The 124334-nt window shown below is 34.4% G+C and overlaps 5 protein-coding genes across 11 annotated transcripts; 3 read left to right on the forward strand and 2 right to left on the reverse strand.

The window, feature by feature from the left end:
• The first annotated feature begins 6 nt into the window (after window positions 1–6).
• Window positions 7–54022, forward strand: LOC106663659 (ras-related protein Rab-37-like). 2 transcript variants are annotated; one of them, XM_014388666.2, is made up of 7 exons: window positions 178–260; window positions 47113–47363; window positions 48805–48915; window positions 50099–50207; window positions 51843–51953; window positions 52016–52160; window positions 52249–54022. In XM_014388666.2, exons 2-7 carry the CDS (start codon window positions 47220–47222, stop codon window positions 52352–52354), a joined length of 726 nt encoding a protein of 241 aa, XP_014244152.1. In that variant the 5' UTR covers window positions 178–260; window positions 47113–47219; the 3' UTR covers window positions 52355–54022. The 2 variants fall into 2 exon arrangements, with proteins under 2 accessions (XP_024085070.1, XP_014244152.1); XM_024229302.1 differs by lacking the exons at window positions 47113–47363; window positions 48805–48915 and having other exon boundaries at window positions 7–260; window positions 52249–54021.
• On the reverse strand, window positions 50116–58074 carry LOC106663657. 4 transcript variants are annotated; one of them, XM_014388659.2, is made up of 8 exons: window positions 57425–58073; window positions 57176–57295; window positions 56938–56991; window positions 56740–56830; window positions 56533–56658; window positions 56300–56449; window positions 56035–56235; window positions 50116–50333 (listed from the first exon to the last, which is right to left on the reverse strand). In XM_014388659.2, the coding sequence occupies exons 1-7, from the start codon at window positions 57466–57468 to the stop codon at window positions 56056–56058; spliced, it is 765 nt and encodes a 254-aa protein (XP_014244145.1). In that variant the 5' UTR covers window positions 57469–58073; the 3' UTR covers window positions 50116–50333; window positions 56035–56055. The 4 variants fall into 4 exon arrangements, 3 of the variants coding, with proteins under 3 accessions (XP_014244145.1, XP_014244149.1, XP_014244148.1); XM_014388663.2 differs by lacking the exon at window positions 56300–56449 and having other exon boundaries at window positions 57425–58074; XM_014388662.2 differs by lacking the exon at window positions 56938–56991.
• An 11615-nt stretch (window positions 58075–69689) lies between these two features.
• Window positions 69690–85185, forward strand: LOC106663655 (zinc finger protein 91-like). Its single transcript, XM_014388657.2, has 3 exons — window positions 69690–70194; window positions 75438–76787; window positions 81836–85185. The coding sequence occupies exons 1-3, from the start codon at window positions 70075–70077 to the stop codon at window positions 84866–84868; spliced, it is 4503 nt and encodes a 1500-aa protein (XP_014244143.1). The 5' UTR covers window positions 69690–70074; the 3' UTR covers window positions 84869–85185.
• Window positions 75707–88491, reverse strand: LOC106663656. Its single transcript, XM_014388658.2, has 8 exons — window positions 88405–88491; window positions 88200–88343; window positions 88076–88135; window positions 87866–87956; window positions 87687–87812; window positions 85716–85865; window positions 85361–85643; window positions 75707–75789 (listed from the first exon to the last, which is right to left on the reverse strand). The coding sequence occupies exons 1-7, from the start codon at window positions 88434–88436 to the stop codon at window positions 85464–85466; spliced, it is 783 nt and encodes a 260-aa protein (XP_014244144.1). The 5' UTR covers window positions 88437–88491; the 3' UTR covers window positions 75707–75789; window positions 85361–85463.
• A 243-nt stretch (window positions 88492–88734) lies between these two features.
• LOC106663658 lies at window positions 88735–93814 on the forward strand. 3 transcript variants are annotated; one of them, XM_014388664.2, is made up of 7 exons: window positions 91764–92103; window positions 92182–92235; window positions 92305–92395; window positions 92944–93078; window positions 93224–93373; window positions 93446–93661; window positions 93722–93814. In XM_014388664.2, exons 1-6 carry the CDS (start codon window positions 91952–91954, stop codon window positions 93623–93625), a joined length of 762 nt encoding a protein of 253 aa, XP_014244150.1. In that variant the 5' UTR covers window positions 91764–91951; the 3' UTR covers window positions 93626–93661; window positions 93722–93814. The 3 variants fall into 3 exon arrangements, 2 of the variants coding, with proteins under 2 accessions (XP_014244150.1, XP_014244151.1); XM_014388665.2 differs by having other exon boundaries at window positions 92944–93051; XR_001340071.2 differs by lacking the exons at window positions 91764–92103; window positions 92182–92235; window positions 92305–92395 and adding an exon at window positions 88735–88844.
• Window positions 93815–124334: the final 30520 nt, after the last annotated feature.

Genomic DNA, 124334 nt, shown 5'->3' on the forward strand with positions numbered 1-124334 from the left:
TGTTTACGCCGATCGCCCTTTGAACCCTTCTGGAGGTCTCCGGCCGGTCGGCGAGTCAGTTGTTGCCTAGAGCCAAAGCCGAGAACACCGTTATACCTGCCTATCTAAACCCGTGTTGTGCGCAATTGATGGTTTTTACGACCTGCCCGTGTCCCTTAAGAGTTCGGTACCAAACGTCTGAATCCGCCGGAGACTGTGGGGCCCTACCTAGTCGAAGAAAGAAGAGGACGACTGGGGCCGAGCTGCTTGAACTCGTTGGGGTAAGTGCAAACTTAAAAGTATCCCAATCCCCTCCTCGGATTCACTCTTTAAATTTTAACATAAAGGTATTTACCCATTCATATACAGTCCACTTAACGAACAAAAACAATTTAAATTATTTTTTATAGTTTTCAAAGGCGGACGGATACATCACTACTGCTTTTTGATCTTCAAAATATTCATATCGGTTAGCCGGTAGCCCCTTGTAAAATTTTTACTTAGCTTTAATCACCACACATTTTTACTTAGCTATTATATACATACATAATGGTATCAACGACAGTATAATTAAATTGTTGATAAAAATTAAATAACTTAAAAAAAATGTAAATTAGAGAAAGGTCTTTTTATTGTAAAATATTCGTCAGCGTTAGTATTCAAAACCCAATTACTACTACTCTTTATTTGCTAACATTCAAAGTCTTTGAAGTTGGAGTTTTCATATCTCAAAGTATGCTCATTAATGCTAATTTCCCAATTAAATGTTGGCTTGATGGGTCGCAATTCTTCATTTGTTTCTTACCACGTTTCACAAACTATCGCGACATTGTTTAATTTACATGCTTTTTTCAAATATATTAGATCCGTCAATTTTATGACATGGTTTGTGTGTCGATAATATCATTTTATCAATAAAGCTGAGATCAGGATTGGATTTGCAACGTCCCCAATGAAATTTCAGGCCTTCACCCCTCCTCGAAAAAATATTTTAATTACTCCGTCTAATGTATAAAAATAATCGATAAATTCCTTTCGTATTGTTAAAATTAAATGGAAAAAACCGACATTATCCTTTAGAAGAGGACTGTTCTGACGGATAAACGCCGTTTTATTCAAATTCAAGCAATTGTAACAATTTATGTCGTATCCAACGAGAGTTTGTTGGAAATAAAGAAATATGTAAGATACAACTGAAAGAGAAGGGAGAATTTGGAATAGAAACTGAATTGAGAGAGAAGATTGTTTCTGTGTAGAGAAAGTCTTTCCTGTTAAATGTCCTTGCAGTGGTGCATGCGACTCTAATCGAAAAGGGAAAATAAATTTCTTCATTGAATATTTCATATTTGCATATTGCATATGGTATATTTCGGTGAAATGGAGCGTAAGAAAATATTAATAAGCCAATTCATGGTCGGTAATTGAATTGAACACCTCTCAATGTCTTTTAATATTTTTATCAGTAATATCAATATCAAAAGTAATGATTTTATTGTTCAAATAAGAGTCATAATTTGAATCTCTTCAATTCACGTTCCAATCTGAATTGAACCTGACTATCGCGATCAGGCACTTTGGCGCTAAAAATGCAATAAAAAATATGATCAAAAGGAAATGGGAGGGTCACTGGGTTGGATCAGCAGAGAAGAAGCTCCTACGTGTAGTATTTAGTTTTATTTTAGTAATTTTGGCTATCATATATTAAAAAATAATAAAAAGTTTCTATGCGGTTTTAAAAAGCGATCATTAAAAATAATTAATATTTGAAGTACATATTCGTTGGCTAAACGCATATAATGCTTAATTATAATATTATAGATGGGGTCTCCGCTCACGAGCTGATCAAAAGAGTTGGCTCAATTTAGTGAGCGAGTGATACGAGCGAGACGCTCTGGCAAAAAAAAATAACCTGACATTGCCTTTACTCCGACACCAACTCTTCAGTGATCGCCATTCAATTTTGAATTCTGTCTTTAAAACCACTCAGTAACTTGACAAGTGACTTAAACACGTTGCGTCTCCAACCACTCTCACGATCTTCGCTCCGTTCTCCTGAACGTCTCTCCAGGCAATCCGGATTCGGCATTTTTGCGATCAATGCGTTCCCACGTTTTAATGTTCGTTTTAATTCCGAGTATTATAATGTCCGCAATGACAAGGACAAAATGTTTTCTTTTAGTTTCAAAACAGTGATGCTAGATAAACGTTTAGGCGGGTTTGGATTAGACAAATATCAACAAATTTGGTTTTAAAGATTATTTAGAGATCGTGAGATGCGGTCTGGTGTGATTTTCTTCATCGTGCCAACGTTTCGATCTTTATTGAGATCCTCTTCAGGGCCTGGGATTTATGAACATTGTTTAAATTTTACAAATACATGTAGGATGTGAAAAAAAATGAATTTATACAACGCTAGAAATTTTATGTTCAATCAAAGTTTTTTTTGCACATCCTACATGTATTTGTAAAATTTAAACAATGCTTATAAACCCCAAGCCCTGAAGATGATCTCAATAATGATCGAAACGTTGGCACGATAACGGAAACGTTTTAATTATACAGATACATATAAGATTTGAAAATGAATTTACTAAACGATGTACACAATTACAATTAATTATTCGAACCCACGATCTTCTGCTTGATACGCCGCTGCTCTACCACTCGATCCAATCGGACACCAACTTCCCATCTCAACCGCACCTTTTGAATTGTCCCTCCTTTTTGCCATTTTTCAAATGTCGTGTAATCTGGTTGGATTCTCGACGACAAATGAAATGGCCACGGAGAGCTTTAGTGAAGTATACTTCATTTTCGAATCCCGCTCGTGCCATTGACTTTTTTATCTCGACTCTAAAAACATTAATTAATTGTAATATATTAATTGGTCAAGAGGACCACGAAATTAGTGAATTTGATGTACACAATATAGAAATTTTAGGTTTAATCAAAGTATTTGTACTCACTCAGAGTGTGTTTTTTTGTGCAGATTCGTCACGATTGAGTGTCGTGGCGAGAGTGTTAGTGAGACATTAATGTTTTTGTGTATATTTGTTTGATTTTGAAGGAGTTAGGAAGGAAATAGGGATAGAAATTGATTTTTCTATGAAGAGCTTGCTTCTTTGAGGAGAAATGGACAGACAATGGAAAAAAAAGTAATGATTATAAACAACCCTTTCAGGATTATTATAGACGGTATTAAGAGAGATAAATTGTTCGCAATTTAGACTATGTAGAATTGTAATGATTATTTTTTATGTTATATTATATGCTTTATATGTTATTGATATCGAATTCGATTTATGAGATTAGCGTAGCCGCGGTTGAGTTTACATATGTCTTGAACAAAAGGATCTTCAGTGAGGTCACAACAAAAACGACAATTCTTTAAGTTTTGGCCGAGCTTTCGACGATTATATTGACATCATCAGGATCTATTTATTTTAGGAAAATATCACAGTTAGAACACGTTATATCATTTAAAAAAACAAAATTACAAAAACAATTATTTATCTTACTTTAACTCGATGAGTGTGGAAATTTTTTTTCGTTTTTGTTGTGACTTCACTAAAGATCCTTTCGTTCAAGTTGTTCAACAAGCAGGTCGATACATCATCTCATCTTTACATATGTCTGTTCGGTAATTTATGCTCTATTTGTCTCTGTTGATGTAAAATTTCTAAAATGTTACGTTTAGTTTGTTTTGTTCTGTGTTTAATTGTGTTTGTGTTCAAAATGGTGGGTAGACAGTGTTGTACGATTTTGTTTAGATTTTTTTCAATCATAGATATGTTGTTTTACCATCTTACGGGATGTAATTCCGATATAAGTTGCCGGATATACATACAATTCATTTTATAAATTATACCAGTCTTTAATTTTTACTAGTGTGGAATCTTTAATTTTGGAAAAAAGAGTGTGAATAGTTTTATAATTTTTGAAGGCTATTTTGAAGTTATCAGAAGAGAGAAATGTGTTTAATTTGTATGATAGACCGTGAACGAATGGAATGGATGTTTAGTTTTGAAAACAAATTTACTGATTTCATAAAGAATTAGTTTTTAATAATTTATAATTACATAGAATATTACAATTATACTGCTCCCAGTTTTATAAATTATGTACGCTTTTAATATTTCAGGATCACTTTATATTTAGTTGGGAATATAGCCCGGGGACATTTTCTTCATTTGGCTGTATAAGGAAGATCTTAAGATTAAAAATGTTTCTGTACGTCTTACACATTCTAATAAGCAAGAATATTTACAACATTTTTGACATTTCTCAAAGAAAAGGTTATTGTTTATAATTATTTAAAAAGCTAAAAAATTTGTTAAAAAAAGAAAAAACATTTCGAAATGGATCGTCCGATCCGCTGCCAGAAGTCATTGGTTTACAAATATTAGATGTAGTTCAGAAAAGAGAAGAGTGAGAGAGAGAGAGAGAGAGAGAGAGAGAGAGAGAGAGAGAGAGAGAGAGTCATTCGTTCAAGAGAAATTCAGCCGGGTCATCTAAAAAGGACACCTTTTTCATCCCTGAAGTAACTAAGCTACCATTCTTTCTGAACACAATAATGTTTGATTTGTGTAAATTAGCTGTCAGATTCCATTGTTCACAATAGGCATGAAACATTTTATCCTCTTAAGCTCTGAAGAAGTGTCTGCTAAAATAACCATGCCATCCGCATACAGTAATATTTTAATAACTGAAAAATTCACGCGAGTTTTTAAAACTTTCTTTGTATAAAAATAATTTATTTTCTAAAATTGGTTTTCAAATGGTGTCATCGGTTCGGTCGTATCAACCATTTTTCATTTGCAAATCTGTTAAACACAATCATCCAAAATATATCTTGTAAACATTGCAGGTTTTTTAATTAAACAAAATTTTTACAAAAACTTGCGTTGTATAATCCACTACGGAAAAAAAACATTTCCAACACAAAAGACACCATATGCGGGCCCTTACACCTTTGACTGAACGTAAATGCCAAGTATAAAGTCAAGTCAAAATTGAATGATTTCCAGGGTGAAAATTCTTATCCCTATACGAGATGTTTCATAATCGGATTGAATGAGTATTGCATAAATTGCATAAAGAAGAAATTTGTACTTTGGCATGGTTTAATTCAATAATAATTTTTTGTGTTGTGTGTGCGCATGTATTTATTAGCGTGAATGGCGAGGGGTGAGGGTGAAATATAACGTCATCATCGCCCCTCGAACGTTGAGAGCGTATGAGTATGTGTTCGGGGTCGATGGCGGAATATTTATAAAAGTACTCCATCGACCCAAACTAGATTAGTTTGAGTATAGGGTCGTGGAGGTATACCAAGTACTCCACCGACCAAACGAAACGAGTGTACTGTATGGATGTATTTATGTGTATGAATGTATTTATTTGTATGAATGTAATGTTTGAAAGGGTAAATAGAATATAGACTTATTAGGGGGCTGAAATGATTAGATGTCGGAAGCCCCAGGCAAAAAAAAAAATTTAAGAATTTGGACATAGATGTAGATGTAATTTCAGGGTATAGTATACTGCGCCCTTTAAGAGCTATTGTATCCCCCGTGCTCTGCCTAAAGCACATCGGTGGGTCCTATTTCATCAAGAAACTTGATTAATAGGCCCGGTTTCAGTAGTTGAAGCTCTTCTATGGTCACATTGTACATCCCAAAACACTTCCTCCTGCGGGCTAATGTAGCTCCGCAGTTTGTTAGTAAGTGTGTTCGTGTCTCTTCTGCTTCCTTGCAGAATCTACATGTGCCATCTTGGATTGTTCCAATTTTCTTTAGATGTCCATTTAATCTACAGTGTCCTGTTAGGAATCCTGTTCCTGCTTCCCCACATTCTGTGATTTCTTTCTTGCCAAAATTGGTTAGAAGATGCTTGGATTGTCTATGTCCAATAAGTGAATTCCAAAGTTCACTCATTTTCTTTTTGTCCTTCTGTCTGAGATATTCGTTAATAGTGTGGATTCCTATGCCACAGAAGGGTTCGGGTCCTAGATTCGGACGTAAGAAACAACACTTTCTTTCTTTCTCCGGCACTCTCAACACGACACGAAAGAATGGCACAATTACACAGAAGACAAACACTTCGAGCCCTGAAGATGATCTTAATAAAGATTGAAACGTTGGCACAATAAAGAAAATGTTTTTTTGAAACCTACATCACACCAGACCGCATCTCACGATTTCTGAAGAAGTAAGAAACAAGGGGAGGAATGAGAAAGAGAGAAAGAGAGAGAGATACAGAAGAATATGATAGACAAAGAGAGTGAGAGAAAGAGAGATACAGATCTAATTACAAAATGCAGTTGTCAAACGGAAAATAGTTCTAAACCAAAAAAAACTTACAATTGCTGCAGGATCGGATTTAATTAACGTTTTATCACCCTTGTAAAAAATTCAAATACTACACAGATACCTAGATCTGTCCTAACAGGGCAGTTCTTTTTTGAAGTTAATTAAACTTTTCCTTTCCCTGAGAAGGAAAAAAAAGAGAGAAGGAAATTTGTCCCGCTGTATAATGCGCGGTTTATGGCTGAATGGAGGAGCCGGCAACTGGGACCGACAAGTTAAAAACAGCCCTGAAAGACCCCCCTCTCACCATTCGACAATCGTATCTTCCGAAGCGAGATGAGGCGGACAATGCACCCGGGAGAGACTTCCGCCAATGATTGTTCCCGCCCTAGTCGGCCGGAACAAGTTTAATTCGCACTCTATTTAAAAAAAAAAAACTCAATTATATATAGACTTTTAAGTTTGTAACATTTCCTCAGATGAGAGAGATCCAATCAATTTGAAATTGTGTGAAATTCTTTTTCGGAGAAAAACGGCTTTCAAACAATTACTCTCGCCTTATAAAGGGAATCAAGTTGTTGATTTGTCATCAATTGATTGAATTGTCAAATTAAATTACCGACAGTGATGGTTTTCTACTCTGATATTTTTTTTGTATTCTTTATCTGTCAAAAACAGCACTTTAATAATCCCGTTTAAAGGAAAATTGATTGGACGCCCGAAATTATTTCGTACAAATTTTATGTTTCAGTTTCAAACTGTAGAGAAGTCTTATGCAACTATCTTATACTTTAATATCTCGTTTATTCTTTATTAAAAAATTATTCTTGTGGTTGAACTTTAATGAAGCAACGTTTAAAATGATAAATAGAAATTCTAAGGGTAAAGTACACTGGAATAAGACACTTATGGATATGTACATATTCATAATCCGTTATTGTTTCATTTTGTTTTCTCATTTTTCAAGAAGAAACTTTGAAAATAACAAAACCACTATTATAAATTCATTTCCTAAACTTACAAGGTTACTCTATTGGAAATCTTTTCTTTGCTTATGTACATTTTTACCAATGCTAATATTGCCATCGCACTCACGTTGTTGTTTGTTTCTTCCTCGAAATATATTGTACAATAATTAATAGCATGTTTTGTCGATAGAAAGTTTGATGGTTGTCAACACATGAACTCCCCAACTCTGTCCTCAGTAAATTGGTTTAAGCTTTAGTAGTTAATTAGGTTTAACTAAATTGATTAAGTTCGTTTGAAGTTCATAGGAGTTGATTTAGTGTTTATGCTTTTGATTATGTTTTATAACCAATAAAAAAACGTGTGTTGATGTTTCAAACGGATGAGATTGAAGTGAAATTTACCTCCTCGTCGAGTCACGAGAATAAATTTTAAGGTTTAAAATCTGCTATTAATAACATCGATAATTTCAATTTTATACAAACCACGATCAAAAGGGGTCTAAAATATTTATTAAATATTGGGCTTCCTCTCGGTTTTGCCCATCCCTATAAGGTTTTCCAATAAATAACTCCAATGTCCAATTCCATACACTCGATAAATAGAAAAAAAAATCAAGGGGCACTGGTGATAAAAAAGTAGTATTATAAAATCGTGTAAACGAGAGTATAATTTATCAATAATGTATTAATTGATGTTTAAAACGTAAAAAATATAACAGTACCTATAGGAAAGATAAATAATCCTAATTTTCTGCCCATTTATATTTAATGAATTGTGTGAAAACGCCCACTCTTTGGAAATCGTCAAAAGCAAAAGCGTGTTGATTAATTAATTATACTTCCCTGTGAAATAATCATCCCTGTTATAATAACATTGTCTAAATTTCTCATAGTGTAATGGAAAGTTTATACAGTGATGTTTCAACAATGGAAAGTTCGCCATCATTCAAACCAGAGAAATTCAATGAAATCCTTTATCGATCTTTCAAAATCTTCATTTAAGTTGATTCGTGAATTTCAATTAATCTGATTACATTTGTTTAAACAAAAAATTCCACGTTGTGTATAAACTTACTAATTGAAATTTTAGTCTAATAGACTAAAACATCGAAAATAGGCTAAGGACCGAATTGCAAATAAAATTAATAAATAATGGGACTTTCTGCAGTTAATAGTTTTCTGCTTCAATGTTGTCGTGGTATATAAGCTATTGCCGGTCGGTCTATGATTAATTTCCTTGATTTCCACGTTGAGATTTTATTCTTTAACATACAAGTGCTCATTGATTACTCTTCAGTTTGCTATTTCGTATCCGTTGTGTTCTTTGGTTGATCAACAGTTGAAATATCGTAAGTTCACTTAGCCATTAACTTCTGTTGGTAAAGAAAAGGTTTGCTATCCCCGGGTAATAAAACCCCCCCTGCCTTTTTGCCTATCCTAAAATTTAAGATGGGCTTTTCCAATTTTATTTTGACATGTGCTTTCCATTTCAAAGCCCATATAGAGGTACTTCGCTTTGTTTTACGCAATTTTGAAACCCTCAAAGCTGGTTGATATATTCTTTATTTTTCTGTAGGTTAAGAACAGAAGATGGATAACGTATGAAACAAAAGATACACCATTATCTTTTTGTTCAGTTTTTTTAAAAAATTAATTAAAGATTTTTAGCTCTTGAATTTTAAAATCGATTAAGCGTTACTCCTACCGTTACGATTATTGAATTATCAACGGAGATATCATCTTCTCTCGAAGATGGTTGGTAAAAATCAGGACTTTTACTGGGTGTCAGCAAGGAAATCTTTCAAAAAGTTGTGCCTAGTAAGCTAAGAAGGCGTTTTGAAACATGGTTTTGTAATGATTTAATAAAATTGACCTAGTTGTGAAAATTTCTCTTTGGTTTTGATGAGTGATGAATTTGTAGTTTGGTCATTTCAGTTTCAATGATGGGAAGGTATGCTTTATCGTGAGTTTCTTTTTAATGTGTGCTTCATATACCACTGAAAATTGCAAGATACCTTAACGAATGACAGCAGCGATTATAGACAGACCGGAATGATCAAAAACGGCTATTTTCCCCCGAAGTTACTGGTACCTCACAGTTTTCTTGTGATATGTTAGATACCTTTGATTTCTAGGAAATTCTTGCAGGTTGGAAGACTTTTCAAGGCAAATCGTTGGTTATTTTAGAAACTGAATCAATTATCAAATAGTTTCTAGAATTTCATAAACAACGAAGATTTATAGAAAGAAATGAATCTAAGTTTTTGTAATATGACAGATTTATATTAATTTCTAGTAAATTATGGCAGATCAGGAGAATGTCGTTCCAAGAAATCGTTGGGTTAGTGAACCAATTATCCAGTAGTTTCCGGAAGACTTCATAAACATGACATTTTCTTGTATTATGACAGACACATATTAATTTCTTGGACATTATAGCATATTATTTTTTTTCTGGAGGTATAGTCTCAGTTTCTTCTAATCAACCTAGAAGATCTTTTCTTATAAATTTCTCATAAATGTTTTAGAGATTTTGACAAATCACTTTTTTCAAGAAATATTTTTTTTACTAGTGAAATGAATAATCAAGTACATTCTGGACGTTTCATAAAAAATATAGCTTTTTAGTATGGAAAATAAAAAATGACCTAAAAGATCTATTATGATATGACTTTTCTTCATTTTAAACCCCAGAAAATAGACTACCCGTAAGGTAGTTGAGCACTTCGTATACCACTGAAGATGGCAAGATAACCTAACGATTGACAGCAGCGATTATAGGCATACCAAAATAATCAAAAACGGCTATTTCCCCCCGAGGTTACTGGTACCTCACCGTTTTCTTCTGGGAAATCCTTGCAGGTTGGAAGACTTTTCAAGGCAAATCGTTAATTGTATTTAGAAATTAAACCAATTATCAAGTAGTTTCTAGAATTACATAAACAACGAAGATTTTTAGCAAGAAATGAGTCGGGTTTTTGTAATATGACAGATTTATATTAATTTCTAGAAAATTCTGACAGATCAGGAGAATGTCGTTCCAGGAAATCGGGTTTGTTAACCAATTATCCAATAGTTTACAGAAGATTTCATAAACATGAAATTTTCTTGTATTATGACAGACATTAATTTCTTGGACATTATATGTGACATTATCAATTTTTTTCTGGAGCTACTGGTGACTATAGTCTCTGTTTCTTCTAATCAACCTAGAAGATCTTTTCTTATAAATTTCTCGTAAATGTTTTAGAGATTTTGACAAATCACTTTTTTCAATAAATCTTTTTTTTTACCAGTGAAATGAATAATCAAGTACGTTCTGGACGTTTCCTAAAAAATATATCTTTTTAGTTTGGAAAATAAAAAATGACCTAAAAGATCTATTGTGATATGGCTCTTCTTTATTTTATACCCCAGAAATTGGACTACCCGTACGATTGATAGCAGCGATTGTAGGCCTACCGGAATGATCAAAAACGGCTATTTTCCCCCGAAGTTACTGGTACCTCATCGTTTTCTTGTGATATGTTAGATACCTTTGATTTCTAGGAATTTCTTGCAGGTTGGAAGGCGTTTCAAGGGCAAATCGTAGGTTTTTTTTAGCAATCAAACCAATTATCAAGAGTTTCTAGAATTTCATAAACAACGAAGAAAAGAAATGAATCGATTTTTTTTGTAAATGCCAGATGTATATTAATTTCAAGAAAATTCTGACGATCAGGAGAATGTCGTTCCAAGAAATCGTTCGGTTTGTGAACCAATTATCCAGTAGTTTTCAGAAGACTTCATCAACATGAAATTTTATTGTATTATGACAGACACATATTAATTTCTTGGACATTATAGCATTTTTTTCCTGAAGTTATAGTCTCTGTTTCTTCTAATCAACCTAGAAGATCTTACTTTTCTTATAAATTTCTCATAAATGTTTTAGAGATTTTGACAAATCACTTTTTTCAAGAAATCTTTTTTTACCAGTGAAATGAATAATCAAGTACGTTCAGGACGTTTCATAAAAAATATAGCGTTTTAGTATGGAAAAGTGAAAAAACGACCTAAAAGATCTATTGTGATAAGACTTTTCTTTATTTTATACCTCAGAAATTGGACTACCCGTAAGGTAGTCTTGAGCACTTCTGTTTGTTACACTAAGCTGTAGTGTCCTTTCCGAAGTGGCTGACCTCTCCGGTCTACGCTTTCCAGTTTCATAATCCATGTTCCGTTGTCTCTGGTGTTTCAAGGCAGAGTCGGCAAGTTTCTGTCTCAAGTTTTTTATTTTTTAAGGTGGTAATTAAATAGGCAATGGCCAGTAGCATTTTCCTTATTTCCTGCTTGCTGGGAAAGAGGTAAATTTTTGCTTGTCGTTGAAATATTGATGTTTGATTGTTTACATCGTTTTCCCAGGAGTTGGAGATATATTAAGTATTCCCAGAACAGGTCTAAAGTCTAAATTCTTCAGTGCTGCTTGGCTGTCAGTTGGCATGAATTTCTGCTTGGAAAATTGATAAAGAGCCTAGAGGTTTTGCTATGCCAAAATTTTTTCTTTGACTCCTGCCCCCATCCATGTTTCATTTTGGATCCGTGCATTAAACCACAATTATACTTATATGATTTTGACGAAGTATGATAAAAATGATAAATGATTTTTAAAGCAATGCCTTTCCTCTTAAATAACTAATTGCTCTTAAATGTACAATTAGTAAACACCTGTGACGAAATGAATTCATAACTATTTAACTCTGTCTTTGAAGAACTTTTATTATATTATGTCTTTGAAGAGTTTTTAAACCGACCGAAGTTTCTCGATAGACAGTTTTTTCTAACTCTTATAAGAGGGTCCCTTTTCTCATGTCTATTTCCTTATTTCCTCAATGCAACACAAATAAAAGTCTTATATTAGGTTCTAGCTATTGGCTTAAACTCTTACTTATTTTCACTTTAAATTGCTTTTTATTGAATAAACTTATATAACTCAGCACAAGGATAAATTTCAGCAATTTCAGTCAGTTTTTACATTAATGGGGGCAGTTTTTTTTGTTGTTCCAGGGTTATTATGTCAAATAACAATGATGACTTTTTCATTTTCAGAGATAATGATGGCCCATGGGTTTCATTTTTTTAGTCATCAGCATATTTTTAATTGTAAAAATTGCCGATACAGGTAGAGCCCGGGTTCGTTTTTCCCTCTTTTAGCTTAGACATACAATTTTATCCGAGGATTTTTTTCCGAAGGTCGATTTTTTTCCTTAACAAAAAATCATACACTTTGTAATGTTTCTTACTAATTTTTTTAATAGAAAAAATCCAAGACGTGAAAAATTGTTGCATGTAGTGAAGGTGTTTCAAGAAATGACAGACGAGATTTTTTTTGATTTGCGAGATTTTGTTTTGTGGAAGTAGACGGCGAGGAGGATAAACATATATTTACAAACGTCCCTGCCCATCAGAAACTCATGAACAGGGTGTCATATTACCAACAAATTATGCAAATAGGCATGCTTGCCTCATCGCTCAAAACATTTTGAGAGAAAATTAACTTCACAAAATTTTAGATAAATGTTCAACTATGATTGAACTAGTTTGTGAGGAATATTTGTATTTATTTTTATTTCACATTAACATTTACCTTTTTTGTAAAGAATTCGTTAATGACATGTTTTCAAGTACTGAATATACGAAGTAATAACGTGTAATTACTAATATGAAAGCCTGCGTTTAGTTATTTATTAATTATTCGGAGATCGGGAGATGCGTTCTGGTGTAACGTCGGTTTTAGACAAATATTTTCTTCATCGTGCCAACGTTTCGATCTTTATTGAGATCGTGAGATGCGGTCTGGTGTGACGTAGGTTTTAGAAAAACATTTTCTTTATCGTGCCAAAGTTTCGATCTTTATTGAGATCATCTTCAGGGCCTGGGATTTATAAACATTGTTTGAATTTTACAGATACATGTAGGATGTGGAAAAAAAATTATGAATTTATACAATGCTAGAAAATTTTAGATTAAAAAAAGTTAATTTGAATGAATTATATATTTAAATAATTCCATCCTACATGTATTCTACAATTCAAACAATGTTTATAAATCCCAGGCCCTGAAGATGATCTCAATAAAGGTCGAAACGTTGGCACGATAAAGAAAATGTTTTTCTAAAACCTACGTCACACCAGACCGCATCTCTCGATCTCCGAATAATCATTGACTAACGGTCACTAAACATCACAAACGTTATTTATTAATTTAATGTGTTTTGTATGAAAGTATTTAAACAATAAAATATATGATTTCTGTCAAACATTATACCGAGTTTATTCTATAGCTGAGCCTTTGGTTAAAGCATACTTTATCAGATAACTCTAAATGCAAAACCGTTGTGAGATATCTGCCTATGATGAGAATTCTTTAGAGTTAAGAATCTTTGTCTTTTTTTTAAGAAATCAGATCAAACATCAAACTTGATTATGAGATTATTTCATTTTCAATGATGGGAGTCCTCCAAAGAGTTTTACCGATAATTGAAAATTTTAATATTACACCCGATCATCAGTTTGGATTCCGCTCATTTCCCTTGAACAAAAACAACATTGCTTGGGTGTCTTTCTTGATTTAGAACAGGCCTTCGATCGAGTCTGGCACTCGGGTTTGCTTTGAAAAATAAAGAACGCTCTCCCCTCAAGCGTACTATCTCATGCTGGGATCATATCTGACGGACCTATTTTGCCGAGTCCGTCCCTGAGCTGAATTTTCACCTTATGTACGCATTAGGCCGGGTTTTCCTCAGGGAAGCATACTTAGCGCATTTTTGTTCAATACACACAGCAATCCTCTGCACATGTTAACATTTCAACACGTACATTCCCTGTTGATAAGGCGATTTTTGCACGTCATTCGGACCCCTCAATTAACAGTATGGCTCACAAAATGTAGAACGAAAACGAGCATATAGATAAATTTTAACCTAAATAAATTTATCTGCCTCCCAGTTAGAACTTGCTTACCACTAAACTTGTGCGTTTTTACGTACTTTTCATAGATAAACCAGACTGGGAATCCCCTCACAAGATTGAAAATACAAGAAACAAACAGGCGTTATAAATTATTAAACAGACTACTTGACTCACGATCAAAATTAGACATGGAAACACTTTTTTTTCTTTTTTTAAACGAGGGTTCGCAACAGTAGAGGTCATATAAACCCTCAGGGTGCCGATGTTTTTGAAAAAAAGTCCATTTGTAAGTATGTCGGGTTTCTGGATTCGAACCCGGGACCTTCACCGTACAGTGATGAGCGCCGTGTCAACGCCTAACCCGTTGCGGCCACCGATGCCCCCGAAACAAACTTTTAACTTAAAAGATAAGACCTCTCTCGACATACGGTTATGAATTGAATGAAGCATTCTAATTCCAAAAACGTCTCCAAACAAGCCGATCTAAAATTTTCCTTTTTATGTTTCAAATCATAAACAACCAACACGACCTCATCAAAACCCGATATAAAAAATTCCATCAATTACTAACCATCCAAATAATCTACGTCATGTTACATCGCTTCTAACCCTACTAGAAAATACTCCAAGACCATTGAAGCGAAAGGGGCCCCGAGACCTTCTCATGAGGGACGGGGTGTGTCTACAAATAACTCAAACGACACAACATCGCATAAATCGAAAATATTTATTTGATACCATATTTGTAGTTGTACGAACAGGCAAATTTTTTTTTATTTTCTCGATAAAAGAAAATTCTGCCTTTAATTTGTGACATACTGCTTTATACATTGCTTTATACTGCAGATATTCCCACTAAACCTACACCCTACTTGCATCCTTCGCCGTTGATACAGCTGTACTATCCTCCAATTCCGATCCTGCGGTTGCTTCGGAAGATCTGCAGGAACATATCTCATGTATAGCAGATTGGTGTAGACAATGGAAAATGAAGATAAAGGAAAGCAAGAGGCGTCCATGTCACATTTACACTCCGAAGCAAACCTCCTCTCACGATATACTACAACAACGTTCCTATCCCCAAATCCGACTGCGTTCGCTACCTTGGGTTCCACCTACACTCACGACTAACGTGGAATCAAAATACACGACTGACACGACAAAACCTAAACAGACGGTATGGTCTACTGCACAGACTCATAGAACGACAGTCTAAACTATCGACAAAAAACAAACTTACAATTTACAAAACACTACTACAACCGATTTGGACGTACGGAATAGACTGGGGGAACCGCTAAACCTTCCAATATCCAACGTCTCCAATCCTATCAATCTAAAGTCCTCAGATCCATTGTAAATGCTCCTTATTATGTCTCAAATGCATCCACAACGACCCTCAAATTCCTTATATCCAAAAATTTATTCCCCAAAAATTTACCAAGTTTCACAGAAAACTCTCCCACCATCCAAATAGTCTTGCCTAAGCCCTGTCCGATAGAACCCATCCCTACAACCCCATAAGGCATATTAAGAGGAAATGGCCCCGCGACCTCCTTTCCGATTAAACTATAAAAAAACAAAACATAAACAAAGTGAAGAGGGAGGATAACATTGATTATTTTCTCCCCTCAATGTAAATAGTTGTATATAAGTTCATGTATCCGCAAATTACATATTGTAAATAATAATTACAGATTGTAATAAAAATAGAAAAAAAAATTTGTCACATTGTTTTTATCAGTAAATATTTCTTTATGCTGTTTTAAATTGGGAATATCAATTAGAGATAAACACACTTAATCCTTAATCCAAAACAAGGATAAAGGATTTTTCAATGTTTAATTTTTACGGAATTTAAAATCTTTATTCAGTCTCATTTGAATTCCGGAGCAATAAACTGTTAGTTTTCATCTTTGTTTTCTTAATTTAAATTTTTAAACTTAAAAACGCTAGTGTTGAGGATGATGCGCGTGGTGTGGCACTTATCGATGATGGACGTTCCATCAGGTATTGCTGCTATTGACATCGGAGTTCTCTACGAAACATTGCGAGATGCCATTAGATGTTTTCAAGAAACTGGGTCCTACCATAGAAGGGCCCGGTTCTGGACGCCCTATGGTAACAGAACCACAATATGACCAATGATGTTTTTGACTTTGAGAATTTTGCGAAACCTGTCCCTTACTATTGCTCAAGTGATTCATCAACTCCAGGAAGTTTGAAGTGTCCAAATTTCTGAACGCACTGTTCGAAGACGATTATGTCAGTATGGCCTGATGGCTTTTCGCCCAGTATGAGGACCAGAATTGACCAAAACACTTAGAATTACACGGTTCGCATTTGCTTAAGAAAAACCAACCATTGGTCTTTGGACGATTGGTCTGATGTACTTTTTACAGATGAGTAAAGATTTGCTCTACGAACTCCAGATGGGCGTGAAAAAATGTGGAGAAGGCAAAATGAAAGGTACGATGACTGCAATTTTTCCTAGTGCCAACCTTTTCAACGTAGCTCAATGATCGTGTGAGCGGGAATTTTAATGGAGAGTCACACAGAGTTGGTGGTTGTTAGTGGAGGGTCTTTGACGGCCAATCGCTATGTGGATGCAATTTTGGAACATCATGCGTTGCCTATCCTCGATGAAACTTAGTACAAACGTAGCTTCAACAGCATAACATGATGGTGTTAGCCTGTCCAGCCCGTTCTCCAGACTTGAACCACATCGAACATTTATGGGATAACCTCAAAAGACGAATAACAGCACGTCCATCACTTCCTGATACACTCCACCATCTTGAAAGCTCTCTTTGTGAAGAATGGCCTAACCCAGAGAGCTCCAGCAAAGATACATTTCCAGACTGGTAAAAATTATGCCGAGGCTGTCTTCGAGATGTAATTAAGGCAAGAGAAGGAAATACGCGATATTGAAATGGTAATTAAAAATCTAAAACAAAATTAAAACAAATTTTATCTGTCCGTCTTTTTTTAATTTTTAAAAAATTTGTTTCCATTTTCCTTGGCAATTTCCTTTTCGTTTTTTTTACTTTTTCAGATAAAGACTCAATTATTAAACGTTAAAAGACGTGAAACTTTGATTAATATGAATAAATGTATACAGATCATGTTATATTTCAAGTGGGGGGGAATTTTGTGCCTGTCAGTGTATTTAATTTCGTGTTATTTATATGAATATGATTTATTTATGCGCTCTTGTTTAGAAAAAGAGCGATTTTTATTCATTCAATTAATTAAGACCGCAAAATCCAGTAATAATGATAAACACTAAACAGATCATTAAGCTATTGTAATCATGTTGTATTATGTATACAAATATTGCCTTAATCTGTAAACCAGGCTAACATACACAGGTGTATCACAATCCCAATTTGGCAATAGGGTCGTCATTATCCGGTGAACGTTTGAGGAGTGGCAATTCAAAGGCATCCGTCCGTCTCTCTAATCACGCGGTTTGGATGATATTGACTTTTAAAACGGGCGGACCGTGTTTTTGCAATTCGTTGGTGGTTTTCCTTTTATGTGTTTCATTTGACCCTGTTGAACCAATCTGGCTGATAGAACTCGCATGCCGGGTCGACAAAGGGGTAAATATCGCCCTGGTCAATACCGTAGCGTAACCAAGGCAATGTTATAACTTTATATATTTCTTACATCCGCGGTAAGTGGTCGAGAGGGATAAACAAAAAATTCTGAGACCTTACTCGCCGTCGGGTCTAAAATAAATACACTGACTTAACGACGCAGAATTGTTTTAAATAAACCGTTCCAACCGTAACATCGCAGTTTTCAAATTATCGATAGTGCGAATTTAAGAACTTTCCGAAGAACCTGGCAACCCGCAAAGGCAATTTCCGTGAAATCAAGTTAACCGGAACAGGGCAGACCGTGTCTTTGTTAAACGAGTATCGTGTGTGTTTTAACTGTGTTACAAAGTCGCTCTTGTTTAACAAACTAATATTGTCCCAAAATGCTTGCAATAGACAGTTTCAATTTTTGAAATAACTATCAACACGTTTTTAACGTTGCGTTACTAATATATTTTCCATAAATACAAACTACTATTTGGTTTTGATAAAAAGGTTTTTACTTCAACTACCTAGAGTTTATTCATTTATTTTTAAATCGTAAACTTAGTTATATTGTATGATAAGTTGTGTTCCTTTTCCTGAAATCAAGTTTAAAACTTGATAAATGAAAAGGGGACAGACAGATTCTTCCTCGCAGGTATAAGAAACCATTTTCGAGCGACAGATTCATCCCAAACTTTCCTAACTTCCACGTTTGAGAGATACAGAAACATTCCAAACGTGTAAGTATATTTTTAAGCCCCTGGGTTTGCAGAATGAAAAACAACATATTTATATGATGAATATAATAATGATTATTCAGAAATCGTGAGATGCGGTCTGGTGTGATGTAGGTTTCAGAAAAACATTTTCTTTATCGTGCCAACGTTTCGATCTTTATTGAGATCATCTTCAGGGCTCAAAGTGTTTGTCTTCTGTGTAATTGTGCATTTTTGCGTGTCGTGTTGAGAGTCCTCTCACAGGCGTGGCACAATTACACAGAAGACAAACACTTTGAGCCCTGAAGATGATCTCAATAAAGATTGAAACGTTGGGACGATAAAGAAAACGTTTTTCTGAAACCTACATCACACCAGACCGCATCTTTTCTGATTTCTGAATAATTATTTTTAAGGTGGGTCTGATCGCCTACCCGGGAGGTCATACGAACTCCCTACTGATGCTTGAGTTGCCTGAGTTACCCTTGGCTACAAGGGGGTGTCCGGGCGCAAAATAATTGTGCAGCCCTGAGGGCGTGGCAACCTCTCTAAAGCACAAGCTGTACTCGTGTCGGCATGGGGCGGCGGGTGCCTTATCAGAGGCACACGAGGGTTAGGGTACCAGATCTGCATAGACGGTGGAGGGTGCATAACCATCTGTACTACGGAGTAACAGAAATTTTCCAAGGTTCAGCCCCTGTTACAGTAGGAATTGAATATAGTGGTTCGTTGTGACGCCCATGGCGGGAACTTAGATAAGAGGATGTCTTTTATCTGTGACCTTTGCATGAAACTTGCGTATGACCATCGTTATACACCCAACCTCACAGGATTCGGCGGATTAGACCGAAGCGTATAAGCGTTGAGGACGCCATGATTACGCTGAAAGAGTCCCTCGAATCCGTGAGTAGTGGCGGATGGAAATGATTAGTGAATCGGTTGCTCCTATTCGAGTATGCTTTGCACGCAGGTGTAGGCTGAGCTCGAGCTTGGAGGCTTTTATTGTAGGCGGCTCCTCTAGGGGGTGGTTTGCAATTCCTCTTTAAACAAAACCGCGGCCGTGGCGGATCCGATAGTTTCTACGCTGGGGAAGCCCCAATACTCTGCGAGATAGAGTTCCTTCTCTCTCTAGGGAGCGCGCGGGAGACCAGGCTGATGAATTTCGGCTTAGGTAGCCCTTTGCGGCGGTTCGATGCTTAATGCGGACCTGACCACTCGGAATGGGCAAGCGGGGAACGAGGTTGTCTTGGCCCCTCGGGGCTGAGCTGCCGCTCACCAATGCTGCGGCAGTAACACCCTTCTGTCGTATGCGGAGGTGCATCAGCTCTCATCTTCATAATCAAAACGTCCGATAAGGCCGAATAGGCTAGGTGCGGACGTTAAAGATCCTCATTGTCTTTTTAAGGAGGACCGAGTATACGAGAAAGCAGTTCCTTAGTTCAGGGCAATCGACTCGATCCTTTTCCTAAGGATTGCTAGGTCATGGACTGTCGTTGATGCAATTCTTTTCTCTGGTTTTTCTTTGTATCCCAGGTTATCCATTGAGCGATTGCTTCTCATTTGAAGATAATATGGGTGGCTGTTTCGTCCTCCTCATTGCGGACTCAAGGAATAACCCACGTTATCCTGATATTTTCTCAGATGACAGTGACACGGTAGTTATATCACTTCTCTTATTTTACCCTTCTCTAACTGTAACAGTGAGTTGGACAGTCTTAGTGAAGGTTGTTTATTATTTATTCAACAGGCAGCTTACCACAACCAGTGTAGTATATACATATTGTTATAGTATACATATATATATATATATATATATATATATATATACATTGGATACCACACCCGTCAGTTCCTTTAAATGTTAAATTACAAGTGTTTAACTCAGTTTCTCGATCGATTCTCTGTTGCGCTTCTCAGGTGTGGGGTTTTACATATTTCCTAGAGGTGGAAAACAAAAATTATTTTACCTTCCCTGTTTCTCTCCAACTTATATAATGATATTAGGAACTGAACTGGGCTCAATATTTGTTTTTATTTTAAATTCGCACTTTAAATACATGACGAGAGTTATAGGTTTACTATCCCACAGGCTTCCAAAGATCATGGCGTGTGAAATGTGGAAAAAAAGGGCTATTTTGGGTATTTGAATGGAAGACACTAGCTCTTAACCATGATGATTCCAACGTTATACTTGACCCTAATTTTGATTTCTGTGACACTCGCCCACTTAAAACCAACCTCAACTCGTTAATTATATCGGTTAGAGAATCCCTAAGAGAGGAGTTTGTGGCAAGAACCATGACGTCCCAACTTACACACTATACAGGAATCTAAATCCGAACGTAAAGTGTGCAAGTTTAACTGAAAAAAACAAGCAAAATTTAGATCCTCGATTCATCAGATGGTGAAGTTAAGCGACGAGTTGCTTAGCCTGAACTACAAACCGTACCAAGCTTCTTAACGAGAAGAATGTCGTCTTTCTAACCTGAAAGCAAGGGAGGACATTTTTTATTTATAGCGGTTTGGCCTATTCTTTCTGAATATAGAACATTATTCTTCGGGTGCAGTGTACTTACGAGAAATTTTTTTTTAATGTTGTTGGATGGATCCAATTGGGCTGCATTAGTGGAATACAGCAAGGCAGCCTGGATATATAGGAAAGATTATATTGACGGATAACATTGTTTTTCCTCTATTATTCGAGGTTATTATTATTTTTAGTTCTTTTTTTATTCTTAAGTGTAAACTCTAAATACTATTTCTCTTCTTACTTTTATTCTTGTTTATCCTTATTTCTTTTTACTTGTATATTTTTTCTAGGTTTTATGGCATTTAACTAATTCATTATATTAGTTTTTGTTTAGTTATTTATGTTATTTCGGTAAATTTGTACTTTTGTTAACCATTTACAATAATTTATAATCAGAGAGGTTATTATTTTGCAGTGTATAAAATTAGTTATTTATTTTATTTATATATTTTATTTTATTCTATTATTAGAAATTTTTTATTGTTGTTATTAATTATATTAATTAATATTATTAATGTTATTAATTTTTAAGGGCATTTTAACGGCTAAGGTCATTTCACGCCCTAACATCCAAACCTTCTATCTTAGGTTAGCTATATCTCTTCTGAGTCTCTGCTCTGACTCCAAACATTCACTCGTAAACTAATTTATCCTATTGCCATCCAAGCTTTAATTTATCTTTTTAAAATTCTTAATTTGGAAGGCCAAATGTATGCAAAAATCCCATTTTAAATTACATATAAAATTTATTTTAGTTTCTTTTTTAAATTAGAATTCTGAATTTTTGTTCCAAAATTTAAACATTTCCCATAGGCTTGTATGGCTAATAAATAATAATAATAATGGAGTCAAACTAGCAACAGTCTCAGCATGAGTATAGGCTCATCCTTATCATTTTATTCTTCCATTCAAATATGATAAATAAACTAATTCTACATAACAATAATAAGAAACAAAACACAATAACACTTTTGTTTTCAGAAATTCCAGAAAAAAAGAAATCTTGCACACACAACTCTCATTCAAACATTAGCAGGCAAACATTCAATTTGGGAAAAGGCCTAAATCTCATTATAAATTCCAATAAAATTGAGAAAGCTTAAAATTGCTTTTCGAAAGAAACACTGGGGACCCAGTAACTCCAGTAAATCACATATATTTTTATTAATCAAATTATGAAGGTTTGCATTCAAAGATGTACGGCGTTCGAATCTACCATTCTGCAACACAAAGCGTTGCGTGATGGTATAACCAACGCCTTGATTTGTGGAGAATGCTTTTTTTTCAGTTAGTAAATTAGTATAAACTAATTTTATTAAGAATAATTTTGGCGAAGTATAAAAATAAATTATCCATACAGTTAAGTTTCTATAATTCAGTTGGTTTCTGAAAATTTATATATACGCATATTTTTTCAAATAATTATTTCCTTGCGGATGGTGTTTCATATCATGTTACCTGTTGACATCGAAGTGTGAAGATGTTGGTTAACTGAAGAAATAATTTTTTAACATAGACATTTCTACTAAATACATTTTTTATAAAAATAGTTTGATATTAAGTTCGTTTTAATCCTTGTGTTAATCAAACAAGAATCCAAGAAGCACCGCTACACAATAAATTATGAAAACTTCTGATTTCTTGGACCAAGAAGGTTTTCTATGCGACATTTATAATCTGGAGCAAAACATAAATCAGAAAAAATCGAATAAAAAAATAAGTCACTTGTAAAGACGTCGAATTTTATAACGTGATCTGAACATATATAATCTTATCAAAAAAGCAGAAAGTAGTAAAACGATAAAATTATAGAATTTGAGAAGCTATTTATTCTTTCAAACACAGTTATATTGAAGATTTATGCACTTAAAAAAGGTCCTGTTGATTTTGGATAAAAAATTTTCGAAGATATCTAAACCAATGTGATTCATTTTGTGTACTTGAGCTGCCTCCTCAACATTTAATCCTTTTTTCCCTGAGGATGAGAAAGAATTAGAATATTTTTACATAGTATATTCTCACTTTTAGGCTGTAAGGGCGCTAAATTGAATAAAGAATTAGCCAATGTAAACAGGGAGATAAATGGTATAAACAAACAGTAAAATGAAACATCTTAAAATCTACTCCGGCTTTAAACTGTTTTCTTCTTCAAAGAATTTTTTAATAACCTAGTGTTATTTTAAATATTCCTTTTGGTTAGTTGTACATTTTCATTTGTGTATAAATATTAATATTTAATAACTTACTCTTTACTTTTTCAACTGTGTTTCCTGAGGCTTTCAGATGGTTACTCTTTCGTTTAGTGGTTAAATTCTATTTTCTTTTTAAATCATTAATAGTGTAATCATACAGTACACAGGTTGTAATGTAAGCTCATTGTGTCTAACACTTCTAGATTTTATCCACTTCTCCTTTAGTCTTTTCTTGTTGAATCCTTTCTGAGATGAAGAATTCTACGTTTGTCTTTGTCATCCAAAGTATTCAGGTCCTATTTATGGTCTTACAATCATCTGAAAGTTGGGGGTTTTTTTCTATTACCCAAAACTCCTTTATTTCCTGGTAACCAAGGTATGTTATGAAGCTTCCGTTTTCACTATTAGAAATATCGACCACTGTTTCACTCAAAAACACTCTAAGTCAAGGTATGGTTTTGAAGAAGTAGGCAAATTCAGTTGTTACTGCCAAGCTTTCGACCTATTCTAAGGTCATCAGCAGGGCAAACCAACCTTAAATATGTCTACAGATTGACATATTTAATTTTTTACAGGCGATATCAAATTTCCATGACGACCGACTCAGTCCCAACAAGTTCTTCTTATTTCTTCTCCAAGACTATTCCTTGATCCAGAGTGTTCGTGAATCAAGAAATCATCAGGACGTTGGTTTCCTCAGGTTTTGATGATTTTTTGTACATTCCCTGATTAATTTCGATGTGTTTACATGCTAATGATTTTATATCTGCTTGGCTATCTGATCTTATGAGGATTTTTTGTCACTGTAATATCTTTTAAGATTTTCTAAGGTGTAAGCGTCGATGACATTTTAGCTTGAAAGACCGAGGTGTACTTTACCAACTAATACACAAAAACAAAGTCGCACATCAGTTTTCTAATAAATAATCTATGCAACTTCAGTGCTCTTATCTATGAGTTTGATTCGTCATATTAAGGGTTTATTCAGAAAACGTCTGATCCGGTTTGTTCATTTGTTTTACGTCCATATACCATATCATTTTATCTAATTTTATCTTGAATTCTTCTTCTCCGTTGTAGTCCGTTGAGGTTTTATAAGATGTAAAGAGGTATCCGAAATCATCTAGTCAGTTCCTATTTTTAAGAATAGAGAATAGATTATTTTGTTTTATAGATCCATTGTGCAGTCGTTTCAACTTTGTTGAATGCTTTTTCAACCTAGTATTTTCTTGCTCCTGTGTCCGCGATAGTTTTGGCCATGTCATTAACTTTACCAAGAATTTCAATTAATTAAGGTTTTCATCTCAACTAAAAACCTTAATTAATTGACATATATTAATTGGTCAAGCGGACCACGAAACTAGTGAATTTACCAAGAATTTTGGTACGGTAGCTGTGTGCTTTATTCCCACTGTTCTTCAGTTGTTTCATTACAAACCTATTCATTATTATAGTGCCGATAAGTTTAATATTTTTTAAATTGTTTTTTGTATTAAATATGAGATAATTTTTTAGACTCCAGTTTGAGTTGCAAATAATTGCCTAATTTTTAAAAAAAAATTTTTACGAGGGTTTGCAACAGCAGAGATCATATAAACCCTCAGGGTGCCGGTGTTTTTGAAAAAAAAAAGCAATTTGAATGCGGGGTCGCTGGATTCGAACCCGGGACCTTTACCTTACAGTGATGAGCGCCGTGTCAACGCCTAAACCGTTGCGGCCACCGACGACCCAAGGCCTAATTTAAAATCCTTTCATACAATTTCCCCATCATGATTTATTTATTAACCGTTTTAATCGATTTAATTTTTCTAATTTCATTTTTTCCAAAAGCTCGTTTTATCATTTAAATTTCAATAAATTTACATTGGCTGACCCAATTAATTAATTTCGACACTTTATTTCCTATTAAATGAGGTAGCACGTTTTCAGCTGGAAACGACAATTTTGCCGGCTCGCCCAAAAAAATATGCCGGCAGGAAAAACAATTACATTATTTTAACAAAATCTGAATTCTTTTTCCTTCGAAATTTCTGTTGGGCCGATCAAGTTTATACAAGTAAACACCCTAAATAGCTAGGTCAATATCAATTGATTCCTGGTAGTCGATTGCCGCCCACTGGAAAATGAACGATACTTTTTCAGCTACTAAGGCAAAAGTATGAATCTTTTAAATTTCTGTTTCTGAATGAGAAAACGCCCAAATACTTCAACCTTACTTCATTATAATCGGATTACAAACGGCTGAGAAAGCATACGGGTAAATAATTACGTTCCCTGAAAGATTCATTAAATATTAAGACGAAGACCTGTTAGGGACGGAATGTAAAAAGAAAAGGATAAAGGAACGATTGAGTCAAAGAGAGAGAAAGATAATACCGGATGAAAATACAGCATTAAAACAATTTAACGAGTTAATTATAAATTGTCAAAGAAAATTTTGAACAAATTTTAACAAATAGTTTTTGCATGTATATTGTGTTAAACATTCATTATGTTAGATTTACATTGAAAACCAACAAAAATTTTTTTTTTAATTATTCGACCGCCTTCATTGCAATGATGTTCTCTGGTACTTGGTGTTTTGTGCTGTTGCTTTGTGAATTTTTTTTCTAATGAAGTCTTTGGAAGGAGAATGACTTAGCTTGACATTTACCTTAACGACCTCGCCTTACTAAGATGCTCGGAATCCTATAGCCTGAGATACATGAGAGATTAATAATTGTTAACCGGGCGTGTCACGAGAGATGAAATCGATGGCTACATTATGTAAGGAAATTCCGTCAAGATTGAACAACTTTACAAAGAAAAACGTTAAAAAGTACACATCATTTTTTATTACATTTTTCTATTTAGATTATCAAATTTATTTGTATTATGTAGTTGTCTAGAAGGTGTTGGATGATTTCGCAAAAAAATCACAAACTTTGACATTTCTCAGTATACGCTCTAATACCATCATCAACACCTACGCGTACGATACCACAATTTTGTCATCTAACTCTGCCCTCTATCCGAGTTAGCACAACCATCCAATAAAACCTTGAGCTTATCAGAGGTACAGATGTTCCCATTTTTACTCATAGGCGTTGAGACCCATGAGGATCTTTAACGTCCGGACTTATCTCCAAGGGTATTTCCCAGACGCCTAGTGATCTCGAAAGAATACCAGGAAGATTGTACATGCATGGAAATGTCACATCCCTTGGCCAGCGAGGTGGTGCAATACTAGCCAAGTTCAGAAATGCCCTGAAAAGGGCACATCCATACATGTCCCTTAATAAAGGCAGTTTTGTGGTTTCCAGCACAGCCTTTTGGCTATGCCTTTCACCACGCCCAAAGAGATAGAGAAATCACTCTATCTCCGGCTCCGGTTGGCCGGTACCCTCCAGCTAAGGTAACTAGGTAACTAAAGGTAGCTAAGGTTCAATTTGTTTACAAACCACGACCACCACGAGTCCAACCTCAATTAGTGGAGCCACTTGGATACTCCATTCCCGTGGTTCAGTATTATTTTTAAGTGTGTGGTGATTAGTGACCGTTAATCGATAATTATTCAGAAATCAGAAAAGATGCGGTCTGGTGTGATGTAAGTTTCAGAAAAACATTTTCTTTATCGTGCCAACGTTTCGATCTTTATTGAGATCATCTTCAGCGCTCAAAGTGTTTGTCTTCAGTGTAATTGTGCCATTCTTGCGTGTCGTGTTGAGAGTGCCGCATTCCCAACACGACACGCAAGAATGGCACAATTACACAGAAGACAAACACTTTGAGCCCTGAAGATGATCTCAATAAAGATCGAAACGTTGGCACGATAAAGAAAATGTTTTTCTGAAACTTACATCACTCCAGACCGCATCTTTTCTGATTTCTGAATAATTATTTTTAAGGTGGGTCTGATCGCCTACCCGGGAGGTCATACGAACTCCCTACTGATGCTTGAGTTGCCTGAGGGGTGCGAGTTCAGTAACCCAGGAAACCTCTGCCAAAGCAGAGGGGGAGAAACAGGGAAAAGGAAAAGGGTAGGAAAGGTAAGGAAGGTATTTGGGATAATGCCTCCATCATTGTTTACCCCCAGGCACCAGGGTTGATGGTCGGACTTTGCCTGGGCTCACAGAGAAGATGTCCCTGTGGGTAGAATGTATCAGAGATACAAAGAGTGGAGGACAAAACTGAATTGAACAAACAGTCTTGTCATCCATTATACAGCAACAACAATGCGATTACTTCCATTCACGTCAGATACTAGGGAATATACCTCACGCAAGAACTAAATAGAAAACAATTTAAAGGAAGACATGGACAACTACGAAGGCTAGGACGGAAATACGTATTAACCATCAACACTTCACTGCATTTTTTCTTCTTTTTTAACGAGGGTACTTCAACTACACGGTTATATGAAGGTTATGAATTAATTAATCTTTAAGTAAGGTATTGGTCGAGATAAAAAAGCCAGTGCTATGAGCGGGATTCGAACCCACGATCTTCGGCTTGATATGCCGCTGCTCTACCACTTGAGCTATCGTGTCTTCGATTCGCTCGGACACCAACTTCCCATCTCAACCTCACCTTTTTGAATTTTTGAAGGTTGAGATGGGAAGTTGGTGTCCGAGCGGATCGAAGATTAATTAATTGAAAAGAATTTAATTGGTCAACCGGACCACGAAACCTAATCGGTTATATGAAGCCTTGGATGTTTTTGCAAAAAGCTCATATGTAAATACGTCTGTTCGAATGCAGGGACGTTGAATTCGAACCCTGGATCTTTACCTTACAGCGAGCGTCGTGTAAAAGCATAACCGTTGCGGACATCTGGACATTCGGAGTTGAACTGTGGGGATCTGCCATGCCATCCAACGTCCAGCGGATCCAAACTTTCCAATCATAAGTCCTCAGACAAATCGTCACTAACTTCACTATCCATAACGACCTCAAAATTCCTTTTGTCAAAGAAGTGATCCGTTCCGGATTCTAAAAGTTTCACACGCACCTATCGATCCATCTTAACCCTATTGCTTGAGCCCTGTCTAGCCCTGTCTACACATTCTTATCTTCGCTTTTTAGTCTGTGTGATCAAATGCTTACGTACTCACATGCAGAACGGGAAGAAACGCGCAAACTAACGAATCTTTTTTTTCAGTTTGGTAACAAAATACTGAAGACCACAATCGGAAAACGTTTAGGACAGAACATTGAAAAAACCAGCAAAACATCGAACTGACAAAAAAATCAAAGAGGTATAAAAAAAAACATATAACATCTGAGGGAAAATACTACGAAACTCGCCTCACAGAAAACGACAAAACAGTGACAAATGAACATACTTTAAAACTATCTCAACCTACAATCTTTCGAAACAGTTCAACTATCATTTCAACCAAAACATTTGACCATATTACCTAAGTGGCTTTAGGAAAACATTTTCTTTATCGTGCCAACGTTTCGATCTTTATTGAGATCATCTTCAGGGCTCAGGGATCTCACGATCTCCGAATAATCATTAACTGACGGTCACTACACCTCACACATTCTTACATAAAAAGATTAATTAATTGAAAGAAGTAATTTAATCAATCAGACCACTAACTGTAATGGATATTTTAAAACTTATAAATGTGTATAACAAAACTAAAAACTCATTAACACACAAATTTACAAAAAATCACACCATTTACAGAAGAACCAACGATCACAAAGACCAACAATAACAAATTAAATACTCAAACTTAATCGATTAAAACCACCGAGAAAGATCGGACTTGACTTCACAGAAATCTCTCACCCACACTGAAGATCGTGAAATGTCGGACCGCATCGTACTGACCAACACAGCCAATTCTTTAAAAGAAATCTGTAACAAAACATACATTCATACGGAATAGATTACGTGAAAATATCTTTTAGGATCTGAGTGTTTTAATTTTTTTATAATCATACTTAGAACAGAAAGTGTTCACCATCCTTCCAGAGCTGATTTTTGAACTGCCTCCCAGTAGACTTGGTGTAGAAAATAGCACGATTATCGGTCCATTTGGTTGGAAAAAATCCGAAAGTTCGACAGCCCCGGTTAATATTTACATTTATAGAGGAAAAAGAGACCTCCTTAGGTATAATAACGTTCCAGGCGGTCAAGCATGTGCCTCAAATTACACACTTTGTACACACAAGGACCACCAACACAGCTGTACTGTTGTCAGAGTAACCTTAGTTTACAACGGAAAATAAAATCAATTTTTGTGTACATATGTAACATTATATTTTCAAGACGTGTATAAAATCAACACATATTTCTTTAAAATATGTATGCAGCGGTCCTTTCTGGAAAGCCCAGCTGAATTTCTCTTGAACAGATTGACGTTATGAAAAAACCACAAAATACGTATGCAGTATTTTTTTAATCTGTAATATGCATATGTAAAAACAACACTTTTTTTTAACAACTATTTGAATGTTGCATAAATAAGTGCAAAACATATCAAGGTATATATCATTTGCACTAAAGCATATTCTAGTTAGTAAAAAATAAACAATTAACATTTTAAATTCGTTTGAATTTTTTTTCAAGAAACCACAAAGAAACAACAAAGAAAATAAGGAAGTTTTATACTTTTAGTTATAATCATTTCAATGTGCAGATTAAAGGAGACCGAAAAGTCAAAAATAAACACCTAGTCCTCAATATTATTTAAACATTTTTCGATATCATAGATTTTATATTTATAATTAAGAGGATTTAATTTCCAATGGATGTAATTATCCTTGCATTTTTAATTTTGTGAAAAATCATTTAGTTCACACTACTGGACTACATTAGTGACATTCTGCTCAAGCAATTTACAATCTGCAGTATATTTTGTGGGCTTAATACCTTGAGTTCTTCTGCAAAAAGCTTAAAGTGTCTAAAAATAAAACATTCGGTAATATCATTAACAAAAATTATTAAACAATAATGGTGATAGATGGAGTTGTTTGATGATTATTATCATAATTCTATTTATAATTTTATTAGGTTTCGTGGTCCGCTTGACCAAATAAATTAACTTTTCAATTAATTAAGGTTTTGGTTGAAACCTAATAAAATGTAATAAGATTTATATATACTTCACTAAAAGCTCACCGTGGTCATTTCATTTGTCGCCGAGAATCAAATTGATTACACGACATTTGAAAAATGGCAAAAAGGAGGGAAAATTCAAAAGGTGTGGTCGAGATGGGAAGTTAGTGTCCGAGTGGATCGAAGTCACGATAGCTCAAGTGGTAGAGCAGCGGCGTATCTAGCCAAAGGTCGTGGGTTCGAATCCCGCTTGTGACACTGACTTTTTTATCTCAACCAAAACCTTAATTAATTGAAAAGAATCTATTTATAATAATATATTATTTCAATAAGTTTCAATGTTCTACACATATTTATAAAAGGATTGCAAGAACAATTTTCCAGGAGAATATTTATAATTTTGTAAGTACTTACGTTAGAGCGGCCGTTTTTGTTCAATCTCTCTCACGTCTTGAATAATAACACTTTGTTTTTGAAGTGATAATTAGAAATGATGTTGAAAGTTATCAAATATAATTTAAGTTTAATATTTCACAAAACAAGAGAGAAAGGGTACGGTTATCATTGGGTCAAAAGAAAATTGTAATTTTTTTTTATTAATGTATCCTTTTTGTGTTGATTTTTGAGATTATCATAAAAAAATCTTCATTTGGACAGTAGTGAACCACGATTTTAATGATTTACATTAAATTCTCTTATTCAAATTTTTACATTCAATTCGAATAAATAATAAAAAAATAGTTTTGAATTGTATTAATTGAGCTATGCTAACTGCATTCTCTTTTTTCTAAAAATAATAATTATTATTATAAAATCATCGTGTACATGTGACAACGAACATTAAAAAACTATCGTACATAATTTAGACGACGACAGACTTGTGACTAAGAACTTCAAAACATAGAAATCCCCTCTAAAAGACGTACTAGGAATGAGTAAACCAACTTTTATATAGCCAGACTTGTAGAAATATTTTTACACAAGAAATACTTCTTACAAAACAGAATGATACATACATATGTACGTTGAAGACCCACCTGACTAGACATCAACAACAACATAAACCGCCTACTGACAAACTCCTTACACAAAACGTACAATTCACGGAAGAACCAGAAAACAATAACAGTATAAATTGTCTATACCTAATATCTCACATCACTAAAACTGACAACATCATACAAACCGATTCAAATCACATCCACCGACACAAAATAGCAGCATTAAAAAACAGTACCAATGACTAAAGAAAAATATTAAAACGAATTAAAGACAATTAAAACCATAGGAAACAAATACGATCAACAAAATATGACTGTTTAAAACCACAAAAACAGACAATAAATGGTGAACATTGTCATACATAGGAAAAATAATATACAATAAGAGGCCATCACCAATTTAAACCCCACGTAGGTGAAAAGTAGCACTTAGTCGAGGTATTCCAGGTCTTGGCTTGTTACAGGGAGCGAGTAGTCATGGCACCCGATCTAAAGACAGTCGTTGAAAAAAAGAGGAGGATTTTGGGTTCCCTGTTATGATTTTTAAGGGAAACTGGGGTGTTCCCCCATCTTTAGAGTGTAAATATTTTATATAACATTTTATTGTTTAGTTGTACAATTGTGCGTTTGTGCGAAGGAGTATGTGAGAAGTGCGATGGCGAAATATTGAAAATATCCACACGGTGCATTTGGTCCGTTAAGAATCTATTGTCAGTAGCCTCATAAAAAAATTATATGTGTACGATAAGGAATAAGAAACATACAAACAAACGAACATATTTTACAAATTAGCCATTAAAAGCTTACCGAATACCGCGAATACAATCGGAAACTAGGGCAAAAACATCGACATAAATGGCATATACCCCTGACATGCGAATGCAGAGACAAATACATCAGAAAAACATAACCAAAAATAAAAGACAGATACTTACAACATAAGAACAGTTAGGACATTTACGACATTTACGAGATATCAAACTAAGTCACTCACCTCTCAGAAAACCATTACGAACAATCAACAACACACATACGCAAGAGACTACCAGACGAAGACGAAATATATAAAACTAACTTTTTCATCTCAACCAAGACCTTAGCGGAAAAAAAATTAATTGAAATTAATCAATATTTGCTTAGTGGTCATTATTATCCATATTAATAATTCCTATTAATTTCACTAGTTTCGTGGTCCTCTTGACCAAGTAATATCTTACAAGTAATTTAGGTTTTTAGTAAAGATAAAAAAAGTCAATGGCACGAGCGGGATTCGAACCCACGATCTTCGGCTAGATACGCCGCTGCTCTACCACTTGAGCTATCCTCGGACACCAACTTCCCATCTCAACCACACCTTTAGAATTTTCCCCCCTTTTTGCCATTTTACAAATGTCATGTAATCAATTTGATTCTCGGCGACAAATGAAATGGCCACGGAGAGCTTTAGTGAAGGATACTTCATTTTAAACTTATTAAATTCACTAGTTTCGTGGTCCGCTTGACCAATTAATATCATATTAAGGTTTTTAGTCGAGATCAAAAATGGCAAAAAGGAGGGAAAATTCAAAAGGTGTGGTTGAGATGGGAAGTTGGTGTCTGAGTGGACTGAGGTCACGATAGCTCAAGTGGTAGAGCAGCGGCGTATCAAGCCGAAGATCGTGGGTTCGAATCCCGCTCGCGCCATTGACTTTTTTATCTCGACTAAAAACCTTAATTAATTGTATTCCTATTAATTATATTTTTATTTAAGGTTTTTGGTTGAGATAAAAAATTAGTGTCGCGAGCGGGATGCGAACTCACGATAGCTCAAGTGGTTAGAGCAGTGGCGTATTGAGCTAAAGGTCGTGGGTTCGAATCCCGCTCGTGGCACTCACTAGCTTTTTGATCTCAACCTAGACCTTAGATAAACAGTATAAATAATTTAATTAATTAACAATATTTTTCTTCTTTTTGATGTGTTTAAAATTTAAAATTATTCAGGCTATTTGGACACATTCATGTTCCACTTTTATTTTCCATTCCAATTTTCCTTTCCACTTTTTCTGACATTTGATGAAATATGCAAGCAATTATGTAGGAAAGTTTAGGTTACTAAATTTTCATCTCAATCAAAAACCTTAGATAAAAACAATAATTAATTGAAATAATTAATACGGTCAATTATAACCGCCAAACATGTCGGAATAATATAAAACGTTGAAATACAAATATAACACGTTTAACACTAAAATCTCAAAAACAAATAGATTAACAACAATTTACATACGTCGTTTACACCTTTCAAAAGATATCCCCCGATGACCTTAGAAAAGAGACTAAATTTTTCACAAATCACACAGTCCCAGACAAAAAAAAGGCTGATGATGGAGAAATACCGAAACGCGTCTAACAGACCAACAGAGCGAGAACAGGCAGCTCAAAAAATTATTATCAACCAAATTATTATTATTGATATATATGAAATATATCATTAATCTGATAGTTAAGAAACGCTATAAAAAATATTTATTCGCCTAATACTATCTTAATTAATTAGTTCCCCTGAGACAAACGATATTTTTGCTTTTAAGACCACAGAAGAATTAGCAATGTTCCCTGTCTTTTAAATCGATATTTATAAAATGACAATAATAAAAATTGAAATTTTTTTGCAAATAGAGGGAGTTACTTATACATTATGTAATGATGTTAAGAAAAATTATTATTGCTTTAATCTACAAAGTCAGGATGGATTAGTATTCAAAATAGGATTTGACAACAACGTGGTTTAGTAATTTTATAACGAACTGTAGCACTACACAATTTATTACACATTAAAGCCCAGTTCTATACAAAAAATAATATGCATTACAAAAATTATAATAGTAAAAGATCATATTGAACATATATATATATNATATATATATATACACACATTTTATGTACATTTTCAGGGTTTTAGTCTTTAAAGTGGTTTTTAATTATGGCTCACTCTTTTTCTTAATCGCTCAACTTTGAAATCCCTAATTACATCAGAACCAACAATTTATTGTTCGCCGAATATTGTTTGTTTTCGAGATTAAACATTGAGTTGTTTGAGATCTGCAGTCAGCGAAAAGGTCCGCATTGTATTTTGCAAGCTCGGGCTGTTAGTTGACTTACCGCCCCCAGACTGTCCCGGCATCAAAAAATAAACCACCAGTTGAACGTCAGGCAACAGTGTACACACAGCCCGGTGAATCCGAAAATCCCTTCGGTGAAAGTCCCTTTTTTCCTCCCCCTTCAACTTTCCCTGAAAGGGTGGAATTGATCGTGTAAATAAAAGACGGACAAACTTCTTTGAATAATAAATACACTTAAAGATAGAAGAAAAATTTATTCGTGATTTTAACTTTGACAATATTTCGTAAAGTAAAATCTGATGTGTTCTGTAAATAAAAAGCATTAAACCAATAAGCAACTAGGTTAGAGCTCATAGTACGAAGAGCTTGTTTCCTTACAAAAATTGAAATTTGTCTTTGAATCTACTAACGTCAAACTTTAGATAAACTACAAAAATATATAGAAGTTCGATTTTATTTTATTTTTATTCCAGGTCAAAAATCTAAACGAGTTAAAGTTCGATCAAATAAAAATAAATAAATAAAAAACAAACAGCGTTGGTTATTAGACTTACGCTAATTTTGTATGCCCCATCAGTTTGCTGCCATTACTGGGCAAAATCCTTGAAAAATATCCTCCTGGAGCACCTATATGCTTTTTTTGAAAGCTCCAATGTTATTCATTATCATCAATTCGGGTTCCGCCGACATTTTTCTACCATTCATACAAGGTAGTAGATATCATCGCACCCTCCCTGGTGTGAAAGGGTGGTCGGGTGCTTTCTTAGACATCAGGTATTCCTTTCGAATCGAGTTTGGCAACCCGGGCACTGAAAATCTAAAGGACATCTTTCAATTCACCTATTGCCATATTGCTTATCTGTCCGATAAGTGGTTATTTACTGGGATTCGATTTCGTTCGAGTCTGATCCTCCATTTCTTGAACCATTGTGGCAAACAAGCGTCCTGAGGACCATCATGTTTGCTATGTTTGTTGGTAAGACGGTGAGGTCAAAACCCAAAAAGCGGAAAAAAATTCAGTTACACCTAAGTTAGGTTAGCGGCGTCGGTGGCCGCAACGGTTTAGGCACTCATCACTGTAAGGTAAAGGTCCCGGGTTCGAATCCACCGGCCCTGCATTTGAATAAAAAAATGTCTTAAATATTCATCATGGGTATCGTTATCTATTTTTTTTAATATGCTAAATATTTATCATTTATTGATTCTGCAACTAATTTACTATAAGAAACGTGGATTAAATTATTAAAATGCCCACTTCAGAAAAATTTGTTTTTTCTGCCTTCGCCCCAGGGGCTAAACCCTGTTTTTCGGCCAAAATTGTAAAGCGTCGATTTTTATGTTTTTTGGTGCTTAGTCGATTGCAATTGGTCCCAGGCCGACGGGATGAACACCTAATAAAGAAACAACTATTTATATGCATTATATTTAATGGTCTATTTACCAAATTATTTCTTTCAATTAATTAATCTATTTATGAAAGGTTTTGGTTTGAGAAAAAGTTAGTGCCATGAGCGGGATTCGAACCCACGACCTTCGGCCAAATACGCCGCTACTCTACCACTTGAGCTACCGTGACTTCGATCCACTCGGACACTAACTTCCCATCTCAACCCCATCTTTTGAATTTTCCCTCCTTTTGCCATTTTTCAAGGGAGGGAAAATTAGCTAATTAGGGGGATAGCTCAAGTGGTAGAGCAGCGGCGTATTTAGCCGAAGGTCATGGGTTCGAATCCCGTTCGTGCCACTAACTTTTTCATTTCAAACCAAAACTTTACATAAAAAGATTAACTATTTAAATGGTGGAAAATTATCAAATCCTGTACCTATTTAAAAAAAATCACATTGACATCAATTGGAACTGGGCCTTCATCTTTCCTTGATTTTCTCGCGCACGAAAATTGGTTGTCCAGATCCCCGATGAAATGCAATTCAAGACACAAAGATGGATAAAAAAATATCAATAAACAGGTATCAAGATAATATTTTATATAGAGCAAATAATTTCTCATTAAGTTTGATGAATAAATTCAAAGATTAAAGCACTAGCAGGATAACTATATGAAAAGACCGGAGAGGCAGATGATTGTTGTACTAATGTGAACTTTAACATATCTACAGCAAGGAGAAATCTTCCACATTGCGGCGGAAAGCGGAGCTTGTTTTGTAGGACTACCGCTTTCCATTACTGTCGACTGATTCTTACATGGGGGCGACGGTGGCCGCAACGGTTTAGGCGTTGACACGGCGCTCATCACTGTAAGGTAAAAGTATGGGTTCGAAAACAGCGGCCCTGTATTCGAACCCGACATACTTACAAATGGGCTTTTTTCCAAAAACACCAGCACCCGGAGGGTTGATATAATCTCTGCTGTTGCGAACCCTCGTTAAAAAAAAAACTTACATTGTACTGCTGTAGCGCGCTCAGTTTCTTTTTTCAGGTTTTGGACGCTGTATTTCATTGTTAGGGATTTTAGAAAAAAATATTTTTAATTTTTTCTCAACTCGCGTTGGCGTAACCCTCCTGACAAGTTACCTCAAGTTCTCTCACAATTACGAATCTCTTGACTTTGTACCATTATTTATGGGGTTTTAGTATGGTTTCAGCCAAAATCGGCTCTTTCAGAAAATCAAAATTTTCCGCCCTTGCCCCACTGTTTGGTCGTACATTTGTGAGGAGAACTATATCAAAATTGATAGAAATGACTGTAGTGTATACTGAATAGAGAATATGACCAAAGATAGGTCCTTGTGGAACACCCGCTTCTGCAAAGTGAATGGGGTAGAAGGGTGTATCGATTCGGACTTGAAACTATCTATCCGACAGATAGAATTCTAGGACAAGGTTTTAAGTTAATGGAAAAGGGCTCTTGAGTTTACAGAGCAAGCCTGGGTGCCATATTCGATCTATGGCATGATGTGACTACCCTGTGACTGTTGAATGATAGAGTAATGTCGCCTAAACACGATTGATTGGATAAAATGGCATTGGAGTTGTCCAGAATGGGATATAAATGTTTCAGGAGGAGTTTTTCAAAGATTTTGCCAAGTAATCTTACTCTCCCTTATGTAGAGACATGCTGGGGTTTGGAAATAGGTTTTTATGATAGATATTTTCTATTGGATTGGGAAGTAGCTAGTTCTAAGGACTTGTTGAAAATGGTAGTAAAAGGAAAATTACTCCTTTTTAGGAAGATTTTGGGGAATGTTTGTGTAATAAGGTCAAACCCTTGGAAATGTTTTTTTCACTGGAAGATGACTGATGATGGATTTTACCCCTGACGGAGTGACGGGTTTAGGAGAAAGGTAAAAGTTCTCTCTAAAGTCTAACGACTGTTGATTATGTTCTTCGTGCCTGGGAGTGCTTAGGCCTGGGCGAGTTGTAAAAATGTCTGATAAGATCCAATAGTATACTTTTTATTCGTCAAAAGCGGCCCTTGTGCCGTACAAAAATTAATTAAACCACCCAACCACGTCGTTAGATGAAGTGGGGGTGCCCGTTTTTCTCCCAATCATTTTAAATTAAATAATATTGTGAAATTAATAATAAGGCTGGAATTTTTTTTCACCATTGATCGATGGTGGACAAAAACGTATTGTAATTTTAAAAGGCTTTTCAATAATCTTTTACAAAACCCAATTTCCCTGCTTGGTAGGGTAATCAAAAAGCGTTCCAACGAATTCTGAATAACCAATTCATAGTGTTCGTAAAACGTTAAATATAAAGGGTTTTCAGGCATTGACTATATTGTAAAAATCTTTACTTCAAGCGAGTTCCTTTGTTTTCTTCTTTTTTTAAAATATTTTTTAAATACCAAAAGTTGTTGAAAAATAATTTGCTAATTAAGGTTTGTTTTAGGATTATATATTTTGGGAATCTTTAAGAGGTTTGCATTGAAAATTGAGATATAAAACGTTATTTGTTATAAAGTTGTCTTTTTTATTATGTAGATCTGTCTGTCATATCGTAATAAACCTAAAATATATTTATATACACAGACAGGAAAAAATTTCACCCAACTGATTTTTTTTTCTTTTTATCGATAAAAGAAAATTCTGCCCTTAATTTATCTCATTGTTTTTATCAATAAATATTTGTTTATGCTATGTTTTAAATTGGGAATATCAGTTAGAGATAAACACACTTAATCCTTAATCCAAAACAAGGATAAAGGATTTGTCAATGTTTACTTTTTATGGAAATTAAAATATTTATTCAGTCTCATTTGAATTCTGAAGCAATAAACTGTTTGGTTAGTTTTCATCGTTTTCTTAATTTCAATTTTTAAACTTAAAAATGCTACTTAGTGCTGAGGATATTGTGCGTGGTTTGGCACTTACTGATGATGGACGTTCCGTCAGGTATGCCATCGGAATCCCCTATAAAACTGCGAGACGTTTTCGAAAAACTGGTTCCTACCATAGAAGGCCCGGGTTTGGAAACAGAACCACAGGATGACCGTTTTTTGACTGAGAATTTGATGAAACCGGCACCTTATTATTGCTCAAGCGATTCATCAGCTCCAGGAAGTTCGAGATATCCAAATTTCTGTACTCACTGATCTAAAAAGATTAAATCAGTATGATCTGAAGGCTTTTCGCCCCGTATGAGGACCAGAATTGACCAGAGTTGCAGGTTCCATTTGCTCGAGACAACAGCCATTGGTGTTTGGACGATTGGTCTGACCTACTTTTTACAGATGAGTGTAGATTTGCTCTAGGATCTCCAGATGGGCGTGAAAAAGTGTCGAGAAGGAAATGAAAGACAAAGCTTGTAATTTTTCCCAGAGTCAACCTTTTCAACGTAGCTCATTGATGGTGTAGGCGGGAATTTTAATGGAGAGTCGCACAGAGTTGGTTGTTGTTCGTGGAAGGTCTTTGCCGGCCACTCGCTATGTGGATGAAATTTTGGAACACCATGCGGTGCCTATCCTCGACGAAATCAGCACCAATCCTATTCTAATGCACGAACGTACCTTCAACAGCATAACATGAGAGTCTTAGCATGGCCAGCCCGTTCTCCAGACTTGAACCCCATCGAACATTTATGGGATAACCTCAAAAGACGATTAAGAGCAGGTCCATCACTTCCTGATACACTCCCCGATCTTGAAAGGACTCTTCTTGATAAATGGGCTAATCTCCTGCAAAGAGACATCTCCAGACTGGTAGAAAGTATGCCGAGGCTGTCTTCGAGATGTAATTAAGAGAAGGAAATTCGCGATATTGAAATGTTACTTAAAAATTACAATTAATTAAGGTTTTTAGTTGAGATAAAAAGTCAATGGCACGAGCGGGATTCGAACCCACGATATTCGGCTTGATACGCCGCTGCTCTACCACTTGAGTGACCTCTATCCACTCGGACACCAACCTCCCATCCCAACCGCACCTTTTGAATTTTCCCTCCTTTTTGCCATTTTTCAAATGTCGTGTAATCGGGTTGGATTCTCGACAAATGAAATGGCCAGGGAGAGCTTTAGTGAAGTATACTTCATTTTTAATCATTAAATTCATTAATTTCGTAGTCCGCTTGACCAATTAATATATTACAATTATTGAAAAATGGCAAAAAGGAGGGAAAATTCAAAAGGTGCGGTTGAGATGGAAGGTTGGTGTCCGAGTGAATCGAGGTGACGATAGCTAGCCGGTAGAGCAACGGCGTATCAAGCCGAAGATCGTGGGTTCGAATCCCGTTCGTGCCATTGACTTTTTATCTCAACTAAAAACCTTAATTAATTGTAATATATTAATTGGTCAAGCGGACCACGAAATTAGTGAAGTTAATTAAAAATCTAAAACAAATTTATCTGTCCATCGTTTTTTTAATTTTATTTTTCATTCCTTAGCTATTTACATTTTTTAACTTGTTTTGGACAAAGACTCAATTATTACACGTTAAAAGACGTGAAACTTTGATTAATACATAAAACTATATACAAATCAAGTTATATTACAAGTGGGGGGGGGATTTTTTTGCCTGTCAGTGTGTATATATATATTGCATCGTCATTATGCTTGAAGTCAACTTTATATATAAATACAACGAAAATTAAACTGAATCTACCCCAAGCCTATAGACCTTCCAAAAATAAACAAACAAAACAAGCCAATCAAAACAGTAATTTATTATAAATCAGTGTATTTATGACCACACGAAAGCACCTAAGCATCTAGTTGGTATCAGGAGAGTCATCAGATAACTAGACTGACTAACTGGAACTATTTTTAATTGTTTTTCCATGACGGCGATTAATTGCTTTTTATTGAACATCCCAATTGAATCTTACGCTTTTTAGTGTTTAATCCTCAGAGGTACGATTGCTTTTTTTCCCTGACAAGAGAAACTTGTTGCGGTAAAGATGAAAAGGCTTTGCCCCTCGTAAAAGTTAACACCGCCTCACTATTCCATTCTTCCACAATTGCCTACATCGTAGGACGTGAATCTTTAATCCCTTCAGTAATTAATGGGGGAGCTTTTAGAGGGCTCTAATGCCTTTATACCTCCTTCCTTTGCCCTGGCTAAAAAAAGATCATCAAAAGGAAATGTGATTACGAGTTTCGGGTAATTACAAGACTGTGTACAACGACTTTTTCCCTCGTTTTGAATTATTATTTAATGGAAATGGGCAACTATGATTGTTTCTAATAAATAAATTTTCGCCGATTTATCGCATACGCGGTTTTTTCTTACAGCCAAATATCAAAAATGGTCTGACAGAAGTCACGATAGTCCAAGTGGTTAGAGCAGCGGCGTATTGAGCCGAAAGTCGTGGGTTCGAATCCCGCTCGTGACACTAACTTTTTCATTTCAACCAAGACCTGACATACACAGAATAATTAATTGAAAGAAGTAATTTGATCAATCAGACCACTAAACATAATGGATCTAATAAAATATTTTCACCCCAAATATGCCTTTGATTTCCAAAAAATCCAAAAGTCTGTGTGTATTAATATTTATGTGTGTTTCTTAGTGATCTTTTTTTTTCACAATATGTTGAACTCGTGAGGAGCTGTGAAGAATGTGGTAGTATAGAAAAACATCTTTTTCATTTTTTTTGACGACGTTTTGACCTGAGAACACTTGCAAAACTTTCACAAAAAAACCAATATGACACCATAAGAATAGACCCCATATTATGCCCTGAAGATGATCCGAATAAAGGTCGAAACGTCGGTAAAAATGAAAAAGTGTTTTCTTTATTTATATATGGGATATATTGAAAAAGAAATGATAGTTCGAGTTTTTTGTTTAATTTATTGGTTAAATAAAAATATCTGATTTTTCAACCAAGTACTTTCCTTAAAAAAAAGCATTATCCCACCGAATTTCGTCCCTGTAAAAAGAGTGAGGGCGGGTCATCAGCCAGTAATGCCCTAACGCCTTCACTTCTTCATCATTCGTAATCAGAAAAACGGTGACCTCCCAAATACTCTTTCAAAGGTCAACAGATGGTGCCAAGGTTCAATTCTTCCATAGCAATTCCTCCAATTTTGGGCAGCTTTGGTTAGCTGTTCGGTAAGTGGCCTTAACTTGCCCGAGAAGTGGGCAGTATTGAGTGACTCGGAGCGTTCTCTGATCATGAAGAAAATCGAGCAGAAAGATTCCTTTACATCCTCTTTTTCAGCAATTCCAAACTCACTATCTTGCTTCCAGGAGTGTTGTGGTCCATCCAAGTCTCATCACAAGTGGCTAGGTTCGTGCATTTCGATGATGACAAAGAGGTGGATGGGTTCGGACACGACTGGCTGGTGACCTCCATCTGTTTACATTGATGGAAACAAAAACTAATTTCTATGGGAGAAATGTGTTTAGAACAAAAGAAATTAAGTCAGAAAAAGGGATATTGTCAGTCAATTTTTTAAACCAATAAATTTACAAAAATCTTTTATATCTGAATAAGTTAATAATTATTTATCACGTCATTCTCATACTGCTGTTTTATGTTGCCAACGTTAGAATAAATGAGGGCTATACATAGGCAAACATTCGGATGAGGATGAGCAATTACTAGGTGTTGATTTAATATGAATTATTCATTATAAACATTTCCAGCAACGGACTTTTGTCGATTTCCAGTTTTATACGGTTTGGATCTTTTGTAATGAGGATGTCAAGGACTTTAACGAGGTACCGGCTTGGGTAAATAAAAAAAAAGCTTTGAGATGTTTTGACTCCACATTTAAAATGACCGTGGTTCATATCTTTTTAATCGAATAGTTTTAAATATACAATTGAATTGTTTAAAACATTTAAAAACATAACGGAAATAATTTCCCAGTGAAAACCGTGCAGTGCTTTGAAGAACGGCGACTTCCTGTTAAAAAATTGTTAGCTGTTACTAAGTACTGACTTATATATGTTCAACTTTGCACATACAACATGTATAACATAAATAACGGTTTTGGAAGTCCAGGATCAGACGTTGGATCCGTTGCGCCGCCGAAATTTGGTTTCGAGGCTGTCAAGCATTTTTGAACCTAGACCAACTGTCCTACTTATATTTCACTCAAGTAGGGTGGTGGAGTAGTTGATATTCCACTATCACTCTTTACACATACTATCTAACTAGTCTATGACTCGAAATTCCACCATGCCCTTTCGCACTGAACATTTACGCTAATAAATACATTCAATCTCAATAAACCCTTAAGACAAAACAAAGCGAGAAATAAAGAGATATACTATTTGCAATAAAACAGCCATTTTTCCAACAAAAATCGAAACAGAGGGTGCTCAAGCGCAATTATCGCATGGCATTTCTACACGCTCTCTATATAGAGCCAAGTAATGACGCCCTTCAATCAGGTGGGACAGATCGAGCAACCTTTCTCTGCATGCTTTCACGGATTTCATTTTTTTAATAAAAAGTTGTGCATCAACAGAATCCACCAAAGAATCATCTCAGCTAGCTTACTATGCCAGACCAGTCTGGCTCACTTACCACCCTAACCTATTTCTACATGGCCTTGTGTGTCATCCTCTCAAGGCCTATATTTAATCTGATGAGGATGGTATCATCTTTTTTTTTCTTTTCTTCAATTTCAAGTGTCACCTATAAACCGTGCTCTTGATACTTAGGAGATTTTGCCGACCCAGCCCAGCGACGCCATTTCTTTTTAATTACGTTTTTGTCGCATTTTTAGTGTCAAGGGGCCGTATCGTGTTGGTCAGGTCCGGAGGTTGAGACATACCGACCTTAGCCACCTCGTCCGCTTTTTTTAACCCTCCAGAACTTAATGAGTTTTTGTTATTAACCCTGCAATCTCCCTTTTTGAAATTTGGTTTTTATCTTTCTCTAAACTATATAATTAAACATTTTTAATTTTAACGTTTAGAAATTTTTGGTCCATCGTTGAAAACCTCTTAACAAAATTGATGGCGGGGTTTTGTATTCCCCAATAGTGCCAAATAGTGCAGCCTTCTGGCTAACTATACTTTTCCAAGTTCCTTAAGTACAATTGACTCGATCCTTCTTTTAAGAATTATTAGGTCAGTGACTCATAGCTGCAATTCTTTTTCCCGGGTCTTCTTGGTACCCTTGGTTAAGTCGGATGCTTCACATTCAAAGATCGTATAATATAGGCAGTTGGTACCGGTCTCTAACCCCGAGTTAAAGTTTTTTACGAGTTGTCTATGTCTGTGTCCTCTAGATTTTGTCCTTTTGTTTTGTGTAGACCCATTCTGAGTTGGAAGAGTCAACGTTTGATCTTGTTATCCCGAGTACACATAAATGTCGAAAATTTCAGGTGATTCTACCCACCATATGCAACAACAACTTCCTCTGAATCAGTGTTGGGCAAAAATTAGTCATGTCTAATCACTCAGACCGTCAGTCATGATTGGTAGTAAGTGACTAATTTAGTCATTAGTCGCCATATGTGATTGATGGCTAAATTAGTCATGACTAGTAATTAAATACGAGGCATGACTAATTTAGTCACAATATAGTTAGTCATGACTAAATTTCGATAAATCATGTTCAAATGGGTGCTCAAAAAATGAAAAATACACTTCATCACTTTTAAAAAATTTTCTAACAGAAATTTATTTTATCAAAACGAAAATCCTTCAACGCCTTATTTAACAAAAATCAATTTTCCAATTATAAGTAAAACTCCGTCGTTATGAAAAGCCAAAAAATAATGATAATGATAATAATAATAATAAAATCAAATTAAAAAATCCTAGAACAAGCTACGCTTTGAAAAGTAAATATGTTTACATAACCGATCAATGGAAAAAATATTTCTTTGGATTAAAATTTATTCCACTTAAAAGGAGAGATTCCTACATTATTTGGAAAATACACCATCTAGGGGTCTTGATTGTAATAAAATAGGCATGTAGAATAATTATGTAACTTTGGTTTTCGTTTATGATAACAATTTTTGAAGGTTGGCCTTGAGCACGACTCTCATCTCAAAATTTTTATCCGGAGTCGGTTGGATTTTGGTAAGTTGGTCGTTGTAGCCAGAGTTGGGCAAAATCAAACTAATTCAATCATGGTTAAGAATTTTGATTGAAGTTTAATCATGATGGAATTAATCATGAGTAAATTAATCATTATATGATTTAGTCATACCTCATGATTGAATTAATTATGATTAAATCATATAATGATTAATTTACTCATGAATAATTCAATCATGATTAAACTTCAATCAAAATTCTTAATCATGATTGAATTAGTTAGATTTTGCCCAATTCTGCTATGAACCCCTGTCTCAATGGTAAAGGAGTAATTGCAGGATTTTTTCGACTTAGGTCCACTAAATTGCTTATAACTTCAAAATCACTGACTGTAGAAAAATCTGGTTTGTGCTGAAAGAACGTTAAATTTGCTGTAGGAAACCTATTTACATTGCAGAATTGATGGAAATTGATGTTGGATTGGTAACTGTCAATAACTACAAACTCCTGAAGTTTTTCAAATTCCCTCAAAAGTTCTCCATTCAATTAGCTTCCAGCTGTATACCCACGTTTTTGTATTGCGCTTCTGGAAGGCCCAAAAATGTTGCATTTTGTTGAAAAAAAACTGGTGCCGATGATTGGGGCCACGTTCAATTTTTTCAGGAAATCCGCCTGGCTCTTGAGTTTCGTGTCAGTTCTTTATTGTTCAATTAAATCAGTTTGCTTTGTGTTATCAGCTGACAACTTCCTCAGGTCGTTAACAACAATTATTTCCTTGTTTCCAAATGCACATCCTGCTGATATGCACTTCATTTACGGTTACTGCAACGGTGCTACTGCAGCATGGAGAGAATACCAAGCTCGTTTTCCACATTGAGACGGTCCAGCAGATCGCACCTTCCAACGACTTCTTCAGAGATTGAAAAAACTGGTTCTTTCACTCCAAGAAGAGGGAAAACAATCAGTGAATTAATATAGATGTTTGGAAAATTAAAAAAAAAAAACTGAAATTACTTCACCGTTGAGATTTGGACAGGGGTTTATAGGAAGTTTTTGGTTGCATATGGTTAGTAGAAACACTACCTGAAATTTTCGACAGTTATCGCCAGTCACCCTATAGTCTTGAAGATCCTCCTCTGACCACTTTGTTCGCTGTTCATTACCAGAACTGGCTTCCCTTGCTCTCAAGATAACATCAAGTCCTTATCTTTTCCTAGGTTTTGGAGATTTTGGACTCGTTGGTTATTTTGGTTGGAAAAAATTTTTTCGTGTTAAACATAAATAACATTTAATATTTAAAATAATTTTACAAATAAATATGACTTGGACATTTTTCAGTGGGCATTCTTTATTGAACGTAAATTTTAATGTTGTTATAAATTGAATTTGTAAAATCCTTTCTACATTTTCATGCCCGTATGCATGATTATAGCTCCAGTCAAACACAAATGAAATGTTTATTTCATTACAAACGTTTCCATTTCCGATGCGTTTTCCATTTGAAACTTTCCATGCCGAGTATTTTATTCTGATTCGATTGAACAGGAAAGGCCGGGATTTATTGGCATGGAATGAGAGAGAGTGAGAGAGAGAGAGGGTGAGTGAGAAAGAACCCCGGGAGGAACGTGTCACATATTTTCCATTTCAAAAGGAAAACTCGGGCAAGAAAAAGCTGAAATCGCTTCGCAGAAATGACTTTAGAGTGGTGAATTTGAAAGAGACCGACCAGAAATAGCAACACATCACGGGATTAGAGAAAGATTCCTGACCGCGGCTATTAAAACGCTCACAATGATGTGACCGCCTGACGTTAGCCTTTTATTATTTTAACAAATTTTTAAAAACTTATTATCCGAAAAATAACGAGTTTTTTTAAATCCTTGATTCATTCATGACGTTTTTTCATCATTCACCGTAAATTAAATTAAAAGGTGGTTATTTTTATGCTTTTGCGAACAAGAAAATATTTGTTGTAAATCCTTAAAAAATTGTGAAAACGAAAAATAAATATCACACATCAAACATATACAATGTATAGAATACACACCACCCATGAAAATTAATAATGTTTAAAATTACAGACATTTTCCCTCTTGTCAATATTTCCCCAAAAAAAGATTATTTTAAATCAGTCACAATTACAGTAGACTTTAAGCACTGAAATAAATAAAGAGTATACCGAAATATAGTTAAAAATAATAAATATATTACAAAGTAAAAAAAAATGTGAAAGATTTGCAAACTTCGATTTTTTTTCACTTTTGTGCAATACAGAGGTAACAGTTTTCTTGTGTTTTTCAACCCCGAAGAAAGCGTAACTCATCATTTATGTACTGGCGAAAGAAATGCGAGATGAAGCCCTGCGAGAAGAAGTTAAAATGGTAGTCGGGTGCCGGCTGACGTTTATTCTTAAGAAATGGGAGAAAGGGTGGAACCTAGGAGGCTGCCCCAGTGGAGCCAGTACAGCCACCAGCACCATCATCACAACTACGAGAACGGTGGGACGGTGAGGCAGCCGAGGCATTCCATTAGCCAGGAAACCTGCGATCACGTCTGCAAGGTGAGAAAGAAAATTCCACATGAACAAAATAATAATAACCCGACAATACACACTATAATATGTTCTAGCTGATTGTATTACTTAGTTCATTTAATCTACTTTTCAACTTTTACTCAAATAAATTATACATCTAACTAAAATATTTAAAATATTCAATTTTTTGGCATAATTGTTTTTGTTGAGGTTTAGTCCACCAGATTAATGAGGCATAAGATGGAAAAAATGAAAATGATCTATTAATTGATCAAATAAAAAATCACACAGTGTAAAAATCATATTTACATGTTTGGATTTTGTGCCTGTTAAAATGTATTTTAAAATAAAGTTTTGAACGATCTAAGAAAAAAAATATGGGAATTAATTGTATTTTGTTAAACCGTAAATTAGTTAAAGGAAGAAGACACATTCTTCTAATTTTAATTTGTTGTTAAAAAGGGAAAAAAACCATCGGTTCAAAACTGCAGGCTTTCATTTCATTAGAGATCAAATTAGATTAGAATCAAGCCTCGAACATGAAACAGCCAGCTTAACTTCATTGTTTATCACCAGAAACAAGATTAAACTGAGACAAAGCCGTGAGGATGGTGAAATGAGGTGATGCTACGGATACACCTACTGCACTAAAACCTATGCTCATATATCATATATTTCAATTTAACTTATTTTCAAATAATTTCTCCCCTCGGTGGTTTCCATTCCTCTGGTAATTAATATTTGATTGTGCACTTCCTAGTATTTGTAATTCGGTTATGTTTAAAGTTAATTTTTAGAAGATAAACTTTCAAGAAACTCAATTTGTTCTTTTGTGGCCTGTTCAACATTCAAATTTAATTTTTTAAACCACTGCTAAAGTTTCAAATGATTCAATTCTCAAAAAGTTGTTTTTATGCTTAAATTTAAATCAAATAATGATCAAATCATCAATTATTCTGTAAAACAAGATAGAAAAAAATTAGTTGTCGGAAAAAAATCTATTAGAGAAGAAAAGCAAGAAATGTTGCTTTTGTGCAAACATGTTGAAATTTGTCAAATGAACAAACTTAAAACAACTAACTTTTTCTCGCCTGATAACTTTTTGATGCTTTATATTATAAAGAAAATTTACATTATGAAAAATTATGGTTTTGTTTGTTAGAAACCTGTAGTCATCAGTAACAAAACTAATACTAAACACAATTTTTATTAAAAAAAAAAAATAATAATAATAATAATGATCACTAACAACAAATACATAAATTTGCATATGTGTATGTTGTATACTATTGTCCATTGATGTACTTTTTGTTGTTTTAGGCAGCTTACGAATTTTATTAACAGTACCAAAGAATAAACAAATTCTTCATACACTGTTCATTAACAATACATACAAATACAATACAATTTATTTAATTAAAACCTATCGTACTTTATTACAGTAAAAATATTACCTCTAAATCGACAGGTGATGTTACTGGGTGATTCTGGAGTTGGAAAGACGTGCATCCTAGTACGGTTCAGGGATAATCTTTTCCTTTCGGGCAACTTCATATCAACAGTAGGAATAGACTTCAGGGTGAGATGGATATAAAATTATACCATTTTTAAAAATATAATTTGTGAATTTCTTCATTAAGTAAGGTAAGTAGTAAACAAGTATCATTTTTATGACGTGGATATGGATCACCTGCCTGTTTCAAGTAAGTTGTTTTTCCTTAAATACATTTTTTCTTGTTATTTATTTGTTAAACTATCTGTTCTATGTTTATTTTAAAAAAAACCCTGTTCATTTCTTGTCACACAAAAAAACAATTACATCAATATTAGAATGGTTAATCAGAACAAATAAATATATTAACGATATAAACTCTTTTTTTATGAAATAGCAAATAAAAATGAATTAATAAAAAAGATCCATTTAGGATCCCAGATCATGCTGGCAATGAAGGGAATAAAAAAATTGATAAAGCCGCTTGTCTCTAAGCAGACATTAATTATCCAAGCAGATGCAAAAAAAGAAATGAAAAGAAGTTAAGATCATTGGAAAACTTTCTAGACTAAAATTATAAAAGAAAACACACAGGACATTAATTGATTACAATTAGAAACAAAAAGAAAGAATCATATTGATTTGACTGCAGATAGGACACACCAGGCTGACACAAGGGCATCTTCTTAGAAAGACCTCAGAGTTGCCCTTTGTGCAGCACCCAAACATTAATCTGCCAGTGGATTGGCCTTATCCAGCTAACCCAGGAGCATCTTGCAGAAAAAAGACTTATATTGAGAAAGACTACAATAGATATAAACAATATTCAACTGTGAATGACTGCACAAGTTCCAAAAAAATGCAACTTATTTAGAAAATATTAAAACGTAACAGTAATTGCAGAGATAAATTATTTATCAGTTAATACAAATTTATGGTTGCATATAGGAAACCTCTTCATACATGGCTTTTAATCAAATGAGACCTTATTTATTGACCAGAATGATTGAGCACGGTTAGGTGAGTTTGTGACAGAATGTTGTGTACCTAGGCCTATCAAAGTACTCTAGATTAATATATTTTGTAGTATCATAGGAAGGGGCATTAGAGTTATATTAAAACCCCAATGACTACTAAAAAAAATAAAGAATATATTTTATATAAAAATATGAAGATAAAAAGAAAAAAACGCAAGATTAAATTCCATTTGATGATATTTTGCTTAATCCTTTTTCATTGTTTTTAATTCAAAAAAATGTTTCTGTTACAGAACAAAGTTGTAGTAGTGGACGATGCAAAAGTCAAGCTTCAAATTTGGGATACAGCGGGACAGGAACGGTTCAGAAGTGTGACACATGCATATTACAGAGATGCACAAGGTAGTGATTCAACAATTTGCCCATATGTGTAGAGATTAGAAATTTGTCCATAGTTTTGTTCAAATTGACCAAGATGATTTGAAATTAACGAGCAGTTTGTTGCAATCTGTCCATTTTTCCCGACACCTGGAAGACATTAGATGTTACATAATGAAGCATATATTTTAGTTTAAACTGTGCAAATTATCATTATGCCTTAAGATTATTTGATTTCTTCCCGTGTTCTTCCTTGCGGGGTAATGAATCTGTAGCTTGGTCATTACTGATTATTTTGCTCAGCCTATTCTTGCTGTATTAGTCTGTCAGAATCGGACACTTGCCACATTTGTACTCAACAAATATAAATATACAAAATTATAAATTAACATATAAAAGAGACGACCTCACAGAGGCACTGAAAATGGCCAAAAGGAGACCCTGACAGAACAATCTAGTGAGGATAGAAAAAAGGCCGAAATGATCATACGACCAAATTAGAATTAATTTTTATTGAAGTAAAAAGATCAGGGATGAAGCCATGTAGGTGAACAAAACCCATTTGTTTTTCTGCTGTCGAGCTTTCAGCTGTACTTGACGCCTTCCTCAGGACTCTATTTATTTACAATCAGTGTTACACTACATATTACATATATAAATTATAATGATAAATTACCAACTTACTTGAAAAACTATTTAAAAAACCACAATCAATTCAGACATGTGATTCAAATAAACTCAACAGCAGAAAACCAAGTTGGTTTTTTTCCACCTACATGGCTTCATCCCTGATCTCTTTACTTCCATATTTATTCTGAAGGCCGATACTACACTCAACGAGAATTAATTTATTACAATTAGTAAAAAAAAAGAATCATATTGATTTGACTGCAGATAGGTCACACCAGGCTGACACAAGGTCATCCCCTTGCCAACGAAAGACCTCGGAGATGCCCTTTGTGAAGCACACAAATATCTGTAAAGCGCATAGTAACAGAATGTGCCGCAAACTGTAAGGTGTGGCCTGCCTGCAGGCTTTAAACCACTTTAATGCAGTAGTCATATCTAGGGAGTCCTTTCATACTAGGTTAGAGTAAAGTCTTAATTTGAGTGAATGTATTAATTAGCAAGAATGTTATAGTATGGTTTTTTTTTGGTTTATGTTATCATATTACCCATGACTTCTCAAACTAGCTAACATGACCTGCGTGAGTGGCAAGGGTACGTCCTCGAGGTACCCGGGGCTAATATGCCCTGCTCCCCCTCCAACCACCCCGCTGGCCAAATGCACCGAGAACCGGCCATACCACCACAATAATCACGCTCCTAACTACAGATTCTCACAAATTTTCACAGTGACATTCACTCACACCTCAATGTTACATTCTTTTAGAAATTAATAGAGCAGATCGTGGATTTCCTTCCTACTGTGGTAGAGCGGCGGCGTATTTAGCCGAAGATCATGGGTTCGAATCCCGCTCGTGCAATTAACTTTTTTCATCTCAATTAAAAAAGCCTTAATTAATTGTAATGTATTAATTGGTCAAGTGGACCACGAAATTAGTGAATTTAATATTTTCCACAGTGTTAAACACAATACTTTTAAATAATTAAGTAGCTGTTAATTATTAAGTTTCTATCATCATATTTAAATTTCAGCTTTACTTCTCCTCTATGATGTTACTAGAAAGCAAAGTTTTGACAATATTAGAGCATGGCTAGGAGAAATAAGAGAATACGCCCAAGATGATGTCGTAATAATGTTACTGGGTGAGTGAAATCGGTGCAGCTCAATAAAAAATTGTGTTCATTTATCTCTTCTTTGTTTTAAGGAAATAAATCTGACTGTCAGAGCTCGGAGAGGATGGTGAGAAAAGAGGATGGGGAGAGACTCGCGAGCGAATATTCTGTCGCATTTATGGAAACGTCGGCGAAAACTGGACAGAACGTGGAACTCGCATTTATGGCTGTAGCTAGGTAGGTACACATTATTTTACTTTATGATTCAAATACGGTATAATAAATAATAATTTTCTGATTCTTCCTTTTTTTTTTTTTTCTTCAGAGAGTTAAAGGCTCGTAAAAATGGATCTCAGAATAAATCATCATTCAATGTAAAAGAATATGTGAACGAGCACACTAACAGGGCACCATGTTTTATCTGCGGCTGAACTCATTAAGGAAGGGTCACATCATAAATGCCTTATCCGTACGTTCAGGAAAACCGAAAGTGCATTTAAGTCAGATTCTTCAAGCACAAAAAAATAATAATAACAAGATGTAATATAATATTGTTTTATAAACTTGTCAATAAATAATTTCATATTTCACTATAATAATGATTACTTTTGTACATTAGCAACTGAAATAAATGGACCATATTTTTTTTAAGGCTTTCTGGTTTTATAAAACATGAAACTAAGTAATTGCAAGAAGGGCAGGTACAATTTATACTTGGAAATCATTAAATGAGTTTCACAGTAAATGTTAAAACTAATGCTTTAACATTTTATTAAGATTAGACGTGAAAAATGGCTGATAAAATAAAGACTGCCTAAGAAGTTCTTTATCGCTGTTCCATGATATTTGTTTTTGTTCTTTTTATGTTTTTTCATTAGCATCTTGGTAAAACAAAAAATAATTATTGAAAAAGATGAGGAACAGTGTGTTAATTATATATAATACATTAATATTATGGATGTATTATCAATGTTTACTAGATTATTGAATTTAAAAAAAATAGCAGTAGATTAAAGTAATAATGTTGCATATCACTCACTCAATGCTTATTAAATCTATAAAATGTATTCAATGTCAATTTCCGAATGAGCTTTTGCTGCGTGTACCAAGTGTTTGTCAATGTTATTTCATCATATTTGTGTACTTTGGGTGTTTAATTGTGAAAAAGAGTACCAATCTTATTAAAGTACTTTGATATGGCAGTTACATATTGATTACATTGTAATTATTCCAAAGAGAATAATAATCAGGCATTTTTATATATATATTTTTGAATGGTGTTATCGATACTTTTTTTGCCTTTTGACTGACACACTGGATAAATGAAATTATTTAAAATAATTTTTAGTAAATTCGTACCAAAACAGTAATAGACGTGAGTGGAAGGGATTCATATATAAATGTCGTCGGTCTATCGTTCTAATAAATTTAATAAATGTCAAAGTGGAAATATAAAAGTCGTTCTTGTAGTCGTTCAACTACTTAGAAAAAAATGGTTGAATTAATTATGAGCATAAGTACAAACATATATCTAATTTCGCAACTTTTTTTAACGTTTAGTGGATTTTGAAGTATTATTTGGATTTTTTGAAGGTGTTTTCACTAATTAAAGAACAGTATTACTTTATTTTTATTTTTTAAATTGTCTAGTTTTGAGAAAATTTGACAAGCAATTCATCTAAAATTTGATACTAGTCGAAATTAAACGGACATATTTATTATAATTAGTAATATGTATATTTAAGCAATAGTTCGTTTCACACTTTGTACCAAGATTCACTGTTCTTTAAAGAAAAATTTAACTACATATTTGCTCGTATTTCTGTTCTTCCCAACCTCTTAGATAAAATGAGGGTTTTTACTGTAAACGAAATAGTCGGAGTTGAAATAAGACTTTGTAGAATCTCAAAATATGATAGTAGAAAAAAAAAAGGTCGATTGTTTTTAATTATGTAATAAATGATAATACTGTTATACATTGCATTTATTTGACTGTTAAAGCAGCATCAAATATGTTTTTATTATGTTATAAATCATAGAAAATATTTTAAATTGGTTATTTGTTTGAATGTAAATAAACAGAGATTTCTAATGTTGAATAAAAGCATTATTTTAGAAGTTAGGTTTCCGTTGTTTCTTATTTTTTGAAATTAATACCTATTTACCCTTTATACCTGTAGTGATCGCTATATGATATTTTCTCTCCCAAAAATTTTATTTTGTATTGTTTTCATAACAATTAATTCACTATTTTTCGTGGTCCGCTTGACCAATTAATAATATTCAATTAATTAAGGTTAGACATTTGGAAAATGACAAAAAGGAGGGTAATTCAAAAGGTGGGGTTGAGATGGGAAGTTAGTGCCCGAGGCGATCGAAGTCACGATAGTTCAAGTGGTAGAGTAGCAGCGTATCAAGCCGAAGGTCGTAGGTTCGAATACCGCTCATGACACTGACTTTTTAATCTCAACTTATAACGATTAATATTCATGTTTCTCTCTAGTTTCTATTTAGAATCTTCTCTACCCAACACAGTTTAGTATCCAATTTTGCAGCAGTTTGTCTTTCACTTCAACTTAAATAACATTTTAAATTCCTTTGAGATATTTTCTCATCAGGCAACCATGTTACTAAAACTGCCACTCTTAAATTTTGTTATTTTATTAACTTTCTTTTTAAAATGTAGGTAAAATCAGAAAGAATAAAGGATAAATTGCTCCAGTTAATTATTTTTCTTAAGGAAAGGAAATCATGAACACTCTGACTATTCAGTGATTATATTAGCTTATTTTACATCTACAAAAAATAAAAATTATAGCAAATTTTAATAAGGATTTTCTGCACATCAAACAAATTGTGTCATTCACGGAAAAAAAGAAATAAAAAAGTACCATACCCAGAATATTCAATAAAAACAAAAAACAAAAAAATTTGGGGCCTGACCCAAATAAATTAAAGCCTACTATTGACTTATCGCAATCCATCGACAATTCCAGCTTTTGTAATTTACAGTAAATTACTGACAGGCCTTGGGAATCACCTACCCCGAGTGTTGGCAGTCACGAGTCAGACCTTGGTCTTATCCAACCAGCCGCCAAGGTTGGACTCCAGGGCCTATCCACAGCAAAGTTCTTTCAGACCCGAACAAAATCAATTACAAAATTCATTCACTCAGTTAGGGTAATGGAGTACTTGATATTCCTCCACCACCCTTTTCACCTATTATATAACTAATTTAATTGAGAGTCGATGGGGTACTCAATATTCAGCCATCAACCATATCAAGCTACGCATTCATGCCAATAAATACATTCACTCTCAACTTACACTGGGACACAAAACTATCATTACTATATAGAATAAAACAATCTTGTTTCTTCCAAGATTCGGAAGAGGGGACCTAGATACTTGCTGCCATGGCCAAGCACAATTCTCACATTGGATGGCTACATGCTCTCTATATGGAACCAAAGAATTGTACTCTTCAATTAGATGGGACAGATCGAGCAGTCTTTCTCTGCATGCCAGGACACATATGCAGCTTGCGTGGCAAAAGCAAGTGACCATCAAAGGGTCATCTTAGTTTCGTATCTCAGCCAGCTCACTATGCCAGAGCACTCCAGTTGGGGGATTAGCTAATCCTGGCCCTGAAATTGATGAGAACGAAGTGTTTTGGATAGTTTGGAAGTGATGGTTTTGTAAGGTATGATTTTATTATATTAAGAAAGTGAGTGAATTTTTGTATAAAAAAAAAACTATTTGGGGTAACTATATGGTGTTGGTTTGTCCAGCTATTTATATCAATTTACCACATTTTATAATACAGAACAACAATAGAAAATCTTTAATGTTATGTATAATTTGAACATAGATCAGCAATATCTTATTTTATTTAAAAAGCATAGTGCAAAGGTTTATTGTGCAAACATCAGCAGATTTTCTAAAATAGCACACAACATTTTTCATTAAGATGAAGATTATTGTCATAAATCATAAAATATTTTATGCTGACGTATTATAAATATATTTAGCACTAATATTATATTGCACAAATATTTTTCATAACGTATGTTTTGTAAGTTTTTAAATTTTACAACAAATAAATACTTACAAAATCTGTTACCAAGGACAGTTATGTTTCCAGTAAGAAACTCATCACAGTATTACAATTCAATAAACTCAAGCAAATTGATACAAACATGAATTGAGATATTACAATGCATGCTCCATCTGCAGTGTCATTCATGCGCAAGATCCAATTCAGATTCTCGGTATTTTTCCCAATGATACAACTGCTGAGATAACCATACAACTGTAAAAGAAAAAATACAATTATGTTTTAATATATCAAACAAATCAGATATATTTTTAATCACCATTAAGCTCAATATAAAAGACAACATAGCAAATGAAACGATTAAATAATAAAACTGGTAAAACATTTGCCAGTATCCGATAAATATCGCATACAATGACAACAAGTAGTAGCCGATAGTAACAATTCCACCGAACCGTAAAAAAAATATCTGGAAATGATACAGTATAGATTTTTTGAAATTGACTAACGTTATTATTTCTTTTAAATCTACAAGAATATATATACGCTTACCTTCTCAAATTTTACTAGTAATGTAATTAACAGTATTAAAATAATATCAGCTGCAAGCGAATAGAGTATGATGTAACGCCGCTCATTAGCCCACAATCCTCCACCAAGAAAGCCCACGGTAATTGGCTTAAAGAAGTCGATTAACATACATTTCTTTTAAAACATAAATTTATAACAAATACCAAATAATTTTGACAATAAATTTACCAAAACAGCCAATAGTATCTTGTTTATTGGATAATAATTTCTTATTCTATGATAACAAAGCAGTAGGACGTACAGGACCAAAAAGCATACTCTAAAATTTAAAAAAATATATATATTATATATATATTATACCCATCTAAAAAATGAATAAATGGTATGGAATGATATTATTTTAAAATTAAAACCCTACATACTTGCCTGGCAGCAATTCTTTCAACTGAAGATAAACTGAACATTTCTCTTATGTAAGAACTGAAATACAGAAGATTTCTCTGTATAATATATATAAACTACATAATTAAATCCATTCAATGTGATTTAATTTTTTTCAGATCCATAGCTCAAAAGAAAGCAGAATAAACTCAGTTGAATGGTGAAAGTACACAATGTTTAAATATTTTTCGTCTTTAATCTGAAAAATATTAATTCATCTCACTTCATATTGAGTCCTGTAGCCATAGCTGCTGCGAATAGTGTCTCTGATATTACAATTCCGTATATTCTCGAGACAAATAAATTTTTCTCTGATTCATCTTCAAATACAGAGTAATCCGATCTAGAATAGTGAAAATAAATTATTTCAAACAAACGTGTTCACAATACTTTTTTTCTTGACTGGAATATAATTAAACATTGATGTTGCTCAGTGATTGTTAACTATTTTGAAAAACTAAACACAACATACTCTTCAGATATGTCTGATTCAATTGATGACTCAGACTTCATCATCGATGCAGCTTTTAGAAAATCTTTTAAACCCTCTTTTCTTGTTTACAACATTGATTTGATAAATGGAACAATGGACATTTTACAATTATTTCAACTGACTTGAAATTTTATTACATGCTTTTTACACACTGACTTTCTTGCTAGTCATACAGTTCAAATACTTTTTAGACGTTACAAGTAGTACAATAAGAATTGAATGAAAATAAAAAATAGTTAAATATATTTTCTGAACCAGCTGATGAAGAAACATTTTTGTGTACATATTCTACAACGTATTATTAAATGAAATAGGTTAGTTAAAGATGACATTTTCTTAGCAATATTGTATGTTAGAGACTGGAACAATTGAACATTGTATAATCAATTATAGAGATAATTCTCGGCATTATGATAGGATTTACGCATGTTAAATAGTTTGGTCAGTTCTGATTGTCTGTCAATCCTTGTGAAGTACGCCAAACCAAAACAGCAAGGTTAGGCAGATCAGGATGATCAATAAACAAATAAGCTGTTGATCACCATGCAGAATTTAGAAGCAATAGCTAAAAGAATGTAATATGCATATGTTTAAAAAAAACTCTGCTTTTTAATAAGATGACACTCAATATAACAGTGTAAACATAGAAGCTATGTGTTAAATAAAAACAATAATGACAACAATTGTTCAAACACATAATTTATTACAATTATTAGTTGAAAAGGGTAGTTCTATTGAGAAACTGATTTTGCAGTGATCCAAATTTTGTGTCCTATCGAACTATTCAATCTAAAATCTGCTTGAAAAAAATTACTTGTAGAAATCTGGACTATTGCAAAACCAGTTGTAACTATCCGTTTCAATTATTGTATTGATATACCATAACTATTTTTATTAATTTTTACAATTCTGTAAAATCTGAATTTATAAGGGATATGATAGAGGTTTTTTATTATAGAGATATTTTCATATTTAGCCCTGGCTTGGAAGACTTTTTGCAAGCTAAGGTGGCCAAAGAGCCATGGGAAGAAGCATTACAGGCACAAAACTAAAGGACAAAAGAAGAAAAATATTGATACGTCAGCTGACAGAAATGCAAGCCAAAGAACAATAGTTAAATCTCTATAATGGAATTTTTTTCGTGTGTCCTTTCAGTGGTCACTTAAGCTTGTACAGCCTTTCCTTTCTTCTACTTGTCCCAACTCATATTTAATAAGGCTGACATTTTCTTTATATTTAGATTTTCTGTTTTCCGCACTTTGTTACATCGGCTCATAGTTTTATGTATAACTTTGACATGAACCATAATTACTGGTTGTTATATCTTGAAATTCTACACTTGGATTGATGAAGATTTACTTTATAGCCCAAAACGTCCATCTCTAAATAAATTAAACTACCACGGAATACCTGGTTTCTTTCAACCTTAATATTTTATCTCACTATGCACTCAATAATGAACATAATGGAAATGAGCTGAGAGATGATGATAAATGCGCAAATCCAGCAACAGTCTGGAAATCAAAACTTAGAAAGAGAAAACAGGGGGATAGGAGATTTCAATGAGCTGGGAAGGAACTGGGGAATCCTGGCCTACAACCAAGAACAATGGAAATCTAGGAAGGAGGCCTGTATCTATTAAAGCCTAGTCAAGATTCTTTTATTAGTGAAATCTTAGAAAGCATATTGAGAACATTACAAAACATGATTTAGTTCTTAAAATAATTTTGAGCATGATAAGAATAAGAGTTCATGAGGTCATGATATCTTAGCAATCATATAGAGGACATCAAAGAACTTCACTGGAATAACAGGACTTTTTTAAAGTTTAAAATTTTAAATTGTTGCTGTACATTATATTGTGGATAGATGTGGTTAATGCCCTTTCTTTCTTTACAGTTCTTTTCCTTTCCTTCTCATATTTTCTTCCAACTAATTTGTTTTACCATGCTGCCATGTTATATACTTGTCTATTAAACTTTACTTATTTATGTGATTGACTAGCTTGTTTCCCTGTCCTATTGCCAGCCTCTCTCTACCTCACGGTCTTGTAAATCAAGGATAATATTATAATAAACATAACTACTTTATACTTGTAATAAAAAATATACATTTAAAAAAATGGTTAGCATTCATACTATTTCAGAGTACTCAGTATTCCTCAAAATAATGGAAGTCGGGGGCATCAGTGGCCTCAACAATTTAGGAATTGACACGGCACTCATCGATGTAAAGTAAAAGGTCCCGGGTTCGAATCCAGTGGCGCTGCATTCCAACCCAACATACTTACAAATGGGCTTTTTTTCAAAAGGCCCCTTCCATTCACTCTAATAAATTACATTCATACGCCAATGCTACTTTATACTGCTCCAGTGTGTTCAATAATCCTGGGGGTAACAAGGGAAGAAGCTCCCCCCCCCATTGACGATAATAAATTACATTCATACACTAGGCTATATTCACTGCAAGAGTACTCGATATTCCTTGTATATCCTCAGGGAAGAAATCATTCCATCCATTAATAAAACAAAAGCTATTACCTTAAATTAAAATCTACCTTATATTAAAATATTATCAAAGGTAATAGTTTTTCCTGGATTGACACTTTGTAATGACCTTTTGTTCGCCTGAAGAAGGTCATAGGTTTGAAACATGTTGTACCACAGTATAAACCACGAGGAGGAAAATATTTTGACTAATCAAGCCTGCCATTTCCTCTGAATTTAACTCCAATAAATACGGTCACACAACACATAAATTATTCATGCATGGTACTAGATATTCTTTGGTGATTGAAGAACCTCACCCCGACGTTCTCGCTAATAAATTCATTCCAATGAATGACACAAACTAACAAAACTATCACAAACATAAACGTAAAAAGATCAATCTATAGTTAAAGATATTTTGGACCTGAGATATTGGATCAGCGATTTGTGCATTACAGAGATCATTTAATCATGAGAGTTTAGAAATCACGCAGAGAATGTCAAAAAAATTAAATGGAATAGTTAGACATTATTGAAAGTTTTAAAATAATCCTGAGCATGTAGAAGCTATTAGCTCATTATGAGAGATTAGAAAGCTTACACTTTTCATTCACAATTTTATATTTAAATGGTTTCTTGAAAGGCACTTCTGGTCATAGTAAGATGATTATCACTCTGATATGTATTAGCCTTTGCATAAAGATACCTCTAACACTTTTATATTTTTTAACAGTTTAAAATTATTTGCTGCTGTTATAGTGAGAGGCATAGTGAGATTTGCATTAGCAACTGTTCTTTTAAGTAATAAAACTAAATACTGGTACTACTAGTAAGGTAACTAGATATAAGAATACGGAAAAAGGTATTTTAGCTAACTCTATTAAGCATCAAAGAACTGTTGCTAGTAACTTTTATTATTATTTGTAATTATTATGTAAATCAATTAATAAAGTTTTGTTCTTGTTTATTGTATAACAGCATAGGCATAAATCGTAATGCAATCTGAGAGTATATTTTAAGCTATTCAATTAATAAGGTTTGATTCATCAATTTGCATGATAAAACCCTCAAGGTTTCTTTTCAGGACGAAATCTGACTTCTGAATGTTTACTTTTTTAACAGTTTAAAAATATTTGCTTTTGTTATAGTGAAAAGCTTAGTGAGCTGCATTAGCATTAGCAACTGTTCTTATAAGTAATAAAAGTAAATACTGGTACTAGTAGTAAGGTAACTAGTAATAGGAATATGGATAAAGGTATTTTAGCTAACTCTATGAAGCATCAAAGAACTGTTGTTAGAAACTTTAATTATTTGCAATTATTATGTTTTATACTTTAATAATTTGCATGATAAAACCCTCAAGATTTCTTTTCAGGACGAAATTGGACTTCTGACACGTTTACATTTTTTAACAGTTTAAAAATATTTGCTTTTGTTATAGTGAGCTGTATTAGCATTAGCACATTAGCAACAGTTCTTTTACATAATAAAAGTAAATACTGGTACTACTACTTACTAGTAAGGTAACTAGTAATAGGAAGGAATATGGATAAAGGTATTTAGCTAACTCTATGAAGCATCAAAGAACTGTTGTTAGTCACTTTAATTATTTGTAATTATTATGTAAATAAATTAATAAAATTTTGTTCTTGTTTATTGTACATCAGCATAGGCATAAATCAAAATGCAGACTGCGAGTATCTTCTAAGTCATTCAATTAATTAGGTTTGATTCATCAATTTGCATGATAAAACCCTCATGGTTTCTTTTCAGGACGAAATCTGACTTCTGATACGTTTACATTCTTTAACAATTTAAAAATATTTGCTTTTGTTATAGTGAGCTGTATTAGCATTAGCACATTAGCAACAGTTCTTTTACATAATAAAAGTAAATACTGGTACTACTACTTACTAGTAAGGTAACTTTTAATAGGAATATGGATAAAAGTATTTTATCTAACTCTATGAAGCATCAAAGAACTGTTGTTAAAACTTTAATTAGTTGTATTTATTATGTTAATTAATAAAGTTTTGTTCTTATTTATTGTTCAACAGCATAGGCATAAATCGAAATGCAGTCTGAGAGTATCTTCTAAGTCATTGAATTAATTAGGTTTGATTCATCAATTTGCATGATAAAACCCTCAATGTTTCTTTTCAGGACAAAATCTGACTTCTGACACGTTTACTTTTTTAACAGTTTAAAAGTATATGCTTTTGTTATAGTCAGAAGCATAGTAAGCTGCATTAGCATTAGGAACTGGTCTTTTAAATAATAAAAGTAAATACTGGTAGTACTACTTACTAGTAAGGTAACTAGTAATAGGAATATGGATGAAAGTACATACTTTAGCTAGCTCTATGAAGCATCAAAGAACTGTTGTTAGAAACTTTAATTATTTGCAATTATTATGTTTTATACTTTAATAATTTGCATGATAAAACCCTCAAGGTTTTTTTTTTCAGGACGAAATCGGATTTCTGACACGTTTACATTTTTTAACAGTTTAAAAATATTTGCTTTTGTTATGGTGAGAAGCATAGTGAGCTGCATTAGCATTAGCACATTATCAACTGTTCTTATAAGTAATAAAAGTAAATTCTGGTACTACTACTTACTAGTTAGTAAGGTAACTAGTAATAGGAATATGGATAAAGGTATTTGGCTATCTCTATGAAGCATAAAGAACTGTTGTTAGTAACTTTAATTAGTTGTAATTATTATGTTAATTAATTAATAAAGTTTTGTCCTTGTTTATAGTACAATAGCATAGGCATAAATCGTAATGCAGTCTGGGAGTATCTTTTAAGCCATTCAATTAATTAGGTTTGATTCATCAATTTGCATGATAAAACCATCAAGGTTTCCTTTCAGGACGAAGTGGGACCTCAAGTTTGAGTTTTTTTTTAGCTTTTGAGGAGTTTCATTTTCAACAGCTTTTTTGTGATTTTCTTCAGCCTCGTCGTTAACAGAGGAAACCGAGAATATTCTTCAATGAAAGCAGAAGGTCAAAGATTTGCTAACGCCTGTGAAATTATGTCGAGAGGGGATCCAGCTTGTCTACAGATCGACGAACCGATGAGGAGCTCGGCGACTCGTTGGCAAATAGCCACTTACCGTAGAAACTCAAAAGTTCAAAAGGAAACTCTTTGCTTTTTGTTTTTAACTTAAAGTAAATTTTGGTACATTTTATGCTAACAAGACTTTGATCAGAAAAGAACTTGGAATGTTTGATTTACATTTTCTTAGTTTTACCCGATCAATAATGACCTCGTGTCAATCGTATCAGTTAGCAGGATTTCATTATGCCACGTTCTATATGTCTTCCATTGAAGAAAAAGCTTTAAAAAACAAAATCAAATAATTTGTTTTGGTAGATAATTACACTAAATCAAGACAGTGCAGCCAAACAGAAATTTAACTTCCGAATTTGTACATGTTTTTATATTTGGTTATATGCTTAGTTGTTATTCATTGTGTGAGGTCTGCAAGGTGTCGAACCAGCGGTTTTACGGTACCTAATTACCCAGTAATGTCAGTCCTCTCTGGTTTTGTCTGCCACAGTTCGGGTTTTCCTTTCTTCAGGGATTTATCAGTTATCCTAGTTTTCCTGTCCTTACTACTTTTATAAAATGTGGATGTGGGTCTCTGACCGAAATATGTCTTATTTCGACGTTCGTTTTCTTTTAATGTCTGGGTTTTTAATGGAATGTTGGTGCGTTAAGTGGCACGGCAGGGAAAATAACACTCAGACCGACTGCCATAAATGAAGTGACGACACATCTAATAGACAAAACCAGCGAGAATAGACGGACCGGGATTATCGGAGAGGAATATTTTTACTATTCAAATTTACCAATAAAACACCAAAAGTTGAAACAATTTTCATTAAATCTCTTGGGTTATTTTAACAGGGTGCGAACTTATGAACAGCCATCGGCAGTTGTCTCTAATCAATCCGGTCCGCCTGTTCTCGCTGTTATCGTATTGATTAGAAAATTTGGTTTAGATACTTTTACTGTATTGATCTTTAACTCAAAAATATGGAAATGTTCAACAGTAAGCCTGGTATATTTTTTGTTTTAAGCATCATTAATTCATCTGTGCATGATTTTTAGAATAGAAACTAGAGAAAATCTACTCCAACCAATCCATTTTTCTCCTAGTCGTCGTATCTATAAATTTCTTCCATTGGAGTATGTCTAAGCTGGAATTAAGCTTACCAAAACATGGAACAAAAGAGCTTCAACACACAAGGGACTTGAAGCGCTTTATCTATGGTATACAGGCTTCTCAAAGATGAGAAATATAAGCAGTAGGGGAATAAAGGGGGTTTACTAGGAGCCACGTGGTGCTCTACCTCAACCATCTTTCAAGCCGATTAGCATAGAATCAAGACCACATGAAATAAACATCAAACATCTCAAGATAACTAAAAAATACGCCAGGTAAATCTTAAGGCTCGTCAAAACCAGAATACCCCAAAAAACTGGAAGTAGCCCAACGCCTCAATGAATTCTAGGTCACGAGGGAATTTCAGGTAACGAGACACACCCTAGCCCGAAAGGGAGCCTTGGAAAAATGTCCATGTTTTGTGACATAACTGAAGAACTGAACTCTTGGGTTGGTAGAGAACAAACTGATAACGTATTCCAGGTATGATGCAAACAAAAAGCCTATTCGCAATACCATCCCAATGGGAGAAAGAGGAAATCCTACATAACAGAAAGGAACTAGAAACTCAAACAAATATATTTACTGGACAAATAAAATGCCAATTAAAAATGAGATTATCAACAGATGACCAATCTCGACTATGTCTAGAAGAGTGAGACAGCAAAACAAATCCAATTCCTATTGCAGAATTGGCAAAAAGAAGAAAAAAGGCATTCCTGTGAAGACCCAAGGTACCATATCTGGGAAAAAAAATTATATCAAATAGTAACAAATCGTGTTGCTATTATTTAAATTTAGAATTTGATGTATGACTCAACAAATGTCTCCAAAATCAGAGTTTTTCCAATCGTGAATAATTATATTACCTTTTTTAAACCAGTCAATTATTTATTGCTTAAATAATTAGGTAGTAAAACAAGCTTATGTTTCTTTCGGAGGGTAGTTGACGTGGAAGGCGATCGTTAACATCAGACAGGAGAATTTGAAAACGTCCAATCTATTTTTAAATAGGATTGTGTAATTAATGATTGTTTAGAGTTCGTGAGATGCGGTCTGATGTGATGTAGGATTAGAAAAACGATCTTCTTTATCGTGCCAACGTTTCGATCTTCATTGAGATCATCTTCAGAGCCTGGGAGATCTCTAAATAATCTTTAAGTAGGCTGGTGAACCTTGATGAAACGTTGAAATAAACTAACTATTATATTTTAGTAAAATTTACCGAACGCATTTTGTTTGCCATATTTGGATAGTTTCACCATTTCACCATTTTTGGCTTTACTTTACCTTTTACGAAGCACAAAGCAAGCCAAAAATGGAAACAAAACTATGCTGACTGAAGTCCGAATTAGATGAAAACATTTGTGAGAATATTTTGTTGGGTGGGCCATAATTTTTTCCCCTGTGCAATTTAACAAGCTTCTCGTTCCAACGTATTAAGTTTTTTGCTTAAATATTGCACGTAGATAGAAATGATGAAGGTAGGATGAGGATGTAGATTCACTTTTTGTAAATTATGATTCTATTGACAGATTTCAAAAATCTTAGTCGTGTAAGGTTCAACTAGTAAAACTAATAAAATATTTAAGCAAAAATTCCAATAGGGTAAAACCACAGTTATGATAAGTTTCTGGCCGTGAAGATATTCGTAATGCGATTTTTTTTTTGAGATATAAATTATCATCTAGGAGTTAAGGTCCCAAAAAGCATTTTCTGTCTGAAATTCGAATCACAGGTAAGACAGTGTAGTGTATTTCAAAGCGAAGCAACTTCTCATTTTGCCATAAAAATGCTTTGTATAATTTTTCATAATTGCTTAGAAAACTGTACCGTCTTGATAAATATTGATTTCCTGCCTTGAAACATCATGGCATAGTTTTTATTTTATTTTTACAAGGGTATTACCACTTCGAGGTTATATGAAAAAAAAGCCCATTTGTAAAAGTATGTCTGGTTCGAATCCAGCTGCAGCTGGATTCGAACCCGTGACCTTTACCTTACAACGATGAGCGTCAACGCCTAAATCTTTGCCGCCACCGACGCTCACTTGTGATTTTTATTAAATCGTCAAATAATCTTAATGTAATGACCCTGCATAAAGATGGACAATAAACAATAATTGTGAAGGAAAAAAAAATCATTGCTTAAGATGGCATAAGATTCTACTTCAGCACATGTCATACTCCAATGCATCATAAAATTGACACCTAGGTATCTTCTTCTAGGAGAGGATTCCATCATCATTCCACAAACACGCATCATCAGACTGTAGACGAGCTACAGAAAATTCAGTTTTAAATCATGATGAAAATAAGATGCGATAAAATCGGAAAGACTGCAATCTACCAGTTGGTGCAAATTGTATGTGGAAGGAGGAAACAAATAAACAGGAATAAATTAAAAGAAATTAGAATAGAATTGAATTAAATAGTTGAAAAAGCATCCGATCATTAAACCAAATGTAAATACAAGATTTTTTACGAATTGTTGCTATTTTCAATAGAAGACGAATATAACAGCAAATTTTTACAAAATTAGTAAAGATTAATTTCAACTTCGTCAATAGGGCAATTCTTTAAACTTTAGCCAGAAGGTAAGATTTTCACTAACGCATAAAAAATCTTAATCTAGAGACACAGCATTAGATGCACCATAAAAAGTGATTATGAAAAAAACATATCATGGCATAAGATTGTAGAAATCTACTTCCGCATATGAAGTACTCTAAAGATCACAAAATTTACACCTAGATTTATTCTTCTAGGAGAGGATTACATCTATCATTTCAATCATCATCATTTCACGGCCAAAATAAGTACAATTTAAACCTTCAGGGGGGTGTAGGCGGCCGCAATGGTTAGGCGTTGATACTGCGCTCATCACTGTAAGGTAAAGGTCCCGGGTTCGAATCCAGTGGCCCTGCATTCGAATCCGACATACTTACAAATGGGCTTTTTTTCAAAAACACCAGCACCCCGAGGGTTGATATAACCTCTCCTGTTTCGAACCTTCTTAAAGAAAAAAACCTTCATTAAGATGCAGAATAAAGGACGATTTTGAAAAAAAAAGATGCCCTAAGATGACAGAAAATTCTATTTCAACATATGTTACACTCCAAAGCACCATAAAATTTTCACCTAGGTATCTCCTGCTATGGTAGGATTTAAGCATCATTCCACAATCATCAGACCGTAGACGAACTATAGAAAATTAAGGAAGCAGGAAATATATTAAACAGGAATAAATTAAAAGAAATTACAATTTGATTAAAAAAACAAAAAACAAATTAATTTAAATAATAATTGGAATCATCAGCAAATAAATGATTTGTTATGCTATTTTAATAAACTTTCAACTTGAGTTAAATTTCTGTGATGGATGCACGTTTGACGTACATGCCTTGATTTAGGGTCGTACTCTTTAATAGTAAAGTCAGTTGTAATCTATAATGAAGCACGCTCTGGTTGCAGGTAGCGCAAAATAGATGTAGTGCGTCTAGGTGTTTTTTCTTTGTTGAAGAAGGGGAAATTTTAGTTCAGCATTCGTCACAGTCCAAAGCATCATAAAACTTTTACGCGTATATAGATAGAATAGGATTTCAGCATCATTCCACAACCACGCAATTAATCATCAGACCATAGACTAGCTATAGAAAATTAAGTTTTAAACGAAAATACGAAAATAGGATGCGGTAAAAGTCGGCGTCTACAAATTTGCTATTAATTAGTAATTAAACTGTGTACATGTATATATTTACGCAGGGTGGGCGACCAAGACCCGAGGGGTTAAATGCCTGGATAGACTCGTACCCCATCCCTAAAGGTTCCGGGACTTGGTCGGCTCACGTGTCCTGCATAAACCTCTTGGACCGGTTCACAAACCCCAAGATTTTGGACCATTTAATCCCGGGGAGTGATTTGGTGATGTCCGCTCTTTCAAAGATTTCAAATCTGGACCTAGCATACCTATCACACTCGGCGAGGTGCCTTGCCGTTTCTTCTTTTATTTCGCAAAAACGGCAAAAGGGATCTGGTAGAATACCCATTACGGAGAGGTATCTTCTCAGTGGGCAGTGGCCCGTCAAAATACCCATCAGCTTCCTAATTCCCTTCCTTGAGATAGAAAATGGCCATTTCGATTCTGCTGGTTTGATCACCTTAACAAACTCTTTCGATTGCCTGTGTCCGGGGGATAGATTCCACTCCTTAAGGAATTGTTTCACGCCCCGGTTATTAAAGCTCTCAAACTGTGTACATGGAAGCAGGGAACAGAATAAACAGGATTAAATTAAACGAAAATAGAATAATTTAATGAAATCATTAAAAAAGCGCCCTATCACTTGCTACTTTGAATAGAAGACGAGAATAACAGCAGATTTTTACAAACTTAGTAAAGATTAATTCCAACTTCTTCAATAGAGCAATTCATTAAACTTCAGCAAGTAGATTAGGCTGATTGTCTTTACCGCGTCAAAAAAATCTTAATTTAGTGACCCTGCATTAAATGCACAAAAACAGTTTTATTAAATCGTACAATAAACAATAATTAAAAGAAAAAAAAATCATGGCCTAAGAGGGCAGAAAATTCTATTTCAGCATATGTCACGCTCCAAAGTATCACAAAATTTTCACCTAGATATTTTCTACCCGGCGATTCCATCATCATTTCACAACCAAATCAAAAACAAACTAAACCCTACATTAACACGTACAATAAACAGTGATTAAAAAAAAAAACGGCCTAAGATGGCAGAAAATTCTATTTCAGCATATGCCACGCTCCAAAGCATCACAAAATTTTTACCTAGATATTTTCTACCCGGCGATTCCATCATCATTTCACAACTAAATCAAAAACAAACTAAACCCTACATTAAGACGTATCATCAGACCGTAGACGCGCTATAGAAAATTCAGTTTTAAATCATGAGCAGACGAAAGTAAGATGCGATAAAATCGGAAAGACTGAAAATCCACCGTTAATGAGTTGGTGCACAATTGTGTATGAAGGGAAGAAACAAATAAACAGGAATAAATTCAAAGAAGCTTCCAATTCCCAAAACTAATAGATTATTTGTTACGCTATTTTGAATAGACTTTTTTTTACAAATTTAATAACTTCGTATTCTACATCAGCGTATGTCACACCATAGCATCACGAAATTTTCACCTAGGTATCTTCTACTAGGTGCGGATTAGCATCATTCCACAATCATCAGACCGTAGACGAGCTATAGAAAATTAAGGAAGCAGGAAATGTATTAAACAGGAATAAATTAAAAGAAATTAGAATAGAATTGATTCAAATAATTGGAAAAGTTCGTTATCAACACCAAATACATGATTTGTTATGCTATTTTAATAAATTTTCAACTTGAGTTAAATTTCTGTGATGGATGCACGGTTGACGTTCATGCCTCGATTTAGGGTCGTCCTCTTTAATAGTAAAGTCAGTTGTAATCTATAATGAAGCACGCTCTGGTTGCAGGTAGCGCAAAATAGATGTAGTGCGTCTAGGTTTTTTTCTTTGTTGAAGAAGGGAATCTATTGATTGTCGAAGGTGTAACTTTAGAAGGGGGCAACTGTTGCGGGTGAGCGGAGGACAGGCAGTCGGTCTGCAAGGCGGAAACGAAGTCCTAACGAGACGAGAAAGTGCTGCTGGCGAACGAACCAGGACGGACCCGGCCGACAAGTGCCGAGCCTCCTCGTTGCTTTGTAAGTCGTTAGCAGTAGGTGAGTCGAGACTCGAGCTGTGAGACGCTTCTGCCTGGTCGACTGTCAAACTGGGTTGGTCGTCGTCATCCCTCTCTCTCTCGACCTTTGTGAACCAGTGCATCGCAACTCTCGTCAGCTGAGGTTTTCTACACGAAGCCGCCTTCCGTCGATCCACCTCCGATAACCGTCCCCTCGTAAGTCCGATCTTCCGAATGCCGACCCTGATCAGGTGAAGCCGTGGCACAGCATGTCGGCCGCCGTCTGCAGGCTCTGCCTCAACACCAACGAGGTCCTTCCGATTTTCGACGAGGACGGCAACCAGAACGACGACGTTTCGCAGAAAATATTCGATTGTGTCGCCATTCAGGTGAGTTCCGCTTTTGTGCAGGTCGTCCTTTATTCAGGTTTTTTTACTCTTGGGGAGAGGGGATTCCGTTTTAGAATGTAGGAAACGTGCTTTATTACTTTCTGAGGCTTGTTCGATCCGAAACTATCGCCGGAAATAGCCCATCGGCTATGACTGGCATCACCTCGCCCTAGACCCAACCTCGTAGTACCACCCGACTCAGCTATCCTCCATTACTTTTTCACATGCCTTCACCCATTACGAGGCCGTTTTTACTTTAAACTTTACCTCAGCGATTAAAAATGAAGTAACCTAATGATTATATCGGTTAGACCTATTTGGGCATGCTTTACGATGACCTCTACTTTTGGTTAGGCTCTAACCAATTATCAATTAATCAAGACCAAAACCACCCAGGTTTTGACGATTCCACCTATATGTGATGCGGAATCGATCATAGCGACGATCTTTTCCCTTCAGGTCTAAATTATTTGGACCAATGATATGATATACGTCTGTAATTCAACCGAGTACTTTTACGCCTGGTAGCCATCGGCGCAACGAACTCGTTCTCTGTGATGGCGTTCTACCGACATTGCATTGCGCTAGTTGGTCAATCAATGATGGTTGACCTTTCGTCAATCCAAATATCCAAGATTTCTTGTGAGTCTTCAACAAAGAAAATTGTTAACAGAATGCCCCAGAAAAGAATATTGTTGCCTATGGCTCTATCGTCCTTGTTGAATGACGGTGCTTTACGACCTTGTTTCGTAATGAACAATTATCTACTACCTCAAAAATTGCATTCTCACTATTAAAAAAAACACCTATGCTTTAAAATCCGTCCCTTTCAAAGTACCAGCCTCAGACCAAACCCACTAACATTTCTAGTATAGTGCTTTGTACTCAAATGGGGTTTAGTTTATCTATATTCGCAAATAAAAATAACTCAGCATGTGACAATGGACAAAAGTTTATTTAAAAATTGTAGGTGTTTATCCTTGAAGCCTGCGAGGTGAACATGCACTTTTGTCTTTTCCGAACCCAAAGGCTATTCTCACATCGCTGACATGGTGATTGTTCAAACACATCCAATAGAACTAAATATCACATATGATGAATACACTATACAATACTAACACACTACAATAAAACAATAAAATAAGTCTGTTGTTTGATAGTTAACATACACTGATGGATTGCAAAATGCCGAAGTACATCTAACCGACAAAAATCAACAAGATGATAGGTAAATGCTTGGGTACCTGACCTGTTTGGACTGTAAATAATTAAAATAAAAAAGTATTGAACAATAGGTCTATCACCCCTTAGATCACAAGAGGAAATCTTACAATAAAATAAGTTAACGATGATCATTGGGAGATTCAAAATGAGAAGCGAGCTTCATTGTTCACATCTAATTATTATAGAATAGTAAATTGACATCGTAAATTATAATAGACCTGCTCTAAAATAACAATGTTAAATATATCGCACACCCACAAGAAAAGTGACACAACTAAAAAAAAAGGATATTTTACAGGAGAGATAGATGGAAGTATATTTTTTTTACTTATTTATTAAGTACTCGCCATTACAGTCGAAACTGTCTCGATCCATCTATATTGTCTTTCATTTGACCAAGGCTTAAGGGAAAATCAAAGTTTTAAAATTCCAGCTGTACTGTCCCTAAAAACTACCCCTTTTTGTGTTGTGTCATTTTTCTTGCATGTATTGACTCGGTATTTTAAGTTAGGTCATTAACGATAATGTTGGTGAATGACTATAAACGTATAAATTACTTTTGATAGTAGCAGACAACATACAAACCTAACAAACGAGAATAAATATCCATGTAGTAAGTTTTACTAAGGTTATTTTTGACTCAAATGAGCTTTCCTCCTGGAGTCAAGGCTATAGTTATTTAAAACAGAAAATTAATTATTGAAATAAAGGTTTTGTCGATTATTAAAAATGATTAAAACATTAAAAAATCGTCAAAACTAGAAAATAATGTAAAAGTTAGTCAATGTTGTTAAAAAATTATGAAAAAACTCGGGGTTTCTTTTGCTTTTTTTCTGCTTAGTGAATTTCTTAAATGTTTATGGCTAAGGTTAGTTGCATTAAAAAGCAGCTAAGTCGCACTTATTAAGCGTTTAGGATAAAGAAACGCCAACATTTCGACACAAAAGTAAATAACTAGCTACCACGGGATTTCTTTAGCTTTTTTCTCCATTTGGTAAATTTCTTAAGCATAAAGGTTACACCAACTTTCGTTATCAAACAAGATACATAATAAATTCGCTAAATCTCTCATCGTAGGGAAACTTTTTAATTTACCATTGAAATTTGTTATAAGATTTTATTGACTTCTCTAAAAATTTTGTTTACAGAGCTTAATAACTCAGTTATTCCTTGCGGAAAGCCGAGGTGCATTTGCTTCAAGTTTCAAGTGCTTTAACACCCGAAAATAATAGAAATGGTGCTGAATAAAAAATTTTATGTTGGTTACAAGTAGTATACTTTATGATTATTTTCTATAATACGTAAATCATGTATGCTGCTACAGGCATTAAAAGTTAGTTAATAAAGTATAGTATTATATAAAATATGAGGCAGGCCTTTATACTTACAGATGAGTAAATTTGTCATAAAGTTTAATAGTGTCTGTTACTGCTTTTAGATGTGAGGCTAGAGGGTTATTAGCAGTAACAGACACTATTAAACTTATTATAGAATTTACTTAAAGTAAATACTTAACTAAAAATATTATAATATTTTAACTTAAAATAGATTCATGTAAATGCTTTTTCCCCTAAATTAGTACTATATTATTATACCTATTAAACGCTAAAAGCTAACAATATTATAATCAAGAAAATTTTTAAATAAAAGAAATGAAACTAAAATAATTCAAGAACAATAGATCAAGACGTCTTGGAGAAAAAAGCAAATTCAGTTGTTCCCGTCAAGCTTTCGACCTATTTTAAGGTCATCAGGGCCTGTATTAATTTCAAATTATGAAAGACATTTGTACAATTGATTTAACAATTTTTTTCCTAATGTAAAAAATGTGACTCCAATACAACATAAAATCCTTCACTGAAAAAGAAAAACTGACGTAACTTGAAATGTGCCACTTTTCAATCCACTCACATCGATGCTTTAAAGCTCAACACAGAACAAAGATGTTACTTTTCGTGAATGGTGACTACGTTACTGCCAATTCAAAAGTGACGCAGCCTAGTAGCTAAGAGTCCCACCTACAGTTGCATCATTTTTCCTTAGCATCACACACCCGAATACTTTTTAAAAACTAAATTCTGGTTTTTAGAATTTTTCGACTTGTGTCATGATGTGGGATATGTATATATTTTAATCTAAGGTTCGAATCCCATGCTCTTTCATGACCAAGACCTTCGATAAAAAGTATAACTATGAAAAATAATATGGTCTATTATGACTACTAAATACATACATGGATTAATATAGTATTTCATTACATTGAATAATGTTCTACTGCTTCTTGTGTATGTCAAAATAAGTAGGGACACTTCTTATTCTATATGTTAGTGGTTCATCATGAGTTTTAAAGGATCCATAACCATTTTTCTATGACCTTTGACAGCACTGATTACTTATACGCTAATATGGTTGATTCTTTGCTTATTTTAAAAATTAAGGTTTTATATGTTTTATTGAGAGGCAAAATAATGAATTGTCCCTGAATTATCATTAAAAATTGTCAAGATTTGTAATGTAAGGCCAAGTTATGTATTAGCAATCTTTCTGAAAGTTGTGTGTTGACTGTTGCTTTTATACCAAATACAAACCATAGGTATTTTGGAGTACATCTATCCAGAAACTCGATTCTTGGATGGATGACCCTATAATTGAACCAATATGTTCACTCTGGATTCTGCCATAGGGATATGAGTCAGTTGTTTTACCAATCGTGTGACCACCCAGTCAGGCTCTCGGGTCAGATGGTAAACAATTCCGAAGTGAACATGTTAAGGACTTGTTTGAACCAATATTTCATAAGAGAGCTTCTTTGGCCTTATATCAATAATTATGAAATCAAGATTGCCATATTCTCCTTTGCAATTTTTTGTGACCTAGGCTAGTGTCATACGAGGCAGTTTGAGTTTAGCCGAGTTGCCTGGTTGACTCACAACTAGTTAGAAGACTTGTCTCATTTCCCACCAGCCAACTTGTGGAATTGACTCAGCAGTTCAGTACAATGTTAGAACCAGAGGGTGCAGGAGCACTTCTCGCACTTGCTGTTCTGCTTGTTTGACAAGCTTCATGATGTTGAAATCGGGATAACATTCTCGTGCCATCTCTTTTCAACTTCACTCCTTTTAATTTTATTACACCTCATGTCGCATTTCAAGATTATCTTCCGAATTCTTCAGTAAATTCCCTCAATGAAATTTGAAGTAGAAACGCATTCCATAGTGAATTCAGACTCACCTAGAAGACTAGTGTCTTTTGATTTGAGTCCACCAGTGGGAATGAGCTAACGGCATTTGTGCCTGCAGGCCACCCACCTCGGCTGATGAGTCAACTCAGTTTGAAGTGGTTCTGACAGTTCAAAGTTGATATAACCTTTCATTGCATAATTTGATCCTATTGTAACAACATATTTTCCTTCCTACCTATTGTAACAGTTTAGAAGCACTTCTTAATTCTTACAATTTTACATGTACATCTGTATTTGCAAACTTATATACAATTTTTTTCAATTAATCTTTATGTAAGGTATTGGTTGAGATAAAAAAGTTAGGGACACGAGCAGGATTTGAACCCACGACCTTTGGCTAAATTCGCCGCTGCTCTACCACTTGAGCTATCGTGACTTCGATCCATTTAGACATTAACTTTCCACCTCAACCCACCTTTCGAATTTTCCCTCTTTTTTGTCATTTTTCAATGAAAATTCTCTCTGAACCAATACCTTACATAAAGATTAATTAATTTAAAAAAATCAGACCACGAACTCTAATGGACTTATATACAATATTGATCACTGAATGGATTAAACCAAATCTGCAGACAGCAAATATTTTTAAAACAAATTAATTATTATTTTGATTGAAGTAATTTAAATAAACCTTACAATATTCAATTATTTATTATTTGGTTTTGTGTATTATTGAATTATAATTTTCATTATTAGTATTTACAAAAACAATTTTATTTCTTGAACTGAATTTGCATCACAGTCTTGATTGTTAATTTTTTTAAAAAATTTATTTCAGGTTTCCAAGGACAACGTCCTACCAACTGTAATATGCGCAGACTGCTTAGGAAGTGTGAATACCTGGTATCTCTTCAAGCAGAAATGCCACCAAACACAAGCCCAACTTCTCTCTATGTTCAAAAAAGAGCTCGGTGAAGACTTGAGCCATGAAAACGTGAGAGTGAACGGCAATGCAAGCCCTGCCGGCAAACGTCCAACTGAAGTCGTTTACCTTTCGGATACCGATGATGAGTGCGACGCTGACAACGATGTCACTTGCCTCTCACCGGCGGCTGTTTCAATTATCAGTCTGAACGATGATGAGGCTTCTTTTCAAGGGGTGGAAGATGCCGAGAAAGTTAATAAAATCCCTGAAAAAGCAAAAGAAAACGATGAAAATGATCAGGCCGAATTGGTAAATTCAAAAAATTCCGTTGATCGCCAGCCAGTCGAGTCCGGTCATTCAAATGATTCTAATGTTGACAAGGATAATCGTATAAATAGCAATGCAACCGAGGAAATGGTCGTCAAAACTATGGGTGATGAACAAAGCCTTGTCAACGGTCAAGACCCAAGTTGTGTCGATGTAAGAAAAAAAGACAATATGCATGATGTGCTGGTTGATCCAGATGAAAAGACTGAAATGTCCGATACCTCCATTGAACCAAATATTGACGATATTGTTTCTGATATGCTTGAGTTAAACAGAAAAAGCATGAGAGAAGAAAAGGGCAATAATTGTTATTCTGATAGCAAAGGTGACTCTCCAACAGAAAAAGAAGATAGTGCAGAGCCCATGGAGACAGAAGAAATTTCATCTTCTGTTGAGATGAATAAAATCCAGAAAGACTCTGAAACATCCGATAAGTCCGAAGAGCTAATCAGTGAGGATAAAAGTGATGAAAATGCTAAAGATACAAATGAATCCAATGTCACTTCTACAATCCAAAGCTCGAATTTACAAAACACTGATCGGTCTAATAGTGTTGACCTTGCAAATCAACAGAAAGAATTTCAGAACCTTTCGATGATACGCATTGAATCTACAGTATCCATATCTTATGACGCCTTTGACGATTCAGAGAAACGTGGTGAAATCACTGAGAATTCAGATAAACAGAATACCCAATCATGTGCCAAAGATAATAGCGAAGAACAATCAAATGTGAATCCATCAGTAGAAGAAACTCCGCTGGTATCGACTAGCGAACAAGAAACTGAGGATGCATTCGATGAGGGTCATGCCGATGAAAGCGTTTCGGTTATATCAGATGAAAGCACAACAGCAGAGATAAACCCCCAAGACAAACAAGCACCAGACTCGACTGTCATAACTCCTGAAAACACTACAATTGATCTGCCAGTGCCTGTAAGTAATTTTTTGCCAGATGCATGCAATATTTTAAAACTAAATTCTATAATATTAAGAAATAATTATCGTAGAATTGTCGGCAGTGAACCATTCTGCTTATTCTTTTTTTGATATATTAGTGCAAGAATTGATGCAAAGAATTTGACAAGGACTAATCAAGCAACACAATATTTTAATGATAATTTGGAGATCGTGAGATGCGGTCTGGTGTGACGTAGATTTAGAAAAACATTGAACTTTACTTTGATTGAATCTAAAATTTCTATCATAGTATAAATTCATCTTTTAACATCTTACATGTATTTGTATAATTTAAACAATCAATTAATTAAGGTTTTTAAGTTGGGATAAAAAAGTCAGTGTCACGAGCGGGATTCAAACCCACGACATTCGGCTTGATAGCGGCTACTCTACCACTTGAGCTATCGTGACTTTGATCCCCTCAGGCACCAACTTCCCATCTCAACCCCACCTTTTGAATTTTCCCTCCTTTTTGCCTTTTTTATCTCAACTTAAAAACCTTAATTAATTGAATGTTATTAATTGGTCAAGCGGACCACAAAAAATAGTGAATTTAATTTAAACAATGTTTATAAATCCCAGGCTCTGAAGATGATCTCAATAAAGATCGAAACGTTGGCATGATAAAAACAATGTTTTTCTAAACCTACGTCACACCAGACCTCATCTCACGATCAAAAATTAATCATTAATTAATGGTCAGTAAAAACCACTCAATATTTTAATTTTTTTTTTGGGGGGGGTCATCTTTTTTTCCACAGGTGACCTATATAAATTTATTGTGGAATGCCGAGGCCATACGGTTGGAAAGTGTCCTTTTCAATCCTTTTTAAAAAAGATGGTTCCTACTCACATTAAGCTTAATTTTTTTTTAAAAAGGATTGAACTCCACACTCACCCCATCATTTATAATTTCTAGTGTCCTTTTCTGTTCTCTTTCCGCTTTTCCCCTCTTCTTTAGGTGGTAGTTAACAAGTGTGTAACTTCAAATCTTACTTGCCAAGAGGTGTTCTTCCTTAGCTGTAGTTATTTATTTCTCCACCAGTTTGTTCAATTCCGCTTTTAGCACAATTTGTGGTTGTGGTTAAAAGTGAGTGAGGGCTGCTCCTACTTTTCTACTTCGTCAGCCAGTTCATTGCCTTCAACCCCTTTGTTCTCTGGCACCCAAGCAGAGCTTGCGTAATCTTGTTTTCCCATGAGTTAAAGATATGTTAGGCCTGACCATTTTTGAATTATACCACGTCCCCACACAAAGGATATGTGCAGTGTCTCGGTTTCCTCCTGACAGTAGGTATGTTTCTGTTTGTTTTGCCTATCATCTTTAGGTGGTGGTTTCGAGTCACAGAACTTTCCTCAAATCTTACCTACTGTCTTAGTTGCCAAGCACTCAACCTGGTGCTTTTGTCCAATACTTGAGTTTTTATTTCTCGTGTCCTTTTCCAGCTCCACTTTAGCGCATCTATGTGCACCTAGTTGTGGTTCTAGTCCCATGGTTTAGAGGTTATTTGGCTTGTTGCTAAGCTTGTTCATTTCCTCCATACCTTGGTGTCCGGGAACCCACTTTAAATTAGTCTTTGTTGTGTTTTCTTATGGCCATTAAGCAATTTAGGTATTTCAGTTTGAAGCTAAAATCATATCAATTTATTTTATGCATCTGGTAAAATGCCTGATTGCAACTTCTTCTTTATTAACTACCATGCACCGAGTTGGATCGCATGGACTCTTGGTTCATTGGTCTTTGTGGTGTTTTCCTATGGCCATTAAGCAATTTAGGCATTCCAGTTTGAAGCTAAAATCATATCAATTTATTTTATGCAACTGGTAAAATGCCTGATTGCAACTTCTTCTTTATTAACTACCATGCACCGAGTTGGATCGCATGGACTCTCGGTTCATTGGTCTTTGTGATGTTTTCCTATGGCCATTAAGCAATTTAGGCATTCCAGTTTGAAGCTAAAATCATATCAATTTATTTTATGCATCTGGTAAAATGCCTGACTGCAACTTCTTCTTTATTAACTACCATGCACCGAGTTGGATCGCATGGACTCTTGGTTCATAGTTGGAACCAATCCAATGGGTGTAGCTTTGGTGTACACGTACTTTCTGCTCTTTGATCCATTAGTATACTATATTAGGACCATTCTTGAAACTTTTCGCTACCTATCTTCTATAAGGTGTTTGTTATCTACGTCTACTTAGGTCTGTCGATGTTGAGTTTTCCTCTTGTTTCATCAGAGAACATTATGGCTATCTCATTTTTTCTTTTTCTTCACTACAATTTTCTGATGACTTCTTAGTAATTTTATTTTCTCATACCCCAGTACTTTGATAGATGCCTTTTGTACATGAATATGTAAGGGTGGGAGTCGGAGTATGGTTTCTATCATTAAGGACAAGTATGCATTGCCCCTTTTAGATTGAAACATGCTAGTTTTGTTGACCTTGGTAGTCATTGGTTCTGGAAGTGTTTTTTGGTCACCTTATGTGACCTGGGGTCTGACCAGGGCAGTGTTTTGATAATGTCCTGGGGTTTATTTCTCACTTTTTGTTGCCTAATCTCTGCCATATGGGGAATGTTGCCTAAATTCTCCAATTCTGCTCTTGGTCAGTTTTTTTTTTTTTTTTTTGAGGGGCTTTATGATTTAGCCTCCTTCTTGTGAAGTATATGATAAATGTTTTCTTAAGGATGAAATTTAGACCCATTTTCTCACACTATCTTTCTACAAATTTTAGTATTTTGCATCTTTGCATTTTTAAACTTAATTTACAAATAAAATTTAAGTAACATTGCTGTATCTATCTACAAACTTGCTACTGTCCCCTTTGGTCCCCCCTCAAAAAAAAAAAAAAAAAAAAAAATTTTTAAATTAGAATAGTAAAAGTGAATGATTGTGAAGAATCCGCACACGAAAATGTATGTTAACATTGGAAATGTTTTTAAAATTTTTTAAGTTTAAATTTTGAAGCTAATGCTAAAAAAGACCTGTTGAATTTTTTTCTAGATTGAGTAATTCTTGAGCAAAATCTAGAGATCACTAGTTAGTTGACACCTCCCTGTATGCACCTCAAGACAAAAAAGTTACATAACGGTTCTGTTGTCCGGAAAGAGCAATAAAATGTTCGTCTCTAGCTGCCGTACATTGCTGTCAACCACTACCTTCTCTTTGATCGAGATTTCCCGTAGCCCAACACAACTCCTTGGCAAGATCTTGTTGACTTAAAATTTTGTTTTAAAAACATTTTTTTAGTCAGTTTTGTTTCACTAAAGAAAACCAAAAACCTACTAACTTACTCGATAAGTTGGTTCTGAAAATGTTGAAATTGAACTGATTTTCTTTATTTTTAATCTAAAGAGTGTGACTAATAAACACTCTATAAGGTAAACAACAAGTTATTAATGCTGTGTTTACAAGTCAACTATTAATCAGCAATCTTTCCTTATTTAAATTGCGATTTTGGGCATTGCAGTTATTACCCCGCAATTTGTATTTTTTTTTTTCATTTTTCCGCTCTGGTAGCCTCAAAATTTTCTGAAAAAAGAAATCTTGCAACTTGAACATATTGAAAACTCGCATTCAAACACTGTCAGACAAACATTCAAAAGTATAAGAATTTGGGAAAAGGCCTAAATCTATTACAAATCCCAATTTAAGAAAAGTCCTCTCTGAAAAAAACACTGGGGACCTAGAAACTCCTTTAAATCACTAGAAAGTTTGAACCTTGCCCAATGGGTTGCATAATGCGACAGTTGACCAAAATATGTTTTACAGCCAGACTGATATGTTCTCATGAATAAAGGACAAGTTGGAAGGTTGCTTATTAAAAGCCTTTTATGGATTAGTCTGATGTGACTTTTTCGCAACCTAGAGAGAATCATAAGTTCTTTTCTTTCAAGTTCCTCAGTTATATCTAATTATAACGGACAATAAACAAATGAATACAAGTGTCCAGCTTTTTGTCTTTGAGTGTATATATATTTTATTTATTTTTATTAAATTCACTATTTTTCATGGTCCACTTGATCAATTAATATCATTCAATTAATTAAGGTTTTTAGTTGAGATAAAAAAGTCAGTGTCATGAGGGGGATTCGAACCCACGACCTTCAGCTAGATACGCCGTTGCTCTACCACTTGAGCTATCGTGACCTCAATCCACTCGGACACTAACTTCCCATCTCAACCCCACCTTTTGAGTTTTCCCTCCTTTTTGCCATTTTTCAAATGTCGTATAATCGGATTGGATTCTCGACGACAAATGAAATGGCCACGGAGAGCTTTAGTGAAGTATACTTCATTTTATTTCATTAAATTCACTAATTCTGTGGTCGGCTTGACCAATTAATTTATTACAATTAATTAAGGTTTTTAGTTGAGATAAAAAAGTCAATGGCGTGAGCGGGATTCGAACCCACGATCTTCGGCTAGATACGCCGCTGCTCTACCATTGAACTATTGTGGCTTCGATCCACTGGGACACTAATTTCCCATCTCAACCTCACCTTTTGAATTTTCCCTCCTTTTTGTCATTTTTCAAATGTGTAATCTATTTGATTCTCGGCGACAAATGAAATGGCCACAGAGAGCTTTAGTGAAGGTATACGGCGTATCTAGCCAAAGATCGCGGGTTCGAATCCTCCTCGTGACACTGACTTTTTTATCTCATCTAAAAATCTTAATTTATTTCTATTGTTTTTATTTTAGTTTTCATTTTCATTTCATTCATCTGTAGTCATTTAAGGAAAGATAAAATGAAGTTTTATTATGTATTATTAATTTTATTTTTAAAATGAACATACAAGCACAAAACCACGCTTTTTTCTTTTCTTTTCATTATCTGTTCATAATTCTGAAACGCATCTAATATACCAACTCACAGAGGATAGGCAGGCCTAAATTGTCATTAATGGTCAAATTACAAATTCTTATCCCACAGACCACCACATGGAACAATCACACAATTAGAAATATTTTACTCTAATTTCTCTGAAGTGTATAATAAAATAATATATTTTGTTATAGGCCGCATGCATTAAACAAGAGCCGGTTGATCCAGAATATGCTGCTGCCGAAGAATTCAGATCTGTTCAAATAAAGAGTGAGCCTATTTCAGGTGACGAGCAAGAAACCAATGCTGACAGTGAAGGTGTCCAAGACCAAGTCGACGATCCCAACCTTGATATGGGAAATAAAAGTTGTTTGATTTGCAAGTACAGATTCACAACGTGCCAGAGTCTAATTAGACACGGTAAAACAAAAGCTCACCAGGCCATGTTATTATCAGGAATCAAACGTGAAGGGAATATCACCATTCATCCCAAATCGTTACTTAAGCAAGCTTTAATAAGGAAAAGGAGGCGAAAAGGGCCGTTTTATCGACCTAAAAGATATGTCTGTAAGGAGTGTAATGTCGTGTTCAGTTCTTCGTCTTCTCTTGCAAGGCATAATCGTTGTCACGATAAACTAAAATTACGCGTCAATTGTGAAATGACAGATGATCCTCTAGATGTCGAACCTGAAACATCTGATGAGATGATTCCTGACATTAAGCATCTCGCTGATGAAAGAGATTACATTTGTCCTATGCCTAACTGTAACTATTCTTGCAAAGAAGGAGCAACTCTTCTGACTCATATGACATCTCATGGTATTAATAAGATCAAAAATCAAAATCTACCAAAATCGTCTCCGAGTCAGGTAGTCCCAAAAGTCGAAATGAAGGAATATCGATGTGATTACCACGATGTCGTGTTTTACGATAGAAGAGGGTATGGAAATCATTTGCGCACTTGTAAATTTGGAGTTCCTTTGCCGAGAGAAACACCAGAAAATAGCTCTCCTAAATATTTCTGTTGTAAGCTTTGTAACTTGAAATTTGCCAGCAAAGAAGTTCATCTAAACCATTTGAGAGTATATCATAGAGGTCCGCTTCCTGAAAATGCTCAGACTCAACAGCAGCAAATCCAGAAGGCTAGTTTTCTCGCTAGAGCTTCTCAGTTGAAAAACAGGCGACAGAACGCCTATTGTTGTAAAACTTGTGGAAAGAAATTCAATTTTCTCTATTCTCTCAATTATCATTTGAAATCCCATCAGCAAGTGACAACCTCAGCTGCACCGCAAGTTACAACATGCAAGATATGCAAAAAGTCATTTCAAACGTATAAAGTGTATAGAGTTCATATAAAATCTCACTTCCTTCCACCTGGCTCCAGAAAATTGTTTTGCAGTAAATGTTTCAAAATATTTGATACGAGAAGTGAGATTGGGCTGCATAGGTCGAGAGGCCAGTGCAAGGTGATAAACAAACTTAAAATATTTACTTGCTCAGTTTGTAATACTTCTTTCAAAGAACAGGAAGAGTTAAACAGACACAAAGAAAATGATTGCATTCCTCCATCAGCCGGCAGTTCAAATTCTCCTTGGCTGCCTACAAATGAAGAAACGAATACGTGCAACCTTTGCAATAAGAGCTTTTCCAATTTTGCAAATCTTAAACGTCATTGTATGATGGTGCATAGAATGAGCCAGCCAGCTTTCCAAACGATCGTTGTGAACTACCCAAAAGAAGACAACGAATCTGAGACAGATGTGAAAGTCACAGTTAAACAAGAAGTGGACGAAACGAAAGATGAAAATGTCCAGGACGCCCAGAGTGCCCAGAACCCTCAGAGTGAAGAAATGTTTTCATGCAATTATTGCGACAAATCCTTTAGATTGCAGAGAATCCTAACATTACATTTGAACAATTTCTGTAGAAATTCGCCCAACAGACCGAAGTGCGGTCATTGTGGGATGTTTGTTACTAAAAAAGGTTGTGAAGGCTGCGCAAAATCGAATGAGGCAGCCATGAACCAAAACGAACAATATTACATGGGCATGTCGTCAATGGGAGAACACCCTCTTCAAGCTATAGCGGGCAGTTCTTCATCGGCAGAAACTCAGTTGTATTCTTGCCCTATTGGAAAAATGTCATTTACAAACGAAAAATCAATGCTTCGACACTACAGCTACTGCAATGGTGAATGTACTAATGTAATTAATTGTAGTAATTGTGGAAAAGGTTTTAAAACTCTCAAGTTTTTAGAAACTCATACTTGCATTAAAAATAAGAAGCCTTACAGATACAACTGCATTAAATGTATGAGATCGTTTTCAAGGAAGAACTATCTTGTTAATCATGAGTCTAAATGCATAGGGTATTCGCTCGATGATGGACCACTGGATCAATCTTCTCTAGTCGATATAAAACCAAATATTACAAACTCCCCCAAACTTGATCAGACGCCTGTTTCAAGTACTACTGATGTGTTCCGTTGTGACCTTTGTCCGAAAGTGTTCCAATCTCTCAAGGGCATCGCGGGTCACAAATGGGTTCACAAGCCGAGAAACAAGCTGAACAGAGTGCAAACTTTTGAATGCAAGTTTTGTATGAAAGACAACATCATACTCAGCCAGTTGTATCCTCACAATTACAAATGTATAAGGGCGGTCTTGATGAGTCAAGATTTCACGTCTTGCCCCGATTGCGACTCTTTTTTCAGTAGGGAAGATGGATCGAAGGAATTAGCTGCAAAAGTGCAAAACCATGTTATTATGTGTTACAGAATTCCTTATTATAAAAATCAAGATCAGAGCGAAAATTCTCCCAAGTTACTTTGTTGCTACTGTGGCTATGCGTTCTCGTCTGTCGAATCGTTAACAGCTCACAAAACCGAACATATGAGGATGAAAAAGATGAAAACGATGACCCAAGTAAGACCGAGAAAGAAGATAAAAACAAACAACAGCCAGGCTTTGGGTGTGCATTTTCTCGATAACTTCATCGAGGAGGAAGTCCCGCAAGACGATGAATCTCAAATTGAGGAAGTGGACGGAGCAGAATACATGGAATATGAACAGACTGATGATTATACTGATTCTTCGATCAGCGATCAACCTTATAATTGTAGTGTTTGTAGTAGACAATTCTCGGATGTTGATAAATTGATAAACCATGAGAAAGTACACGGGATAGTACAAAAAACTATGCAAGACGAAATTGAAATGTTAAATTGAGCTGTAAATATTTGTACTATTCATTTGTTTATATTAAAAGAAAATTCTTTTTTTTTTCTGTGTGTTAAAATCTTGTATGTTGTACTACACACTCTTTGTATATACGCCATATTTTATATGATTAAAAAGGCCCATAAATTCACGCACTGGGTTTTGATCATTAGCAACATAATTAAACAGTGTATGAAGTAATATATATATATAAAGATCAATTAAATTACTTATTGTTTCATGTATATGTAGTTAATAATATATTTTGATTGTGAATTAATTCAAGAAACTACAAATATACTGTAAGACATATATTAAAAAATAAACATTTTGTTATTATTTTACTTTTAAAAGAAATATGTATCCTATTGAAATGAATTTACTTATCCCAATTCTATAAAATATATCCTTTTATTTTTGTTTTGTATCGGAAACATTTTTATTTTTAAATAAATTAAAATATAAATTTTATACTAAAATTATTTTAAAATGTTACTTTACCTCAAATAATACTTGATGCTGGCGTCACAATTATCGTGATAATCGATCCGCTAAGAGATTGAACAATTGCAAATCCATCTTTTTTTTTCCCCCTTTCATCCGTTCAGAATTCCATGATCATACCAAGGATGAAAAAATATGAATAAAATATCTGAAGGCTCATGATGTAGATAACAGTCGCGGTGAATACGATCGAACCGAGAGGGGTGTCGGGCCACGTCTCTACCTCTTCGCTCACTAGATAATAGACTTCGTGCATAAATTGAAAAATGAATATAGTGCTCTGAAAAAAGATAAGTGGTGTTAAACCGCGACGGTTATAGATACGAGACGAAAATAATGCGATTACACGTACGATTGAGCAAGCGATTGCCAGGAATAATAAGAGTATAATAAATAAAATTGGAGCGTGGAAAAAAAGACCTATTATCGAGTATACCATTGCGTATACAACAAGCACAGAGTAGACAATTAAAAATAGTATAGCATGGAATAGTATGGGACACTGTAAAATTAAAAAAAAAAAAAATTAGAATATTAAACCTTCCAATTTCTAAAATGGTGTTTGAAATAAATAGTACAATATATTGAGAAAAAGTAAAAACTGTTTAAAATTTGTATAATCTTATATATTCCGCAAAAAGCTTAAAACTTTTTGTGTTGTTTTATTAAGGCTAATATAACAGGCTTCACATTTAAATTATCACGATATGCATTAATTGCAATTATATGTCAAACGTTCAATTATAGAAGCTCTGTTAATTGGGACTATCACAATTTAAGGCATTTTTATGTAAATAAAAAAGCTCTTCCTTTTAGAAACAGTTTTTTGAGATTCATAAAAACTTAAGAATTGAGAAAATATTAATGAATATATATCAGAATTGAATCCAGTATTTATTAGCGTGAATGTGTAGTGTGAAAGGTCAATGGTGGAATATTGAGTACCTCATTGACCCTCAATTAGGTTATTTATGTATAGATGTAAAGGTGATGAAGGAATATTGAGTACTCCACACCCTGAGAGAATGGGATGTAAATAGAAAATGTTTTTTAAGAGTGAGTGAGAGTGTGAATAGATTTGGATCTAGAGACTGATGAGCCCATCCTTAGAGCAGGATGGACAAGCAAGCCTAAGGTCTGACTTCAGACTAGCAACCCTGGGTGGGTGATTCATGAGGCCTGCCATTTATTTTAAATCACACAAAAACTGGAATTGCCGGTGGATTGTGAGAAGTGATAGGCTGAATTCTATATACACATGTATTTACATGCACGAGCATATTGGAGCATAAATCTGCAATCGATAACACTAAGCTCTTCAAGCCTGCGAAATCAATTCCAAACTAGTCGGGAACTGTGTAACCTAAAACCTGGGAACTGTCTCTAAGGTAGATTCCAGGTTATGATGGAATTTCAGAAAATATCTGAAGAAATATGGCAGATAATATCCTAACAAACTAGAAAGGGACCTTCGGAACAACTCATAACTACAGATCCAATTGTGGCATAAATTATTCTCACGGAGAAAAATAAACAAATAAAATCTTGTGTTATTAAAGAACACAACAAATACTGATAATGTAATCTGGATATAAGCCTGCTTGCAAAAACAACCCAGTGGGATAAAGAGGAAATCTTACTCAAAGAAAGAACTAAAAAAGCTTCAGTAAAATACCACTTTAAAAAATGATAGCATTTCTTAAGGAATGTGAGACAAAAGAGCATAACCTATGCAACAGCCCTGAAATAGCTATAAAAAGGCTATGAATTCTATGAAAGCCATTCTTGAGCAATGTAGACCTCGATACAAAACTCCTGATGGAATTCTGTACTTCATTAATTAGCTCAGTTTGAACAGTATAAGCAAAAGTTTTAACTGGAAAACCCTACACTGTGCAGATTTGAACTTATAAAAAACAGTACTGAGCACTGCTTGCACTAATTATTTTTTGCTTTTATAAATCATAGATGAGAAAAATATCTCTGATCATCGTTGAATACCTAGGCCTTACTAGTTTTGCCTGATAGACAACTAGCAAAGATTTAGATTAATCGTAATCTAATCGATTAATTGTATTATATATTGTATAACTGTGAAAATACGCCTTTTGTTTCAATGGCAACAAAGACCCCACCCGCTACTCTGAGCTTTTTGACTCGTTTCGCAATTTCGCATCCCCCTTTGTTTACATTTTTTGGTCTTCTGGGCCGGATTATTACAGGAACATTACCAAACTATCGTTTATTCAAAAGGTAAAAATTTGTTAATATATCAATAGTAAGTGCTATAACATATTTCTTTCTCAAATAATGAATATATTACTTGTATGATTTTTGAAGTAATGTATAAAAGTATCAAGGTGATAAAGACTAGCAGGAAAGCGAACAGGGTGACAATAAGATCGTGCCTGGTCGTAAGTGACGCTGTTCTTATTGACGATAAAACCACCTACAAACAGTCAGATTGAAATTATCACGTTAAAATATAGACGTGTAGTTTACCAATGATAAATGCATTATTATGTTCAGGGGGCAACAGTTCCTCATTTTCCTTGATAAAATAATTCCACTGCTCAGTAATATTATTGGCACACTAAAATCAATTTTTATACACACAGTTATATCTTGATGTTTTTATGTTAATACTGTTTTTAACACACAAAATTGTGTATGGAGTATAGGAGAATTATATTTATACATTCCAAAACTTACGAAATCGCAAGAGAATAAAGGCTTAAAGCAAAGTTGAAAAGTGCTTCTTTTATGTCATCTCTGAAAAAAGGTTGAATTCATTGTCATATCTGCCCGTTTTAACACATTTGATTCAATTTCTTACTTTATATTAAGCAAAACAGTCACACAAACTGTAAACAATGATTGAGAGACAACAAATATGAACAGTTTCACCAGATACAGTTTCACATTTTTAAGAGTCTGCTTGTCTAAAGACTTTCCAAGTTCTGGATTGACAGAGTAGTGCCTTGAAATACAATTTTGCTTAGTTTCTTTTATGGACTTAATATTCAATAATTTAGTAGTACTTAGGGAAAATGCTTGTAATTCTCCTTCTCATCGCTGATTGGGTTCACATAAAACAATGTTTATTTGGAATAACAATGTTTGTGAAAGTGAAGTTTATCAGCTGGCTCTGAAAAATGTATGTGTTTGTATCAAATATTATAATACTAATGTTAATTTAAAAAGATTTTCATTTAAAGCAAACACGTATAAATATGTCCATCCTCAGAATTTCAAAATAGTTACATAAATGGCAAAATTTCACAAAACATACAAAGTATAAAACGAGCGTGCTCTTGGGGAGATATTCTGAAGTGGAACGTTGGGCAAAATGGCAGTGACTGTGGAGACGGAGAGTTCGAAAAGGCGGACGAGGCAGCTAAGAACAGGATTTTGCACCTGGCCGACTGATCCAAACTTCTGACACTAGAAATGCAATAAAAACTATGATTAAAAGGAAAAGGTCTGTGGGATCAGCATACAATCTCCTATGTATCAAGAACCCAGTTGATAATGGCATTCGAAGGATCTGGGTCTTAAAAGAGGGATTATCCTCACCCGTTTAAGAATAGGCCATGCAAGGTTAACACACGAACACATACTTTTGGGCCAATGTGTCCGACTTATAAAAAAAAGTAGCTCGATGTGTCTCACATGAATAGTAGACATAACTTAGCTACTCATAGAAAGCATGTACGAATGGCAGAAAATATGTGAATTGTGCTCGAGCACGGTAGTGAATATTTGGGTCCCCTGTTCTGACTTTTGGATGAAACAGGGCTTTTTTTTATTGTATATAGTGCTTGGTAGATATCTCATTTCGTTCTTATTGATTGTGAATGCATTTATTAGCGTGAATGTGTAGTGTGATTATTGTGGAATATTGAGTACCTTCTCATCAATTAGCCTGGTGTTATGGTAGTGGTAAATGGTGGTGGAATAATATCGAATACTACATGTGAATGAATGTTATTTAAATAGGAAAGAATGCATTTAAGAGTGAGTGAGAGTATATCTAGGTTAAAAATTGCTTGTGTTGGAGGCTGAAATGATCTTTATTTTGATAACCCCTGGAGGTTAACTTTGATGGAAAGATGAATACGAGCCAGATCTGACCCCCGGACTGCCAAAACACTTGGCGATTCTCTTGCGGCAGACTCTGGTCTTAAGTTGAATTCTGTACTTGGAGTTGAGCTTATATAAATGAATAAATAAATTCCACATATAAACAAATGAGAATTATGAGAGTTGCTGATCTCAAACCTATTAACTGTTCAAAATGAATACAGTAAAATTTGCTTTCACTAGGACTTGTGGCAAACCAGACAAGTGTAAATTTTACTTACTAATTTTTTAATACAAAAATATAAAAATTCACCACTTGATCAAAACAATTACAACTTTTATAAGATATTACTCACACAATAAAAAGAGGGTACAGAAAATTTCAATGGTCTGCATGAACTGTCCATAAGTCTTTAAAGTCTTTATGTAGATGGTATGGATAGCTTTTACCTGTTGGGTTTGGCATGTAAAGGAATTTAAAAATAAAATGAGTTAATAACTTACTAATAAAATTACTAAAAAAAACCAAAACCAGGGTAATTTCTGTCATACGGGCCATTGCCCAATTACGCATTGGGTTGGTTGAGGGTTAAATAATTTTAAAATTCTTTTTCAAATTGTTATCAATTAAAATTTCAAGGGATATATTGGGATTTGAACCAAGAACCATTTGAAACCAAGATGTGGCAAATCTGAGTTAACGACTCCACAACTGTGCCCCCCCCCCCCATAAAATGCATTAACAATTAAAATTAAACAAAACCAACCATGTTTAAAAAGTTTAACATCAAACCATTTGTGATAATTTTGATTTTTATGTAAGTATATTTTTTGTTTAAAGAACAATTTCGTGTGGTTTTTTTAAAAAGTAAATTCATTACTTATTTAAACATTTATTTGGATGTTCAGAAATTTACAGCAATCAGAATCTTTTTAAAAAATTATTACATTTTTCATTATATACATAGTTTCTTTTAAAAGATATATGACCATTTTGCGACTAGCCGCATGGCCAAGATGGAAGAAAGTTACCTGATTGATTCCCTAATTAAATATCCTAATTTCCTGATTGAGTTAACATTCCATTAAAAGAAACTGTATGTAATGAAAAATTCAATAAATTTGTAAAAAGTTGCTGATGGTTAAATTTCTGAAACGAAAAAAAAAAAAACTACCTGCAAGTATATTTATAGAAATATCTGTTCATTGCCTATGAAAAGCCTTTCAAATGAACAAGATTCGCCTACAAAGAATGAATAAATTACGACTCTCCCACGAGAAATTGTACAATAGAAAATATTCTAGTAAACACGAAAATAAGTCTTATATATTTCAATATATTTGAGGTATTAAATTGTAATTCAAAACTCAGTATTGTAACAGTCTTTAAACCAAGAGTATCCACTCTTTTGGGTTTTCTACATCAGCAAAAGTTTATAGTTGAACATTGCAAAGCAGTTAAATTTTTTCTAATTGAAACCACTGGAAGAATTTTTAGAATAGATAGAATAGAAGAATTTTAAATAGATTGTTTTATCCTACATTGATTTATTGTAAAACATTTATTTATTTACCACTATATATAATTTTATAACCGTTGTAATTTGATATGCTTAATATGTATTTTTCGACAATTGTAATACCTAATTTATGGTTGCTAAAAATAAAATCTCTCTCTCTCTCTCTCTCTCTCTCTCTCTCTCTCTCTCTCTCTCTCTCTCTCTCTCTCTCTCTCTCTCTCTCGCTCTCTCTCTCTCCACTGGTATTACTAATTTAATAACTACTTGCTTTAGCGATTTTTGTTTGGTTGAAGAGATTGTGGGCTTTTTGTTTAAATAATTCCCCCCCCACAATCTCTGACATTTTTGTTTTAAAAATCACATGGCTCAACTCTACTACCCTACCAAAGGATGGTGTAGTGACTTGGAACGCTTTCACTGTTAAGATTTATATCTGCTTTCTAAGTTATCAAATGTAAATTGTTTTATAAAATGAATTAATCTATTTATTATAAATACTTGAATATGAAAAGAAAAGAAAGCTGTTCGACATATTTTGGGAAATTGCACCTGTGTGGTTTTATGGACATTCAATTCTCAGTGATTCATCAGATGTATGCTAATTTTATTTTAACACTTTTGATATTCAAATATGCAATTTAAAAAAAGAATCATTGTTTTCAGGTAGACAATGGAAGTTTTTAAAATGATTATTCAATTGAAATATTCTAATTTTTTGTTTTTATTTATTTAATGTTAACTATTTTTAATTCTTAGATGCTGTTTTGTTAAACAGATTTAAGAATCATGTGCTTTTATCTTGTTGATCTCGTTGCAACTTTTACTACACTTCTTTTTCATATTTCAGCTTTGTTAATATTGCATTTACAATTTTAAACCGATTAAAATGTAAATTTTTAGGGATGGTTCAGGTTCTATTTCTGTTATGATAGTGTAGTGGGACTGTTTCAAAATTTTAGATTTAAGCTTATAGCTCTTCTATAAAATGGAAGACGATGACGATACAAGTTCGACATCAAGTTTATATAGCGAAGAAAGATTTTTGTATATTAGAAATGAGTTTTTTTCAAAAGTGTACGCCTTGTTACTTATTCAAGTAATTACCTCCGCTGTCTTCATCTTGGGCTTGAACATAAAGTATAATCTTTTTTTGCAGCGTAAAATTTATAACCTAATGAATAGAAAATTTTCACAATTTTAAAATAAATGTTTTAGTTTGGATGTAAAGAAACTATTATTTGAATGGTTCTACCTTGGGCCAATTTTTGGGTAATTCGATCAACAATCATTCATTATTGAACGATTAAAGTCAGTATAATTTTTTTTGGCTTGTTTCAGAATGTTATCATTTATTTCTTTTGTACTATTAATGTTTGTTGCCCGATTGAGAAATTTGCACCCATTCAATATACTTGTTACATTTCTCTTGGTTCGTATTTTTTTTTAAATTTTTAATTTGTTTAAAATGCTATTAAAACTATTTAAAACAATATGGTATTTAAAAGATTATTGTGATTAGTAAAGCTTTTCATTGTTTTTATAGGACAAAATGTCTATACTTAAAAAAATGGCCAAATTTGCAAATTAATCTTCAAATAAACCTTCGTTCATATTATATGAATGGGGTGTCATAACATTAAATTCTCAGAAGAGAAATAAATTTGATAAATGCCTCACGTGCTGAATTATTAATATTAAATGACTCATAATTAATTTTTTTAAAATTAACATTAAGTTTTTATTAATTGAATTAATTCATTTGGACAATTATGACCTGCTAAGCATGGATTAAGCTTTCTTCAAATCCCGCTCATGACACTAGCTTTTTCTTCTCAACCAAAACAGATAAAAAGTATAATCAATTGAAATAGTTAAATATGACTGCTAAACATATAAGGATTAAGTTTATCTTATAATTTAATATTCCTTTTTTTTTTAAATCTTGGGACCATATACTTACCAATTTTGTCATTTCAGACTTCTTCCTGTGGGGGCTTTGCTGGAATTCAAGCAGCACAAGATCAGTTTCATTTTATATGGTGTGGATTTGGTAGCAGTGTAATTATTTTCTTCATTTTGTCTGTGGTCAGCTATTTTTTTTCCAACATTGAGGTATTAATTAAAACTATCTTAGCAAAAAAAAAAAAAAAAAAAAAAAAAACCACAAGTCACACTTATAACGCACACAAACAGAACATCTATAGTCATCATGTATGGGAAATAACAAACAACTCATACATTATAAGTAAATTTTCAGGATTCTGTCGTGATATACAATGTCCTCGTTGGATCTATAGCTCTCGTCGCCATCGGTGGAATCGCAATTTCTATACCAATATTACTTAGCATCGAATGTACCATTGTCTCATTCACATTTTCTGTTACAGCTTGCATTATATCTGCATGTGTATGTATGAAAGCTGCTGGTGTACCGTTGTCCATTTGTTTTTTGTTTTTTTAAACAGTGAATTATTTTCAGGCGTATCTTTATATTTCGGGTGTTTACATATCAAAGTTTCAAAATGTCGACGTTTATGAGCCTGAATTTGAGAAAAAATTCACCGAGAAATACATATTCGCGTCGAATTTGTTGTACACGACGATATTCTTGTTTTATACACATTTTATGGGAATCTTAGCATACGTACTGCGGACCTGAAGATTTGTTTCATAAATTTTCAGGAAATGTAATCAAGTTAGTATGTTGACGTGATTGATATCAGCCTTAAATATTATAATTTTACAAACAATTCAGGGCTAAAAGGAATTTGAAAGAAAGAAAGACACTTCCTTTTTCAAGTTTTTGAGAAAAATATCTGGTTCTTCAAGATAACGAAATTATTTCTAATAATTTACATGGTTAAAAAATATAAACAAATATTTACAATATTAAAAATTATTGCAATTCATTCAATCATAATGAATTCATGAGGTTAGCTTATTAAAGTGCTACCATCCACCCATTCTCAATTTTAATCATTTGTAAAATAGTTGGGTGGTAGATCATGGGTTTGAGAATGAAAATGTAATATATATGTGATAAAAATAATAAAAAAATGACCACAACGTAAAAAAAAGTTGGAATATTATTCAGAAACATATTTTTGCAAGGTAAAAATTTAATATGTATTATTTAATCATAAGTATTTATTTTTTGTATATCCTTTCCTAAATACTTTCCGGTTTAAAATGAAAATGTCTAAAAATATTGTTGTGTTAGTCCAGTGGATGGCAAACTCGTCATCCAAAAATATAAACAAAATACAAAATTGAAGTTTATTCAGAGCCATTTTTTAAACTTGAGCTTTGCTTTAGTAGACATTTTTATGGAAATAATTAGAATTAAAAGTACACTCTCGAGCTTGCCTTTGCTGAATATGTCTTCGTTTAATTAACGGCACATTAAATAAAACTTGGTATCATTCTTATATAAAGATAATATTTATTTAAAAATATAACGAGTTAAATAATATAAAAGGTATCGTTAAAAAAACTACAAATATTCCACTAATGAGAACAATGGCCTTGCATTTCCCTGGAAAGTTGGTTAAGTCAGGTTTGTATGCTGTTTTTAATTTTAGGCACGATTCCAAGTTCTCATCGATAAGCCGATTTCTTAATCTTCTCTTGATAAAGTTCATGCTTGAAAATGATTGTTCGCATAAATAATAATAATAATAATAATAATAAGGAAAAAAAAGACAATTTAGATTTTAAAGCATTTAAGGCCATTGATCTTGGATCCGTCTGCCAGAGGTTGTTGATTAAACAGTCAAAAACGAAAAAATACACAATAAAATAAAATAAAAGTTATAGCCTACGCATAAAAAAAGAAAAAAAAGGAGAAACAACAACTGCCAAAATGCGAAAGGGAACAAAAAAACAGGTTATACAAAAGAAATCAAAAATTAAACTCATTAATGAATTCATATCTGTAATTCCATGCATGCCTAGCGTATCGAATTAAGGGCCGCGAATTTGAGCCACTCAAAAACCGTAACAGGTCAACCCTGGGGAGAGTGAAACATCTGAGGTGCAACAACCGAATCTCACCCAGGACTGAGCACTGTGCCAAGAAGTGGGATACAGTTTCAATAGAGCGCGAATTTCACAAAGAACAGATTCCTAATTCCCCTCTGATCCAAACAGCCGAGTTTAAGTGCAAAACCTCACTTCTTAGCTTAAATAGCCATCGCAACTCATTGAGACAAAGACCGTCAAAATTATCTTCATGTACGTCGAACAATGCAGGAGAAATTTGTACCTCCTTGAGATGTGTGAGATGCGTAGATGCTTGGACATGTGACCGGCATTCTTCGTGATGTTGTTTATTAATTTGATTAATAATAATTGAAAAATGATTATGCCAGTCACAGAGGTATCTAAGGATATGAGGTAGGGGAAGTTGTACTTTTCAAACAAATATTTCCAGTGAGCGAATCATGAAATATTAGTCTTTATGACCGCCAACGATGTTATTTTTGTGTATCTGGTATCGGGAGACATCAGAACTTTCACTATATAGGAGTAGTGAAGCTTAAGTGTATACACCAAAATTAAATCCAAGTTGGTTTCTAAATATAATATATAGTTTGGTGTACCAGATGGCAATGTGAACAACTTTCTTACAAAAAAAAGTTGCACTTTTTCTATTGCTTCAAACCTTTGGTATCCCCACATTTGACAGCCATAGCACAGAATTGCAGGACTTATCACTTTAAAAACATTATACTTGACTATAATAGGGATAGTTTCTTTGAGTAGGAAGGCTGACCATGTGTTATTTAGACCTAATTTAGCCACTGACGCTTTCCAAGAGAAGTGCTTTGTCCTAGAGAGTCTCGGAGTAAATATGACTCCTAAATATTTATATTCATTTACAATCTCGATGAGATAGCCCCTAAAAAAAAGTGATCCAGAGAACTCAACCTACCCCCTCTCCTAAACACCATGATTTTCAACTTCTCTAAATTAACTATGAGGTTCCTCTGTTCACAGTAATATTCAAATAGTTTGATATTTCTTAAAAAAAAAAAAAAAATGTTCGCATAAATATGTAAACCCAAATAAGGAAAGAACAGCAAACGCTACTTTCTTCAGTTGATCATCATCATCCAGGTGTTAAAAATAAACATATCTTCCCTCGCTAGATCTTTCAAAGCAGACCATTTGTGCTGTAAACTTAATTCACATTTATTTTTCACCAATAGCTGTAAATCGGTATAAAGAAGCTTGAATTTTAAGCTCAAAATTCTTTATTTGTTAATTCAGCAACTGCATTTCAAAGCTGCCAATATCAATATTAAAGGGCAAAAAATTAATTTATGTTACCGTGGCATTCAGAGGTTTTTTTCGTGCCCATGAGAATGGTAGGAATGAAATAAACCTTTTTTTATTACTATTTCAGGAGTTGAGTCGGACGAAGAAAGTTCATTTTTAGCAATATATTTTTTGTGTCAGATGTAAAGTTTTTTAGTTCTTCAATACAACCACTAGTGTAAAGTGTAGGATATAAAATATTCAATTTCTTTGCATACTCATTGAAAGAAATATCTTGAATATTTTTTTCCTGCTTTAAGGGGCATAAATTCAAATCAACATACATGTAACATGTTTCAAAACCGGCGTCCTTGGTTTTTATTTGGGTGTTTGATCAGATAAGAGGGAGACAAACAATAGGATGTCTCTTTTAATAAGGGGAAAAATTGAATGCAATAATCTCAAATGTTGACCGCCAGGCAGGTAGATAACACAAGTGGGCAACACTTGATTACACCCAAAGAAACAAAAAAGGTGTTTGCTGTTTTAATTTTCTACAATATATTAATGTAATAGTCTGTTTGATTTCACTGTTGAAATATGACTCAGGAATTTTATCTGTCAAACAATTTTGTTTAAGTTTTTCAAAAAATAATTCTTTTCAATTATTATTTTCTAAACACAGATTGTAATGTTTATTTTATTATCTAAATAATGTTAAAACAATTCATTAAAGATTAATTTTATTTAAAGCATCTCTGCCAGAGGAGTATTATACAAAAAAATTCAGATGTTCCAAAATCTCTCAGATTAATTACCAACAGAATCCTTGGTTTTTGTGTGATTGTAAATTACATCAAGAACTGGATAAAATATAGATAATCTCATAAAGGATACTTATATAAAATTCTGAAGCAGACTAGAACTGTTGGAAGTAGTCATGAAATATAAACCCTCCTGGTGTACTCCGTCTCCCTTTAGCCAAGGTTTAACTTGGATTATAATTTATTTATTTAGTTCTACATGCCAGACATGTAGGTTTTGTAAAATATAAGTGTCTGTATGTCAACCTTGCATGGCCTATCCTTAATCGAGTGAGGTCTTCTGTGTCAGATCCTTCGAGGCCCACTTATTGACAGCTCTTGAAACATGAGAGCTTCCAATCCAGCCCACCAACGCTGTCACATTCTAATTATTTTTAAAATATGTCGTGTCATATTTGTAATTTTTAAATTTAAGCTTTTAGCTATTGCAATATTTTATGTAACTCCCTATAAATAAATAATATATATAATAATGTGTGTAATATTGGGCAAATACATATAATATTTGAGGATTTGAAAGCGAAATAAAAAATGTAAGAAAGGTCAATATTTAAATACGCCAAAAATGTGAATTGTTACAAACTCATTATTTTGTTTATTTTTAGATCTGTGAAATATAAGGCAAAGGCAAGATTTTTGGCTGTCGTTTGAATGATGCCCATAAAGTTTCGTTGTTCTCAGGCAATCTTAAATAACTTTCCTACTTGGAGAAACGATGTTAAATTTGTTTTCCCCTGGTTTATAGAGGCCTTCCTTTCCATCAGCCAACCACTTCTCCATAGTAGATTGAATCAAAATCAATTGACAAAGAAATAACCAAATAAATAATCTTTGTTCAAAGTTATATTTAAAAGAAAATATGATAAAGAAGACAATCAGTATGTTTAAAATTTGGTGAAATTTTTGCAAACAATATAAGTAAGAATTCCATATATGCTAAATAAATGATAAATATTTAAGGGCTATATTAGCGTTTAATCAACATTTTAAAAACAAAATTCATTTTTTAAATAGAAAAAATTAAATATATAACTAAGCACATTTACAGCCTTCTCTAGAAGTTACAGCATGATAGACAATATAAAATATTTTAAAATCTAATCAGAAAAATCCATAAACAATAAAGCATAAATAATATAAAATTGTTGAAAGGAAATTATACAAGTAAAAATGGAAAATAAAAATTAAAAATTTTAAATGCAAATAGTGTTTGTGTTGTATTTAAATTAATTTATTGGAATTAATGTTATTTATTAGCGAGAATGGAGTGAGTTCGACCTCGCAATGAGGAATTTCGAGTACTCTGTGGCAGTGGATGTGACTTCATGTTTGCATCGGGTGTTGTGTTTATGTTAATTTGTTGGAATGAATGTAATTTATTAGCGAGAATGGAGTGGGTTCAACCCCGCGCCGAGGAATATCAAATACTCTGGGGTGATTGTTTGACGTCTGGGGAGTAAAAGTCATTTATTAGCGAGAATGGAGTGGGTTCAACCCCGCCCCGAGGAATATCGAGTACTTTGGGGTGAGTGGGTGACGTCTGGAGAGTAAAAGTAATTTATTAGCGTGAAAAGAAGGGGTTATATATAACCCCGCCCCGAGGAATATCAAGTACTCTGGGGTGAGGGTTTGACGTCTGGGGAGTAAAAATCATTTATTAGCGAGAATGGAGTGGGTTCAACCCCCCCCCGGAGGAATAACGAGAACTTTGGGGGAGTGAATGCGACCAGCTTTCTATACTTGTGATATAAATTTATTAGCGATAATGGAGTGGGTTCAACCCCGCCCCGAGGAATATCGAGTACTGTGGGGTAAGTGTGTGTCGTCTTGGGAGTAAAAATAAGTTATTAGCGAGAATGGAGTGGGTTCAACCCTGCCCCGAGGAATATCGAGTACTGTGGGGTGAGTGGGTGACGTCTGGAGAGTATGTGGTTAGTTGTAGTTGACAAACGAGAGGCTAAGCATTATACCGACGTAAAAGCAGTGGTCCAGTAATCAGACGAGACGCTCATACGATTGCAATATAAAACAAAATACGCGTGAAAGACCATAAAAAGAAAGAAAACTCGCAGATGGCTGGCGATGACCTGTTTGTCGTCCCATAAACCTCCCACTTTATATATATATATATACAAGGAAAATATTTCAAAACCACGGTTAAAAGATAAGATTACTGCCTGTTGTAGTTTGAACGTAGCCCATTTTAAATATTATCCCGTATATATATAGTCAGTACGTTATTTTCCCAAGTGGCTCATCTAAAAAAAACACAAATTTTTTTTACATTCGTTTTAGCAACAAAAATAAAATGATCAAAGGACCGATTCTTACGTCTTTTATATTTTTTTCATCACTAGATTACCCCTGCTAGAAAACTCCTTGAATCAACTTTCTGTCAAAACTTCAAATGTTGACTCGTGAGCGTCTGCGCATCGATGTGCTTGTTGACAGTATTTTGATATAAATTGATCGCCTCCTGTCCGACTAACTCGCTCTTGGTCATCGACCAATCGTAAATTCTGATTATACTAATAATAAAATGTTTTCGGATGACACGATTGCTTAGAAAGCAGTTGATAAATCTTTCTTTAATGGCCGATTAATAAGACTCAAACAGGATTTTCAACGCGGACATTCAATTATAAAAAAAAGAAGTTTTTCATAATCGTTTTGCAAATGTTAACTTCTTTAAAGGCAATATAGTCATAATTTGAAAATAAATGTGTATACAATGGTTAAGGATTCAAGATTGAAATAAATTAACAATTTTTTTAAAAGAGAAGATGCCCTTTATTCCTTCACAAATTATCAGTTATTTTCTGCATTTCGATTTTTACAGGTAATGCCTTAGAAATAATTGAAAAAAATAAATAAATAAAAGGCTTCTGTAATAAATAAATAAATTGTTCAAAATACACAAAATACTCTAAAAAATTAATATTTGACTTATAAAGTAAACACAACATTAATAACTTTTGTTTTTACCTTTATAGAATGTTACTAATTCTTTTAAACTCTTTATAGTAAAAATAGAGAAAACCAGTTCAAATTCATGCTTTTCAGAACTTGAATCAATAAATGTCAGTAAAAAATTAGTAATTAATAAATTAGTAATCTGAGAGGATCGAACTCATGATAGCTCAAGTGGTAGAGCAGCGGCGTATTTAGCCGAAGGTCGTGGGTTCGAATCCCGCTCGTGACATTGACTTTTTAATCTAAACCAAGACCTTACATAATTGAAAGAAGTAATTTGGTCAATTGACCGCAAAAACATAAATGGATTAAAAAATTATTATTAATTAATCTTGTTAAAAGCACGGTTTTAAGGCGAGAAGATTTCGCTTGGGCAGATGGTTTATTCAACGACGTTACACAGTCCAAGTCCTGGGTGGGCCGCGCTCTCTCATCCACAATAGTCTCAGGGGGTTCAGGGCAACCGGAAATCAGTTGGTCGACCGCGATGTACGACGGCTACAGACGATCGTTTATTGCTTTTACCGCACTACGGATCGCCTTGGCACTTGAACAACGGGGGCTGTTCTCTTCACAGATGAGTGCCGGTTTAGTTTGTGGCAAACAGATGACCTGGGCCGTGTGTGGAGAGACGTGGAGAACGCTTTGATCCAGTGGCATGAGTGACTTTTCAAACCCAGTTATGGTATGAGGTGGGTTCAACGTTCGTGCCTGTACCGAACTGATTTTTCTGCACTAAGGTCCATTGAAGAAGTTCCTCTGGAAGCTGTGGTCCATTTGCTCCATTTATTAAAAACAACTTCGTGTTAATGCATGGTAATCCTTGACCGCATGTAGCTCGAGTTGTCAACCATTATTTGGAGGATGTAGGGATTATAACAATCCACCACGTCACATAACCATTAAAAGCATGGTTTTAAGGCGAGAAGAATACGTAAACTGGGCAGATAGTTTATGCAACGACGTTACACAGCCGAAATCCTGGGTGCGGCGGTCTACCATCCACGATGGTCTACAGCGGTTTAGGGCCACCGGAAGTCTCGATCGAAGAGGCAGTGGTCGACCGCGATGTACGACGACTAGAGATCATCGTTTTATTGCTCTTATCACAGTGCAGAACCGTCATTTAACGGCTTCCTTGTTAGGTAGTCAACTCCAAACGTCCGTAATGTAAGGGTGAACTCGAAAAAAGTCACAGAAGACTTTGACAGACTCGATAGTCTCTAGACTCGCATCAGGTTCTGTACTGCTAGAAAGGCATCGAGTAGAAAGCGAATATTCGCAAATCAGCATCTCGCTTGGACAATTGATCAATGGGGGGCTTCACAGGTATTCAGATGACCGAGTCTGTGAATGTAGAAGACGTTGAGAACGCTTTACTTTATGCGACATTCACAGCCTTTTAAAATACAGTCAGCTATAATGTACGTACCATATACGTACCGAACTGATTATCATACCCTTTCACTGCTGCAAGGTATATGGAGGGAGTCCCCATCTATTGGGGACAATTTCGAGTTAATGCTCGACTGCATGTAGATCGAGTCGACAACCTTTACTTGGCGGATGTAGGGATTACCGTAATGAATTGATAAGCACGTTCTCTTGGCATGAATCCTATCGAGCACTTATGGGACATCACGAGCAGACGGGTTAGACATCGTTCGCTGTCTCCAACGAGCGTCGAACAACTTCCAAACAGCTCTTTTTGAACAATGAATTCTGTTTTACAAGACGAAATCCGCTTATTTACGCGATGCCTAGGAGACTTAAAGCTCTCCGCGAGGCCAGAGGAGGTAATACGCGTTATTAAGAGCAAAACCAGGTGATGCATTGTTAAATTTCCTCCTAAGGTCTTCAGGGTGATAAATCTATTGTTTGATAGTTACCTATCATCTTGGTCTTTTTATTCTATTTGATTTTTGTTAGTTCAGACGCGTTTCGGCATTTCGGCATCTTCTCCGCAGAAATCACCCATACTGAAGATGGCCTACTGTCAAAACGCGTCTGAACTATCAAAAATCAGCAAGGACGGGTAGACCTTGGTGATAGATTATTAAACAATAAATAAATTGTTAGCTAAAATTTCATCTATCACAAAATGATTTTCCGGTGTTTTATTGAATTTTCTTTCAAATCATCTTAATTGAATAATTTTTGTTAAAACTCATTTTTTCTGATTTTTAATTTGGTTTACATTAAAATAAGTATATTGTAATTAATATAACAAGTACATATAGTTTGAAATGGTCAATTTACAATAAATATCATTTTCTCGTTTTGGCGGCAATTTTTATAATTAAAAAATCCTTTGTTTTTGACGTTTCAGTATTTGCAGGAAAATTAATTTCTAATATGTAGCAAGTGATCCCTCTCTTCGTAAAAACAGTGTTATTTCTTGGTAGCATTTAAGCTAGTTGATTACAATTTGATTTCCTGTTCTCGATAATTTCCAATTTTCCCATTAGCAGTTTTTTTACAATTGATTTAGCAAACTATGATAACTATACCAGGGAGTAATAGATTTTTAGAGAACCGTTCTCGTTTCATTTGTACTTTAGAAATGTCATATTTTGCATTTAGGTACTATATATATGTGATAACCATACCAGGACAAATTTCCTTACTTTAATCAAGCAGTTGGCTAGTTTAACATGTTGATTTCTTAATCAATATTTCTTGGGTCCGCGTGTTCCCGCCTCTTCAGATTGATTCTCTGTTCATCAAATTTTACACTTCCTTTGTACTTTTTCTTATAGTTAACCTTTGATAATTTCTAGTTTTCATCAAGCAGTTGGCTAACTTCACATACGGATTTCTTAAGCGATCTTTCTTGGGTCCGTCTGTTCTCGCCTCTTCAGATTGATTCTCTGTTCATCATAATTTAGACTTTCTTTATACTATTTTGATAGTAAACGTATAATGATTATGCCAGGACATGACTGATAATTGCATATTTATGGTTTTCATCAAGCAGTTGGCTAATTTAACATGTGAATTTCTTAAGCGGTTTTTCTTGGGTCCGCCTGTTCTCGTCTCTTCAGATTGATTCTCTATTCATCAAAATTTAGACTTTCTTTATACTATTTTGATAGTAAACGTATAATGATTATGCCAGGATATTCCTAATAATTGCATATTTAAGGTTTTCATCAAGCAGTTGGCTAATTTAACAAGTGAATTTCGTAAACAATCTTTCTTGGGTCCGTCCGTTCCCGCTGCCTTCAGATTCTTTATTCATCTTACTTTAGACTTTCTTTATACTTTTTTGGATAGTTAAGGCTTGATGATTATGCCAGGACATTCCTGATAATTGCATATTTAAGGTTTTCATCAAGCAGTTGGCTAATTTAACATGTGAATTTCTTAAGCGGTTTTTCTTGGGTCCGCCTGTTCTCGCTGCCTTCATAATCTTTATTAATTCTATTATTCTATAAATTAATCGCATAAATTCTGGTTCTATCGAGCCGTTGTTTAACTTAACGTGTGAATTTTTAAATAAATCTTTCTTGGGTCCGCCTATTCTCGCTGCCGATTCTTTATTAATCATACTTTATCGTATTTTGACAGTTAACCTTCGATAATTATGCCAGGAAATGTCTGGCAATTGCATAATTCCTGGGTTTCAACAAGCAATTGGTTAACTTAAGGTGTTAAGTTTATTATTGGATCCGCCTAATCTCGCAGTATTCTTTTTTATCTAAGGTGTGTCCAGTGCATATAGTCAAGCTCCCTCTTACAATTTCCGGCGTATTTTTACTGTTTTACGAACTAGTTTTACATTATGGAATTTTTTATTAGAACTTTCCGAGTGTCAGAATTGTTTTTCTTTCTTTTCGCCCCTCTAGACTTTTCCATCCAATAATCTGGTTCAAATTGTGTACAGTCTCTGGAAGGGCTTTTGTTGTCAAACAGGGAATAGTCGGTTGCGGGGTTGAAACGTGGGAGGGCTGAAACCTGGAAGGGATGAAGCGTGGGCGGTGCGGGCGGGTGTGTGGGTGTCACGTTGTATCGATCCCAAGTCGCCTAAAGGTCAATCTGCCTTCCATTGGCCCAGGCTTCCCTTTACCCTTGGAAAGTTAACTACATTCTCTGACAATTTGGTTTGGAATTTACATTTATGGCGTATTTAGCCCTTCTATGCCAAAATTTAAAGGCGACTTGCAAATAGGAACTTTCACGAGGAGCAATGTTATCAAAACATTTTTTTATATTGTCGAAAACCATATTTTTCTTAAGTTTATTTACATTTTTAGTAACGTAAACACACGATGTTAACATTATGACCCAAATGACACTACTTAGAAGCGAATATTGCAAAAATAAATAGCTTTTCAAAATAATTAAATATTAACGATGCATGTTACTTCCACATCTAATCAAAGTTTTGTTTTTGTTTTGGTGTATTAAAGATAACATATTTTGTACCAACTAATAGTTGTAGTTTATGATTATTTGGAGTTTATTATTTTATCAAACGTCACTCTCAAACAAGAATAACATATCTACACAGAAAACAAACACTTTGAGCCCTGAAGATGATCTCAGTAAAGTTCGAAACGTAGGCACGATAAAGTAAATGTTTTCTAATACCTACGTCATACCAGACCGCATCTCACGATCTTCAAATAATCATTAACAAACGATCAATAAACACCACACGTTGTAGTTTATCTTCAACTTTGCTTCAACAGGGCATCGAGATACTTACTGGTCGCTGGCATCTAAGAACACGTACACAACAAGGTTATATTCCATGATGACACCATTTGTAAGTCATGCAGTGAGAAGGAAAATAGTGCCATACATATTATCGAATGGGAATCAACTGCTCAATGAAGACAACCAATATAATATGTTGAAATTTTCATCTCTTAGCTTTGAAATGCTTTAAGTCGGACATCAAGACGGATGCTCTGGTTTGTTCGAAATCGAGATTGGTGTGTCACAAGGATGAATCCTAGGACCCATACTGTAATTGCTGTATACAAATGATCTACCACAGATGAAAAAACATCACCATCGCAGCATTCGCCGATGACATAGCTGCCCTCTCAGAGGAAAAAGTTACCGTTACATCCACGAACCGATTAAAAATGGCAAACAAAAACTTTCAAAACTGCACTGATTAAAATAGATGACCAGAAATCGTGTTAACTTTACCAATAGACAGTTAGTAGTCAAATAAATCGTTTTCAAGGGTCAAATAGTACCTCAGAATTCAGTAAAATATTTAGGCCTGACGCTAAATAAAAAATTAAGTTTAAATGAATCCATCAAAAAGAAAAGGAACTTGACTTCAAATACCAGCAACCAATAAAGTTGCTGGGAAAGAATTCCGGATTATTATCACAAAATAAAATCATGATTTTAAGCACGTACGGATGTATGACATACAACTTTGGGGGGTGTGCGAAAGAAGCAATACAATCATAATACAACGGTTGTAAAATCCATACAAAAAGGGGTTGGAAGTTAGTTGAGCAATTTTTAGAGCTGGATTTTATGAAGGCAATATTTAGGGCGTTATGGATGGTGCTGTAAGAAACATTGAACGGGACGTTGATTATTGATCTAAGGATTTGTGATTGTAGGGCTTGGATTTTTCAGAAATCGGAAGGTTGTAGGCACTATCTATGCCGCATGGTTTCTATGGTTCATTCTATGGTATGTTTTCGAGGAAGTGTTTAGGTCTGTTGTCTAATAGGCTTTTAGGTAATCAGCCGGTTCAGTTCTGTCCTTGGTCGTGTATGGAGATTCCTGGTCGGTCGTTTGCCTAGAACTAGATACAATTCAAGGTGTGACATTTTCGGTATGAAATGTGGTGAGGTTAGTAGATTAGAGGTCGAGTGATGCGAAAGAGGGTAAGGGATATGTTTTGGGATTTTGTTGTGTGGAGTTTGATTCGCCTTTTTTCGTACCATTGATCAAAAGAATATAGGTTTATTCGGTCATCTGGATGTGCTAGTGCCAAGTTTACGGATCGGCCAATAATCAATCGGAGTGTTCAAAATTACGAATCTTTCAATGAAAAGTGTGGTGATTAGTGACCGTTAATCGATATTTATTGAGATCATCTTCAGGGCTCAAAATGTTTGTCTTGTGTGTAATTGTGCCATTCTTGCGTGTCGTGTCGTGAGGGCACTCTCGACACGACACGCAAGAATGGCACAATTACACAGAAGACAAACACTTTGAGCCCTGAAGATGATCTCAATAAAGATCGAAACGTTGGCACGATAAAGAAAATGTTTTCTGAAACCTACATCACACCAGACCGAACCTCACGATTTCTAAATAAATTTCAATGAAAAATTTTACGATTTGATTGTTTTCCCCTTCAAAGATAAACAATAATACACTCAATTTTATAAAATGTTTTTCACTATTAAAACGTGTCACAAAATATTAAAAAAAAGTATGTTTCATGATCATGAACATCGCGTAAATGAAAAAATGGTTTATTTTTATTATATATTGTCATCCGAAATGTTAGTTTAAACAAGAAATAGAGAAAAAAATCATACAGCATTTACGGATTGTTCTTTGTTTTCATGAAAATTGAAATCATCAAGAGAGTTAATATATCTATGTAAATTGCAAATAAGTGTAAGTCGAATTTCGGGTAAAATTCGTTCAGTTTGCTGAAATCACCAGCCTTCGTTTGAATCGTTTCGTATGAAATCAACAGCACTTGCCTAACCAATAGGAACATCCGAGGGTATAAGTAAAAAATCATGTGATATTATTAGACTATTCCATTTTTTTTCAAAATCCACCAGAACTACGTTAGGTTTAGGTCGTTACAGGGTCGAGAATGGAAGATAAAAACCTTGTTAACCAGCGAGGCGAACACGAGTAGGGTTTCGGGCAGAGCAACAAGTTGAAGGGTTCAGACATGGCCAGAATGACCCGAAAACTTTCCCCCTTCAGGATATCTTGCCCCTTCGTGCTCAAATGAAAAACCTCGTTAAAATAAAAGCAATGAGCTTCGTAATGACTCTCAATATATTTCTGTACATCTCGGAAATAAGTTTAAAGTCATTTAAAGTTCCTTTCTATAAAGGACAATTGGCATTGTCAGCGTAAAGTTTCAAACTTATGTATCGGAAAATCTTGGAAATTTAAAAAGAGGCACATATTCTGTTGTTTAAACTTTATTTTTATTCTTTATGTAAGGAATTGGTTGAAATGAAAAAGCTAGTGTCACGGGCGGGATCCGAACCCACGACCTTTGGCTAAATAAGCCGTTGATTGACTTGAGCTATACTTCGATCCACTCGGATACCAACTTCCCATCTCAACCTATCTTCCGAATTTTCCCTCCTTAAGATGAGAAGTTGGTCCAAATGGATCGAAGTCACGATAGCTCAAGGGGTAGAGCAGCGGCGTATTGAGCCGAAAGTCGTGGGTTCGAATCCCGCTCGTGACACTAACTTGGTCATTTCAACCTATACCTTAAATAAAGATTAATTAATTGAAAGAAATAATTTGGTCAATCGGACCACGAAATATAATGGATTTATTTTTATTGTAAACGCTTTAATGCTTTAAAATTTAAATTTGATTCGTGCGTTGCAACAGAAAAATTTAAATAGATCTTGTGGGATTTATTGAAAAATTGGTGTTTCTATTGAATGAGCTTTGGTAGATTGAATTTCCATTATATGATTCGTCCAAGCAAAAAGAGTTTACAAATTATTTTTCAGGTTATAATTTTCAAAAGGCCAAATATGTTTATCTTGCTGAAGATAATTCAGATAATACGAATTACTGTTTACTAATTTAATGTTTCTCTCCCTTTTATTTTTATGTGCAATTATATATGAACATTCAAAGAGAGAAAAATGGCCACCCATATTTTATTGTTTATTGGAAAATATATGTATTTGTATTGTTATAATAATTTAAACATATTTATTTTAATATAAACTGAATTAAACGAGATCAGAAATGCACGAGCTTTAATTAAAATTATTTAATTATATTCATTATATTTAGTGATCTATTGATCAAATTATTTTTTTCATTTAATTAATCTTTTTATGTAAGGTTTTGGTTGAAATGAAAAAGCTAGTACCACGAGCGGGATTCGAACCCACGACCTTCGGTAATACGCCGCTGGTCTACCACTTGAGCTATCGTGACCTCGATCCACCCGGACATCAACTCCCAATCTCAACCTACAACCTTTCGAATTTTCCCTCTTTTTGCCATTTTTCAAAGAAGTAATTTGGTAACAGCTCCCCAAGGCCATTTCATATGTCGTCGAGAATCGAATAGATAACACGACATTCGAAAAATGGCAAAAAGGAGGGAAAATTCAAAAGGTGGGGTTGAGATGGGAAGTTGGCCCGAGTGGATCGAAGCCACGATAGCTCAAGTGGTAGAGCAGCGGCGTATTGAGCCGAAAGTCGTGGGTTCGAATCCCGCTCGTGACACTAACTTTGTCATTTCAATCGATACCTTAAATAAAGATTAATTAATTGAAAGAAGTAATTTGGTCAATCGGAACACGAAATATAATTGATTTATTTTTATTGTAAACTCTTTAATGTTTTACAATTTAAATTTGATTCGTTTGTCCTAAGCGTTACTCACTCGATAATGAATCTTGTTTTGTTCTCACGTAATAAAAGCATCATTCAAAGATCATTTGGATGGTTTAGAAACACGTATTTTCAGGTTTTTAATTTAACAGGCGAAACTACATCAGGTTTAATGCTCTAGTTTTGTTCCGACAATCCTTGAAATTTGATTATACAGTTGGTCGTAGAGAGCTGTTATGCAAATCGCGGGTTTGAACTTCACAAAACAACATTATCACCAATTAGAGACATGGAGACAATCCAGTTAACGTGGAATGAATTTGTTAACTAATTCGTGAGGAGAAAGGATCCGCGAGGCGGCGATCGGAGAAAACCTAATCCGAAAAGGTGATAAACTGATAAACCATGAGATATGCGGATGAAAGAATATCTCAGAGTGTCTCGATTTTCGTATTGCATTTTAACTAACCTAAAGTTTATTTGTATTTGTACACTGTTGTTTGTTTTCTTTTTCTAGATGATCCAGTTTTCACTTTTAATGCGAATAAAATGTAAATTTGCTTATTGAATATCAGATTCGAGAGATGATCAATAATGGACAAACTGTTCTCATAATTTTTAAATATTCATATTTGATATATGTGTGCAAAAATCTATTGTCTCCTCTTACACTTACACTTTTGCCTGTTCTTTTTCTTCTTCTCCTTCAAGTGCCATATCCTCGTAGAACGTTGGCGATCAGTAGCCTGAACTGGTTTCGATCCAAAGCTATTCTAAATAGATGCGGACCATTGGCTTAAGTTCTTAAGCCAGAATGTTCTTCTATGCTCTGGGCCACGCTTCCCAACTATTTTTCCTTGAAGGATAACCTGCAGCAGATGATATTTCTCATTGCACATTATGTGTCCAAAATATTGTAATTTTCTTCTCTTTATGGTATTGAGGATTTCTAGCTTTTTCTCATGCACTGTAATACAGCCACATTAGTGACTCTGGCTGTCCAAGGTTCAGAATTCGTCTGTACGTCCACATTTCGAATGCTTACAGTCTGTAATGGTCCAAGTTTCAACCCCATAATATACTGAATACATAGAATCGAAGTATTCGAGTACGAAGCCTTATAGATAAGTCCCGGTTTGTCATAACTTTCCTCATTTTCTGGAAGGAATTTCTAGCTTGTTCAATTCTACAACGGATTTCGCATGCAGGGTACCAGTTATCCTTGGTATAGCACCCCAAGTAATTTTAAGTTGATACTCTCTCAATTTCGCTGCCAATCTTGAGAAGGCTCTGTGATCCATTTTGTTTTTTACTGATAACCATCCATTTTGTCTTCTTCACGTCGTAATCCCATGGAACTGCTTTCTGTAGCAACAGAATCCAACAGTCCTTGCTGCCATACTTGATGCAAGCAGGACAGTGTCATCAGCGTATCTTATGCTATTAACAAGAACTCCATTCACCTTCACACCTTGGTTCTTTCCTTTCAGAGCATCCCGGAAAATTGTTTCTGAATAGATATTAAAAAGTAGAGGTGAGAGAATACAACCTTGACGAACAACTTTTGTAATTGTCACCTCTTATGATATCTGACCAACTACCCGGACACCAGCACACTGATTCCGATACAAATTCCCAATCAGCCTGATATCACGATTGTCTAGGTCCAGTTCTTTAAGAATATTAATTTGCCTATTGTGAAATTATTTCCGTTTCTTAAAAAAAAAGTACAGAATTCTTCTGTGAGGTATGGTTTCGAGGTCTAGATTGCTGAATGATGGCTTTTTTCGGAATTAGAAGTTTCGACGACTTTTTCCCTTACGAAATTCTGGATCAAGGTATGGTGTTGAAGAAGAAAGCAAGTTTAGTTGCTATTGCCAAGGTTTCGACCTATTTTAAGCTCATCATCAGGGCAAAACAACCTTAAATATATCTACAGATTGACATATTTATGTTTTTACAGGCGATCTCCAATTCCAATGACTGTAACATTAATGCTTACTGACTGTAATATTGTTACAGTACTTAGTAATATTGGGACTGAGTCGGTCGAATTTGAGTTCACCTGTATATATCGGGTTGTCCGGAAAATAATGCAGGATTTTAAGTTTTCATTAAAAAAATCTATATAANATATATACTACGTTGATATTCTAGAATGCTAGTATCTCGTTTGTACCTCAGGTTGTCAAATACAGAATAAAAACAAAACATACAATACATATATATACATCACCACAAACATAGATGTCTGGCCATTTTCATTCCCCCGGAGTACTCGATATTCCTTTGGCGGGGTTATAAACAACCCCTTCCTTTCACGCTAATAAACTACTTTTACTCTCCAGACGGCATACACTCAACCTGTTCACCTGTGAAAACATAAATGTGTCAATCTATTTAATCTATTTAAAGTTGTTTTGTCTTGATGATATAGGTGCTTTGCTTTTTTCTTCAAGACCATGCCTTGATCCAGAGTGTTCATAATAATGGCTTTCCTAGGACCATAGTCTTTTCCAAGCTATTGCAAGGCAGACGAATAGGATGTGTTATTTGTCTCTTTCTCTCCTAAACGTAGTTGACATTGGGCATAAGTTAACGGTTCATAGATTTAAGTGGTATTTACACGAATACGTTACACGTCCTGAAATGGCATCGTTTTTGGGCCCCCCAGTTTAGCCATCCCAGTTTTTTGGTTATTTACGCAGTTTCAGACTAGTTTAAAGTTCATCTCTAGGCTTAGAGAGCTCCACATTTATTGTTATAGATTCAAGTTGCTTTTTAATATGGATATAATTTAGGCCACAAAATGGATTTATGTCTGTATTGTTCTAAGACTCCCTTTGTAGCTAGGATATCTGCTACCTCGTTGGCTGAAATTCTTTCACGGCCTGGGGTGAACCTTAAGTATACGACATTTGCATAGGTTATTTAAGCAGTTCGAGACTAGTTTGGAACTGGAGTTGGATCTCGTAGGCTTGGAGAGCTTTTTGAGCTGCTTGGCTGTCTAATATTTTATAACTGTTGTGCCCTTAGAAAGTTTGTTAATTATTTCATGTAAATATGTGTCTATGGCTAACAATTCTGTTTGAAAAATGATCGTAGAACCGAGGTCCATGTGGTGCTCATAATTGTGCCTCTTTAAGCCCATTTTGGAAAAATTTCTGTTTTGTTGTAAAATATTTCTTCTTTGTCCCACTGGGTTGTTTTTGAGAGTAGTTCTTCTTCATGCCTGGTCCACTTTTGTAGTATTTGTTGCGTTGTTTAGAAGCCCAAGATGATTTTAATAAAGATATAATTTATGGCACATTTATGGATTTAGATCTATGTGTTGTTTCATGGCTCCTTTTCATAGTTATCTAGGATATCTGCTGCCTCGTTGCCTGAAATTCCCTGACGACCTTTGACCAATCATTATGATAGATTAGTTGTATATCCCAATTTTTAGGCTATTGAGGTAGTAGCAGTTTAGTTTAGTGTTGATCTCGTAGGCTTGCAAAGCCTTTTGAGCTGCCTGGCTATTTAGAGCCGAGGTCCATGTGGTGCTCATAGTTATGCCTCTTTAAGCCCATTTTCGAAAAATTTTCTTTTCTGTTGTAAAATATTTCTTCTTTGTCCCACTGGATGTTTTTAAGAGTAGATATTCTTCATGCATGTCCACATTTCTAGTATATGTTGCGTGGTTTAGAAGCCCAAGATTCCGGTTATTTTCTTTTTTAATAAAGATATAATTTATGGCACATTTATGGATTTAGATCTACGTGTTGTTTCATGGCTCCTTTTCTTAGTTATCCAGGATATCTGCTGCCTCATTGCCTGACCTGAGTCCAATCATAATGTCAGATTAGTTGCATATCCCAGTTTTCAGGCTATTGAGGTAGTTGGAGCATAGTTTGGTGTTGGTCTCGTAGGCTTGGAAACCATTTTGAGCTGCCTGGCTATCTAATTGTTTTATTAGTGTAATATCCTTAGAATATTTATTATTTATTTTATGTCCATAAGTAGCTAAAAATTAGGTTCGAAAGATGGTTGTGGTGCTTATATTTAAGCCTCTTTAAGCCCATTCCCGTGAAATTTACCATTCTACATACGACAAAATATCTCCAGGTTTTTATTCTTTTGTTTTATCTTCCCACTGTGCTTGATTTTCAATTATGTTGAATGGTTTTTCAAAGTATAGTTTTTCTCTGATAATCAGAGATAGTTTTGGCCATGTCTTAACTTTGTCGGAGATTTTGTTTGGAAGATTTGATGCTTTCCTTCTACTGACCGATTAATTTTCATTTCCTCAAACTGAAACAATCTCTAAGACTACAAAAAGGAAAAAAAGTTATAAAAATAGGCGAATAAGTAAACTGGTTATTAGGTGGAATAGCATATATGTTTGATGAATAGAAAAATAGACCAAAATAGATCAATAGATTAACCTTGACGCACTTACTCACTGGCATTTAATCGATTGATTTTTAACGTCAGAGAGTAATCTAATAATAAATTTTGTTTACAAGTTGATATGAGTTTGGCCTATGCTGTATTTACATACTGTTTTAAATTCGTAATTGGTTGGTGGCAGCGTAGGACAGCACGCCTGCGTTTTTCGCATATTGATTGTCATTTTATGAGTGCAATTACACACGCATACTAAATAAACTGTATACAATTAGAAAACGGTAGACATTGTGACATTTTGTGAAAATTGTAGTTCCCGGAGCAAAACGGTAAAATTTATTATAGCCCTCTATGAGTTGAAATCACTGGAGAATTTTTTACCTTAAAATAAGTATATTTGCTCAAGACAGGATTGATATGACAAACGTTTAAATAACTTTTACCGCAATAAAAACAAAACATTAAAAAAAATCTTTTTTAGGGTGCTGGTTGGTTTTGCAACCATGCTGTTACTGCCAACTTAGTAACTTTATTCCGTCATAATTCAATTTTAGTTTATATTGTGACTACGTTAATGTAAAGAAACAAAAACATCGCTCATGACTGTGGCACAAAAGTTTGCCAAAATTTAGATGGTATTATTTAAAAATCAAGGGTCTTAAAATATAACAATAAGGCATAGTAAAAAAGATGTACAATTGAAGAATAAACTAGAAAAATAAAAACGAGAACAGTGTACACTAACAGGCAAAAAATTCCACCCAATTGTAATATGATTTGATTTTTATATTAATCAAAGTTTCACGTTTTTAACGTTTAATAATTGAATCTTTGTTTAAAATAGTAAAAAAATGTCAATTGCTAGGGAAAAGGTAAAAACATGGACAGATAAAATTTGTTTTAGATTTTAAATTAACATTTCAATACCGCGATTTTCCTCCTCTTGCCTTAATTATATGTCTAAGACGCCTTAGCACACTTTCTACCAGTCTGGAACTACTTTCTTTGCTGGAGGTTAGCCCATTCTTCACAAAGAGACCTTTCAAGATCGTGGAGTGTATGAGGAAGTGATGGACGTGCTCTTATTCGACTTTTGAGGTTATCCCATAAATGTTCGATGGGGTTCAAGTCTGGAGAACGGGCTGGCCAGGCTAACACCTCATGTTATGCTGTTGAAGGTGCATTAGAATAGGATTGGTACTGATTTCGTCAAGGAATCTGTTCCAAAATTTCATCCACATAGCGAGTGGCCGTCAAAGACCCTTCACGAACCACAACCAACTCTGTGCGACTCTCCATTGAAATTCCCGCCCACATCATCACTGAGCTACGTTGAAAAGGTTGGCGCTGGGAAAAATTACTGGCTTCGTACCTTTCATCTTGCCTTCCCCACACTTTTTCACGCCCATAGATCGTAGAGCAAATCTTTACTCATCTGTAAAAATTCAGAAGACCAATCGCTATACAGGGTGTCCCAGTTCCTTCTGACGAACTCAGGGATTCTATCTTTGTTTGGAGCAAAAAATCTCAGGAGAAAATTTTCGGAAAGTTCACTATTTTGAAGATATTCGTCAATTTAGGTTTTTACAACTTTTCACTACCTTACCACATATAAACGCTTTCAACTTTCAAAATGTTGAGACAACAACAAATCCAATTACACCATTTGAAAGAACGCTAAATTTTCTGTAAGATACTTCTATTTGCAATAATCTGAATGACATAAAATGTTAGCCAATATCAGTTGGAACATGTCAAAATGGCAAAATTTAAAATTTTGGTCATGATTGCACGTTCTACTGAGGTAAAAAAAAAAAAACCTACAACTTGTCAAATTTCACAAAAACTCCTTCATCTAATATGCTTTACGTTGATATATCCAGGTTTTTAAATAACTTTCTAGTAGAGTTGAAAAATCAACGTAAAGCATATTAGATGAAGAAGTTTTTGTGAAATTTGACAAGTTGTAGGTATTTTTTTGTAACCTCAGTAGAACGTGCAATCATGACCAAAATTTTAAATTTTGTAATTTTGACATGATCCAACTGATATTGGCTACCATTTTATGTTATTCAGATTATTGCAAATAGAAGTATCTTACAGCAAATTTAGCGTTCTTTCAATGGTAAAATTGGATTTATTGTAGTCACAACATTTTAGAAGTTGTAAGCGTTTTTATGTGGTACGGTAGTGAAAAGTTGAAAAAAAACCTAAACTGACGAATATCTTCAAAATATAGAACTTTTCGAAAAATTTTCCTGAGCATTTTTTGCTCCAAACGAAGAGTAGAATCGATTCCCTTAGTCAGATGGGACTGGGACACCCTGTAGAACAATGGCTGTGTCCTCGAGCAAATGCGAGCCTTGCAACTCTGCGGGTTCTGGTCCTCTTACGGGGTAAAAAGCAAACTGCTCATACTGATTTCATCTTCTTCGAGCAGTGCGTTCAGAAATTTGGACACCTTGAACTTCCTGGAGCTGATGAATTGCTTGAACAAGAGTAAGGTGATGGTTTCGCCTTTCAAAGTAGGAAAAAAAACGGTGGTTCTTACCCTAGGACGTCCAGAAACAGGCCCTCCATGGTAGGACCAAGTTTCTCGAAAACGTCTCGCAGAGTTTCGTAGGGGATTCCGATAGCAATAGCCTCATACCTGATGAAACGTCCATCATCCATAAGTGATTGACCACGCGCAACATCTTCAGCACTAAGTCGCATTTTTAAATTTGAAAATGAAATTAAGAAAACAAAGATGAAAACAATGTTTTATTGCCTCACAATTCAAATGAGACTGAGTAAACATTTTAAATTACATAAAAAGTAAACATTAAAAAAATCTGTGGTGATTAGTGACCGTTAATCGATATTTATTTAGAAATCGTGAGATGCGGTCTGCTGTGATGTAGGTTTCAGAATAACATTTTCTTTATCGTGCCAACGTTTCGATCTTTATTGAGATCATCTTCAGGGCCTGGGTTTACAAACATTGTTTACATATAATAATTACAATTTGGATGTGGAAAAGTGAATTTATACAATGCAAAATATATTTTTTATATATTCAATCAAAGTATTTCTACTCACTCACCCCTTCAAAATCCAACGTATATAAACACAAAATAGCAAAATCTCACTGGCACTCTCGACACGACACGCAAGAATGGCATAATTACACAGAAGACAAACACTTTGAGTGAGTAGAAATACTTTGATTGAATATATAAAATATATTTTGCATTTTATAAATTCACTTTTCCACATCCAAAATATAATTGTTATATGTAAACAATGTTTGTAAATCCCAGGCCCTGAAGATGATCTCAATAAAGATGGAAACGTTGGCACGATAAAGAAAATGTTTTTCTGAAACCTACATCACACCAGACCGCATCTCACGATTTCTAAATAAATATCGATTAACGGTCACTAATCACCACACACCCTTATATATGGTTGTGCAGACCTCCTACGTAAGCTAACGTCAATCTGTCGTGCAAGGGTATGTTCAGACGTTGCCATAACAACTAAGGCAAATATGACAATAGGACTGTCTAACTATTACAAAAAACCTTAAAAATAGCGCTTAAATTGTGCGAGGAAAGGGCGTAAATATAAACCCTCCCAAGGCAACAACTGTGTCATTCACAAGAGGCAATCTTTCACCTTTAACTATCCCTAACCATTAACGTGGAATCCACACTTCATCACCCACGACAGAGCACTAAAAGCACAATGGATTATGGATTTGCCGAAGACTCTATGGTAGAACATGGACAATCCTAAGTTCGACGGTATTTACGATAATCAGACCTATGATCACATATGCAAGCTACACGAGGTGTTTAAGCATTTAACAAAAAGTGGTAAATATTACAAAATGTCCAAAGAATTGTTTGGTGCTTTTAAAACAACACCCACAGTCGCAATGGAACTTATCTTTTAAATCAAAAGAATGGCATCGGACCGAGGAACTGAGAATATATCGGTCGTTGGAACGACATCATAAAAACAAAATGTTGATCATGCCTAAATGTTCGGCAAAATTATAATAGTTGACGAAAAACTCAAAACTATCTATGACGTATCAGAAAAAATAATAGATTGTTAAAAATATTCAACTTAATATTTTAAGAGAGANAATACTTTGATTGAATATATAAAATATATTTTGCATTGTATAAATTCACTTTTCCACATCCAAAATATAATTGTTATATGTAAACAATGTTTGTAAATCCCAGGCCCTGAAGATGATCTCAATAAAGATGGAAACGTTGGCACGATAAAGAAAATGTTTTTCTGAAACCTACATCACACCAGACCGCATCTCACGATTTCTAAATAAATAATTTAAAAAATCCTTTATCCTTGTTATCGATTAAAGATTAAGTGTGAATTTCTAATTGATATTCTCAATTTAAAACATAGCATAAACTAATATTTATTGGTATAAACAATGAGACAAAATAAGGGCGATATTTTTTTATCGAGAAAAAATGAAAAAAAAAAAAATCAATTGGGTGGAAGTTTTTGTGTGACAATGCATATACATATAATCAAGTCTCATGCGTTGTAGGTTATGGTGACTTTTTCATTTTAAAACCAGTCAACCATTTTATCTACTTTACAAGATAATTGTCATGCTTTGACCAAAGTTATTTTGATAATGAGCGATCCTTTTTATCAGGATGTAAGAAAAAGCGTAGGCGTTTGATAGTCACTGCTTGCGCAAATTGTCCAATCTATATTTCCTCTAACGTCATGAAATATATTTTTTATATCTTGTAATTTAAATGCGACTAAAACTACTTGAAATTCCAGCTTAAATGTTAAGTTTATTTGAATCGAAGCGGTAAAACCTGCCATTGATTTTACCAACGGCAGTAGGTTCATAAACAGGGTGTCGCCTCCGGCTGTCCATTACCCTCCAATATTGGAAACCGGAAGGTGAACAGCTTCCGCCGCCTACTAGCGCTGACTTCCTAAGCAGGGCTTAGTTCTATTGAAGAAAACAACAAGACAAATCTTAAATCCGACATTATTAAAGTTAAAAATAAAATCGTCGAGGGATTGTGGACTGTTTCCTGTAAACAATTTTTTTTAAATTTATACTTAAATAAAGCTACAAATATATAATTACTTTTTAAAAAATTAATCCTCTCCTGCGAAGGACCTCCCTGCGCAAAGCCAATAGTTTCGTCCTGTTCATCCTCATTCCTATCGGAAGATCCTGCTATACCACAAATACAGTGTTATTGACTTTTTTTATGGCATGCACCTGAAGTCTGTCTCGAGGGTGGAGAAAAGATACTAATAAAATTGGAAATTTATCTTGTCCGTTTTTTATTCAGAGAATAAAGAATAAGATTTTTTGGTATATATTTACGGTAAGAACTTGTTCGTAGAAAACTTTGAATATCAGTATAGGATCGATCGATTTAAATCCTTTAAAGATAAATTTTTGGAGCGTTATTTATAATCAAGAAGTATATTTCCTTTTTCAAAGCAAGATTTTCTTACTTTATAGCTTGCGAACTCAGTTTTACATTTAAATTATATGAAAGTTGTGATGGATTTCATGATTTCTGACTTGTAGTTTGTCCTACTTCCTTTACTTTTAACTCATCATGTGATATACTTTGTGGAAGTGATAATATTTTTTATCTCAGGATTACTTTATCTGGGAGAATCCCTCAGTTTCTTCATCCTTTCTGACCTCTCAGGAGTTCCGGGATTGGTAGAAGTATGTGCGCATATTCCAGTAAGCTTTAGGTGGCATAATTGATTAAGTCGAAACTATACCTTTTAAACGCATGGTGTTTTATTAGACATCTCGATATGTTTTGAGAATTTCACTTGTATCACAATCCTGAAAAGTTGTGTTTTTTTAACTTATCCAGTTTTGTCCCGAGGGTACAGAATTAAGGGCTACAAAACGATATCGTACAGGGCTGCTTGTGAATTACCAAACGCAATTCCTATTTGCATGAATCTTAAGGAACAAACACTGGGAGGCCGTTCGCAGCAGGAGTATGCAAGGATTTGACGTTCACCACAGTAAGGTCAATAAAGTCTTGAAATGATGTGCCGATGGCTTCCATAAATTATTGCATCACGATGGAAATACTGCGCTGGTTGTGACTTTGTGGTATACCCTGAAAATTGACTAATTAAGGATAAATATCAACTTTACCAAACAGGCTCTAAGAACCAATCAGAATCCCTGGCTCTATTTCAGTCCATTAAATGGCTTCTCGATCTGGATAACAAGAAAGAAATAGACGTAGATGTACACTAATTTTTCAGGATATGGTATACTACGCCCTTTGAGAGCTATTGTATCCCCCGTTCTCTGCCTAAAGCACATCGGTGAATCCTATTTCATCAAGAAACTAGATTAATAGGACCGGTTTTAATGGTTGAAGCTCTTCTATTGTCACATTATACATCCCAAAACATTTCCTCCTGCGGGCTCCTCCGCAGTTTGTTAGTAAATGTGTTGGTGTCTCTTCTGCCTCCTTGCAGAATCTACATGTGCCATCTTGGATTGTTCCAATTTCCTTTAGGAGTCCATTTAATCTACAGTGTCCTGTTAGGAATCCTGTTAGGATTCGCAGTCGGTTCCTGCTTCCTTTGACACATTCTGTGATTTATTTCTTGCCAAAATTGGTTAGAAGATTCTTGGATTGTCTATGTCCAATGAGTGAATTCCATTGTTCCTTAATTTTCTTTTTGTCCTTCTGTCTGAGTTATTCGTTAATAGTGTAGATTCCTATGCCACAGAAGGATTCGAGTCCTATCAGCGGTGTGACAGCCCCTTTCCTTGCAAGGGTGTCCGCTTTCTCATTGACTTCTACTCCCATGTGTCCTGGGACCCAGCAGAGGCTGACTTTATTCTGCATACCTAGTGTGTTTAATTTGTTTTTGCAGATCAGCACCATCCTTGAACTAATGATGCTTGAGCTTAGTGCTTTGATGGCTGCTTGACTATCTGACATGATAGCTATATTCTTGTTTTTGTATCCTTTACTTAGATTGAATTGGATACATCTTTCAATTGCGTGAATCTCAGCTTGGAAGATACTGGTGTGTTTTCCCATGGGTTCTGAGTATTTGGTTCCGGGTCCAAATATTCCTGCCCCCGTACCTTCTGTTCTAGATCCATCTGTGTACCAGAGGATGGTGCCATTTTTAAAGGAGTTATTTCCCTTTCCTTCCCATTCCTATTTGATGCCCAGATGTATTCGGAATTTTTGGTTAAATTCAAACATCCTGTTCGTGTCGTCTCTTGGAGCCATGAGTGATGGATGGTCTTTCCATAGTTTGTTTCTGTCTCTCCATTTCAGTTTTATTCCGGTTGGAGGTTTCTCTCTGATAAAGTTGATTGTGGTTTGCTGTGCTGTCCTTTCTACCATGTTATGTATCTTTTCCATGCTAATTGGAGGACATGTTCTCATTGCTCCCGTTATGCAGATGCATGCAAGTCTCTGTATTTTTGTGAGTTCTTTCCTTTTGGTTATTTGTTCTGCTTTATCAGCCTAGGCTATAGCTCCGTATGTAAGTAAAGGTCTTACTATTATGGTGTACATCCATAACAGGGTTTCTGGCCAGCATCCCCAGTTTCTCCCTGCTATTCTTCTGCATACCATCAAAGCTCGTGTCGCCTTTGTGATGATGGAGCTGATGTGTTTCTTAAATGTTAGTGTTTTATCTAGTGTGATGCCCAGATATCTGACTTCATTTTTTATTTCTATCAAGAAAGCAATATGTAAAATGTCTATTTTCAAGACAGCTGTGTAGCTGATGTGTATCATTTCGAAGCTTGGTAAATTACAGAAAATAAATTCTTTTAATATATGAATTCTAGAACTTGCCAGTTCTATTTAAGGAAGAAGAAACTAACCTATGATAGGTTAGTTTGAATTAAACCTGCATAGGAATCGCAGGAAGCAGAAGAGCTTATTCACCAGCTAAGGTGCTTTTTTACTCAGCCTTAATCAGAATTTACCAAAAGTGTACGCATATCCAGTCGCATCCAGTTCACACAACTATTAAGAAAATGCACCTGTCTAAATGAGATGCCCAATGGAAGATCTTTGTTAAGGGTTAATTTAGACGAGGTAATATTTCCGGACATCAGGTGTAAAAACAAACATCAATTTATTTAAGATTTTGAAACGTCCCAGGTAGTGTATCATCTGAGTGAAGATTTAGGATTTCATCAACTGCCCGTGTGTTATTTACCAGGACGAAAACTGTGGGCCAGTTATTATTCCATTGCCCTATCCTGGAATCAATCCATTTATCCGTTATAACGTTAAATTTCACGTGGAACATGTTGACTAAAGAGATACGTGCAAAACATCAGCTTACTTTACTGTGGTCTACTGCCAGCTTTTGTTTCATAGAATTTTAAAAACTGTTCTTATTTGTACAATAAACCATTAGAAAATGAATCAAGGTTTCAGAAAGTGAAAATGAAATCACTGAAACAAGACCTGATGTCCGTTTGATGATGGCATCCCGTGAAAAGGATTTCCGTCTTTTTTTTCTAGATTAGTTAACTGGGATGTATACGGTTATCTGAAAGCCTTGTGAGTTAGGACAGATAATTATGATGAATAATGTACCAAGAAGTCCCAGTATAAGTGCAGCCAGTTTTGCCGCATCACCAACCTTTCATTCATATAACCTTTTCAACTCTTTTTCCTTCAAATTTACCAATACAAGCTTTTCATTTTAGTTTAACTATTAACTTAGTAACTATATTATTAGAATGTAGGTCGGTCGCATAATATTTGCATTGATTTTGGCGAACCGGGGTCCGTTTATTCTTGATAATTATCCATTCACCCACGCTAATTTCCCATCAAGACATCTTCAGTGAGGAACTGTGCCGAAGTATTGTAAAACACACTGACAGGCAAAAAATTCCACCCAATTGATTTTTTTTTTCATTTTCTCGACAAAAGAAAATTCTCCCTTAATTTGTCTCATTGTTTTTATCAATAAATATTCCTTTATGGTATGTTTTAAATTGGGTATATTAATTAGAAATAAACACACTTAATCCTTAATCCAAAACAAGGATAAAGGATTTTTTAATGTTTACTTTTTATGGAATTTAAAATTATTTATTTAGAAATCGTGAGATGCGGTCTGGTGTGATGGAGGTTTCAGAAAAATATTTTCTTTATCGTGCCAACGTTTCGATCTTTATTGAAATCATCTTCAGGGCCTGGGATTTATATAAAATATATTATTAATATAATTTGATTGAATATATAAAATATATTATTAATATAATTTGATTGAATATATAAAATATAATTTGCATTGTATAAATTCAATTTTCCACATCCAAAATGTAATTGTAATATGTAAACAGTGTTTGTAAATCCCAGGCCCTGAAGATGATCTCAATAAAGATCGAAACGTTGGCACGATAAAGAAAATATTTTTCTGAAACTTACATCACACCAGACCGCATCTCAAGATTTCTAAATAAATATCGATTAACGGTCACTAATCACCACACACGAAATTTAAAATGTTTATTCAGTCTCATTTGAATTATGAAGCAATAAATCATTTAGTTTTCATCTTCGTTATCTTAATTTCGATTATTAAACTTAATATGCTACTTAGAGCTGAGGATGTTGCGCCTGGTGTTGCATTTACTGTGAGCATGTTAAAGATCATGTTAATGTTCAAGATTTTGGAAATTTTTCTATTATAGTTTTATCATTTAAAACTGATTTGATTAAAATTACACGGTACTTTCTTATACGGCCAGAATAGGCGGATGGAGAATTTGTCGGATTGCCACTGTGACTGGATTTGGTAAATAACGCCTGTACAATTATTGTCTTTTTTTTAAATTATTTTTTTATAAATTTCACATGGCTTATTAATTGGTTAATAAAAATTCCGACGTAATTCCGGCCGGGTGTGATTCACCATTTCTCTTCTCTCATCCTTCACGGTAGTAACCTGAACGGAAATCCTCCAAGTCGAACCTTGGCCCGTCCTCAGCCTAGTGAAAATCAGATTTCTACGCTATCACTGGAAAATTGTGGTTGTGCTAATTTTCCAACTCCTTGTAATAAAAGAAACAAAAAGAAACTTAATATTATACGGTTGACATAAATTATAAAAATAATAAAAATACAGGTGAAATAATAGAATGAAAATATCTATCATATACCTTAACGCTCTCGTCAAAAAAATAAAAACAGAGGAAGAAAAATGTAAAACAATGTTATCATCTTTTTTTATCAGTTTTCTCAGGGTTACAAAGAGTATAAAAAAAGCTAGAAACTGAAATACAATTGATTTACTGTCTAGTAACTAGTAACTATTTACATAGTATTTATTACTAAATACCATTTTTAAAAAAAATTGTGGATGTCATAAAGTGTTACGTTTGACCCTGAGTGAGACGAGTAACTGTACATAAAAAAGCGATAAAAAATATGATTTACATGCAGAAACGTTTTATAAAACAACCCAGATAAAATGTAGACTGGTTTATTTACACGTTTTTATGTAGGAATATTACTCTGAACGATTTTGCCATTAAAAAATTGTCTTCTAGATGTTGGTTAATTGTAATAAATTCATAAGTTGACAGTACGTGCGGTCCGTTTGTACTCGCTGTTGACGTGCAAACAAATGCGCCCTCCCTTGAAAATAATTTAAATTCCGGTCCTAGTTCTTTCGAGTCGCTTAATAACGATAGGGATCAAAGTACGGCCCAACCGATAAGCCCCTGACTGAAGAGGAGAATATTTATGAAACATCCTGAACAAAATTTAAATATTGACTGATTACCAACCATCTTTTAAAGGTTTTTAAACGAAGGTAAAACTATCGAGCGAAGCCTGTGATGGAAACTGAATCGTTTGCGTATAATCGGGCGTAGAACGGTTTTTCTGAAATAATTAAATATATATATGAAAGTAGATAATGTGTATTTGGGAAAATAACAACCCATCGACTATTGACGATATTTCTGGTCCATCCGTTCTCTCTTTATACCTATAAAACAACGCTTAAAATAATTGATACTGTAATTAAACCTTCCTAGAGAAAACAGCACCCAAGTAAATCATTGAACCCAAAACTTTAGTTTTATTTTTAAAGGATTTTTATACAGATAAAATACTAAATTAAAATGTATCAAATAAATGATTAGTAGTTTCTAGTTTTAAGGTGAAATTCCCTTATATATGTATTTAGAAATCGTGAGATGCGGTCTGGTGTGATGCAGGTTTCAGAAAAACATTTTTTTTATCGTGCCAACGTTTCGATCTTTATTGAGATCATCTTCAGGGCCTGGGATTTACAAACATTGTTTACATTTAACAAATACATT

This window comes from Cimex lectularius, unplaced genomic scaffold, assembly GCF_000648675.2.
Source record: "Cimex lectularius strain Harlan isolate CLEC.00 unplaced genomic scaffold, Clec_2.1 scaffold303, whole genome shotgun sequence".
Lineage (NCBI taxonomy): Eukaryota > Metazoa > Arthropoda > Insecta > Hemiptera > Cimicidae > Cimex > Cimex lectularius.

Excerpts from the sequence above, each read along its gene's own strand:
- LOC106663659 (XM_014388666.2), top strand. The coding sequence starts at position 47,220 with ATGGGAGAAAGGGTGGAACCTAGGAGGCTGCCCCAGTGGAGCCAGTAC. Across the intron at positions 51,954-52,015 it reads TGTCGTAATAATGTTACTGG|GAAATAAATCTGACTGTCAG; the intron begins GTGAGTGAAATC and ends CTTTGTTTTAAG. Across the intron at positions 52,161-52,248 it reads GCATTTATGGCTGTAGCTAG|AGAGTTAAAGGCTCGTAAAA; the intron begins GTAGGTACACAT and ends TTTTTTCTTCAG.
- LOC106663657 (XM_014388659.2), bottom strand. The coding sequence starts at position 57,468 with ATGATGAAGTCTGAGTCATCAATTGAATCAGACATATCTGAAGA. Across the intron at positions 56,992-57,175 it reads GCTACAGGACTCAATATGAA|TTCTTACATAAGAGAAATGT; the intron begins GTGAGATGAATT and ends TCTGTATTTCAG. Across the intron at positions 56,450-56,532 it reads TACTAGTAAAATTTGAGAAG|ATATTTTTTTTACGGTTCGG; the intron begins GTAAGCGTATAT and ends TATCATTTCCAG.
- LOC106663655 (XM_014388657.2), top strand. The coding sequence starts at position 70,075 with ATGTCGGCCGCCGTCTGCAGGCTCTGCCTCAACACCAACGAGGTCCTT. Across the intron at positions 70,195-75,437 it reads TCGATTGTGTCGCCATTCAG|GTTTCCAAGGACAACGTCCT; the intron begins GTGAGTTCCGCT and ends AATTTATTTCAG. Across the intron at positions 76,788-81,835 it reads CAATTGATCTGCCAGTGCCT|GCCGCATGCATTAAACAAGA; the intron begins GTAAGTAATTTT and ends ATTTTGTTATAG.
- LOC106663656 (XM_014388658.2), bottom strand. The coding sequence starts at position 88,436 with ATGAGAAGGAGAATTACAAGCATTTTCCCTAA. Across the intron at positions 88,344-88,404 it reads ATTACAAGCATTTTCCCTAA|GCACTACTCTGTCAATCCAG; the intron begins GTACTACTAAAT and ends TTGTATTTCAAG. Across the intron at positions 87,813-87,865 it reads TAATAATGCATTTATCATTG|GTGGTTTTATCGTCAATAAG; the intron begins GTAAACTACACG and ends GACTGTTTGTAG.
- LOC106663658 (XM_014388664.2), top strand. The coding sequence starts at position 91,952 with ATGGAAGACGATGACGATACAAGTTCGACATCAAGTTTATATAGCGAA. Across the intron at positions 92,236-92,304 it reads TACCTTGGGCCAATTTTTGG|AATGTTATCATTTATTTCTT; the intron begins GTAATTCGATCA and ends GGCTTGTTTCAG. Across the intron at positions 93,079-93,223 it reads ATTTTTTTTCCAACATTGAG|GATTCTGTCGTGATATACAA; the intron begins GTATTAATTAAA and ends GTAAATTTTCAG.